Genomic DNA, 144,179 nt, shown 5'->3' with positions numbered 1-144,179 from the left:
TTGGGATATTACCAGTGCTTTTTTTTTTTTTTGTGACGGTATGCCGTACCGACACCTTTATTAAAAGTGATGTGTGACGTTTGGATGCATTACGCTTCAAAATTTTTAATATTCTGGAATTTTTTTTCACATGTTTACCTACTATTCAAATAAGCTTGTATATTTTTATAACTATTTTAACTATTTTGTTATAACTTGTATAACTATTTTAAATGTAATTTCCCCTTGGAAATTACATTTAAAATAGTTTCTGTTGAGTGAAGAAAATTTTCATATAATGAACAGCTTAGGAGAAATTAACTGGGCACACACTGTTTGCACTTCTGGCCTTCAGGCAACTTAGGAAATTAGTGATGCTGCTAAACAAGAATTGAGAGAGCTAAACTGATTACCATTCTACAACTCAGTGGTACCTGGTAAAACCTATCCAACCACCTGTCCCACATATGGAGAAGTCGCACTAGTGAACAGTGAGCAGAACAAGGGCTATTCCTAATGGCTCAGGTCCACCTTCTACTGGAGTGGCGTCCAACCTTTCCCCGTACAGGGACCATATCAAAGTTAATTTCTTTCGGGGGTTGCACTGACTGAGTGATTCGAGAAAAATTAGTGCGTAACATTTTCCATATCTTGTGACATGTAAAAGGTAAAAGTTTCAGTTTTCGTGTTACTCTTTTATTTTAAGGCTATATATACAAAATGCAAATTCCCAACACTTATGTGTAACCTATGTCACTAATTTATTTTTTAATTTTATTAAAATTATAAAAAATGACTTTCTTTTGTTTTTAAAAAAAATACCTTACAATGCTCACTTTAAAGTGAGCATTGTAATTTTGAGCCTTTAAATGCTCACTTTAGAAAATTTACAACCTGAAAGGATCACTGCTTAAGATGAATATAAGATGAATAAATAAAAATAATGATACACCTGAAATTGAAAATATTCAAAAATTTTTATTAAGTACGGTACACGATTACATTTACTAAACAAAACATTTAATTAATGAAAAAAATTTTTTGATAATTAGCAAAATTTAAAATGCTGTTTAATTCACTTTTGGCGTGGGCCTTAGGTTGGATCCCACTGTGAATCAATTGTAAGCACCCTGTTCGAGATTTGCAATAAAATTATTCACATTTTATTGCAAATTTTCCCTATCTCTGTTTGGTCACAGTACCTGAATATCCGAATGACACTGACATTTTGAACAGTTTAAAAAAAAAATTCAAATTTAAGAACTAGTGTCAAGAGGAGGAAAATGAGGACATCGAAGGTATTAAACCTTCTAAACATGAAATGTTGGCATTTGGTGAGAAAGAAGTTAGAAAATTATCAATTAAGCTTCAGTTAAATGAAAGAGATTACAATTCGTGCACTTCGGGAATACCTAATTGATAAGATGGTTTCGGAAGAATTGAAGAGCATTTGATGAATGCTCTGAGTACAATACCAATTTCATCAAGTGAATGTGAACGAGGATTTTCACAAATGAATCTGATTGTCAGCCCAACCAGAACTTCGTAGATGACAAAAACAATTTTTTCACTACTATTTCTTAAAATTGTAGGCCCATTGGTGACACACTTTGACCCAGCAAATATGTCGATTCATGGCTGCTTCGGAAACTTCATTCAGCAACAGACACAAACAGATGAAAAGAAGTCGGCATAGTGTGTTGGATGAGAACTCAATAAAAATTTGGAATATTCTAAAAACTTTATGAAATTATTTTTACTTGTTATTTTTTACACATTTTACTTATTTTTTATATACTTGAATAATAAATTTATGTTTAATAAACTGTGTGTTAATATACTTAATTTGTTGTTCTTATTCCAAAAATATTACTACTAAAGTAACAATATCAGGAAATAATTTTTTTAGAGTACTGTACTTTTCGTGTCCTTTTAATTTTCAATTTTTCCTGATAGCAAAGAATGAGTACTGGCACTTATTTTTTTCACAAAAAAAAAAAGCACTGGATTTTACAAACTATTTAATACTTACAATTCATGCAGACATGGGTGATATTTCTTTCTCAGCACAATTGCTTATTCATTATTTTTTGTTGTTATTTGGTTTTTAGGAGCATTAGCAACTAAGGCCACATTGCTCTAGGGATATGCGGTGGTCATTCCCTGATCTTTCTGTATTTGGTGGTCATGGGCTCGAACCCCGGTCTAATCAAGAAGCGTGTGCTACGCACTACTGCTCCTGCCCACCTGGCTACGGAGGCGTCTGCTTATTTGTAAACTTCATGAGAGTAAACTGCACTTCACAAGCTATATAAGCTTTTGAAGAGCAGTTCACCAATTCACGAAACATTCCTAGAGTGTTTCCATGAATTGATGATTAGTTTGTCATCAATTTAGGCTACCTGACAATGATAGCAGATGTCAAATGTGAGTTTGACAAATGTATCTTTGCAGTTGTGAAAGTTTACCTTTAGGCTGCCATAGCTGAGTGGTCCAGTGAAAAGGTACAGACGTGCATCACTTGAGTTGACTGTGTTTCAAGCCCACATGACTGTTAAATACAGTGATCTTGAATTCTTTCTCTCTATATTGTGAACTCCTCTGACCAGAGACTTGTGGTCAGAGAGGTTCACAGATTTAATTCCCGGTCATGTGGAATTAAATCAGTTTTTTTGTGCATGTAAACAGTCTATATATGCAAGAAATTAACCATGGAAGTTGCATGAAAGGAAAATATTAATAAAAAAAACATTAGAACAGAACTGGACAATTCTAATGCAGCATTAGAACTGTCCAGTTTGGATGTGGATTTATGAAAAATTTTTAATCTGTTGGCTTCACAAAGTAGTATTGAAAATGAGTGAGCTCTTTAAGCTTCTTCCACAATCTTTTCTGTAAATAGTGATTTCATTTATGCATGAAAAACAGATTTAATTTCAGACTTAAAATTTCAATATTGTACCTAAAGCATGAATTGTTGAGGAGGCTTCCATCCTGCAGTGGGTTGATAATGGCTGCACTTTACTTTTTTTTTTACCTAATGTAAATTTTTCAGCTATGACTGCACAATGGGTCTTTTCCATCTGCCTTCACTCACATATATTCTAAAGTAATATCAAACTGGTCACTGGTTCATACAAGCAGCCCGTGACCAGTTAAAAGATATAATCTGGTTTCTTTCTTACTTCCTGTCTTGCAAATTACATTTGTAATTTGCAAGACAGTTCATGCTAAGTTGTGAGTAAAGAACAGAGAAGTGTCAAAAGAAAAAGTGGGAAAAAAAAGAGAGAAAAATGTTGCTTTTTTTTGCACAGGAATTACAAATATTAACCAGCAGATAATTCCAAAAATATGAATATTTTCCTTAGCAGGTATATATAATAAACAACCTAACACTGTATGAACTATTATGGTGGCAAAAACAAAACTCTGATCTTAGATATTAAGTGCAAGAAATTGAGACTGTATATACCTTGTTGTGAATTCCTTAAGAATAGTTTTTTTTTTTTTAACCCACTGCTGTGAAAGTATTTTTTCTCTGAAGCATTCATTATCATTTTCTCTCATGTTGAACACAGTGACTTAAAGATGTACAGTGCCTGTGTTGGGAAATCATGCTTTCTGCAAAGTTAATGACTGGTGTATTTTGGTTTCAGTGGTGTGAAATCAATGGTTACAGTTGCACTTTTAGCAAGAGTTAAAGGTATGTGACTTATCTGTGATTCCACACACATTTAAGAGGTGAGTAGAAATGTAAAATTTAAAGGTAACATATACTATATAATGACACTATACTGTACAGTAGCTAATTTTTATTATAGGAATGTATAACTGTAGTTGGTTTCAGCAGCATTTTTGAATGAGATAAGCTATTCACAAGTAGCAGGGCCCAGTTTATACTCTAAATTTATTTGTAGATGTATTTCAAATTATTCATTCTAAAATTTTTATGTAACTCATATCCATTTTATTATCATTAGTTGAGAAACAATCATGACTTTGAAATACATTGCATTTCAAATAAGTCTTGAATTAATGAGGTATACTGTATATGAAAAGCAGATGGGAAAACCTGTGAGATTGTAGGATGTCTTAAATTTCCAAAACTTTCAACCTCAATAACCCTGGGAGGTAATTTGTTCCAGTGATCACTGGCCAAAAGCATTCTTTCTGAGGTCCAGTATTGGCACCAGCATTTAGTTTGTTTCCTGATTCTTGTCCCTTCTGCCAATAATATATCATTCTCATTCATTTTACTTATCCTCTTTAGAGCTTTATTCACATCCCTTCCTTATATATCTGGTTTCCAGTTTTTACAGACCACATCTTCAGAGTTTTTACTTGTAGGGACAGTCCCTTTACCATTTGTCTTCATATCTTTTCAAGGAGTGCATTATCTCATCCCTTCCTTTCAGATGTAGTCTCTGGACTTGAATTCATCTCACCATAGACTTATTTGACTGTATGATGGAATTATTACTTCTTTCTCCCTATATAAATTATTGACAAGATGCCATATGCCTTCCTGTCTGCATTGCATGGAGAACTTAATGTGTGCTTATATCAACATTTCTAACTACTTCCCTCTAAGCTGTGTGTTGTCCTTAGGTGCAAGCCCTTACATTTGGTAGCAATAAATTGTAATTGCTACATTTGTGTAACAAGTCTGAATAGTTCGAAGCAGCATAGCCTGTCCATTCACAACTCAACACTGTTATATCATATTTGCATAATTTCCCTCAATGCCTTTAGTATCATTTGGGAACATCAAGAACTGAACCCAACTTTGATCTACCCTGAGAAAATAACTATTTATTACTCTGTCTTCAGCCATTCCTTGATTCCTCCAAAGATCTTTCGTGCAATCCAAATGTGTTCTAATTTGCACAATAACTGCTTTTTAAGAACCATATCAAATGCTTAACTGACCTAAGTATATAATATTGAAATTGTTCTTTGTATCCAACTGTTTTATCAGTTAATTAAGCCAGACTTCCCTTTAAAAAATCCATGCTGATCTCTTTATTATACCATGTCTGTTATAGTTGCACTTATCAACCATATATGCCATGATTTGCTTTGCCATTGCTTGTCAAGTGTACTGGACTGGAGAGATGTTGCCTTCCCAGTCAAAGACTGGGAAGGCACCATCTCTCCAGTGATGGAGAGATGGTGCCTGATGAGTTTATAATTATGTTTAATGCATTTATTTACTGGCCCCTCTGGAAGGAATTATTGGGTATGTCTCATCAGCTCCCAGATCCTTCAGCCTGTCAGCTTGGGATGCATAATGGCCTATAGCTGCCGTTGTGCCGTAAAACATACAACAACTGTCAGCTTGGATGCATAAGAAAGATATAATCTGGTTTCTTTCTTACTTCCTGTTCTTCAACTTTGCTCTCTGTTAGCAGATCGGCATTTCTTTGTGAGTGCTCTGTGCTGCTATATTTAAATTTTCACTGCATAACGACCACCATTATACAAATCTTTTGAATTATCATTCAAATCTTTTGAATGATAATTAGAGTATTTGTTGTGTTGATGCATTGATTTAACATATGAAATGCATAAATGCCATGGCCATTTTTTTCTTGTGGCTTCCTGATGAAATCAGGCTCAGTGGTTAGTATTTATTTAATTTTAATTTATTTGGCCTCATGTTATTGGTGATATTGTGGTATGTTTCAGCTCCCTTCTATAGTTAATAGTGATGCAAGGAAGCAAGAAAATAATGCATCAGCAAAAAAAAAAAAAAAAAAACCTCCACAACACTAGATAAAAGTTTGTTCCAGCAATCAATCACCTTCTGGCTGAAATCAAAATTTCACACATCTATTCTACCCACAGCCATTCTTTTTCAGTTTGTTGCTTTGTGTGTATTGTCCGAGCAAGGGACAATACACACAAAGAGATTTGCATTTAATTTACTCAATCCATATAAGGCCTTAAACACTTAGTGCCATTTGGGTCTAGTCCCCTTCAAAATGCTATAGTTTACTGTATCTAACTAAATAATAAATATATACTCCATGAAAAATAGACAATTCTCACTTTCCAAATATAAATTTTGAAAGTGGGAATGGTTATTTTATACTTTTAAGTAGTACTTTTAACTAACTACTATTGCTACCATTAATTTATAGTTTTAATGTTACTATATTTTTTTACTCTTGTTAATTCTATTACTGTTAATTGCTATTTTGTTTCTATTACTTTTAACTAATTGCTTTATTCTATTAATATTAACTTTCAGTTTTTTTTTTTTTTATATTCTGGCAACATGTGGTTGGTAACGAGAGTAGACCCACACCAACACTTGTCTAATTGTCTTTTTTTGTACTGTTATTTTCATTATTATATTATTTCTTCAAGTTTATTTTTCAATTATATATAAAAAATAAATAATAAACAGTTAAGTTTGGAAAGTGAGAATGCATATTTTGTTTCTGTTACCTTTAACTAATATAGCTTTCATAAGCAATTGCACACAGTCGGGACTTACTTTTTTATTATTTTTTTTTTATTTTTTAATCAACCAATACAGTAACTTCTATTCTGATATGTGCATTAAATGCTTTGAACGTCAAAATGTTATCTTTCAAACAAGGCATCAAAACTGTAGTTCCTCTGAAGATTACTATATGATGGTTAGTCTGATTTTTATCTTTTGAATTTCAGCCAAACATACTTGATTGTAAAATATTTCTTACTTGCTACACATTAATGCTAGAATTATTGATTTAATTTACTGATTTGTACATTAAATTCATGAATATAACATTTTTATATTTCAATTCTTTATTTAGTATCTTTTCATTTGTCTTTCCCTTTCTTTTTTTTTTTTTCTGTATGTTTTCCTGTGATTTTTATTTAGCCTCTGTATCATGCTTAACTGGTACAAAAACACATCCAAACATTTTTTACCTTCCAAATTTACTGTTTTATGCTTGAAGAGTAGTAGTGTTATTTCTTTGTACTATTGCCACTACACACTTATATAAATAGATATTTACCCATACACTGTATTCCAGAAAATGGAAAAGGTTGTTTTTAAGGTAATCTAGCTTACTGGTAAAGAATGGAAAATCTTATGTCCTCCAGGTAGTTCTATTTTTACCAATACATAGGTTTTTTTTTTTTTTTTGGGTGTGTGTTTTATTTACTAGGTTGAACTTAAAATTTACCCAGTTGAGTCTTATTGGAGATCTTTATAAGCTTTTGCTGTACTTTGTATAACCTATCAATTACACAGGATATCCCACAAGTTTGAAGCATAGGTTATACTTATATCTATTATAGATATTATATTTAACTTAGATATAAGTTAAATATAATAACTTTGAAAATAATATTGGTGTTTGTTCACTTCATCTTCCCTAAATTACAGCCGATTTTCAAATATTCCACCATTTCCTTCTTAACACTTGTTGATTCTAAGGATATGTGATGCTTGGACCCTCAATGACATATCTTCACTAATTTTTGCACATTAAGATATGATTTTCTGTATCGTTCTGCAATTGTTCTTGAGTAATGGCAATGGACAACAGATTTCAAATGACCCAGGAGGAAGAAATCAAGTGGTGTCACATCCAAGATTGTGTTCACATTTAATTGTCCCCCTTTTTCTAATCCATTTATTAAAAAACTCTTAATCAAGCAACTGTCTGACACAAAGTGCAGCAGTGCACAGTGGAAGGAAATAGCTATGTGTTCATCAGCCCTTATCTAAGTTACGTTGTTGTTCACCATTAAGGATAAAATGAGGCCTCATTAAATGACACTAAATAACATTCCTGAAGAAATTATTCACAGAATTGTCATCACCATGAATCTGTTGTATGAAGCAAATTTTATATAGATGAACTAGTTAGAATGTAGTGGTCAGAATTGTATTCAGTTCCCTTGGTCTACTATTATAGGGATAATCATAGATACACTTTTCTTAAAATATGCATTAATATCATGACAGTTGTGTGCAACTCTGGGCGTAGCCATCAATTTCTTTGCAACAGATCTGTGAGATGCTTGAACCTCTCTAAATATAAAAATTATGGAAAGAAAACCAACACTAGAGGGAATGGGCATTCCCTCTAGTGTTGGTATATTTATTATGTACATTATACATAATACACACCTCCAAAAAAGTCATTTCCAAGCCATGACCACATCCACTGCCATATGGTTTAGTGACATCCTGTTTCTTCAAATGTGCAATACAACTCCACAGTTAAGAGCATTTTACACATTGTAGCATTAACTCTTGCTGTGTAGCTGCTACACTCTCAAAATTTGCAAACCAAAGAACAAAGATTGCTTGCTGCTACCATCTTTGCTTTCCTGTAACTCTCAAACTCAAGTTTGATGGACATGCACATGACAGATGAGCACTACTATTTCTGCTTCATTTTTAGTGTTTTATTTTGGTCCATGTACTCTGTATATCATATATTGAGGTAAACTCCTCTTATTAATTTACTAATATACAAATATAATGTTAATGCACTAACTTGTTACATTAAGTATTAGAATTATTGGTTTAGTGTTAAAGTTGCAAACAGCAAGTCAACAATTAGATGATTAATATGAGTTCACTGCTGTGGTCCCTAGGAGAATGCTACACTCAGACAGGGCAGATTAAAGCTCCTGTGTGTACTGACAAAGAAAGGGCATTAGTAAGAATTAGTCAATTTTACAAATTTGTCATCTATGTGATTTATGCAAATAGTTGTATATACCTAATTCTGTGTTATACAATTCTCTGCTTTTAGTGTTGTTATTTGGTTTTTAGGAGCATTAGCAATTAAGGCCATATTGCTCTGGGGATATGCAGTGGTCATTCCGACCTTTCCGCATCCTCCGTATTTGGTGGTCACGGGCTCAAACCCCTGTCTAATCAAGAAGTGTGTGCTATGCACTGCTGCTCCTGCCCACCTGGCTACGGAGGCACCCTTTTAGTGTTATTATCTGCTGTGTTTAGTTTTCTAAATGATAGTAGTTTTATTTTAACCCATATATTAGTAACTAAATAATGTACTGTTTGCTGCTCTTCAAATGGCAACAGGGTAACTGAATAACTTTGTTCGCTGTTGTTGCCATCAGTTTTTACCTTTTTAGTGTCATTTCGTGATGGACATTTTTGATGCGAAAACATCTTGTGGTACCTACTATATTTTTCAGACCGAAGTAAAACTGATTGGTAACAAAAATGTGAGACGGAAATGATGTCACTTCTTAAATAACCCTAACTCAGTCACTAACGTTGATTCAGTAGAGTAAATATAAAACATATTCAGTTTTATACTTACTCTATTTCTTATTCTTTTCTTTCGTGTGCACAGGGTACATGTTTTCTTTTTGTGTGTGTTTAGCCATTTTGACATACCTATGCCACCAAACACTCCATAGGAAGTATGATCCAGTATGAATTATAGGTATGTCTTTCTTTTCACTGAATTTATTTCATTTTTATATATAAATTATATATCAATTCCTTTTTCTAATAATGGGTACAGTTCAGTGGGGAAAAATCAGTCTTTGCTTAATGTTTTAACTTTTAAAACATAATGATACGCAGCAACTACAATTTATTATTTACATGATTTCTCATGTATTTAATGTATTTTTTCTTTGTGCTGTATGGTAATATTAGTAAAATAATAAGAGGAGTATACCTCAATATAGTGCGTAGAACTCTTCCGTATGATACCCTCCAGAAATTAAAACGGAAAAAACGAAAAAATCGGCAAACTTACCGGTACATTAGAGTAAAAAATAAATAATTAAATAATCAATTTAACACAATACAAATCAATTTAAAACAATTTAATTTAATTGTTTTAAATTGATTTGTATTGTGTTAAATTGATTATTTAATTTATTTTTTACTCTAATGTACCGGTAAGTTTGCCGATTTTTTTCGTTTTTTCCGTTTTAATTTCTGAGGGTATCATACGGAAGGGTTCTACGCACTATATTGAGGTATACTCCTCTTATTATTTTACTAATATTATTATCAACGTAGAACATATTGAGTAGCACAGCTCTGATTCATACTATCTAGCTGTATGGTAATGTTTATAATTTGAAAGTTTTAAATTTGCATTGTAGTAAACAAAGATGGCCATGGCACTGTCCTGCAGCATTACATTAGTATAGGAATCAAGAGTGCCTGATTGACACAGAATATATAGGTTTGGATTAACTGAAGTATTAATGTATAGTTAAGTGCAATAGCATCATTAATACACAGCCATTTCTGAAGAAACAGAATATTTATAAGATGGCATCATTTTAAGTTATCTCATATTGTGAATACCTTCACAACGAGTTGCCACGATGTTGCACTACTTCGAATAAGTAACACTTCACCTAAGGAGAAGACGTTACCTATTCTCAGATAGGTACCACCCACCCAGACAGCACCGTTTCAGGGCTATTTGGCCCTTCTTCGGTGGGTGGGTAGGTACCCAAGTGATGCGGTACCTATCTGAGAATAAGTAACATTAGTCTTCTCCTTAGGTGAAGTGTTACTTATTTGAAGTAGTGCAACATCATGGCAACTCGTTGTGAAGGTATTCACAATATGAGATATAACTTAAAACGATGCCGTCTTATAAATATTCTGTTTATTCAGAAATGGCTGTGTATTAATGATGCTATTGCACTTAACATATACATAGTCTAAATTTGCTCGCAGCTTGAGGCTTTAGCCCTAAATGCATCTTAGTTGAAGTATTAATTTAATCATACAAAACTCAATTTTTAATTCAATCTGCAAGTTATTTGGATAATTACAGTAAACAAATGATTAAATGGTACTACTCATTGCTAATATATTAACTGACATCATAATTACACATTTTAAGATCAAGTTAACTGCAATATACAGTGTTACCAAGAACTGTGTTACTTATTTATAAATTAAAATGAGTGGAGAAGGAAATGTAAAACTATGAAAAGTTTTTTCCATTTTCAAAGCTTTGGGCTTACTGATTAATGAAGTTAATAGGGTAGCATTCAAGAAGCTAATTTTAAAACTTGAGTAATTATTAGATGTAGTTTTAAAGATAATTGAAATTGTCTATGTAAATTGCCATAAATGAAAAAAATTTAAATTTTCACAGCAAGGAGACAGTTCATATTTTTACCTTTCCATGTTACTACCTGACTTTTTTTTTTTTTTTTTTTTTTATGTATGCTTAAATTTGTCACTATATTTTGGTTTGTCTGTGTCAGTTTACAGATACAAGTAAAAATATTTTATCAGTCTTCTGTTATTTGTGTTCAAAGCATTATATACATCTTTATACACTTTGTATACAGTTGAATCTCATTAAAGGTCCCAAAAGTCTCCATTTTTTTTTTTTTTTTTTTTTGGTATATACTATATACTAAGAATAATAATAAATAATATGAAAAATAAATGAAAAAATTAATTTAAATTAATAAATACAAAAGCCTTGTCTAACAATACAGTAATAGGAATAACACATTATTTAAATATTTTATTTGTAAGATAAACTAAGAGAAAAGCAATTAACAGAAATGAAAATATTTTACAGTATATATTTTGATATATACAATATTTTAGTATCACAGTAAAAAGAATTACAATTTTAATATAAAAGGAGACATACAAACCATTAACAAAATAATAAACAGATCTAATTTACAGAAAGAATCCAATGTTGTTTGCACAGTTTTTGTCCTATATGGATTTTTAATAGATTTGATACTAGAGAGCTATTACGTGCTCGATAATTCCTATATTCTATTATATTATGAATCAACAGGGCTTACCTTTATTTTTTGATATAGGAAGCTTCTTTTCCAACTCTCCTTGTCCAACTCGCTAATAATTCATGGGGAAGACGATGTCAATTTTGCAAAACATTGTCATAAAGGTAGATTTTGGAGGTCTAAACGGTCTAATAATTAAGGATCGATTTTTCTTTTTGGTCCTGTGGCTGGAATTTTGAGTTAAATTTAGGGGTCTAATAATTGGGTAAGGGGCGGGGGTGGGGGATAGGGGTTGGGGGTTATTCTCTACATTCCTTAAGTTGGACTAGAACTTTTCGGGGCATCATGTTCACAGGAAGAGAGTTACTCACAATTAATCCGAAACTTTTTTTCTTTCCTTATGTTGTAGTATTTGTTCTTCACGCATGCGTATAAGTGACCAATCGTCGGACAATAGGAATGGCCTACGGATATTGATTGAAGTTTCATGTAGTTTCATCTCTAAGGTTTCTGCAATGAGTAGTTTGTAGTAGTTGTGTTGAATATTTATAATTTTTGTTTCAGTAAAGCCGAATGTATGTTGTTCATTTATTGCGTGGAACGAAAGTTCCGATGCATTTGAACGACCTGCCCGCACCGAAGCTTCGTGTTGTTTTGCTCGAAGCTGTGCCACTCCCATGGTGGATCCTACGTAGACAGCGTCACAATTTTTGCATGGTATACTGTATACGAGGTCATGCTGTGATTGGAATGTGGTGTTTGAAGGCCGATTTCTGAAGAATGTGTATAGTTTGTTCATGGGTTTTGCTATGATTTTCATGTTGGTTCCCTTGCATATTTGGTTAAGTTTATTGTACCAGCGCTCGATATATGGGATGGTGATGAAATATATTTTTTTGGTCTTGTCGGATTTTTTTGCTATGTTTGTTGCGAAGTAGTTATTTATTTTATCACGGGCTATTGTTTTGACTTTGTTTATATAGGTTAGAGGGTAACCCCTATTTGAGAATCTTCTAGTTAGTTCATTTATTTCAGTGGTTAGAGAAATCTGGGTGGAAGAATATTTATAGGCATTTTGAAATTGGTTCAGCATGACCGATTTTTTGTATGGTTGGGGGTGGTAACTGTGGAAGTGTAGAAGCATCCCTTTATTAGTGGGTTTTCTATATATGCTGAAATTTAGTTTTTGGTCTAATCTGTGTATGGTAAAATTAAGGAAATTTATGGAGTGAGATTCTGCTTCAGTTTCTAATTCAAATTTTAGTCTCTGATGGATGTTATTAAAAACCTGTAGAATATTGTTTATGGTCGAATGGTCTGTGATGATTAGGATGTCGTCCAGATATCTTCCGTAATATGTGATCTGTGGTATAAATGGATCAAGATGGATCTTTTCTAATTTGGCTAAGTATAGTTCGGCAATGAGTCCGCTAATGTTTAAGCCCATTGGGAGGCCAAAAATCTGTCTGTATATTTTGTCTTGGAATAGAATGTAATTTGCATTTACTAATAGTTTTGTTAGTTCGAATATTCTGTCTTTGGGGAGTCTGGTGTTATTAATTTTTGTTTTATCATCGTTTAAGTAGGCCCAGACTATGTCCAATGCGTAGGGTACATTTACGTTAGTGTATAGTGAAGTCACATCGAGTGAATATAACTTCATATCCTCCTTGATATGGAGATCTTTGAGGTTCACGAATAAAGCATCGTAGTTTTTTATATTATATGTTAGGAGTTCTCGGAGTGGTTTTAGAATAGGGTAGATGAACATGGCTAGGGAGGCAAAAGCTGAATTCTTATATGACACGATGGGTCGCATTGGGTATCCTGTTTTGTGCAATTTTACTTGGCCGAATAAGGTTGGGATATTGTATGTGCGGGCTTTAATTTGTTTGAGCTGGGCCATAGTGATGTGGTCATCTTTCCTATAGGTGGTGAGCAATTTGTTATATTTGTTAACTAAGCTGTTGAACTCTGATGGTGCTACTTCTTCGTATGTCGTTGTGTCTGAAATGATGGTGTATAATTTATTTATATAGTCTCCTTTATTTAGAATAACTACTGTATCGCCTTTGTCGGCATTTTGAATAATGATATCTCGGTTTTGTCTAAGTGTGTGTAAAGCTTTTGCTTCTTCTCTATGTCGTTTTGATATTGAGGGGATAGCTTGGTTTATGATTCGATTGGTTTGTTGGATTAATACGTTTTTTTTGTGGTAAATCTCTAAGAGCGAACTCAAGATCAATAATCATTTGTTTCTTGGGGGGAATCTCGGCGGTAAATTATAATTTAAACCTTTGTTTAATAGGGCTATTTGCTGAGAAGTTAGCGTAACGGATGATAAGTTCTTTACATTATCTGATGGATTATAGTCGCTATGGGATCCAGTGTTTAAATTGGCCCGGAAGTCATTAATATGTGGTAGATTATTATTGAGGAAGGAGTGGGAATTTTTTTCTGCGTTTTTGGTGTTTCGGTATGCACTCTGATTCTCAAAACGATTGTGTGACGAATGGTGACCTCTGTTGTGTGGAAAACCCCTAAGGGCTTGTAATTTTAGGTTATGTCTGTGCTCTAATGTGGTGGATTGGGCGTCGATTTTTAATTGAATGGTTTGCTTTAGAGTATTCCAGTCCATACTGGTTAGGTGTTTTCTAAAAATATTGCGATGTCGTTGAATCTGTTTAAAATATATCTTTTTTAGATTAAATTGAGATTTTAAAGCTAGTTTTACTATGTTGCTTGACGTGGTATGAACTAATTTTTGCATACCTTGGATTTTCAAACCTAGCCGAAATTTAGCAAATTTCGGTATTAAATTTTCCGAAAGGCATTGTTTTAGAAACTGGATATGATATTTTTGGGCTGCATATTTTAATGTAATTCTAGTATAATCTTGTTTTAACCCTGTTAACCATTCAGCCATAGTGTTGTATATTAATGTATAACTTGAGTGGTCAATTAGGTCAGTATACACGTATGCGTGAAGTATAGTTTTAAATGGTGCAATTAGATTTTGAATTTTGAGCGGAGAGGGATTCGGCTTTACTGAAACAAAAATTATAAATATTCAACACAACTACTACAAACTACTCATTGCAGAAACCTTAGAGATGAAACTACATGAAACTTCAATCAATATCCGTAGGCCATTCCTATTTTCCGACGATTGGTCACTTATACGCATGCGTGAAGAACAAATACTACAACATAAGGAAAGAAAAAAAGCTTCGGATTAATTGTGAGTAACTCTCTTCCTGTGAACATGATGCCCCGAAAAGTTCTAGTCCAACTTAAGGAATGTAGAGAATAACCCCCAACCCCTATCCCCCGCCCCTTACCCAATTATTAGACCCCTAAATTTAACTCAAAATTCCAGCCACAGGACCAAAAAGAAAAATCGATCCTTAATTATTAGCCCGTTTAGACCTCCAAAATCTACCTTTATGACAATGTTTTGCAAAATTGACATCGCCTTCCCCATGAATTATTAGCGAGTTGGACAAGGAGAGTTGGAAAAGAAGCTTCCTATATCAAAAAATAAAGGTAAGCCCTGTTGATTCATAATAAAATGGATTTTTAACTACAGCACAGACAATGAAGTGAAATAGTAGTTTCTTTATCATTGTAAAGTTACTGCAGGTCAGCACATTCTCCATTATGTTCAGTGCATTTTGGGCATCTTTTTTAGGTGGCAGTGTGTGCATGTGCACTGCTTCAATTTTGCCTGTAATAAAAACATCATTTTGCTTGGTGCTCAGCAGCTCTTTTAGTGTTGGTGCTGCTGTTGTTGCTGTGGTAACAACTTCATCATCCACCTTCACAAACTCTTCAACTTCGCCAACAAAATCCATATGCTCCTTCAACTTCCCCCATTACTCAATGTTGCTATCACATTCATCTGCTGGACCATGTTTTTTGACACCTGAAATATTGCTGCTCAAGACAGTATTGAGTATAATAATCTAACTGTTTCACAGAAGTGGCTTTGGAGAGAACAGCATTGAAAAATAGTCCAGAAAATGAACATGACAGTAGTGTAGATTAAAAATATCATTTGCCTCATATTTTTCAAAAATAGACTGTATAGAACACGATAAGTCTGTACCCTTTTCTTTGTCAACTAATCCAAACTCTCCAAAGACATTTTGTGAAACCATTATTCTTGTCTTTAAATCTTTGGAGCCAGCCACTGCTGCATTTAAAGTCTAATTCCATGTTGCTCAGCTAGATAATCTGTCTTTTGTTGCAAATTAGAGACCTGATATTTAGATGCATGCATTTGTTGGTACCACTTGTAAAGTTGTTTCAAGCTCCTTGTTTTGCACCACTAATTTAATTTGTTTCCTGTTTTTTTATTTCTGCTCCAGTGAAAAACCAAAAAACAAAACAGGTTTTTTTTTTTTTTTTTTTGGTTTTTCAGTATTGTAGATGAAGTAGGTAAAGAGATTTGTTCCTTTGCAATGCCATTTTGCTTCATTCCATCCTATTTTCAGTTTAATTTCCAGGATTAATTCTGTCTGTTTACATTTTGGTGGCATAACTTTGTTAATGTGATTTAATATAAACAAACTTCAAATTAATTTAAAGACAAGTTCCAAAAATGATATCAGCTCAGATAAAATGGCATAAAAAAATAGATTATACTATAGCAAAAAGACTCTTTGAACTAACATAACAATTGCAAACTGACCTTAATCCCATTGCGAGCGAGGGAGTATTTTTAAAAAACTTAGAAAATCTGTTTTTATTCTTTCGTTAATTTAACAGCTCATCCTTCACAATGTTTTTCAGAGTACACTTATTGTAGCTACTATAAACTGGTTTTGTTTACACAAAGGTAAATTCTAACAAGGCAGGGTGGCCAGAGGCAATAATAGGGACAACAATTGTATTAAACATACAAAATAACAATATTTATTTCTCACAGGGTGAAAACAACCTTTGTAATACATATTAACTGAATTTTGTAATAAACAAATATATTTACTTAGAAAAGCATTAGTAGAGGCACACGAGGCAAGAAAGCAAGCTTATGCAGCATCACCCAAAAAAAAAATGCCCTCCGTTCGTTCCATATACCTGTCCAGCTCAGCCTTAAATTTATTTAGGCTATCAACTTCTACAACAAAAGATGGAAATCTGTTCCACCAATAAACTACCTGCTGGCTAAAGGCAAACTTCTGAGTTTGTTTTAATGAGATTTTACTGTATATCACACACACACATTAATTAATGGAGCTCATAGGGTAGCATTTAAAAAACTAATTTTAAAACATTAGCAATTATTAGATGTAGTTTTCAAAATATCTGAAATTGCCTATCTATATACACACATGCACTTTTTTTTTTTTTTTCTGTTAAAGACAATATGTGTACATATTCATATCCACAAAGTTACACTGATTTAGACCAGTGAATTTGTGGAGGCTGGAAAAAGAACACATTCTTTATTTGCAGTGAATTGTTTTCATACATAACCAAACATTCATTTATCTATGTCCATTCGTAAAATAATAACATTTAAACCTGTATGGAGTATAATCTCCCTTTAATTTCTTAAAGAGTTCGATTATTCTCAGATGTTTTGTGGTACTTCCTGTAATGTTGTCTTTGATATCACAGCCTCACATACCAGCTTTTTCAGTTCTTGATATACCTGTGCCCCATGCCACTAAAAGAGAATATTTAAGTTGGAATGTGGGGCTGATGGTATCGTAATGACAGCATTACAGGAGTTCACTAAAGAAGTGGTACAGGAAGTACCACAAAACATCTGAGAATAATCTAATTCTGTAAGAAATTTAAGGCAGATTACACACATACATCTCATTATTTCAGCAATGTCCAGTTCTTGACATACCTGTGCACCATGCTGCTAAAAGAATATTTAAGATGCATTCAGGCACTGTAATCTTTGGTGATTGTTTCCGAAATAGCAAAATAGCGCAACTGTGCATGAATTTAATTTCTTTTGAGTTAGGCAAAAGAGTAAATAAACATTCACACTATGTTTTTCAAATATTGTTACTCCCTTCCCCCCAATGAAATGTTTATCAAAGATAACATATGGATTATATAATTCAACAAATGGATATGCAGAAAAATATTTTTAGTGCACAGGTGAGGAATTAAAAGGTAGTGTAAGAAGTCTGAAAATACCATATCTCTCATGCTAGGTGTATGTACATTGTAGATTAAATATGCAAGTCAGAAGCTGCTCACTCTGTTACTTAGAGGAATATTTCAAGGAGTATTTTTCAAAATAACACATGAATCCAACTAAGTTAATTATTATTCTTATGTCCCCCCCCCTCTAAGTTTACCTAAAATCTTTTGTGGTATATTGTCTCTGGTTTCACAATTTTTGAAAAATTAACTCCTGTTAATGTTTTTATGTACATAATTTTTTATTAGTAATGTTTTTTATTTCTTTATTAGCTTTTATCCATCTGAGATTAATACTCATGTTTTCACCCAGCATGTGGTAACAGTGCACCTGAGCTGTGCCTTTCCGAAATAATATTCCTGTGTTAATAATTAATTAAAAATTTGAAAATTTTTAAACATTCCTAAATGTAATCAACTTTTACTGCAATAGTTTCCGAAGTGACTTTATGGTTTCCACATGAGAACCTGTTTCAATTAAAACAGAATCTGAACTGTACAGTAAAAAAAAAATTAAAAAATATCTATTGGATATTTTCTGCCTTGCTTTTGCAGACTTAAAATCCTCTGTTCAAAACTTTAAGTGTTATACACAAGAAACAATTTAATACCCATTGTATTGAATACAGTAATGAAGTTAAAAAGTCTACCATGTTTGTAACTTTTATTTATGACAAAGAACACATATAGCTCTGTATATTCTAACTTATTATAGCAGTCTGGACATGATCCTTGTTAGATATTGGAAATTTTGGAGTTCGGGAGGTCATATCATTGTTATAAAAAAAAAAAAAAAAAAAAAAAACCATAAGAAATATTGCATTTTTACACCACAACATATACAAGCATACTTTTCAGTTTGAACTGTTGAAAAAATACCAATTCCATATCAGTTATTATTAACAAATGTTATTTGTTAATAAACTAGTATTAACAAATAGCATCCATTTTCTGTTTCTTTGACAATTTTTGTTTTAAAAACAATTTCCATTTGCAGTGCGAAGGTTATTTCGCTAATGATGTGTATTTTTCATATAAAAGGGATGGGGAGATGAATTTATTAATAGACTCACTTCTTCTAAATGCATATGCAGACAGCATTTGCAATTGATTGCAGTAGTTTGTTGTTAGATCTAGTATAGAGATTTTAACCTTCTAAATCCACTTATTATAACACCTTGATTTACTAATTGAAGATTGTATTTAATTTACATTCTCATTATTCTGTAAAGGGAGTGTACATTTCTTGTAAATGTAGTTATTTCATCTATGGTTGCTTAACAATTATTTTCCCAGGCCTTTTTGTACTAGAGCATGGGTGAGTTAACTAGGTTTAATGGTATGGTCTACAGTTACTCCTGTAAAAATGTAATATTAGAGTGAGGTTTATTCTTTAAGTCTTTGTGGAATACTTGTACATACCAAATTATATTTTCTATGTAAAAAATTGCTGAATATTCTTTACGAGAGAGAGAGAGAAAAAAAAAAAAGCATATTTTTATATCAGTATTTACTTACAAGGAATGTATTCTGTGTTCTATTGGAAAATGTGCTATCTAAAATTTATGAAATGTGTTAAATGTTTTTATATCATCGAAGAATTTAAATAATGACTGGAGATTATAAATTTTAATGTGCATTGTCAAAAGTAAGGCCTTTTGCTTATGTGTTCATGTTTCAACTATGTAGCTATTTTATTCATACTTGAATGATATAAGGTGATAGTGTAATGTGTAAGAAGAAAAAGTAAAGTTTATGCAGGCAGAGATGAAGTTAATTTGTGACTTTATCGGGTAAATTGCAATTCAGTATTTTGTCAGTAGTCTTGCAAAATGCAATTTCAATTTATTTATATATGTGTGTGTGTTTTGAGAGAGAAGGGGGGGGGGAAGAGAAATGCATACTTTGGAATTTAATTTTTTTAATGTCACATCCAAAAATCATCCTTGACTGAAAAACTGGTTAACTTTAATAGATTAGCAGAAAATGAAGGAAATTCCAAAAGAGTACTCTAAAATTATGTATTCATAATGAAGATTTAAATGGAAAGCATTGAAGAACACTGAGTAAAAACCAGAATGAGTTTGGGCTTGTTTTGTTTATCAGTGGTTGATGTTATTGAAAATATCAGTTTTGTTTTTAATGTCATCTAAAACAACTAATGACATTTTGGAAAGAACCTTGAAACTACTGATGTTTAAATGTTCCCTTGCAAAAAGAACTTTTTTGCAAGGGAAAAAGATGATGCTGGCATTTCTGGGGCCCTCTACAAACAATTTTAGTGCACACAGCAGGTGCAAATACTGTGTACACTCATCAAATATGAATGTAAGTAGACATGAATATCTCCTGTCAACTTTTCTGTAACTCATCACAATTTTACATCATCAGCAATATTTTTTTTTAAAAGGTTAGTGTGCCTTTCTTAAAACTGTAGTAAAAACAAAATATGGACATATTGTCACTATTTCATTGATCATGCATTAAAGAACTTCTGCCACTAACTGAAATTGGATTTTGTTTATATTACTGTACTGATATTAATGAGGAATATAACGAGTATACAGTAATCCCTTCTGAACTAGAGGCAAATGCTATGGCCGAGAGAAAATAAGGGTAAATCAGGTCTGTGCTTAACTCTATTCAACACCTCACTAATTTCCTTATTTCTTTAAAAACTAAAATAGACTGATATAATTAAACTAAACAAATTATTTACTTTTAATGAAATACAAGGTAAAGGGGGAGTGTTTTTTTATGATTTTGATTACACTATGATTCCATAATGTTGACTACATTTGGTTATAGTGAGTCAATTCCTATGGGATGCAACTTGTGTTACATGGGTAGTCTCTACTGTGTGTTATGTCTGTACGAGTGTGCAATGAAACACCCACAGTAATTCATGCAAAAACTCTTGCTTGTTCACTTACTATTCTAGTGTATACTGTACAAGGAAAGGGGGTTGCCAACCCTTTTCCTGCGCCTCTCATCTGGTTTAGCAGTGTCAGACTAATTGAGGTTAAGTAACATAGTTATATCCTTGGTTAATACTAGACTCAAAAAAACAAATATTTAGGATGGATGGTTGCCTCTTTTCCCTCCATTTTTACCAAGTGTTGCACATTTTGAAGCCATAGTTAAGCACAAAATAAATATTAAAATCAACAAACAATGATTACCAAATGTAGTATATGGAGCTTTGACAACACAAAAGTCCAAAGCTTTTCCTGCAGCAGTCAAAAAATAAAATAATAAATAAATATAAACTGTCTAACTCCCTCCTTACAGCAGCTGACCTTTGAAGCTGTCAGTCTCAACTGCCTACAGAGGAAACTTATTCCAGTAATCATCAACTTGCTGAACTAAAGAAAACATACTGCAATCTAGTTCAAACCCCTTCCCCTACAATTTGAATTTATAATAGTCAAAATTTCACCCTCCATTTTACTTCTTTCAGAGCCTTACACATCTCAATTAGTTCTCTTCTAAGGTAGTTTACTGTTATCAGACTGTAAATCCACATTCAAATTCTTTCTTCACAAGGATGCCTTTTGCAGATCTCACCAGATGCCTTTGTCCATCTTCAGCCTCTTTCAAGAAGCTCAGTGTCTTTTTTTTTTTTTTAGATGTCTCTTGAACATTGTATTCTAAGCGCAGTCTTCAAATTGCCTTATACAGTGGGATGATGACCTCCCTATTTCTATAAGCACCAAAAAGTGACACCAATTCCTTCATTAGATTCAGCCTCTGCTACTCCCTAGGGTTTTGTGTGTTTTCTGTAGTCCTTGTCTTGCATACCAGTGAGGACATCCCCCCCACCCCATGAGTCTTCAGTCAGGTCTCTCTCTGAGATACCTGATTTCCAAATCTGTAGTCCACATCTAAAATGCTCTCCATCCACAATGTGGATTAGCATAATTTCTATAAAATTAGAGTAGGTATCTTTAAAATGCATGCCTTGGTCACTGTATTTCATGCTGGTTCTTTTTTGGACATCATAATATGGGTATTGCTGACTGAAGTTGCACTTTTTTACAATATACCTGAACCATATTCCTAGATTTTTATTTTTTTTTATTTGTCACAAATTTTCTGCCAGAAAACAAACATGTTGAAATGCAAATATGCATTCAATTGTGGTCAGTAAAAGGAAAGTCACACGAAATGAACAATTGTTTGAGAGCAACACACTTATTGAACCATGGCTATTTGCATTACATCTGGGATTTTGCTTAAATCAATTAATTAATAAATAAATATATAATTTATTTATTAAATGGAATTTATTGATCACAAATTAAGTGTTCTGACCATTCCTGTTGAAAGTACAAACATTGTGTGCACTCAGGTATTGCTATATTTAATACATATATGTACATGACTTAATTTTGTATATTATAATTGCATTTTTAAAAAATGTCTATAGAAATGGAATGAGTCAGAAAGTAAACTCTTTGTGAAACACTTGCCTGATATGATATCGTTTGGCAGATGAATTCTGGATTTTTAAAAAAATATTTTTTTATTTAAATCCTTGATAGAAAAATAACTGTCAGCACCATCTGAATAGTGTTTCAGACTTTTCTTCAACGTTAGTGTCCAATTAATGCATTTCTCATGCTGCAGTGGGTAAATTACCTATGTCATCAAGAAATGCAATAAACTGTATTTTAAAGTTTTCTTTATTTCTATCTTATTTTTCATTCTGTTCAATTACATATTATTGGCTAATGCAAAATCTTTACATTTCACAACCTGATTGAAGTAAACTATGGTTCACCAGTTGATGACCACGGCACAGTAACATCACTCAACAAATTAAAAGTGATCTTTTTTCACAAATTCTCTTAAAAAAAAATAAATAAATAATAAATGCTCAGTTAAACTAACCTAACCTTTCAACAAATATGATACAAACAAAATGGATGGCACACTAATCTCTTAGTCATTAATGCTACTAATAAAAATAAAAACAGACAATGGGATTATAATATATATATTTTTTTTTCTTTCAAAAATCATATGTACAAAGTCCAGACATTTTTCATTGAATGTTGTAAATGTACTGACACTTATTCATTATACAGACTAAATGTGAGCAGTCACTAATGTCTTTCAGTGCATATCATTAAATTTGGTGGTATTTCAAGAAATATGTGGAGGATGCTGTGTTTGTACCATTCCTACACTGAAACCCAGTATCATTGAGGCAGTTACATCAATTATCACAGACAATGAAAAGCACTTGGCAAAGGGCTAGGAAGAAATTGACAATTGATCACGTGAAACTCATAGTGAGAGCTTGTTAGATCCATGGGAAACTGAGATTCTCTCTCTCCCCCATTTCTGCATATCTCAGTAATAATAAATGCCAATTTTTAATTCTCTGATTTTTTTTTTTTTTTTTGACAGTTTACTTCTTTTTGTATCATTCTACATAAAGTGCCACATGAAAATGATTTCCAATTTCAAGTTGCACAATTTACTTTTTATACTTGATTCAGCCATCTGTGAGCACAAGAGTCTGCAGCCTCATTATAACTACTTGTACCAGTTCCACATTAAAAAAGAGCCACAAAATTTTCTAACAGGTTACGGATTGTCTAATTCTTCGCTTCCTGTAGACCTTATATCAAAATAATTTTATTATACAGCAAAATCTATTGCACGGATAAACTGGTAACATGTTATATTTGAATTAAACGTGTTCAAACATTGAGTTTACTTATCTAAGCATTATGTATATCTCATATCAGGGAGATTGATATGTAATTGGGTCAAGAAAATCCATGAAGCTAACATTGAAAACACAGACCCTGTACTTTCTTGTCCCTATGTTATAATTAGTTTTGTTTCATAGAAAGATATCCTTATCAGTATAGTATATACTCTGGCAAATATAAAGTTAGAACTGTTTGAACATATTTTACTGATATTCTTGTAAATAATAGTTCACTATATAAAACTAATTTCAGTTTCAATATAGGACAGTATTTCTTCTATATATGATATTCTCTATACCATACAACAGTTTAAATTAAAGCTGTACTCAACGTGCGAATGTATCAAGGATGTATAAACTGTTCATTTTTTACAAGATTAAGGGGGAGAGGAAATCACCAAAAGAATATCATGACAACAGCTAATCAAACTACCAGTTACATAAATGATTTTTAATCTGAAAATATTCTTTAGTCCTCAAGACTTTTTTTCTTCACTGAGAAAGGATCACATTCATCTTCCATTAACCGAAAGTAAGAATATTTTTAAATTAATAAAGTACAATATTGTTATGAAAGGCCTAGCATATTTTAATTTCTAAACTGGCAAACACAGTTAAACAGTAATAACTAGCCTCATGAGAAAAAATTGCATATACTACTTTGTGGCAATAACTTCATTTTTATGAATTGACTATCATAATACATTTTAAAAAAAAAAGTGTTAGCTAACATGGTGCAATTTAAGTTGCAAAATAGCAAAAAAATATTTTTTATTCCATTTACTGTTTTATTGTTGATAATTAGAAATTAGTTATGCACGAGAGAAATAAAATGGGAGAAAAATCTTAATCATGATTTTGCTTCTCTCCTAAGCAGCTGACTTAATTATAAGCAAATTTCCACTTATTAAAATAACTCCAACAGCATTCCTAAAAATGGGAAGTACTCCGACAGCTACTTCAGTGGTATTGCCATCTTATCAGAAAGCATATGTATACCTCGCCCCAACACTAACCAAATGGCCGATAAAAGAAGTGACCTTTTCTTCCTCATAGAGATACCATGGAAGCTTTGAAATGTATTTTTAAAAATACAGTCGGACCTCTCTTTAACAACCTTCCATATAGCCAAATTTTTTGATTTCCCCCTGGTCATTACATTTAAAATAGTTTTCCTATAACAAAGAAAATTTCCAGATAAACTGATTTCGAGAGCCCTGGATACAAATTGTTTGCACCTCTGGCCTTTAGGCTATAAAGCTGATGCTGTAGAAAGCACAAATTAAGAGCTAAAACATTTTACAATTTAATGGTGCCCGTAAAACCCTGCAGGAAGAAACTGGCCAACCACAGCCTGGTATAGAAAAAGATGGAAGTTTGGGAGAGGCCTTTGCCCAGCAGTGGGTAAGCAATGGCTAAAAAAAGAAGAGAAATCTATACAAGTTATACACTGCTATGCCAAGAAATCCTGCTGGTCAGCTGTCCACAGCCATTGGCAAAGATTAAGGCATATTCCTGACACGGACATTGGCTCTGGTAAACCTATTTTCTACTGTAAGCATCCTATTAGAGAATTAGGAGAGAGAGTGATTTTCCTTTATCTCGGAAACTCATTTGTTTTGAAGAAATGAGTCATCCACACTTTCACTAAATTTCACCTGTCTCTGTTTACATGGTAGCTACAAGTGGGGCCCTAATTTCAGCTTTGTTTTAACTGCTGTGCAAGTAACCTTACAGTGTTTAAGAGGAAATCCTTGAGTATAGTGTGAAAAAGTGGAAGTGCTTAATAGTGTAGATCGCGGCATTAAAAAAAAAAAAAAAAAAAAAAAACGCTTTAAAATTCGATGTCCCTGCCACTAGCGTATCAACCATTCTGAAAAACCCTATTTCGATTCTCAAACTGTTTGAGAAATGGGACCCAGTCAGAAGCATGCAAAATTATGCCTTTGGGAAGATGTAGATGAAACAGTTTTTAAGTGGATGAAGTTGATTCAAGACCAAAACATGCTGATATCAGAACTATTAAAAGAAAAGGCTATGGAGTATGCATATTTTCTGGGGCACAAAACATTCCAAGCCAGTTCTGGTTGGCTGGACAAATTTAAAGAGCATCATAGCTTACTTGAAAAAGTTATTTCTGATGAAAATGGAGTTGCAATCGAAGAAGACTATACCCATTGGAAAGAAAGTTTTTAAAAAAGTTATGGAGGACTACGAGTCCAAAGACATATTCAACGTTGATGAAACATGTCTATTTTTTAAATGTCTGCCGAACAAGACACTGACAACTTTTAAAGGTGATAAATATTTAGGTGGTAAAAATAGTAAGGAGAGAATTACAATCTTGGTTGCAAATATGTATGGTAATAAAAACTGAAGCTTTTGGTAAGAGGCAAAAGTAAATAACCCCGCTGTTTCAAAGGAATAAAGTCTTGAGTTGGACTACAACAAAAAACTTTGAATGACAAGTGAAATTTTTGAGCAGTGGATTTTAAATTTAGATAGATGACGAAAGAAAACAGAAAAACTGCGTTGACTGTCGACAACTGCCCTGTCCATCTTCACTCAGTAATTTTGAAACTTACAAGTGTGACGCTTGTTTTCTTCCTTCTGAATAATTCGTCTTAACTGCGACTAAGGCATTAACAAGAATTTGAAAATACACTACCAAAGGCGCATACTGAAAAAATTTATACTGACAATAGAAACCAACCAACCTATAGATTTGTGAATATCAGAGTTGGCAAAAGTGTGGAGTCAAGATGTGACGGAAACAACAATTGTTTCAGTCACATCTTGACTCCACATTGTTTTGTGAATTGTTTCGAAAAAGCAGGTTTTGCTAAAATGTTAATTAACAGAGATGAGAGGGATGAACTACTACAAGACATTGAGCAATCTTGGGAAGAGTTCCAAGCGAGGTTTGAGCAGTGGAGAAATTGTTCTTGACAAATTTTTAGGAGTTGATAATGATGTCATAGCAGCTGAATATCTGAGTGACTCCAACATTTTGGAGAGTATTTAAAGAACTAGTGACAATATTGACAATGAGTTGGATGAAAATGGTAATATTAAACCTTCCAAATAATTGCGGGCAGCATTGAAAACTTTGCATCAAGGCCTTCAGTGGGAAGAAAATGTAACAGAAAATATATCTAAGTGTTTAAAGTTCAAACAAATGCAAACATTTTTATGAACGGTGTAGAGTAGAATCCAGTGTACAACAAAAAAAATAATCAAATATTTTATGACATAATTCTTAAGTGTACTGTTTAAGTGTAATTGTGGGCATCATGTTAGAAAATTTATTCATTCCCACTTCTTTCCCACCTTTATATTTCTGAATTTACAATATTTTTCATTGTTGAAAAGGTCATATTTCTGTATAATGAATTTTTTCAAGGGAATGATTGATTTCATTATATAGAGGTTCGAGTGTATATAAGGTAAAGTGAGCTCCAGGAAATAAAATGGTATGGTAATCATCTCATCGAAACAACTCAAACTCTTTGTGGTAACACTTTAAATAAACAGCAGCATATACCTTGTTTTTGGAGTACTGTTTATCTTACGTCGACCCGTGGAATAACCGAATGATGATAGATGATGATGTTTATCCTAAAGTATTTCAATAAATAGTATCTTGTTGACAATGAAAGACTGCTTACATGAGAGAAGTAAAACCATGATAAAATGTTTTTAGTCTTTCTTACAAGCTTAGAATATTAATATTCTGCATAAAATTCATGAGGTCACTTACTTTGGGTTTTTCTTTTTTTTATGTATATATATATATATATATATATGAACCTGGAATTACACTATTATGATAAAATTTATTTCAAAAATTTTTTTTAAAGAACTCATTATGGGATAAGGATTTATTTACATCTCTAAATTACCAGAGAAACTAATATCTAGTATTACAATTTTCAATCAAAACAGGACTCTCTCTGGAATTAATTATTGAAAAATGACTGCACTACAATCCAGTTTTTTTTTCAGATATTCTTAATACTGCTTTGAATGTCAAAACAGTTAAATGTGTTAAGGTGATATTTATTTCATGAAATGTAGTTCCAACTGAAAAATCTTTCATACTTGGACATATAACCAACTCTTTATATTTTTATACTACTGTATTATTAAAAATACAAGAGCTACTAAAATCATTACATAATTTATAAACTGATCTATTTACCATACAACTGAAAATTTTTGTCTGCTGTATACCAGTCCTTGAAACCAAACTAGAATTAACACTTATCTAGCAAGACATTTCATGAAAACAGAACATAAATCTGAGAAAAACAAAGGCATAACAAAACTTTTATTTCAAATCTACTACTTTACCTTCTACTCCTGTTCACTTTTGCTTTTAAAGAAAACAAAATATTTTTGTTTTATTGGTTTGCCTTTATCAATCTCTAGTGAATTTTCTCAAGGGCAATATTAAAATGAACATTTTTTATCCCAACATCATTGTCCTATTGTATGTAAACAATACAACACCACTTAAAAGAGCGGTTCCTCGATATCATCCAATCTCTACACTCTTCGTTATTCTGAGCAGATTTGACTCCTTCCTTATTCCCTAAATGCATGTGTTGCAGGTTTAACAGCATATTTCTAATAATGAAAGAAATTAATTTCACAATTACTGCTACATTTGTTTGAATTTACTAACTTCACATCAATGAATATTCATTACTATATATTAACATGAGACCTTAAACAAGTCTGTAATACTATCTTTTCTCAAATACACTGCCTGTGAATAAGCCACATACCCTATTTTTTTTTATATATATATATATATATATATATAAAGTGGACTCTTGATTTTCTGGGATAGACAGTAAAAATAAAATCCCAGATGATCGATTAGACAGTAAAAAGACAGACAGACATTGTAGGGCAGATATCTTTTAAGGGCACAAAAGGTGACACTGTTGTACACGTTGGCACTAATGACCTTAGGAGTAAGAGATCTGCAGATTTACTTAACAAGTACAGGTCAATGCTGGAAGAAAGTCGTGGGTTAGGGTTAAATTTGAAAGTGTCTGCAATTTTGTCCAGAATCAATAGGAGAGAGTATATGATGACAGCCTTGTCAATCAATTCGGCCCTGAAGAGACTGTGCAAGGCTCATGGGATACAATGTTTTTCAGCATGGTCTGTGCTTGCTAACAGGAGAGATGCTTCTACAGGGATGGGATACACTTAAATAGAAAGGGTGCAAGAATATTTGCTGATGCTATCGAAGCAGTGTTAGATGGGTCGGAAAACTGCTAGCTTTAGGGAATTCACAGACTAAAAGATTAACGGTAGCCGCAGCAGGCAGAGGCAAAAGTGATTCTTGCAATGCTTCTATTGTAAAGAGCAGCAGCTTTGAGAGCAAGTTGCTGGATACTTCAAGAGCTACTGTGAGTCATCATGGAACAAGTAAACACATGGGCTGTGTTAGGGTAACTAAGAGTAAGAATAAGTGCATGTATACTCGCATGTACATTAATGCTAGAAGTATGGTAAATAAAATTGATGAATTTGAAGTGCTGACCAAGGCATTAAAGGCTGATATTGTTGGGATATCAGAGACATGTCACACAGATATAAGCAGTGTAGAGGAATTTGGGGAGTACAATGTGTACAAAAAGGACAGACGGGATAGGAAGGGCTATGCTGTTAGTTAAGAAACAAAATCTAAGGAAGTGCATCTAATTGACGTGGGTGGACAGTGCAATGTTGAGTCTGTTTGCAATCGAACAGGGAAGGAGAAAATGAGAGTAGGAGTATGTTATAGGCCTAATGAATACAATGAACAGTTGTGCAGAGAAATAGAATGGACCAGTAAATCAGAATGTCTTCTAATGGGGAATTTTAACTTTCCAGAGATTGACTGAAACTTGTGGTGTGGTCACTCGCATGCTAGCAATGCTTTTGTGGATTAATCGGAGGATTATTTTCTACAGAAACATGTTCGAGGGGCAACCAGAGGGAGTAATACCCTTGATCTGATTATCAGCAGTGATTATTCATGTATTAAGAATTTGGGGATAAAGGAACCACTAGGTGACAGTGATCGGTGTACTGATGTGGGATTTACTTAAACATGTAACTACCATCAAGGGTAAGGGTTTTTTTTCTTTTCGTAAAGATGACTACAGTGGTCTCAGACAGTTTTTAAATTCTATTTTCTATTGATAGAAAATTGATTTCTATTGATATCAATTTTCTATTTTTAAATTCAATACCATTCTGAAAAATCCTATTTTAATTTTCAAACTGTTTGAAGAAATGACATCCAGTTGGAAGCATGCAAAATTGTGCCTTTGGGAAGATGTAGATGAAGCATTTTTTAAGTGGATGAAGTTGGTAACAACTGATGATGTTACCAACGGTGAATTCTAAATGGGAAGCCTTCAGGGACTTAAACTTGGAGGCTACTAGGCTTTTCATAAGTACTAAGAAATACTGTTCAAGCCTAAATGAATGTCGGATGAATTAATGAGGCTTGTGACAGAAAAGAAAAATGCATGTGATTTATCAGGCGACACAGAAGCCTATGGCAGATATAAGCTAGTCTGTAATCAAGTCACAAAGGAGGTCAGGCAGGCAAAGGGAGATTACAAGAAATTTTTGGCAAAGGACGCAAAGAAAAACAGCAAAGAGTTCTTTACTTATGTAAACTTTAGAAGGAAGGGGATGAATCAGATTGGTCCACTTAACATAGATGGTTCGACTATTGATGATCCTGCTCAAGTAGCTGATAAACAGAATAGGTATTTTGCATCTACATTCACACATGAGTTATTCGAAGAAGGGAATACCAGAAGTTTACCAAACTAACAGGGAGATAAGTGATTTTGTAATAACTGAGAGTAAAGTGGAGGAGAAAATTGTTGAAGTTAAACATAAAGGCAGATGAAATCTATCCAGTTATAATGGAGGAGGAGGCAGAAAGGGAAGTAAGCAAACCCTTAGCCATAATTATGAGAGCATCCTTGGAGTCAGGGGAGGTCTCCATGAACTAGATGGGCAAACATATCCCCAATTCACAAAGGGTGACACAAATAATTATAGACCTGTTAGTTTAACTTCTGTTCAGGGGAAAATAATGGAGTCACTGGTTAAAGATGTAATACAGGATCACCTAGACAAGACAACAGTAATAGTTCAGACAGAGCATGGGTTTGTTAAGGGGAAGTCTTGTCTGACAAATTTAATTGAATACAACGATGTGGTCACAAAGGAACTGGTTGCAAAAAATAATTTTGATATCATATACTTGGATTTCAGCAAAGTTTTTGATACTGTTGCACATGGAAGACTGCTGTACCAATTGGAGTGGTATGGCATTAAGGGTAAGTTAATTCAATGGATAAAGGGGTGGGAGATGGCAGAGAGTGGTAATAAATGGACACTGCTCTATGTGGACTAATGTTTTTAGCAGAGGTTCTGCTTGGTGGCCACGGCCTTAGGAGAAATCTCAAGCTTCGGATTAGATTTGTGAGTAAGTCGTGCACCCAAAATTTGTTTCCATTTTATTTAGGGGGGGGGGGGGACCTGCACAGCATATTCGAGAAAATACCATATTACCTTTCATTACATAAGAGTTCCTGTGGTATATCATTTTGAGACATACCTATTTTGAAAGCCACAAAAAACTTCTGTTAAGTTAAACCAATCCAAATATACTGCTCTGCACAACTCATATTTATCATTAAATACAAATTATCAGGTTTTTTGAATTATTTAATCTATCATTTATTTAAATTCCAGATTAAACCAAGTACTTGAAAACTGGCACGCAATGCCTGTTGATGCTGAAGACATGCAAATGTATCCCCAATTCACAAAGGGGATGGATCAAAGAGTGAAGTGGGTATTACAGACCTGTAAGCTTGACTTCTGTTCCAGAAAAAATAATGGAGTCAATAGTTAAAGTAATAGTACAGAACCATCTGGACAGGAATGCAGTTATGCAGCAGTCACAGCATTGATTTATTAAGGGACAATCTTCTCTGAACAATTGAGTGGATACCATAATGCAGTAATAAAGGAACTAAAAGTAAAAAATAATTTTGACATCATATTCTTAGATTTCAGAAAAGCTTTTGACACTGTTCCATGTGAGATTGCCATACAAACTGCAGTAGTGTGGCATTAGGGGCAAGTTACTACTATGGATAAAGAAATGGGTGAGTGGGGGGAAAACTTAATCAATGAGCACTGTTCTTGGACTAATATTTGTGGAGTACCCTGAGGTTCAGCTCTGGACTAATTGTTGTTTTCTATATTTATTATACCATCAAGGGGTATTTATTACCCCTTGATGGTATCTTCAGCTTGTTGCAGTGATGGGGCTTGCATGCTCTGAGGGCACCTCCATAGCCAGGTGGGCAGGAGCAGCAGTGCGTAGCACATGCTTCTTGATTAGACCGGGGTTCAAGCCCACCAAATACGGAGGATGTGGAAAGGTCAGGGAATGACCACCGCATATCCCCGGAGCAATATGGCCTTAGTTGCTAATGCTCCTAAAAAAACAAATAAACAAACAAGCATGCTCTAACAACCTCGAGAGCCATGCCGGCAGTAGTGTAGCTACTAGTAGGGTCACCCAAGCTGGATGAGTCTTCGTGAGGTAGGAGCCAGACTAAGGGAATACCTCAGAGAAAGAAACTCCAATTCAAACCAGGGTACGTATGACTCTTTAGCCCAGTAAGCCAGCATACGTATGAGAACGTGGTCTCAGCAGCTCCTACAGTACAGGCAATGAGTGGGGATCTATCTGAACAGTCACTGTCCTAACAGCTTAGTGATAGATTATGCCATTACAGCACTGCATTACTATATCTATAGAACAATCACCATGGCAAGAAAAATTGCTGGCGTCCCTTTGATGAGACCGGTGTGTTAACAATTCCCAGGCTCAAAATGGTGAATCTTTTGCAAATTGGAACATAAGAATGCAGTTTGCTGCAGGAAAGCTTAATAATGTGATCTAGGAGATGAAAAGACTTAATATACAGGTGATGAGGCTATGTGAAACTAGATGGCCTAGTTTAGACACATGTGTTTCCAAAGACAGGATCTTGTACTACTCTGGAAATGACAACAACATACACCAGCATGGAGTGGGGATCCTAGTCACCAAGGATGTCTCCAAAAGCATCCTCAACTTTGTGCTATGCTCTGAGTGAATGTTACTCCACTGAAAGGTCCAACCATTAAATGTGAACATAATTCAAATATGTGCTCTGGTGGCTGATAAGGAAGATGTGGAAATTGAATGTTTCTATACAGAGCTGAAAGAAGTAGTCAAACTAACAAAGGAAACAAGATCTAAATATCATTATGGTAGATCTGGTGAAAGTGTAGGAGAATTTGGTCTTGGAGCAAGGAATGAAGGAGTGGATCGGCTGGTACAATTTTCAAAGAGGAGAACTTGATTATTAACACCTCATTTCAACTCCCCAAGAGAAGGATCTGTACATGGAAGTTTCCCCTAGACAGCACACAAAATGTGGTCAGAAACAAAATTGACTATATCATGATTATTCAGAATTTCTGGAGCATTATGAAAAGCACCAAGACATATCCAAGTGCAGATACTGATTCGGGCCACAATCTAGTCATAAGTGAGATCAAGCTAAGATTGAAGGCTACTAGGAAATAGCAACCGATGAAGAAGTTTCATTTAGAGAAGTTAAAAATATCCAGAAACATATCAGTTAATGAAGACATGCCTTAACGAAAGATTGCAACAAATCTATAGGCAGGAGGAGAGGGTAGAGTGGAAGATCTTTGGAACAGTTTTAAACCTGCTCTGACTGAAACAAGCTCAGAAGTTCTAGGTTATGGAAAATGTCTGAAGGACTGGATGACAGATGAAAGTTTGACACTCATGGAGAAGCAAAGAGCATTTAAGAACTACAATGCACTAATATATAAGGAGGTGAATAGACTGATTAAGAACAAAATTAAAGGAGCTAAAGAGAGCTGGATCACAGAAAAACACAGAGAAATGGAAGCTCTGCAAGAAAAACATAATGATTTCAATCTTCACAAAGAGATTTCAGGAATTAATAGAAGGAAACAACCAATTTCAGTCCGAAATGACAAAGATGAGATTATCACGAAAGAATCAGAAAAACTGGACATGGACTAAACACATAAAAGACCTCTTCGCCGACAGTGAACGTGAGTTAGACGACAACAACAATGCAGTGGCAGGACCATCAATCCTAAGATCTGAGGTGGAGAGGGTGATTAAATCAATGAAGAAGGGAAAAGCCAAAGGAGCTGATAAAATCACAGTGGAAATAGTCAAATTGCTCAACTACAAAAACACTGACATTCTTGTTGAATTGTACGGAATTTACGACATGGCAACATCCCTTGGGACTGGCTAACATCAATGTTCATCACTCACTCCAAAAAACTAAACACCAGGGCTTGTGGAGTCTTCAGACTAATCAGCTTGATTAGCCAGATCCTCAATTTTCTTAAAATAATTCAAAATCGGATTTTCAGGAATTGCGAGGAGTCTATGGAGAATGCACAGTTTGGGTTTAGGGAAAGACTGCTAATTTTGTAGGAAAGACTCTACAAAATAGTGTGCCCATGACCTGGGCACACTATTTTGTGCCCAGGTCATGGTGCAGAGAACAACAGATTGATGCTGATCTTTGTTTTTTATTGACTTTGAGAGAAGGCCTTTGATCGAGTCCAACACACCGATCTGATCAAGATCCTTGAGGAGTCTGGACTTGATGAAAAGGACATCCGAATAATCAAACACTACTACAGGAACCAAACGGAGTCTGTTGTGGTTGATGACAGAAAACATCAACAATGAATGTGTACTCTCCTTCCTGTTTAACATTTACTCGGATGTCATTAGCATTAGCAGAGGCATTTGATGCAAAAAAGCAAGCTTATGCAGCATCAGCCAAAAAAAAAAAAAAAAAAAAAAAACCCACTTCCACTTCACCCCTCTGTTCGTTCAAAATACCTGTCCAGCTGAGCCATAAACTTACTTAGGCTATCAACCTCCACTACAAGGGATGGAAGTCTGTTCCACCAACCAACCACCCTCTGGCTAAAGGCAAATTTCCGCACGTCTATCCTACATCTGTCTTTCCTCAATTTGAATTTATGCCCTCTCAGGTGATTATTCTGAGCTAGAGGAAAAATCCCATCAGCATTGAGCATGCTCAAACCATTCAAGGCTTTGTACACCTCTATCAGATCACCTCGCTGGTGCCTAGTCTCCAGACACTGTAATTTGCAAAACTTAAGCCTTTCTTTGTAAGAGCACCCCTTTGTTCCATTCACTAATCTTGTTTCCCTTCTTTGTACTCGTTCCAGCAGCTCTACATCCTTCTTGAAATGTGGCCTCCAGACCTGTATACAGTACTCTAGGTGTGGCCTGACCATTGCCTTATACAAGGGAATAATCACCTCCTTATCCCTGCTGGAAAAATTCCTGTATATCATTGACAATACTCCATGAGCTACTCTTGCAGCCCGTCTGCACTGCTCAGAGAACTTCATATCTGCCTGCACAACCACCCCCAAGTCCCTTTCATTCTCTACCACTGTCAGTGTAGTACCACAGAGTTGATACGTTGCTCTGGGGTTGCTGTTTCCCATGTGTAGTACTTTACATTTGTCAATGTTAAACTTCATTTGCCACCTCTCAGCCCATCTGCTCAACCTTTCCAGATCCTGTTGCAGCAGCATAGTGTCATTGACAACCCTGCCAACCTTTTATCATCTGCAAACTTGGACATTAAGCTTGATATACCATCATCAATATCATTTATAAATACAGAAAACAATAATGGACCCAACACTGAGCCCTGAGGGACTCCACTAATAACATTAGTCCACGATGAGCAGTGTACATTGATTACCACTCTGTCTTCTCCCCCTCAACCACCCCTTTATCCATAGCAGCAATTTGCCTCCAATGTCACACTGCTCCAATTTGTGTAGCAGTCTTCCATGTGCAACAGTATCAAAAGCCTTTCTAAGATCCAAGTATATAATATCAAAGCTATTCCCTGCATCCAGTTCTTTTGTGACTGCATCATAGTATCCAATCAAATTGGTCAGGCAAGACTTCCCCTTAACAAAACCATGCTGTGTCCGAGCTATAACTGAAGTCTTGTCTAAATGATCCTGCAGTGCTTCTTTAACCAGTGCCTCCATTAATTTTCCTGGAACAGAAGTTATGCTCACAGGTCTATAATTACTTGTGTCAGCCTTTGATCCACCTTTGTGAATTGGGGTCACATTTGCACATTTCCAGTCTATGGGTACCTCCCCTGAGTCCAAGGAAGCTCTCATAATTATGGCTAAGGGTTTGCTTACTTCCTTTGCTGCCTCCTTTAATATAACTGGATAGATCCCATCCACCCCAGGTGCCTTTCTTGTGTTTATCTTCAACAGTTTCTCCTCCACTTTACTCCCAGTTATTTCAAGATTCTGTAGCTTACTGCTAGAGTTGAATACACCTCTGGCATTCCCCTCGCTGAATAACTCCTCATGTGTGAATGTCGATGCAAAATATTCATTTAGTTTGTTAGCTACCTGAGCAGGATCATCAACAGTTGACCCATCAATATCAAGTGGACCAATCTGATTCATCCCCTTCCTTCTAGAGTTTACATAAGTAAAGAACTCTTTGCTGTTTTTCTTTGCATCCCTTGCCAAGGATTTCTCGTAATCTGTCTTCGCCTGCCTAACCTCCTTTGTAACTTGGTTGCATATCAACTTGTATCTATCATAGGCTTCTGTGTCATGTGTTAATTTGTAAGTATCCCATGCATTTTTCTTCTCTGCCATATGCCTCATTAGTTCATCTGACATCCATTTTTGCCTAAACCTTGAACAATATTTCTTAGTTGGTATGTAAAGCCTAGTAGCTTCCAAGATAAGTTCTTTGAATGCTTCCCATTTTGAATTTGCTGTTGGTAACATCATCAGTTGGTCCCACTGTATAGAATTTAAATACTGTCTCAGTCCATCGTAGTCGCCTTTATGGAAGCAATAACCCTTCCCTTTACCCCTAATGGTAGTTACCTCTTTGAGTAAATCCCACTTCAGCACACTGATCACTGCCACCTAGTGGTTCATTTATCTGCAGATTCTTAATGCATGAAGAATCACTGCTGATAATCAAATCAAGAGTATTACTCCCTCTAGTTGCCTCCCGAACATGCTGATGTAGAAAACAATCATCCAATAAATCCACAAAAGCCCTGCTAGTGTGTGAGTGACCAGCCCCCAAATTCCAGTCAATATCTGAGAAATTAAAATCTCCCATTATAAGACTCTCTGATTTACTGGCCCACTGTATTTCCCTGTACAGTTTCTTATTATACTCATCAGAGTCATTAGGCCTATAGCACACTCCAACTCTCAATTTTGATCTCCCAATGCTTATGTCACACCAAACTGACTCAACACTGCACTGTCCAGCGATGTTGACTGGCTTCACTTCCTTGGTTTTTATGTGTTTCTTAACTAATAGCATAACCCCTCCCCCCTTCCTATCCTTTCTGTAGACGTTGTACTCCCCAAATTCCAGTTCTGCATCCCTTATATCTGTGTGACACCACGTCTCTGATATCCCAACGATATCTGCTTTTGATGTTTTGAGCAATACCTCAAATTCATCAAATTTATTTACTAAACTTCTAGCATTGGTGTACACGCAAGTATACCTGCACCTGTTTCTATTCTTAGCTACCCTAACACAACCCATGTGTTTACTTGTACCGCAATGGCTCCCAGCAGTCTCTGAAATATCATGCATCTTGTTTTTCAGGCTTCTGCTCATTCTATTAGAAGCAGTGCAAGAATCTCTTTCACCTCTGCCAGTGGCTACTGTCAATCTATTGGTCTTTGTATCCCCCCAAGCTAGCAGTTTTCCGACCCACCTAACACTGCCTCGATAGCATCAGCAAATATTCTTGCACCCTTTCTATTTAAGTGTATCCCATCCCTGTAGAAGCAATCTCTCCTGTTAACAAGTACAGTCCAGGCTGAAAAAAATTCTACCCCTCGAGCCTTGCACAATCTTTCCAGGGCCGAATTGCCCTGGGGGTTGCCCTGGTCATCTTCAAGAGAGCATCAGATGGAAGAAATGAAGGAATATCTGTCAATGGTAGAGTGATTTAACAACCTTCACTATGCAGATGACACTGTACTTTGTACAACTAATATGCAGGACTTACAGATACTCCTCAATCGTGTGAGTGAAGAAAGTGAAAGAATGGGCCTCTGGATTAATATCAACAAGACAGCTAGTGGTCCTTAATGGGGCAATGCCAACATCTCTCCTCGTGTTAAACGGAAGGCTGGTAGAGAGAGTTTACAAAATCAAATATCTAGGCTGTTGAATCAATGACAAAAACGAACCGGATAGGGAAATAAAAGCAAGGATTGAAATGGCCAGGCAGTATTTCTTAAATGAGACAATGGAAACCTGGATCTCCACCTTAGAATCTGGATGAAGAGATGTTAAATTTGGTCAGTTTTGCTATATGGTGCCGAGATATGGACACTGAAAACTAACACCTCGAAAAAACTAGAAGCATTTGAAATGTGGACATACAGAATGCTAAAGCTACCATGGACAGCAAGAGTGACCAATGAGGGTGCCAAGCATTCCATGACCAAGCGATTTCTGTGCGTTCCTCAAAGTCTTATCTCCAAAGAGCCTTCAAGTGATAGATTATATTTTGTTTCAACAACCATTTTCTTTATTTATTAATTAGTGTAGCTCTTTTGCACTACATGAAGTAGGCAAAGGCCCAGAAAGGAAAGTTACCTTTCTGTTTCTAATAGTACTAACTAACTTAGCAGCTTGGTCACCTTGTGGCGGGGCTGGAACCCTGGGTGATAAAACCAACCCCCAGGGCCAAAAGGAGCAAAACATGGACTGTGAAAATTTTCCACCGATTAGTACTGCAAATCAAAATCCATTGGATTTGCATATACTCGATAATGACTCATCCAACCCAATGAGACTGAGGACAGATGCTTCCCAAATGGAAAAGCCAAGTTTTCTCATTCTGCATTTGCTAACTAACCAGTCGTTAGGTAATCTATCACCATTCCTTATTCAAAAATGTCTTAAGAGCATTGCCAGCTCCCCGAAAATGGTATGACGACTGAAATCTGGTGACCTGCTTGTTGAAACCACCAACTCCAAACACTGAGTCTCTACTCAGACTCACCTCATTTAGTGGAGTTCCAGTTAAGGTTAGAAAACAGGCCTTGTGCGTCAGGTTAAGGTGTTCCCACATGCCACACTCAAATTCATCCAAAGGTGCTATTTCTGAATGGAACCTAATGAATGTCTCAGAAGAAGAAATTGTTCAGGAACTGCAGGATCAGAAAGTCACAGGCAAAACGAATTTGACACCATTCTTTGTACACCTTAACCACAGTGGGCTCTGAACAACCGACAAGACCTGCCATTTCCAATATGGAAGCACCTGACACACAAGTTCCCACAATCATGCCATTTTGAGACTGAACATCTTTACTATGTCCCATAACTATTATTTTATCACTTTGACTTGCACAACCAGATGCAAATTACCACTACTCCAGCATGAAAAGTTGTTTGGCTTTTTATGCTGTGTGTTATGTGGCACAGCCAATTACCGATAGGGTGGTCATAATTCAGTGATCACTGAGTCTATATAAAGGCAGTAGTATGACTAGTTAACTGTACATATTTACAAGTCACCTCAATGTAATGCATTCTTGATTCTGAGAGAAAATAAAGTTAACCCATATCTAACACACACCACCTTTTTAGGTGCATCAGTATATAAGCACTTACTGTTTTCACCATATCTATCCATCTGTATGGCACTAGGAATTGAGTAGGCATATGGTTTAATATGCCTACTCAATTTCTAGTTAATGGATTTTTATAAAATTTTATATTTGGCTCTATTTGTTGACATACCAAATTTAATTAAAACCAGACCAACAGAAATCTGGCAATTATTGTTATTTTTTTTATACATATAACATAGGCTATCCATATACCATACGTTGTAGCTGGAGGATGAAACAGAGAGCAAATGCGTGGAGATCAGAAATTAAATGTTTTCAGTTCATGAATAAAAGTAATTTCTTATTGCTTTTTTTTTTTTTTTTTTTTTTTTGTGCAATAGTCCATATATGTCCAACAAGTGGGGTAGGAAGTCATCAAATCATGGACAACACAATCTGTTCATATGGAATTTTATGAATGTTCTAAGTACACTAATATGTTTTAGTTTTTTTTTTTTTAGCTTTTTTTAATTTCAGCTATAGTATAATTAAATGTATAATTGGTCCTTGAGGTTGTCACAGACATTCTCTCAGATATGCCAGGCAAGCTGTACTTGCTACCTGGGAGTCTAAAACGCTGATGGAACTGATATTCAGGTGACATTCAAGTCAAGTGGACCCGATTTTGGCGAAGTCCAGACGGTCTGTGACAGCCAAATCCTCTGCTTGCACCTTCATGATGGTGGGACTGTTAGTAATCCTGGGTATAACCTCCATGCACAAGTACGTGGTGGGTGACCACCATGTGCTTGTGCATAGAGGTTACAAGAGGATGTGAACCAACGTAAGCAGGGGTCGAGGTGTGGTGTCTACACCACATAGAGGAATGCCTCCCCTCTATGTTACCAGGCAGTACTAGGTGGTAGATGACTCTCATGAAACAGTGCAATACCACCACTTTGCTTATTGGAACCCATATTCTAGAGCTAAGTTCTGGTCAACCCTTCCCCATCTAAATTGAGGGGCCCATCAAGCTCTCAGCTGCCCACATCAACGCCAGAGCTTGCACTTGGACATCACACAGAGACAACCCCCAAGGCAGAATGCGCTGGTCCCGAAGGAACTAGTAGTTGTTGGTGACTCTATTGTCAGGGAAACAGGGAACATGCTTTGTAAAAAAGATAGGTGGAACAGGACCAGGGTATGTCTGCCAGGGGCAAAAGTTGATGACATTGTAGAGCAGATATCATCTTTTAAGGGCACAAAAGGTGATATAGTTGTACACGTTGCACTAATGATATTAAGATTAGGAGACCGGCAGAATTACTTAACAAGTACAGGTCACTGTTGAAAAAAAGCTGAGAATTAGGACTGAATTTGAAAGTGTCTGCAATTCTACCCAGACACGATAGGAGGGAGTAGATCATGAAAGCCTTGTTGGTCAATTCGGCCCTGGAAAGATTGTGCAAGGTTCAAGGGGTAGAATTTTTTTCAGCCTGGTCTGTACTTGTTAACAGGAGAGACTGCTTTACAGGGATGGGATACACTTAAATAAAAGGGTGCAACAACATTTGCTGATGCTATCAAGGCAGTGTTAGGTGGGTCAGAAAACTGCTAGCTTGGGGGGGGGGGATACAAGGACTAATAGATTAACAGTAGCCACTGGCAGAGGTGAAAGTGATTCTTGCACTGCTTCTATTGGAATGAGCAGCAGCCTGGAAAACAAGATTCAGGATATTTCAGAGACTGCTGGGAGTCACTGCGGTACAAGTAAACACATGGGTTGTGTTAGGGTAGCTAAGAATAGGAACAGGTGCATGTATACTTACGTGTACACCAATGCTAGGAGTTTGGTAAATGAATTTGAGGTATTGCACAAAGCATCAGAGGCAGATATTGTTGGGATATCAGAGACGTGGTGTCACACAGATATAAGGAATGCAGAACTGGAATTTGGGGAGTACAATGTGTATAGGAAGGGAGGAGCGGTTATGCTATTAGTTAAGAAACACATAAAATCCAAGGAAGTGAAGCCAGTTGACATCGGTGGACAGTGCAGTGTCGAGTCAGTGTGGTGTGACATAAGCATTGGGAGATCAAAATTGAGAGCAGGAGCGTGTTATAGGCCTGATGAGTAAAATAAGGAACTACAGGGAAATACAGTAAATCAGAGTCTTATAATGGGAGATTTTAATTTCCCAGATATTGACTGGAATTTGTGGGTTGTTCACTCACACACTAGCAAGGCTTTTGTGGATTTATGGGATGATTGTTTTCTACATCAGCATGTTCGAGAGGCAATTAGAGGGAGTAATACTCTTGATCTGATTATCAGTAGTGATACTTCATGCATTAAGAATCTGCAGATAACGGAACCACTAGGTGGCAGTGATCACAGTGTGCTGAAGTGGGATTTACTCAAAGAAGTAACTACCATCAGGGGTAAAGGGAAGGGTTTTTGCTTTCGTAAAGGCGACGACGACGGTGTGAGACACTATTTTAATTCTATATGGTGGGATCAACTGAAGATGTTACCAACAGCAAGTTCAAAATGGGAAGCATTCAAAGAACTTATCTTGGAAGCTACTAGGCTTTACAGGCGCCTCCGTAGCCAGGTGGGAAGGAGCAGCAGTGCGTAGCACACACGCTTCTTGATTAGACCGGGGTTCGAGCCCGTCGCCACCAAATACAGAGGATGCGGAAAGGTCAGAGAAACCACCGCATATCCCGGAGCAATATGGCCTTAGTTGCTAATGCTCCTAAATAACAAACAAACTAGGCTTTACATACCAACTAAGAAATATTGTTCAAGGTTTAGGCCTAAATCGATGTCAGATGAACTAATGAGACATATGGCAGAGAAGAAAAATGCATGGGATACATACAAATTAATGGATGAAATGGAAGCCTATGATAGATATAAGCTTACAGATTATATCTTATATCTATCATAGATATATGATAGATATAAGATATAATCTGTAACCAAGTCACAAAGGAGATTAGGCAGATTATGAGAAATTCTTGGCAAAAGATGCATAGAAAAACACAAAAGAGTTCTTTACCTATGTAAACTCTAGAAGGAAAGGGATGAATCAGATTGGTCCATTGGATATTGATGGTTCAACAGTTGAGGATCCTGCTCAGGTGGCTAACAAACTAAATGAGTATTTTGGATCTACATTCACACATGAGTTATTCAGGAAGGGGAATGTCAGAGGTGAAATAAACTCTGGCAGTGAGTAGTTCCTTGATGTTGTCACAGACATTCTCAAATATGCCAGACAAGCTGTACTTGCTACCTGGGAGTCTAAAATGCAGATGGAACTGATATTCGGGTGACACTCAAAGTCAAGTGGACCCAATTTTGGCGAAGTCCGGACAGTCTGTGACAGCCAAATCCTCTGCTTGCACCTTCACGGTAGTGGAACTGTTCATAATCCTGGGTATAACCTCCATGCACAAGTACATGGTGGGTGACCACCCAGGTGTGAACCAACGTAAGCAGGGGTTGAGGTGTGGCGCCCACACCACATGGAGGAACGCCGCCCCTCTATGTTACCAGGCGGTGGTAGGTGGTAGATGGTAGGTGGCAGTAGTAGGTGGTAGATGACCCTCATCAACCGGTGAAATACCACCACTTTGCTTATTGGAGGCTTGAAGTGGTGGAACCCATGTTTAGTCTCTAGAGTTACGTTCCAGTCAACCCTTCCCTATCTCTTCCATCATGCAGTATGATTGATGACTTTTGAGGTTATGATGAACATCGTGGAGAGATCCAATATTCCTTACATTTCGAGGGTACAGCTCTAAAACGGTTCGCAGGCTGGCCGCTAGTTAGTACACCAGACTGAACCTATTGGTAACTCTCTAGGAGGCTTCCGGATCAGCTAGAGTATAATCTTGCTACTTCTACTCTGCCAGATAGTGACTGGAGGGGGAGTTTGAATAGTGTGTATGCGGGGAGCATTGTCGAGGCCACGTTATGTCAAGGATCTGGATATTTTCTTACCACGTGTACGCCATATCCAAAAATTTCATTACTTCATACAGCATGTCCCACCCACTTTTTCTTACTATTAAATACACCACGAATTGTCAAACTAATAGAGCAAGCTTATCTGCGAAAAGATCTAAACCTCCCAAGCACTTCCTAATTCATTTCACAAATATACGTGGTCTCAATTCTAATCTCCTGATGCCCAAATTATTCGCTGTATGATTCTTTTCACCTCAAAGGTGGTACTTGTGCATATGTCCGTTCTGATATTCCCTGTCAGAAACTTGGCAATTTGGAATCTCCTCTCTTTGATCTTCTCTGGCTTAAAATCTCTCTACGTCATTGTGTGAAATTCATCTGTTGTCTCTACCGTTCTCCCAACTCCACTAATCACTTGGAGCTCTTTGACTTCCTCTCTTGCAACTTGACTTTCTCCAGTCCAACTTTCCTAACAGTGAGGTAATTTTCCTTGGTGATTTTAATGTTCACAACTCCAGCTGTCTTCCGTTTTCTAGTCACACCGACCCAGCAGGTTGAGATGCTGAGGCTTTTGCAATTACTAATGACCTAGCACAGATTGTTCATTTACCTACAAGAATACCGGACAATCCTAATCATACAGCCAATACACTTGATCTTTTTCTCACAAACAACCTTTCTAAGTACACGGTCGAAGTGAGAGGTCCATTAGGCACTTCAGATCACAACTTGGTGATTGTCTCTTCTCCAATGAAACCTTTATCTCATTGGTTATTCCCAACCTCATGTTTGGCATTACAAGAATGCAAAATGGGATGACCAGCGAAACGTCTTTTCTTGTTTTTCTTGGTCGGATTACTGTTTCAAAACTTCTGATGTCAATGTTTGCTCAGATTGTGTCAGTGAAATTACTCTTACAGGAATGGAATCCTTTATCCCACACTCCACTTTAAAACCTCGTCCTTTATCTAAACCTTGGTTTTCCAATAAATGTGAGAAGAATGTTGCATATCGTAATTGGCTTGTTTCGAATTCTTCAGTTTCATTTTCTGCCTACACCAAAGCTCGCAACAATTGTAAAGCAGTTATTAATCAGTCCAAACTAGAGTTTGAACAGGCTAAGAGTAGAAAACTTGCTTCTTGCCCTAATGGTAGCCGAGCATTCTGGTCTCTTGCCAAAGCTATTGGCCGCAACTTTTGCCCATCTCTGCTCCCACCTCTGTCCAAACCAGATGGTTCTGTTGTCACTTCAGCCAAGGATAAAGCTGACCTGCTAGCATCCCATTTTTCTTCCAGCTCGTGTATTAATGATCTTAGTAAAACACCTCCCACCATTCCCAACATGCTCCATTCAATGCCCTCTGTGGTCCTCTGTCAAAAGGATGTCAGAAGGATTTTGATAAATCTTGATGCTAAGAAAGCTAAAGGTTCTGATAGTATTTCTCCACTTGTTCTCAAAACCTGTGCTCCTGAACTTATTCCTGTTTTTGCTGCCTTTTCTCACTTTCTTATTCCAAAGGTGTTTTTCCTTCAGCTTGCAAATTTGCTCATATCCAGCCAGTTCCTAAAAAGATTAACAAATCCCTCCCATCCAATTATCATCCCATTGCAATTACTTCTACTCTTTCTAAAGTAATAGGCACCTCCGTAGCCAGGTGGGAAGGAGCAGCAGTGCGTAGCACACGCTTCTTGATTAGACCGGGGTTCGAGCCCGTCACCACCAAATACGGAGGATGCGGAAAGGTCAGGGAATGACGACCGCATATCCTGGAGCAATATGGCCATAGTTGCTAATGCTCCTAAAAACCAAATAACAAACAAACAAACATTCTAAAGTAATGGAGAAATCAATTAACCGCCAACTTTTAAACTACCTAGAAACCTTCCATCTGATCAACGATCGCCAGTATGGATTCCATCAGTGTCGATCCACTGGTGATATTCTGGCTTATGCTACCCGTTTATGGACTACTTCAATGGAAATGTTCGGTGAAACACAAGTAGTTGCTCTTGACATCTCAAAGGCTTTCGATCGTGTTTGGCATAAAGGTCTGCTAAACAAGCTTCCATCTTATGGTTTGCCAACTGCTTTTTGTAATTGGTTATCCAGTTTTCTCTTTGATCACTCACTGAGAGTGATGGTAGATGTGCTCTCTGTCTTCTAACTTCTCCACTAATGCTGGTGTCCCCAAAGGCTCAGTTCTTTTCCCCACTCTTTTCCTCTTGTATATTATTGACCTTCTTCCATTGACTGGAAATCCTATCCATAGTGATAGCACATTGCTTTCCATTTTGAGAAATCTTGCCCTGCTCAATCAGCTTCAACTTCTTGAAAATCTGCTACCAATTCCTTAAATGTCGATTTTCAGGTAATTCTCCAGTGGGGCAAAGACAACTTAGTTGATTTCAACCCTTCTAAAACTCAGTCTTGTCTTATATCTTGAATGGGTTGAGCACCCTGAATTCTGATGGGATCCTTCCACTTGTTCAGATTACGAACCTAAGGGGGCATAAATTCAAATTAAGAAAAGAAATTTGTCTTTAGCCAGTGGGTGGTTAATTGCTGGAACAAACTTCCATCTGTCGTTGTGGAAGTTGATAGGTTAAATAAATTTAAGGAGGAACTGGACAGGTATTTGGAGGAAATGGTGTGATTTTTTTTTTTTTTTTTTTTGCTGATGCTGCATAAGCTCATACACTTGCTTTCTTGCATCACATGGCACTACTACTATCTCGTAAAAAGGATTCTTCTGCTCCTATTCTTATCTTTGGTGGCACTCCGATTTCTAGGCAAAATTATATATCTCTTTTGGGGATTACCCTGACTTCTAATCTCTCTTGGCACAAGCACATTACAAATATTGCTTCCTCTGCATCTAAAAAACTTGGTTTTCTCTTTTGCTCTTGGCGTTACTTTTCTTCCAAACAGCTGCTCACTCTAGGCAAAATTATATATCTCTTTTGGGGATTACCCTGACTTCTAATCTCTCTTGGCACAAGCACATTACAAATATTGCTTCCTCTGCATCTAAAAAACTTGGTTTTCTCTTTTGCTCTTGGCGTTACTTTTCTTCCAAACAGCTGCTCACTCTGTATAAATTGCAAATCTGCCCTACCATAGAATATTGTTCCAACATCTGGGGTGGTGCCCCTAAAACCTCTCTCAGGCTTCTTGATTCCATTCAGAAGAGGGCAGTTAGTTTAATTAATGATTCATCTCTAACAGAGTCTCTCCACTCGCTGTCTCATAGACGTAGTGTTTCTGCTGCATGCCTCTTCTACAGATACTTCCATGGGCACTGTTCTTCTGAATTGGCTTCTATAGTTCCCACTCTCTCTTTCAAAACAGTTCGAACACATGCAGCCAACATCCATTTACTGTCCAACTTTTCATCTTCCTCGTTTATTCATTCAACTGCCATTTTCTGGAACAACCTTCCTTTATACGTATTTTGTGAAAATTACAGTCTACAGAAGTTCAAGTCCAATGTCAACAAATACATTCTTTCATCTTCTCAACCTCCAACCCAAGCACGGTACTAAGCACTATAGGTTCTAATACCTGTCGTGTTTGGGGTTTACAAAAAAAAAAAAAAAAAATCTTATTAAAACATCGGCAAAATTGGTAACAATATTAATTATATCAGCTATAAAACAACTAATGAAAAACTGTTCAATAATAATATAATTTTATTATTAAACATAACAGTGTACCCATAAGATTTTTAAAATACCATATAAACAATGTTTTCTAGCCACAGAAACATTACACCCATATTGCCATGGTCATGCCGTTTTTTAGGATTTAATTTTAACCTATATTAAATTCTATAATCACACTTTTACATATTTTTAATTCCCCCGTTATTAGTGTCTTACCAATTATTAGTATAAAAAATTAGTTTTGCACATTATTAAGCTGGGGAAAAAAATTAAAAAAGGATTTTCATTAATACTAATTTCAAAGTGATAGTACTATTATATTTAAAGTCAAAATTACTACAATTAAATCAGGGGGACTGCCACTATCTATATATTTAATATGGAACCCATTTTCTTTACTCTGTCAGTGTGAACGACGACAGACTTAACTGATTGGGCTGGAAGTGGTCTCAAATTTAAGATATTTCTTCTAGGTGTGCACAAAGTTGTTAAAATTTAAAAATTCTGAACAGATTTATACTACAAACGAGAATAGTTCAACATTCACTTCATAGAGGGAGTCACAGGGAGATTTTAACTGTTAAACAAGCAGTTGTCTAAGTTAATAAGACATTTTTTTCTGATTAACAATTTGCATGTTCACACAATCGTGTCCTTTGTTCTGACAAAAAATTAAAAAAATAATAAAAATCTGCTACCAATTGCAAAATTATCTACTACCACTGTTAAAAGAAAGAACTAATTGTTAGGATTCCATCACAGCTCACTATATGTCCCCATGTTGCGCACGCGAGCTCATACACTCATTGCCATTAGATACATTCAGAACTCATCATTTTATCATTATCAACTTCGAGTTTATTTGTTTTTTGTTTTGAGGTTATTTAAGGTAGGTAGTTTAAGGATTTAGAAGTATGTCACAGTCAAAATGCTTCTCTGACTGGTCGTGTTGAATGACCAGTCAGAGAAGTTAAAGAAAAACTCTGCTACCAATTGTGAAATTTTCACAATGGGTACAACTAACTGTAGCCATTATATACGATAGGCCTAACTGATTTGGTCTCAAATTGAAGATGTCTTCCTAGGTGTGCAGAAACATGGGAAAATATAAAAATTCTGAATAGTAAAAAATCCAAATAATTTTATTTTACAGAATGGGCCAATTTTCTCTACTAAAAAATATAAAGTGTCTGCCTAGCTGCCGCTTTAGATTCTCACATTCAGTCATTAGTTTGGCAGACTCCAATCAGTAAGCATATATATTGACTGTTATGTTTAAATTAAATTACTATCTATTGCAATGGTCCCTTTATGCCACAATCCCTCCCTAATGGAACAAATTAATAAAAAATAAAAATTGTTTAGAGAAAATTATATATCACCACACCAAATAAAACTATTAGTCGTAGTTTTTGTGATCAGTCCTATGTGATACTGCGATAAGACATCTAAGTTTGAGTAGGAGAAGACAGAGTGGTAATCAATGGACATTGCTCTTCGTGGACTAATGTTATTAGTGGAGTCCCCCAGGGTTCAGTGTTGGGTCCATTGTTGTTTTCTGTATTTATTAATGATATATCAGGCTAAATGTCCAAGTTTGCAATACGAAGGTCGGCAGGGTTGTTAGTGACAGTACGCTGCTGCGACAGGATCTAGAAAAGTTGAGCAGATGTGCTGAGAGGTGGCAACTGAAGTTCAACATCGACAAATGTAACGTAATGCATATGGGAGACAGTAACCCGAGTAACGTATCAACTGTGTGGCACTACACTGACAGTGGTAGAGAATAAAAAGGACCTGGGGTAATAGTGCATGCATATGAAGTTTTCTGAGCAGTGCAGATGGTCTGCAAGAGTAGCTCATGGTGTCTTGTCAATGATATACAAGTGTTTTTCTAGCAGGGATAAGGAGGTGATTATCCCCTTGTACAAGGCAATGGTCAGGCCAAATCTTGAGCACAGTATACAGGTCTGGCGGCCTCATTTTAAGAAGGATGTAGAGCTGCTGGAACGAGAAGGGCAACAAGATTAGTGAACGGAACAAAGGGTTGCTCTTACGAAGAAAGGTTTAAGTTTTGAAAATTATAGTGTCTGCAGACTAGGCACCTGCGAGGTGATCTGATTGAGGTGTATAAAGGTTTGAGCATGGGAAGAATCCCATGCTCAAATGCTGATGGGATTCTTCCTCTTGTTCAGAATAATCGCCTGAGTGGGCATAAATTCAAATTGAAGAAAGACAGTTGTAGGATAGATGTGTGAGCCTTTAGCCAGCAGGTGGTTGGTTGCTAGAACAAACTTCCATCTATCATAGAAGTTGATAGCTTAAATAGATTCAAGGCAGAACTAGACAAACATTTGCAGCGAGTGGGTGGGTGAAATGAGAAGTTTTTTTGTTTTTTTTTTCTGATGCTATCTAAGCTTGCTTTTTTGCAAGCTTATATAGCATCAAATTACTAATGCTAAGTTTGAATTGTGGAGCTACTAAAAGAAAACGAAAAGCAAAAGAATTACAGCAATGGGAGAAAACAGTTTGAATCAATTTCTGAATAACCTTCATAGTTAATGACAACAACATGGAGAGTCCTGTATCTACTGCTATTTGGGCTACTTCATCAATTTCACATGAATACAGATATAGAATCTGAAAATTCCAAAAATGATTTACTACAATCTGTTAAACAAGATGAAGGAAGCTGTAGTAATCATTATAGTTCTGATCCAGCTTCGTAGTCAGATTCAATTACTGACAGCTAGCAGACCACTATATTTTTAATCCTCCCTTTCAAAAGAAGGATTTAAAAATCTCAGTGGAGAAAACTGTTTTTATTGTGTCATAAAATAATGAAAGAGTGCATGCTTGGAGAATGGCAAATACATTCTTCTTGAAATGTTTCTACACTTCCAAACAGTGAGGTAACAAATAGTTTGCAAATGTAAAGCTCTTAAGTATGATTTTTCAGATTAGAATGCTTCTGTTAGCCTAAAAAGAACAAATTGGCTATTTGAACTGCTGTTGCTAATAGCCTCTCTATAGGATGCTACAGAGAGGCTGTCAGAATTAAAAGTGATGTTAGGAGCTTTTTATTCAAGTACACTTTAGAGCTATGAAGTTTACTAAGAGGAGGACACAGTATTTGAACAAGTGGTGCACTGTTTTTGTGTATATATGTATATATAGCCATGAACTGCACATAAAAAGGCAAAAAAAAAAAAAGCTTGCACAGAAGTCACTTTATAACATTTTATATTGTGAATAATGCTCACAATGATTTTGAAATGTCTAAGCTTTTCACTTTAACAAATTAAAAGAAATCCTGTAGTAACTTATGGAATTTGTGAAAATAAGTATTCAGAGGCCTCCAAAATAATAATATCAAATGTTTAATTACTAACTTGATAACCTTTGACAGCCTCGTCATAGGATGGTGGGCTTTCTATGGAAGATAGTGGCGGAGCTGTTGGAGAATGAGGGATATTTTGCTGATAGTTATCTTCTCTTCCAGTCATCACATGGACTTCTGTATGCAGAGTTTGCGGGGGTTTGCGATGAAACATCTTCTGCATACACCTATAAATAATACTAACATGTTATTTTAATTACATATTTCAAAAATATTTTAATAATAAATATTTCCTTAACCTATACATTTATTTTTAACCCACATATGCATATAATTATCAAGTGTTAGTCTGCCCAACCTTTTTTTCTATTATTTTCTGAAGTTAGCCAAATTAAAAAAATCAGAAAGCTTATTTTAGCAAGTAAATTTCATGAAAAATTAAATTTCTAATGTTTTGCCCATCCATGTGTCTACCTAACTTTCTTACCACTCTCTTTATAGTTAGACATGGACATATTCTCTTTCACTCAATGGGTGTTTTGTACTCTGATATTTGGAACAAAAAAGGATATTACATTTTTATCTCAAAACTTAGTGCTGCCTCATCTTTCTTCATGCTTCTACAATTGAATGGTATATATATTTAGTAAATTAAAACATCCACATCTCACTGGTAGCACGTATATCCAAAAGTAGTATAAGTCACACAAAATAGACATGAAATGTATGAAGATCAGAAGCATTAAAAACGTAACATTATAATGTAGAGAAATCTGAATGTGTAGATCTTTTGCTTGAAATTTGCATGATCAGTTGGCCTTTGAGGAATGAGACTAAAGAAAGGAGAGTCAGAACTGGAAAAGATGGGGTTTTGTTTTGTGAATGATCTATGATTTTTAGTCATCACTGATTTTATATATCTAAAACAGGAAACCAGTTTATTTACTTTGAATGACTTGTTTTTGATTACCCCTTCAATGCTAGTATGGCATGTGGAAGGTAACACTTTTAAGATTTTTCTAAATTTGGGCATAAAATGAAATACTAAAGTATCTTGCCCTACCAATTCACACACAGTATTTTATATTTGTGTTTTGATTTATTATGAATTATGAGAAATCGAATTTTTCTGTTTGTTGTTTAGCAGATGCTGCATGAGCAATCATGTCATCTGTGAAATGCAACTGAGAGTTGTCTAAATTTTCCTAGTTGGGAAAAATTTCTTTTATATATCAAGATTGATGTTCCTAAAGATATCTGTTTGTTCATATTATCCAGTCCTGTTGCAAAATTAAGAATTGATTGGTAATATCAGCTACCTACTTTTTTTGTGGCATTCTAACATTCAAATGCTCATCATTCAAATTTTGACAGTTCATTAAAATTTTCTTGCCAACGAAATTCAAGGTTAAAATATTCTTTTTATCATGATTATTTTTGTTCTGCATTTTGTAAATAAATATGGTGTTCAATTAACATAAGATAAAAAAAGCACTTGAATATGACAGACAAGGTGTCAGTAGCTCTAGTGTTCAAGAAATAAAATCAAAAGTTGTGGCATCTGTGTTTCAATTTGGAGGATGAATGACCAGGTGAATTTTAATGAATACCATGAAAACATTCTTTTATTATTAATGGTTTCTCTTATTTACTTTTGTTTGAAAGTTTATAAATCTTAATTAACAAAATACTGTTTTACTTCAACAAAAAAAAAAAAAAAAAGCTAAAAATATGTAAGCAGATTTTTTTTTTTTTTTCAGAACCAGTTTGTTCAGATGAGACTTACAAAACATTTGAAGTTGTCCATAACCTGGAAATATTCTTGTTATAGGGATATTTTCATTAAAATGATATTCATACATATGCATACAGAGCATGTTTTAGTTAAAAGGAACTGGGATCTCACTTGTTTTTAGGCTTCGGTAATTTATTTGTTGTCTGGACCTTTTTTTTTATTGTATTTGGGTTAAAATTGAAATAAGTATTAGCACTTAGTTTGTTTCACAAGTTCAAAATGGCATTTATAGACAAAACTGAGAATGGGGGACTCTGTTTCTCACTGAGAAGGAAAAAAAGCAGCTGATTAGGCAAAATTTGAGTTTAGAAATAAAATCTAAATGGGAATAATGCATTTTGTCATATTACTCTGTCCAATTTAACATAAAATTCTAAAAGTTCAGCCTAAATACAACAATAAGAGGGCCCTTGATGCATTTTAATTGAAAAACATTGTATATAACATAATCTGACATTACTTATGCACACATATTTCCTCCCTTTTCCTTTACAACCTGATGTCACTACCATCAAGGGTAAAGGGAAGGTTTTTGCGTTCGTTATTTAGTTTTTAGGAACATTAGCAACTAAGGCAATATTGCTATGGAGATATGCGGTGGTCATTCCCTGACCTTTCCACATCCTCCGTATTTGGTGGGCACGGGCTTGAACCCTGTCTCATCAAGAAGCATGTGCTACACATTGCAGCTCCTGCCCACCTGGAAGGTTTTTGCTTTCATAAAGGTGACATACAGTGGTCTCAGGCAGTTTTTAAATTCTATACAGTAAAACAAATTGATGATGTTACCAACAGCAAATTCTAAATGGGAAGCATTCAAGGAAATTAATCTTGGAAGCTACTAGGCTTTTCATACCAACAAAGAAATACTGTTCAAAGTTTAGGCCTAAATGGATGGCAAAGAAGAAAAATACACGGGATTCATATAAATTATCAGGCAACACAGAAACCTATGTAGGAATATAAGCTAGTCTGCAATCAAATAACAAAGGAGATTAGGCAAGCAAAGGCAGATTACAAGAAAACTTTGGCAAAGAATAACAGCAAAGACTTCTTTGCTTATATATCAGATGAATCAGATTGGTCCACTTGATATCGATGGTTCAACTGTTGATGATCCTGCTCAGATAGCTAACAAACTAAACAAGTATAAGGAACCACCATGTGGCAGTGATCACAGTGTGCTGAAGTGGGATTTACCTGTGATGGTTTTTGCTTTCGTAAAGGCGACTACGATGGTCTGAGACAGTATTTAAATTCTATACAGTGGGACCAACTGATGATGTTACCAACAGCAAATTCAAAATGGAAAGCATTCAAAGAATTTATCTTGGAAGCTACTAGGCTTTACATACCAACTAAGAAATATTGTTCAAGGTTTAGGCCTAAATGGATGTCAGATGAACTAATGAGACATGTGGCAGAGAAGAAAAATGCATGGGATACATATAAATTAATGGGTGACATGGAAGCCTATGATAGATATAAGCTGGTCTGTAACCAAGTCACAAAGGAGATTAGGCAGGCAAAGGCAGATTATAAGAAATCCTTGGCAAAGGATGCAAAGAAAAACGAAAGAGTTCTTTACCTATGTGAACTCTAGAAGGAAAGGGATGAAACAGATTGGTCCACTGGATATTGATGGTTCAAACTGTTTATGATCCTGCTTAGGTGGCTAACAAGCTAAACGAGTATTTTGCATCTATTAGCCAGTTATATTAAAGGAGGCAGCAAAGGAAGTAAGCTAACCCTTAGCTATAATTATGAGAGCTTCTTTGGACTCAGGGGAGGTACCCATAGACTGGAGATGTGCAAATGTTACCCCAATTCACAAAGGAGGATCAAAGGCTGACACAAGTAATTGTAGACATGTGAGTTTAACTTCTGTTCCAGGAAAATTAATGGAGGCACTGGTTAAAGAAGCACTGTAGGATCATCTAGACAAGACTTCAGTTATAGCTCGGACACAGCATGGTTTTGTTAAGAGGAAGTCTTGCCTGACCAATTTGATTGGATACTATGCTGCAGTCACAAAAGAACTGGATGCAGGGAATAACTTTGATATTATATATTTGGATCTTAGAAAGGTTTTGATACTGTTGCACATGGAAGACTGTTGCACAAATTGGAGCAGTGTGGCATTGGAGGCAAATTGCTGCTATGGATAAAAGGATGGTTGAAGGGGAGAAGACAGAGTGGTAATCAATGGACACTGCTCATCATGGACTAATGTTATTAGTGGAGTCTCTCAGGGTTCAGTGTTGGGTCCACTGTTGTTTTCTGTATTTTTAAATGATATTGATGATGGTATATCAAGCTTAATGTCCAAGTTTTCAGACAATACAAAAGTTGGCAGGGTTGTTAAGGACACTACTGACAGTATGCTTCTGCAACAGGATCTGGAAAGGTTGAGCAGATGGGCTGAGAGGTGGCAAATGAAGTTTAACATTGACAAATGTAAAGTACTACATATGAGAAACTAACCCCAGAGCAACGTATTAACTCTGTGGTACTACACTGACAGTGGTAGAGAATGAAAAGGACCTGGGGGTAATTGTGCAGGCAGATATGAAGTTTTCTGCGCAGTGCAGACGGGCTGCAAGAGTAGCTCATGGTGTATTGTCGATGATATATAGGAATTTTTCTAGCAGGGATAAGGAGGTAATTATTCCCTTGTATAAGGGAATGGTCAGGCCACACCTTGAGTACTGTGCACAGGTCTGGAGACCTCATTTCAAGAAGGATGTAGAGCTGCTGGAACGAGTACAGAGAAGGGCAACAAGATTAGTGAACTGAACAAAGGGTTGCTCTTACGAAGAAAGGCTTAAGTTTTGCAAATTACAGGGTCTGGAGACTAGACAACGGCGAGGTGATCTGATAGAGGTGTATAAAGCCTTGAATGGCTTGAGCATGCTCAATGCTAATGGAATTCTTCCTCTTGCTCAGAATAATCACCTGAGAAGACATAAATTCAAATTGAGGAAGGATAGATGTGCAGAAATTTGCCTTTAGCCAGCAGGTGGTTGGTTGGTGGAACAGACTTCCATCCCTTGTTGTGGAAGTTAATAGCCTAATTAAATTTAAGGCTTAGCTGGACAGGTATTTTGAATGAACAGAAGAGTGAAATGGGAGAGTTTTTTTTTTTTTTTTTGGCTGATGCTGCATAAACTTGCTTTCTTGCATCATATGCTTCTACTAAAGCTAATGCTAATTCATCACACATTAGGAATTCTGTAGGGAAGTAGAGGACAGCAGCTTATTAAACTCTAACAGGGAGCTAAATTATTTTGTAATAAGTGAGAGCAATGTGAAGAAGAAATTGTAGAAGTTAAAACATAAGAAAGGTGCCTAGGGTGGATGGGATCTGTCCAGTTATATTAAAGGAGGCAGAAAAGGAAGTAAGAGAGCATCCTTGGACTCAGGAGATGTCCCCACAGACTGCAAATGTATTCCCAATTCATAAAGGGGGGAGGATCAAAGGGTGACATGAGCAATTATAGACCTGTTAGTTTAACTTCTGTTCCGGGGAAAATAATGGAGTCACTGGTTAAAGAAGCATTGCAGGGATCATCTAGACAAGACTGCAGTAATACTTCAGACACAGCATTGGTTTGTTAAGGGGAAGTTTTGTCTGACCAATCTGATTGGATACTATGATGTGGTCACAAAGGAACTTGATGCAAAAAATAATTTTGATATCATATACTTGGATTTTGGGAATGCTTTTGATACTGTTGTACATGGAAGACTACTGTACAAACTATAGCAGTATGGCATTAAGGGCAAGTTACTACAATGAATAAAAGGATAGTTGAGTCATTGTTATTTGGTTTTTTTAGGAGCATTAGCAACTAAGGCCATATTGCTCTGGGGATATGCGGCAGTTATTCCCTGACCTTTCCGCATCCTCCGTATTTGGTGGTCACTGGCTCAAAACCCGGTCTAATCAAGAAGCGTGTGCTATGCACTGCTGCTCCTGCCCACCTGGCTACGGAGGCGCCAGGATAGTTGAGTGGGGTTGCAGATGATACAAAGGTTGGCAGGGTTGTTAATGATAGTAATGACAGTATGATACTGCAACAGGATCTAGAAAAGTTGGGCAGATGGGCTGAGAAGTGGCAACTGAAGTTTCACATTGACAAATGCAAAGTACTGCATATGGGTAGCAGTAACCCCAGAGAAATGTCCCAACTGTGTGGTACTACATTGAAAAAACCTGGGGGTAATTGTGCAGTCAGATATGAAGGTTTCTGAGCAGTGCAGACAAGCTGTCAGAGCAGGTCATGGGGGTCTTGTCAGTGATACACGAATTTTGCTAGTAGGGAAAAGGAGGTGATTATCCCGTTGTATACGACAATAGTTAGGCCGTGCCTTGAGTACTGTGTACAGGTTTGGAGGCCTCATTTCAGGAAGGATGTAGAGTTGCTAGAAGAAGTACAGAAAAGGGCAACAAGATTGGTGAGGAGAGAACAAAGGGTCCTCTTACCAAGAAAGGCTTAAGTTCTGCAAATTTCAGTGTATGAAGATTAGGCACCAGTGAGTTGATCTGATTGAGGTGTATAAGGCCTTGAATGGTTTGAGCAGGCTCAGTGCTGATGGGATTCTTCCTCTTGCTCAGATTACAAACCTTAGGGGACATAAATTCAAACTGAGGAAAGACAGTTGTAGAATAAATGTGTGGAAATTTGCATTTAGCCACTGGGCAGTTGATTGCTGGAACAAACTTCCATCTATTGTTGTGGAAGTTGATAGCTTAAATAAATTCAAGGAAGAACTAGATATAGTTTTGGATAAAAAGGAGAATGAGTGAAATGCGAGGAGTTTTTTTTTTTTTTTTTGGCTGATGCTGTATAAGCTTGCTTTCTTTCATTATATGCACTAATGTGTGATGTTGAATTTTCATGCACTTAAAAATGAAGTGAATAATAGTTTCCTGTTTGTTATATATGTATCTATATATATTGTATTTAATTTTTTTTCCATTTTGAATAGTATTGAAAGTAAGACATGGAAAAAAAAAAAAAACACTTTAATTTTCAAGAAATTACATTACATTTTGATTTTCCATGAAATTTTTCTCTCTAAATAACCACCCTTATATCATGTTGGTTTTTAAAAAGTTAGTTAATTTAGCCTTATTGACTAAATGTACTATACAATTAGGTTTCAGGAACCTTGCTGGAACCATCACCAGACCATACTTGGCTGTATTAAGTGACAAAAAATAAATAAATTTTTATAACAAGAATAGGAGCTGAAGAAGTCTACATCTTTGTTCCCCCAGCCAGGGAGGCATCTCAGCCAAAACGTAGTAGCAAGTTGGGATGCCTGGGGGTGCAATGTAAAGAGAAAGAAATGAATGTATGAATTGAGAGAAACTGAGTGAATGATTGGTTGAATATTGGTTGAATAAAAAGGGAATATTTGAGGGTTATGGGAATGACTGAGAGTGAGAATAACTGCCTGTGTGAAAGAAAACACATTCACTGCATGTTGGAGTACACAATTTGTATAAATTTATATTTCTCATGTTTATCAGTGTTCTCCCCAGGACCTATCAAATGGGTGCACTGCCTGGTGAATTTAACTGACCACCTGGCTAAAATTTAAAACAGAATTTTATAATGTTGCGAAGAATTACACTTCCCCACACGGCTGGCAAAATTTTTTAGGCAGAACACTGTTTCTGTTTACTAACTACAGTCTTATTGACACATAATATCAACATACCCTGCATACCTTCCTAATGAGTGAGATGTGCAGCCCCAGCTGTGCACATCTGAATAAAGATAGTAAGATGAGGTGCCTGGGGATAGTGTTGGAAGAAAGAAACGGAATGTGTGAAATACATGAGAGAAACTGAATAAATGAAAGGATGTCTGTGTGCAAGAATGTAGGCAGAATGGTAGGAATAAATGCTTTTGAATATGAGGGGTGAATACTCTGTGAGTGATAGAAATTGAAGTAAAAGGGAGAGACTGGTGAATGGGAATGACTGATTAAATGTGTAAACGATTCTGGACAGTGTGAAAGGACACACATTTTATACTTTTATGTTTGTCTTTATTTTATATTTACACTAACAAGATTATATGTCATTAATTAGATTAAGTATTTGTCTATATAATTTCAATTTATCTTTACTTTAGTCTTAATATCACACTACACATCCATTGCATACCCTCCTCGTGTGTGAAAGGAAATGGATGCATGGGAAAAAAATTAATTAAAAAAAATATTTTAAATATAAAATGTAAGAAAAAGTTGAATGAATGTAATAAATTGTGTTCCCCCCTACCCCTCACTGGACAGACTGATGGACATGTGGATCATCCATGGGCCCCATGCTGATCCATGCCATAGCTCCTTTTAACCTGCCTAGTGTTTGCTGACACTATACATTAGGGCTTCACCCTTGCTGAGTGTGGGACAGAGCACCCTACAGGTGCTTCCTTTCTTTATGGTCTTTTAATCCTACCACCTGGGGGTGGTGGTTCTTTCCCTTCCCAGGGGGATCACCCCACTGCTAACTTTTAACTCCCACCCCTGGAACAGAATGGGCTCCTCTCCTGGGGGTTCCCTTGTTGTTCCTCCTTTCAAACAGGTGGGCATCTCCCACCCCCCCCTTTTAATCCCTCACACACCAAAATTTTAATCAAACTAAGGCATTTCAAACTGAAACGGTGATATTGAGATGAAATCAAGACCAAAAATAAATTAATATTAGACATATATGTCCCTCTAGAAGTAATTTTTCTAACTCATTTATTACAATTGTAGCATTCTTAAATGCTTAAGCCAGCAGTTCCCAACCGGTGGTTCGCAAAACTGTTCCAGGGGGTTTGTACTAAAAATTATATAATGGTGTCTGCTTAGATTTATATAGGCATATTATTGTAAACTACAAAATATAACTAATAATAATCAAAAGTAAAATCAAATTAAATAAAAAGTAAAGAACTGCCAAAGAAAGAAACCACATCTCCCACAATTCTTTATAATTAGTTTACTATCTTACAGTATATCATGTTAAATAAATGTTTTCCATACTAAATTTTTTGATTCTCAAGGATCAGTGCCTCCATAGCCAGGTGGGAAGGAGCAGCAGTGCGTAGCACACGCTTCTTGATTAGACCGGGGTTCGAGCCCGTCACCACCAAATACGGAGGATGCGGAAAGGTCAGGGAATGACCACCGCATATCCCGGAGCAATATGGCCTTAGTTGCTAATGCTCCTAAAAACCAAACAACAAACGATTCTCAAGGACCATCGTTGTGTACAGGTACTTTTTAGGGTCCAAAATCTAACGAAGGATCCTTATAATGTAATTCGGTTGTCTGTCTGTTCATCCATCTGTCACAGCATTGTATCCCCTGGAACCACTCAGCCTATTGACTTGAAATTTTGCATGGGTTTGTGCATCATGTGGGCCAACATAATGCCATATTGATCATTGTTGACAAAAATTTGTCTGAGAAATGGGGGGGGGGGAATGTGAGAGAGGACAAAAGTGTTGTCGACAACCTATAGCTTCTTATACACCGTTGGAAAGAGCTCAACGAGTAGGTTTAAAATTAAAAATGGTGGTGCCAGACAGGAAAATGAGAGTAATTTTTGTCCCCCCCCCTCCTCCTCCTCTCTATTTCCGTCGCTAATGGAGCTAAAAATTAAATTTTTCCATGATAAACTTGATAGTTTATCAAGGAAAAACTATTCCGCTTGAAATCTATAATTTACTTTTTGTGTTAAAATTAAAAAAAACAATTTTTTATTGAACTTTGATAGTGCACTTCTTTGTACTAAGTAACTCTCCTTTTGGTGACAAAAAGGTTGCTAAATAGTTAATAATTCTATAAAGGTCAATTATAAATTTTGCAACGAGAAGTATTTTTTAACAATTTTCAAAGCTGGAGTTGTCCCATCAAGGATGGCCAGTGTTGATGTGGTGGTGGTGGGGAAGTGCCTGCGTGGAGTCTTGCACGGCCCTCATCTGCCAGTCGCTTCTCCCCTAAGACTTTAATCGCTTCTCCAGGAAGAAGGCGGAGTCGCTTCTCCCACCATTGTCATTCACAACAACTGGAAAGATTCAAATAGACAATGTTTTTGTTAGTTCCTCAGTTTTAGGTCAAGCCGGGGTACTAGAAACTATTTTTTTTTCAGTTACCATAAAGCTCTCTATTTGAGATACTACACTAACGACCATTCGTGACTACGGACCCTTCATTTTGAGTGCCTGGCACGCAGTAGTTGACAGATTTATTTATTTTATTTTAGAACCTATAGTATACCGTGCAAGGGTTGAAGGTGGAAAAGTTGAAAGAAGATACTTGTTGACTTGAACTTCTATTGATTGTAATTTTCAGGAAATACATAAGAAGGATGGTTGTTCCAGAAATTGGAAATTGAACGAATAAATGAGGAAGGAGAAAAGTTTGTTCTGTGAGTTTGAAGCTGGACAGTAAAAGGATGTTAACTGGTTGCGGCATGTGGATTGCTTTGAAAGAAAGAGCGGGAATTGTAGAAGCCAATTTAGATCAGTGCCCGTGGAAGTATCCATAGAAAGGTCTATGAGACAGAGAGTGGAGACACTTCGTTAGAGATTAGACTGTTGCAAGGGTAGCACAGTGGTATCATTACCCCGCCCCACACCTGGTGGAAAAGGCTCGGGTTCGAATCCCATTGATAGCACGAGGAATTTTAACAGGCTTTTTTCACTCCGTGGCTGAGTTAGCCTGTCTCAGACACAATAAATATATAGGTAGATGTAATCATTTACCGGTGACCCTAATATCATAATTTTTTTTTTTTTGTTTGAGATGCGACATTAACCTAATTGCCCTCTTTTTAAATGGAATCTTGAAGCCTGAGAGAGGTTTTGGGAGCACTGCCCTAGATGTGGGAACAATATTCATTGTAAACAGGTTGCAAGGAAGGCCCATGGTGTCTTACTGATGATCTATCGAACTCTTGCAAGTAGAGATAGGGACGTGATAATCCCATTATATAAGGCTTATGTTAGACCACACTTGGAATACTGTGTTCAAGTGTGGAGACCGCACCTGAAGAAGGACATCGAGCTTCTTGAAAGGGTGCAAAGACGGGTAACTCGCCTGGTGAGATCGACAAAAGGGCATCCTTATGAAGAAAGACTTTGAATATGTGGGTTGCAGAGTTTGGAAACTAGACACCTTAGAAGAGATTTGATTGAGGTGTTTAAGGCTCTGAGAGGCATCAGTAAAATGAATGAGGACGAAATTTTCAAGATTATATATGATGCTAGAACTAGGGGACATAAATTCAAGTTACGGGGGGAAATGTTTAGATTGGACTGCAGGAAGTTTTATTTTAGCCAGCGAGTTATAAATTACTGGAATAAGTTGCCTTAATGGGTGGTACAGGCCGACAGTTTGGGGAAATTCAAAGGTCATCTGGATAGTACTTTCGGGTAAGGGAAGCGCATAGGATGATAGGTTTAATTTCCTTTTTTTTTTTTTTTTATTAATTATTATTATTATTTTATTTTTTTGTTTTTATCATTGTTTTGTTCGGATTTTTTTTTTTTTTTTGGCTGGTGCAGCATAAGCCATAGGCTTTCTTGCACCATGCGGCCTTTACTAATACTTTTTTTTTTTTTTTTTTTTGTCCTTTTGTTAAGAACAGTTACTTACAGAGAAACTGTAAACATTGGTTTACTCTAAAGGCAATTCAAAAAATTCCAAAAGGATTTCAAAAATCAAGAAAATCTCAGCTTTCTCAGACCCCTATTCCATAATTTTGTTACAATAGTGGGCACCACTGGCAGTTTTTGTGATGAAAAAAAATTCTTATGATCTAACATATCAAGAAATATTAAAAACTTACCGAATAAGTGATAATATAAAAATTATGGCTAAGACGGCCACAGTAACACTGATTCCAATAACAAGAGCATTAGGAGGATCTGAAAAATAATTGCACATCCATAAATCTTCAAATTATTCAACTTTCATAATCTGATTGTATAGTAATTTTTAAAAAAAGTAACCAAGTTAGATGTTATCTACATTCAGCTGTATTATTATTATTATAATCATCTGTTTATTTCACAAAAGGAAATCACCTTAGGATGGCAAAGTGCCAGGAGGGTGATTTTGTTACTTTTTTGATGACCTTGTTGGATGTTATCTAAATACATGATCATCAATCATAATTTAAGATTTTTGTTTTGACTTAATTAAAGTCAATTAAATAAATTAATATTTATTTAATACAAAATTAAATAAAATTAATTAATTTTAATTAAAGATACACAGTGTTTGCCACTAGATATCAGTATTACAATAGGCAAACACAGCCAAGATAATGCCACTCTACAAACATATAGCACCGTGTAACAACTTTATTGCTTGCATATATATATATATATATATATATACAGGGTGTCTCAAAAATATTGGTACAAACGTTTAGGGGAGGTAGGTAACATCTAAAGGAATGTGAATCGCATAGGAACCCATAACCGGAAACGTCACCGTAAGTCGGTACACGGCACTGTTCATCAGTTCGCGAGAGGAGAGGGAAAATTTCTAGTTTACTCATTCGAGCAGTAGTTGCTGCACGAAGAGCATGCATCGATATACAAACTATGAGCTGGCAGACATGCACCTAGTGTATGGATTAGCAGAGGGCAATGGTTGAGCCACTCAACAAATTTATGGAGAACGCTTCCCAGACAGACATGTACCGGACCACCGTTTGTTTGCACGTGTGCATCAAAATTTGTGCGATTATGGGTCATTTAGAGGTAACAGGAGTAGTGCAGGCAGACCATGTTCGATGCGAACTCCCGCCATGGAAGAAAGTGTGTTGAATGCCATCCAGAATAATCCTACTACCAGTACACGTGCCGTTGCCTCTGCCTTAGGAGTGTCTCGTTGCAGTGTACAGCGTGTCTGGCACGACGATTCCTTACTCCCCTTTCATCTCCAAAGGGTTCAGTTACTGCTCTCCCAAAATCATCCTGCACGTGTGGCTTTTGCGCAGTGGTTTCACCAAGAAAGTGTTCAAGACTTGAATTTTCCAGCCTATGTTTTGTTCACGGATGAGGCTTATTTCACTCGGGAAGGCTTATTCAATCAGCACAATGCTCATGTGTGGGCTCAAGACAACCCACTCGGTGTGCGTCCCCATGCGGCACAATATCGCTTTGCAATAAATGTGTGGGCAGGTATGGTCGGTGACTGCTTAGTCAGCCCATACCTGTTACCATCCCGCATGAACTCCGCTAAATATCAGATCTTTCTTGAACAAGTTCTACCAGGGTTACTTGACGATATTCCAGCAAATGTCAGATGCAACATTTGGATTCAACATGACGGGGCACCTGCCCATTATGGAAGGTGTGATTGTGACCATTTGAACAGGTGTTTTGGGCATCGATGGATTGGCCGTGGTGGACCCGTTGACTGGCCCCCACGCTCACCTGATTTATTGATTTATTGAGCCTTGATTTCTTTCTGTGGGGGGCCCTCAAATCTATCATGTATGAATCGCCTGTGAAGACTGAAATGGATCTCATAATGAGACTCGTCTGTGCTGCTGCTACTGTCAAAGAAACTCCAGGTGTGTTCGACTGTGTAAGCTAATCTGTGCTGCGTCAGGGTTACGCATGCATTGTGTCTCATGGTGGAACCTTCGAGCATCTGTTGTAACATTATGAAATGCATCCATCTCGCACTCCATTGTTAATATTATGTCACATAAATGTTTGCCACTAATTACTGTCTTGTGTCATTTCTGCTTCTTGTGCCTCTGCTACTACTTTCCCGGTTATGGATTCCTATGCGATTCACATTCCTTTAGATGTTACTTGCCACTAATTACTGTCTTGTGTCATTTCTGCTTCTTGTGCCTCTGCTATTACTTTCCCGTGACATTTCCAGTTATGGGTTCCTATGCGATTCACATTCCTTTAGATGTTACCTACCTCCTCTAAACGTTTGTACCAATATTTTTGTTACACCCTGTATATATACACAGTAAACCCTCGATTTAATGGCCCGCAATATAACAGACTGGACAAATAATAATACAGCAATGTACATATTGATTTTGACCATATTATTTTTTTAGGTTATACAAAGCTTCAGTGTTATTATTAATTTTTAATTAATAATAATCACCTACTTTTATTTTTATAATCAAATTCAGGAAATTGTTTTGTATAAATATAGTGCAAACGCATCAGAAATCGTTTTTTATTTTTTCTGAAAATGTGTTCAAATAGCTGTTTTCCCAGATAACATATAAGAGCAGGCAGTGACTTGCGAGCTGAATGGCAAAGTGACTCGGGATATTAAACTGCAGGTCTATCGACTCACTTTGTTTTAGTCTCAGTCTGCCTCAAGCTGTCGTGCAGTCAGGTTGTATACAGAGTGTTTCTGTGATTTCTGAATTGTGACTGTATTTATTAAATAATTTTCCAATCCTTACAATTTAAAATGGCATCAAGTGATAGAGGAGTTAAAAGAAAGGGTATGAACTTAAATGTGGCACAGAAATTAGCTGCACAAATTGGAGCAGTGTGGCATTGGAGGCAAGTTGCTGCTATGGATAAAGGGGTGGTTGAGGGGGAGAAGACAGAGAGTGGTAATCAATGGACACTGCTCATCGTGGACTAATGTTATTAGTGGAGTCCCTCAGGGTTCAGTATTGGGCCTTTATTGTTTTCTGTATTTATAAATGATATTGATGATGGTATATCAGGCTTAATGTCCAAGTTTGCAGACGATACGAAGGTTGGCAGGGTTGTCAAGGACACTACTGACACTATGCTGCTGCAACAGGATTTGGAAAGGTTGAGCAGATGGGCTTCGAGGTGGCAAATGAAGTTTAACATTGACAAATGTAAAGTACTACATATGGGAAACAGCAACCCCAGAGCAGCGTATCAACTCTGTGGTACTACACTGACAGTGGTAGAGAATGAAAGGGACATGGGGGCGGTGGTGCAGGCAGATATGAAGTTCTCTGAGCAGTGCAGACGAGCTGCAAGAGTAGCTCATGGTGTATTGTCAATGATATATAGGAATTTTTCTAGCAGGGATAAGGAGGTGATTATTCCCTTGTATAAGGCAATGGTCAGGCCACACCTAGAGTACTGTATACAGGCCTGGAGGCCTCATTTCAGGAAGGATGTAGAGCTGCTGGAACGAGTACAGAGAAGGGCAACTAGATTGGTGAATGGGACAAAGGGGTTCTCTTACGAAGAAAGGCTTAAGTTTTGCAAATTACAGTGTCTGGAAACTAGGCACCAGCGGGGTGATCTGATAGAGGTGTACAAAGCCTTGAATGGTTTGAGCATGCTCAATGCTGATGGGATTCTTCCTCTAGCTCAGAAAAATCACCTGAGAGGGCATAAATTCAAATTGAGGAAAGACAGATGTAGGATAGATGTGCGGAAATTTGCCTTTAGCCAGCGGGTGGTTGGTGGGTGGAACAGACTTCCATCCCTTGTCGTGGAAGTTGATAGCCTAAATAAGTTTAAGGCTCAGCTGGACAGGTATTTCGAACGAACAGAGGGGTGAAGTGGAAGTGGTTATTTATTTATGTTACTTTTTTTTTTTTTTTTTTTTGGCTGATGCTGCATAAGCTTGCTTTCTTGCATCAAATGCCTCTACTAATGCTAAACTAATTAGAGCTAATTGAGAAATTAAAACAAGGCATCTTAGTAGCATGTGTTTGTGAAATTTACGGCGTAAAAAAACAGTTTCTGATATCCGAAAATCAATGGCCAAATTGCAACATTCTATATATAATTTATTAAAGCTTTTTTTTTTCCATTAAGAACAATAAAAAATGCACCCCCCCCCCACAGGTTACATTCAATTTAACGGACTTTTGGCATTAACAGACACCCCTTCTCCCCTATTAGTCCATTAAATTGAGGTTTTAATTTACATATTTGAGAGCTTGAAGGACAAGGTGGATGCCCTCGAAGGATTAAAAGTGAGGGGCCCATCAAGCTCTCAGCTGCCCACACCAATGCCAGAGCTTGCACTTGGTCATCGCGCAACACAGCGGCAGCCCCCAAGGAAGAATGCGCTGGTCCCAAAGGAACTAGTAGTTGTTGGTGACTCTATTGTCAGGGAAACGGGAAACATGCTTTGTAAAAAGGATAGGTGGAACAGGACCAGGGTATGTCTACCAGGGGCAAAGGTTGATGACGTTGTAGAGCAGATATCATCTTTTAAGGGCACAAAAGGTGATATAGTTGTACACATTGGCACTAATGATATTAAGAGTAGAAGACCGGCGGAATTACTTAACAAGTACAGGTCACTGTTGAAAAAAAGCTGTGAATTAGGGTTGAATTTGAAAGTGTCTGCAATTGTGCCCAGACGCGATAGGAGGGAGTATATGACGAGAGCCCTGTCAATCAATTCGGCCCTGGAAGGATTGTGCAAAGCTCAAGGGGTAGAATTTTTTTCAGCCTGGTCTGTACTTGTTAACAGGAGAGACTACTTCTACAGGGATGGGATACACTTAAGTAGAAAGGGTGCAAGAATGTTTGCTGATGCTATCGAGGCAGTGTTAGGTGGGTCGGAAAACTGCTAGATTGGGGGGATACAAGGACTAATAGATTAACAGTAGCCACTGGCAGAGGTGAAAGTGATTCTTGCACCTGCTTCTATTGAAATGAGCTGCAGCCTGGAAAATAAGATGCAGGATATTTCAGAGACTGCTAGGAATCATTGGGGTACAAATAAACACATAGGTTGTGTTAGGGCAGCTAAGAAAAAGAACAGGTGCATGTATACTTGCATGTACACCAATGCTAGGAGTTTAGTAAATGAATTTGAAGTATTGCTCAAAACATCAAAGGCAGATATTGTGGGGATTTCGGAGACGTGGTGTCACACAGATATAAGGAATGCAGAACTGGAATTTAGGGAGTACAATGTCTACAGAAAGGATAGACAGGGTAGGAAGGGAGGAGGGGGTTATGCTATTAGTTAAGAAATACATAAAATCCAAGGAAATGAATCCAGTCGACATTGCTGGACAGTGCAGTGTTGAGTCAGTTTGGTGTGACATAAGCATTGGGAGATCAAAATTGAGAGTAGGAGTGTGCTATAGGCCTAATGATTCTGATGAGTATAATAAGAAACTGTATGGGGAAATAGAGTGGGCCAGCAAATCAGAGTGTCTTATAATGGGAGATTTTAATTTCCCAGATATTGACTGGAATTTGGGGGCTGGTTACTCACACACTAGCAGGACTTTTGTGGATTTATTGGACGATTGTTTTCTACATCAGCATGTTCGGGAGGCAACTAGAGGGAGTAATACTCTTGATTTGATTATCAGTAGTGATTCTTCATGCATTAAGAATCTGCAAGTAAATGAACCACTAGGTGGCAGTGATAACAGTGTGCTGAAGTGGGATTTACTCAAAGAGGTAACTACCATTAGGGGTAAAGGGAAGGGTTATTGCTTTCGTAAAGGCGACTACGATGGACTGAGACAGTATTTAAATTCTATACAGTGGGACCAACTGATGATGTTACCAACAGCAAATTCAAAATGGGAAGCATTCAAAGAACTTATCTTGGAAGCTACTAGGCTTTACATACCAACTAAGAAATATTGTTCAAGTTTTAGGCCTAAGTGGATGTCAGATGAACTAATGAGACATATAGTAGAGAAGAAAAATGCATGGGATACATACAAATTAACACATGACACAGAAGCCTATGATAGATACAAGCTGATCTGTAACCAAGTTACAAAGGAGGTTAGCCAGGCGAAGGCAGATTACGAGAAATCTTTGGCAAGGGATGCAAAGAAAAACAGCAAAGAGTTCTTTACTTATGTAAACTCTAGCAGGAAGGGGATGAATCAGATTGGTCCACTTGATATCGATGGGTCAACTGTTGATGATCCTGCTCAGGTAGCTAACAAACTAAATGAATATTTTGCATCGACATTCACACATGAGGAGTTATTCAGCGAGGGGAATGCCAGAGGTGTATTCAACTCTGGCAGTAAGCTAGAGAATCTTGTAATAACTGAGAGTAAAGTGGAGGAGAAATTGTTGAAGATAAATACAAGAAAAGCACCTGGGGTGGATGGGATCTGTCCAGTTATATTAAAGGAGGCAGCAAAGGAAGTAAGCAAACCCTTAGCCATAATTATGAGAGCTTCCTTGGACTCAGGGGAAGTACCTATGGACTGGAGATGTGCAATGTGACCCCAATTCACAAAGGAGGATCAAAGGGCGACACAAGTAATTATAGACCTGTTAGTTTAACTTCTGTTCCTGGAAAATTAATAGAGGCACTGGTTAAAGAAGCACTGTAGGATCATCTAGACAAGACTTCAGTTATAGCTCAGACACAGCATGGTTTTGTTAAGGGGAAGTCTTGCCTGACCAATTTGATTGGATACTATGATGCAGTCACAAAAGAACTGGATGCAGGGAATAACTTTGATGTTATATACTTGGATCTTAGGAAGGCTTTTGATACTGTTGCACATGGAAGACTGCTGCACAAATTGGAGCAGTGTGGCATTGGAGGCAAATTGCTGCTATGGATAAGGGAGTGGTTGAGGGGGAATAGACAGAGTGGTAATCAATGGACACTGCTCATCGTGGACTAATGTTATTAGTGGAGTCCCTCAGGGTACAGTATTGGGTCCATTATTGTTTTCTGTATTTATAAATGATATCAATGATGGTATATCAAGCTTAATGTCCAAGTTTGCAGACGATACGAAGGCTGGCAGGGTTGTCAAGGACACTACTGACACTATGCTACTGCAACAGGATCTGGAAAGGTTGAGCAGATGGGCTGAGAGGTGGCAAATGAAGTTTAACATTGACAAATGTAAAGTACTACATATGGGAAACAGCAACCCCAGAGCAACGTATCAACTCTGTGGTACTACACTGACAGTGGTAGAGAATGAAAGGGACCTGGGGGTGGTTGTGCAGGCAGATATGAAGTTTTCTGAGCAATGCAGATGGGCTGCAAGAGTAGCTCATGGTGTATTGTCGATGATATATAGGAATTTTTCTAGCAGGGATAAGGAGGTGATTGTTCCATTGTATAAGGCAATGGTCAGACCACACCTAGAGTACTGTATACAGGTCTGGAGGCCTCATTTCAAGAAGGATGTAGAGATGCTGGAACGAGTACAGAGAAGGGCAACAAGATTAGTGAATGGAACAAAGTGGTGCTCTTATGAAGAAAGGCTTAAGTTTTGCAAATTGCAGTGTCTGGAGACTAGGCACCGGCGAGGTGATCTGATAGAGGTGTATAAAGCCTTGAATGGTTTGAGCATGCTCAATGCTGATGGGATTCTTCCTCTTGCTCAGAATAATCACCTGAGAGGGCATAAATCCAAATTGAGAAAAGACGGATGTAGGACAGACGTGAGGAAATTTGCCTTTAGCCAGCAGGTGGTTGGTTGGTGGAATAGACTTCCATCCCTTGTCGTGGAAGTTGATAGCCTAAATAAGTTTAAGGCTCAGCTGGACAGGTATTTCGAACGAATAGAGGGTTGAAGTGGAAGTGGTTATTTTTTATTTATTTATTTTTTTTTTTGGCTGATGCTGCATAAGCTTGCTTTCTTGCATCAAATGCCTCTACTAATGCTAAAGGCAAACAAACTCCTATTGGAAGTTCAGATTTTACCTGGACTTATTTTTTGTTTTAATCATATTTGATTTATCTATGTTGTAATGATAATGTACATGCAAGTTTATCCAGATTTTATGAAACAGCAAACATATGGTTATCATAACAACCCATATCAGTACAAAATATGTTGCTATCTGCACATATTTCTAGTTCATTTAGTTTCTCCCTGAGTAAGGTATGAGAGAGCAAGCGAGCCTGAAATTCAGCATGGTTTTTATTATTCATATTGAGGGAGGGGGTACAAATACATAATGAATTAAGCACACAAAGCAAGCCCAGAAAACTGCACTTTAATGCTGTAACAATCATGCAAGTTGATAAACTCATACAGTTTAACAGTGGGAAAATAGTGAGGTCAAGTAAAATAACTTCAGTGATGGTAGCATTAACACTGGGATTCAACATGGTTGTACACAATGGGCTTTTTCTGCCACTAGAACAAAGGTTTGGCTTGGGAGTTTAACAGTGCATGGACTACTAAGCCCACATTGTGCCAATTCGGATGACAGAGACTCACATTTCTGGAGAAGAAAACTTGTAGAAGTTTTCACATATCTATATTAAAATTGTTTGGAGACAGAGTCTGGAAAATAGTAGCACAAGTAGATAGTATGGTAGAGGTTAACTACCTGCAAAAAGGAAAAAAAAAATATTCATGTTTTCTTCATAAATTAACAGTTGCTAGGGTGCATATAGTTCCCCTGATTGGCCAAAAGATTTAAAGCATAACTGACACTCATTACTGAAAAAGGGACATTCAGTGAAAAAATGTTTCACCATTAGGATGGTATTGCAATTTAAATGCAGTGGGAGCTCCTCTGCTCATAGTAAGTGAGAATGAAGGATTGGATTTGGGTGAGAGTGATTTTTTTCGCTTTGTAAAGACTGTAGAATACCGAAGGAGTCTAACATATATAAAATACTTTTGATGACGTTTGGTCAGAAATATGGCTGAATAAACTGTACTTACTGCATATAATTCAGCTGTGTATATGCTGCATTCTAGATAAGTCTACTTGATAGCATTATGCCTGGAAAAACTGCTGTTGCTCCTGTTAGTTTCAGATTTTGAGCCAGCAGTGGAGAATAATATAATAAATAAATTTAGAACAGTGGGCTACATGTAGCTGTTGAATACCAGGAGTAGGTACGTCATTTTTCCCTCACTCCAAAAATGAAAGATTGCAAAATAACATGTAAATCAGTGCTTCTCAAAGTGGGCGATATCGCCCCCTGGGGGGCGTTTGAATTATCCATGGGAGCATTAGGCATGACGGGGGCGATAGGCCATCAACTCTGCCAGGTAACGAATCTTTACTACTAGCATACCTACATTTCATAAAAGATGAAAAGTTGAACGAAGAATTATTATTTGCAAGATGTCTAGAAACGTATACCAAAGGCGAGTCTATATTTCAGGTTACTGAAAAGTTTTTTAAAGACAGGAAAATTCCACTTACAAATGCACTTGCTTGTGCAACGGATGGAGCACCATCGATGATTGGCCATTACAAGGGTTTTATGGCTTATTTAAAAATTGCTGTGCGAAATATTATTACTGTTCATTGTGTCATTCACCGTCAGCATTTAGTTGCGAAAAAACTTGGTGATCAACTGAACAATTCTCTACAATCTGTTATTACTGCTATAAACAAAATTAAAGCACATTCTTTGAATGATCATATATTTCGAAAGCTTTTTTTTTTATGTGAACCCCAAACACAAGAGGTATTAGAACCTATAGTACTTAGTACCGTACTTGGGTTGAAGGTTGTGAAGACGAAAGAAGAAATTTGTTGACATTGGACTTGAACTTCTGTAGATTGTAATTTTCAAGAAATACGTATGAAGGAAGGTTGTTCCAGAAAACGGCAGTTGAATGAATAAATGAGGAAGATGAAAAGTTGGTTCTATGTGTTTGAAGTTGGACAGTAAATAGATGTTGGCTGGTGGTGCCATGTGTTTGGACTGTTTTGAAAGAGAGAGCGGGAATTATAGAAGCCAATTCAGAAGAACAGTGCCCGTGGAAGTATCTGTAGAAGAGGCATGCAGCAGAAACAATACGTCTATGAGAAAGCGAGTAGAGAGACTCTGTTAGAGATGAATCATTAATTAACCTAACTGCCCTCTTCTGAATGGAATCAAGAAGCCTGAGAGAGGTTTTGGGGGCACCATCCCAGATGTGGGAACAATATTCCATGGCAGGGCGGATTTGCGATTTATACAGAGTGAGCAGCTGTTTGGAAGAAAAGTAACGCCGAGAGCAAAAGAGAAAACCAAGTTTTTTAGATGCAGAGGAAGCAATATTTGTAATGTGCTTGTGCCAAGAGAGATTAGAAGTCAGGGTAATCCCCAAAAGAGATATATCATTTTGCCTAGAAATTCGAGTGTCACTAAAGATAAGCATAGGAGCAGAAGAATCCTTTTTGCGAGATATAAGACAAGACTGAGTTTTAGAAGGGTTGAAATCAACTAAGTTGTCTTTGCCCCACTGGAGAATTACCTGAAGATTGGCATTTAAGGAATTGGTAGCAGATTTTCGAGAAGTTGAAGCTGATTGAGCAGGACAAGGTTTCTCAAAATGGAAAGTGGAAAGCAATGTGCTATCATCGGCAAAACTATGGATAGGATTTCAAGTCAATGGAAGAAGGTCATTAATAAACAAGAGGAAAAGAGTGGGGGAAACCGGCATTAGTGGAGAAGTTAGAAGACAGAGAGCCATCTACCATCACCCTCAGTGAGGGATCAGAAAGAAAACTGGATAACCAATTACTAAAAACAGTTGGCAAACCATAAGATGGAAGCTTGTTTAGAAGACCTTTATGCCAAACACGAGCGAAAGCCTTTGAGATGTCAAGAGCAACTACTTGTGTTTCACCGAACCTTTCCATTGAATTAGTCCATAAATGGGTAACATAAGCCAGAATATCACCAGTGGATCGACACTAACGGAATCCATACTGGCGATTGTTGATCCTTGAGGTTGTCACAGACATTCTCTCAGATATGCCAGACAAGCTGTACTTGCTACCTGGGAGTCTAAAATGCTAATGGAACTGATATTCGGGTGACACTCAAGTCAAGTGGATCCAATTTCGGCAAAGTCCGGACGGTCTGTGACAGCCAAATCCTCTGCTTGCACCTTCACGATGGTGGGACTCTTAGTAACCCTGGGTATAACCTCCATGCACACGTACATGGTGGGTGACCACCCAGGTGTGAACCAACGTAAGCAGGGGTCGAGGAGTGGCGCCCACGCCACATGGAGGAACACCGCCCCTCTATGTTACCAGGCAGTACTAGGTGGTAGATGACTCTCATCATCCGGTGAAATACCACCACTTTGCTAATTGGAGGCTTAAAGTGGTGGAACCCATGTTTAGTCTCTAGAACTATGTTCCGGTCAACCCTTCCCTATCTCTTCCATCATTCAGTATGATTGATGACTTTTTAGGTTATGATAAACGTCGTGGCGAGATCCAATATTCCTTACATTTCGAGGGTACAGCTCTAAAACGGTGTTTGCAGGCCAGCCATTAGTTAGTACACCGGACCAAACCTATTGGTAACTCTCTAGGAGGCTTCCGGATCAGGTAGTGTACAATCTTGCTACCTCTACTCTGCCAGATAGTGCCTTGAGGGAGTCCAGGTAGTGTGTATGCGAGGAGCATTGTCGAGGCCACGTTACGTCAAGGATCTGGGTATATTCTTACCACGTGTACGCCATATCCAAAAATTTCATTACTTCATACAGCATGTCCCACCCACTTTTTCTTACTATTAAATACACCACGAATTGTCAAACTAATAGAGCAAGCTTATCTGCGAAAAGATCTAAACCTCCCAAGCACTTCCTAATTCATTTCACAAATATACGTGGTCTCAATTCTAATCTCAATGATGTCCATTTCCACTTGCAGTCTGCCAAACCCCATGTACTTTTTCTGACAGAATCTCAGTTATCGGTTGCTACTGCTCATTTCAGATGCCCAAATTATTCGCTGTATGATTCCTTTCGCCTCAAAGGTGGTACTTGTGCATATGTCCGTTCTGATATTCCCTGTCAGAGACTTGGCAATTTGGAATCTCCTCTCTTTGATCTTCTCTGGCTTAAAATCTCTCTACCTCATGGTGTCAAATTTATCTGCTGTCTCTACCGTTCTCCCAACTCCACTAATCACTTGGAGCTCTTTGACTTTCTCCTGTCCAACTTTCCTAACAGTGAGGTAATTTTCCTTGTTGATTTTAATGTTCACAACTCCAGCTGGCTTCCGTTTTCTAGTCACACCGACCCAGCAGGTCGAGATGCTGAGGCTTTTGCAATTACTAATGACCTAGCACAGATTGTTCATTTACCTACAAGAATAATGGGCAGTCCTAATCATACAGCAACTACGCTTGAACTTTTTCTCATAAATAACCCTTCTAAGTACACGGTCGAAGTGAGAGGTCCTTTAGGCACTTCAGATCACAACTTGGTGATTGTCTCTTCTCCAATGGAACCTTTATCTCATGGCTATTCCCAACCTCGTGTTGTTTGGCATTACAAGAATGCAAAATGGGATGACCTGCGAGACTTCTTTTCTTCTTTTCCTTGGTCGGATAACTGTTTCAAAACATCTGATGTCAACGTTTGCTCAGATCGTGTCAGTGAAATTATTCTTGAGGGAATGGAATCCTTTATCCCACACTCCACTTTAAAATCTCGTCCTTTATCTAAACCTTGGTTTTCCAATAAATGTGCTAAGGCTATTCAAGAGAAGAATGTTGCATATCGTAATTGGCTTGTTTCTAATTCTTCAGTTTCATTTTCTGCCTACACCAAAGCTCGCAACAGTTGTAAAGCAGTTATTAATCAGTCCAAACTAGAGTTTGAACAGGCTAAGAGTAGAAAACTTGCTTCTTGCCCTAATGGTAGCCGAGCATTCTGGTCTCTTGCCAAAGGTATTGGCCGCAACCTTTGCCCATCTCTGCTCCCACCTCTGTCCAAACCAGATGGTTTTGTAGTCACTTCAGCCAAGGATAAAACTGACCTGCTAGCATCCCATTTTTCTTCCAGCTTATGTATTAATGATCTTGGTAAAACACCTCCCACCATTCAATGCCTCCTGTGGTCTTCCGTCAAATGGATATCAAAAGGATTTTGATGAATCTTGATGCTAAGAAAGCAGCTCCAGGTCCTGATGGTATTTCTCCACTTGTTCTCAAAACCTGTGCTCCTGAACTTCCTCCTATTCTTTGCCGCCTTTTTTTACTTTCTTATTCCAAAGGTGTTTTTCCTTTTGCTTGGAAATTTGCTCATATCCAATTCCTAAAAAGGCAAATCTCTCCCATCCAATTATCGTCCCATTGCAATTACTTCTACTCTTTCAACCTATTCAAAAATACACTACCAAAGGCGCATACCAAAAAAAATTATACTGCAATTAGCAACCAACCAAAGAAATTTGGTTGGTTGCTAATTGCAGTATAATTTTTTTTGGTATGCGCCTTTGGTAGTGTATTTTTGAATAGGGGCTCATATCTGGTGAGTATGGGCTTGGCATACCCAGGGTCCTAAGCTGGATATCATCATACTTCTCTTTCTTGGTGATTCCCTTCTACTTCTGACACACACACACACACACACACACACACACACACACACACACACACACACACACACTTTCAGGCACTGGGCATGCCACACTGTCATCAGGGGCCATCTTCCCTATTGGCCCCTTTTCTCTCTCTCTCAGGGTAACTAATTTTTTTTGGCTTGTGCAGCATAAGCCTCAGGCTTCCTTGCACCATATGGCTAATAATAATAATAATAATAAAGTAATGGAGAAATCAATTAACCACCAACTCTTAAACTACCTAGAAACCGTCCGTCTGATCAGCGATCACCAGTAATGGATTCTGTCAGTGTTGATCCACTTGTGATATTCTGGCTTATGTTACCCATTTATGGACTAATTCCATGGAAAGGTTCGGTGGCTTCTCTCAAAGGCTTTTGATTGTGTTTGGCATAAAGGTCTTCTAAACAAGATTCCATCCTATGGTTTACCAACTGTTTTTAGTAATTGGTTATCCAGTTTTCTCTCTGATCGCTCACTGAGGGTGATGGTAGATGGCTCTCTGTCGTGTAACTTCTCCACTAATGCCGGTGTCCCCCCAAGGTTCAGTTCTTTCCCCCACTCTTTTCCTCTTGTATATTAATGACCTTCTTCCATTGACTGGAAATCCTATCCATAGTTTTGCCGATGATAGCACATTGCATTCCACTTTCCATTTTGAGAAACCTTGTCCTGCTCAATCAGCTTCAACTTCTCTTAAATCTGCTACCAATTCCTTAAATGCCGATCTTCAGGTAATTCTCCAGTGGGGCAAAGACAACTTAGTTGATTTCAACCCTTCTAAAACTCAGTCTTGTCTTATATCTCGCAAAAAGGATTCTTCTGCTCCTATGCTTATCTTTAATGACACTCCAATTTCTAGGCAAAATGATATATCTCTTTTGGGTATTGCCCTGACTTCTAATCTCTCTTGGCACAAGCACATTACAAATATTGCTTCCTCTGCATCTAAAAAACTTGGTTTTCTCTTTTGCTCTCGGCATTACTTTTCTTCCAAACAGCTGCTCACTCTGTATAAATCGCAAATCCACCCTGCCATGGAATATTGTTCCCACATCTGGCGGTGCTGCCCCCAAAACCTCTCTCAGGCTTCTTGATTCCATTCAGAAGAGGGCAGTTAGGTTATTAATGATTCATCTCTAACAGAGTCTCTCCACTCGCTTTCTCATAGACGTACTGTTTCTGCTGCATCCCTCTTCTACAGATACTTCCATGGGCACTGTTCTTCTGAATTGGCTTCTATAATTCCCGCTCTCTCTTTCAAAACAGTCCGAACACGTGCCGCCGCCGGCCAACATCCATTTACTGTCCAACTTTGAATCCACAGAACCAACTTTTCATCTTCCTCATTTATTCATTCAACTGCCGTTTTCTGGAACAACCTTCCTTCATACGTATTTCCTGAAAATTACAATCTACAAAAGTTCAAGTCCAATGTCAACAAATTTCTTCTTTCTTCTTCTCAACCTTCAACCCAAGCACGGTACTAAGTACTATAGGTTCTAATACCTCTCGTGTTTGGGGTTCACATAAAAAATAAATAAATAAAAAATAATAATAATAATAACACGACTTGCAACATATATTTTAGAATATGTAAAATATTTATTCATTGTTATTATACAGTAGACTCTTGATTTTCCAGGACAGATGGTAAAAAACCAATCCCGGATAATCGATTTCCTGGTTAATCCAAAAGTCCCCAACATATGTAAGAGATATGTTCCAGGATTTCTTACTTCGTCGAGTTTTACGTAATTCGGGAATGACTAATAACATATTGCTACTATATTATTAAATCTGAATTCCGCGCGATACTTGTTAATGTTTGGCCATTTTCATGCATCCTTATTAGTTTAATTTTCTGATCCAAATCAATCGCTTTCCTTTTGTTGGAAGATTTACTAGTAGCGCTGTCACTTATTCTCTTAGTTGGCACCACGATAACGGTCAAAATGAAATTTTCTGAAAAGAACTTCACAGCATTAAGGGGGAAACACACTATCACCTCACGCGAACTCACATTTTACTAAAGCACATTTCTGGAGGTCACTGCCATTAAACAATTTGCACCTTCCGGGTTACTGGGCTTTTCTGTTCGTGCATCTAATTATAAACGGGTAGTAAACTCGATCTTATTGCATTTGCGATAATACTGATAGCTGGAATTGTGTGGGTTTTTACGTTATTATGGTGAAATGTGACCCCTCACTGAAATCTTCTGTCATATAAAAAAAAACCACCATAAATAAATTGTAAGAATCTTCTCTTCTTTCCTATTTTTTTGCTTGTTACTCCGTATCTCACTTGTGCAATTTCTGAAAGCCGTTATCATCGTTATTGATTGCTCATTTTATTTATTTATTAATTATTATTGTTTGTTTTAAATTTTACAATCCTAAAAAAAAAAAAAAAAATTGGGTGAAAAAAAAATTTATGTAAATCTAGTTGCATAAGTTGGGGACTTACTGTATCGAAAAATGTTCAGCAACCTACGTAAAAAATATGCGATAGATAAAAAAACGAAAAAACTTACCACGCACTACTTGCATGTCCAATACGATGCTTCCCTTTATTTTTTGCGATGTCGATTTTAAGTCTAACACGGCTTTCCTATATTTTTTTACAATGTCGATTTTAAATCTAATAGCTTCCATTTATTTTTTACGATGTTGCATATGGTTTGATCACCAACATTATAATGGTTCCTTAGAGATTTAATAGATGCACCATTTTCAAACTTTTGAATAATTTCAAGTTTTTGTTTAACTGAAAACGCAACTCTTTTGTGTTTACCCATCATTTTCGCGATTTCTAAACAAAAAAAAAAAAAAAAAAAAAAAGAATTACTATAAAAAAAAATTCTGACATCCCTGACATAAATAACGAAACAAAATTTGTCCTTTTGCGATGCAACGGAACACAACAATCGACGCAACACACTAAAACAAACTAAACATTTGGTCTCTTTTTTTTTTTTTTTTGAGTGGCAGGTGTGAAGACAACAGTGATTGCAAGATAATAGGTACACTGATCTCCCAATGACGATTTATAATGCCACTTGTCGCTTATTTACGACTTGCAAACTATCTGTTTATACCTATTCTAGGTATTACTTAATTTTTTTGATTTCTGGTTGATTTTTTTTATTTTATTTTTTTAAATTTGGAGTATTGAAGTGTCCCGGTTAATCGAGAGTCTGCTGTATTTTGAATAATAATTTACTGTATTTCAGATATTATAAAGTCAAGATCATCAGCATGCAAATACAGCGCAACTGTGTAATAGCCGAACTACATTTTCTTGCTGATCTTGCCTACTTTTATCATAACATTCATTATAATAAAGGTAGGCATGGACTTTCTATGTATCACTGATTTTGTGAAATAAGCACATAGTAACCTGATTAAGCCATTCATAAGAATTAAGTATTACGTGGGTTATTGCCAAAGTAATTCACACTGCACATGTGCTTCTCACTCAATATACCTGTGCAAATGACATTTACCAAGATAATAACTTAAGTTTAACCTCAACATTAGTGTGTTTGAAACAGCATTCCTCCATTGAATATTTGTGGTGAGGCTTTTAAAAATGGATGGTGATATTGCTTCAGGTCAAATTTCAGTTTCAGATAAAAAATCTTTTATCAAAATTGAAACTTTACATGATTGAATGGTGAAAAATTTGTGAATTGTTGAAGGATGTGTGTGTGGTGAATCAACAGTAGATCACAGCACAATCTCAAATTGGTGTCAAAGGTTTTGTCAAAGTGAAGCCAGTGTTGAAGACAAGCAATGCTCTGGTAGACAGAGCATTTTCAGACAACACATAGATAGTCATTATTACCACTGTTTTGGAGGAAGACAGATGTATCACCTGCAAAGAAATGGCCAATGAATATGGAATAACAGGTTTTAAAAATAAAGGGTCAGCAACAAATGGGTCTCACATTTGTTGTCCGATGAACAAAAAGCAAAGTGTAAAGAAATTGCAACACAGTTACTTGCATGTTATCTACAAGGTGAAAATTTTTAAAACACATTTTTGCCACTGATGAGATATAGACATGTGACTTCGAACCGGAACTGAAATCATAATCAGCTCAGTAGAAAAAGCATCCATCTTCACCACAATCCTCTAAATGTCGAAATGTCACCATCAACAACCAAAGTTGAAACAAATGGCCATCATGGCTTACAATTCTGAGGGTATTATTGCTGTAATGACAGTAACTGTAAACTACTATGCAACATTTCTTCATCAGAAATTACAGTCAAAAATGTCAGAAGTGGCGACAGATGTTGGAAGCTGGGATGTACTGTATTCTACAATAATGCAAGGCCTAGTATCACAGTCTGTACAGCTTGATTTCACCAATTAAAAGTGGAAAGCACTACATCAAGATACAAGTCCTTACAATTATGATCTATTCTCCAAACTCAAGAAACCATTGTGTGGACAAAGATATCTATCTGCCTTTAGAAGATATCTTTGTCCAGCTGAGACCCAATGCATCAGATAGTATAACTTCGGCAGACTGCTTCCCAACATTCAGGTATACATCATACCTGAATGTTGGGAAGCAGTTATGCATAAAGGAGACTATATTGAAGATTTCTAAAGTAAATTATGTTATAAAATAAATTCATTTTAAATTAACTGCTTTTGTGCATCACTTTTTGGATAACCCTCACATTACAGGAGTATAAACCATGTGCTAAGAACCCAAGTAACTATTTTGAGAGCTAACACTGATTCCATTTCCAACAGAAAAACATCCCCCTCCCTTTATAGTATTATCTATAAGCTTGTTCCTTGAATCATTTTGATAATACTATTACCAAATACACCAATCATCCCTGGAATATTACCCTCCCTCAGTCTCAGCAGTTTTTCTGGCAGATGCTTCTCAGATTATCAAACCACTTATTTTACAACAGTAAAATAAGTGGTTTGATAATCTGAGTGACTCATCATCACCACTGCTTCTCCTGATTCAGATGATATTTTGGAATGATCTTGTAAAAATCATTCTATTCCAAAGTATCTTTCAATTAGGTGCCAAATCATTTGGATTGTACAATTCCATTGATTTATTCGTTATTTGTTTTTTTTTTAGGAGCATTAGCAACTAAGGCCATACTGCTCCAGGGATATGTGGTGGTCATTCCCTGACCTTTCCGCATCCTCCGTATTTGGTGGTCATGGGGCTTGAACCTTGGTCTAATCAAGAAGCGTGTGCTACGCACTGCTGCTCCTGCCCACCTGGCTAAATTCCACTGATCTTGTATGGGGGTTATCTAATTTTCATTTTCCTTTTTGTATCTACATATCAGTAGAACTCATTCCCTTTCATAGTCCTCTGCACCAGTAATTAATCATATTCGACTTTTGCTTGCCCTACTCCATTAGTGATTTTATTACATATTCCTCAATTGAATAAATACAATTGTGTTTTAGTAGTGGTAGTAATGGCAAATGATGCAGAAAACAATCTTATATAGCATCAACAAAAAAAAAAAAAAAAAAGCTCACCCATTCATATCCTCCAAGAATTTGTCTAGTTCTCCCTTGAATTTATTCAACCCATCCATGAAAGCCTGTTCCACCAATAACCCACCCATTGGCTGAAGGCAAACTCTGCACATCTATCCTGCAACCATCCTTCCTCAATATGAATTTATGCCTCCTCCTTTGTGTGTAGTCTCAGCAAGTGGAAGAATACCATTAATATTCAGATTACTCAAACCATACAAGGCTTTAAACACCCCAATCAGATCTCCCCATAGATGCCTGGTTGCAACACCCCGCAATTTGCAGAACTGAAACCTTTCTAGGTAAGAGCACCCTTTTCTTCCCTTCACTAATCTGGTTGCCATTCTCTACACCCATTCCAGCAGATGTACATTCTTCCAGAAGTGAGGCCACCAGACCTGTATACAGTACTCAAGATGCAGCATAACCATGGCCTTATACAAAGAAATAATCACTTTATCCCTGCTAGCAAAGTTTCTATATATCATTGACACCATCAGTTGTCCTGGCAACATATCTGCACTGCTCAGAGAATTTCATGTCTGACTTCACAATTACCCCCCAGGTGTTTTTCATTTTCCACTACCTTGAGTGTAGTACCACACAGTTGATAAGTTACTCTGGGGTTACTGCTACCCATGTGCAATACCTTGCATTTGTCAATGTTAAACTTCAACTGCCATTTCTCAGCCCACTGACCCAATTTTTCAGGATCTTGTTGCAGTAGCTCACCCTCATGATTGTTATTAACCACCCTGCTAACCTTTGAATCATCTGGTTAATAAACTTAGATGTTAAGCCTGATATACCTTCATCAATATCATTGATAAATATTGAAAACAACAATGGACCTAACACTGAACCCTGGGGAATTCTACTAATAACATTAGTCAATGAAGAGCAGTGCCCATTGATAACCACTCTGTCTTCTTACACTTAACCATCCCTTTATCCATAGCAGAAACTGGCCATTAATGCCACATTGTTCCAGTTTGTACATCAGTCTTTTATATGCAACAGTATCAAAAGCCTTCCTGAAATCCAAGTATATGTCAAAATTATTTTTTGCATCCAGTTCCTTTGTCACTGTATCATAGTAACCTATCAGATTGGTTAGACAAGACCACCTCTTGACAAATCCATGCTGTCCAAATAGGCCTGATTTAATACTTCCTTAGTTTAACTAGTGATTCCATTATTTTTCCTGGAACAGACATTAAGCTAACAGGTCTGTAATTACTCATGTTGCCTTTTGATCCCTCTTTATGAATTGGGGATATATTCACACTTCCCTGGAGAAGTGTGAATATATCCCCAATTCATAAAGGGGATCAAAAGGGACCTTAAATTCATAAAGGGGAGGGATCAAATGGAACCTTGATTTAGGGAAGGTCCCTATGGACCTCTCCTGAATCCAAGGATGCTCGCATAACTATGGCTAAGGCTTTGCTTACCTTCTTTGCTGCCTCCCTTAATATAATTGGATAGATTCCACCACTCCAGCTGCTTTTTTTTATGATCATCCTCAACAATTTATCCTCCATTTTCCTTTCAGTTATCACAAAGTCATTTGCATCCCCATTTAGAGTTTGATAAACTTTTCCAGGATAAACATCTTAAACATTTCCAAAAATATATTTGTATTTAACTATATACAGTTGTAACTTCAGTTAACAGAACCTAGTAAACATCTTAGTCCATTATAGTCCCCCCCCCTCCACATTCTTAAATTAAAAACCTCACCCTCCCCTTTAATCAACAAAAATTTTTTGACTCTGACCATTCTCTCAACTGTTAGCGACCACGCTATCAGCTAAGAGAAATGGTGATGGTTATAATAAATGTCTAGAAAGACTGTGTAGCTACCATATTTTATAAATTATAAATCAGCAAGTATTACATTTGCTTCAACTCTTGACTATATACTTACAGATACATTTTCCATTCGCTCTTTCTGTATCCTTAATACATTCACAACGAGAAGAAGAAGAAGAGCAATGAGATTTAGGATCCAACAGGGAGCATTGTTCTGACACTGCACAATACTCAAATAAATTTCCTACTTCAAAAAGAAAAAAAATACATATTTAAAAGCTTAAAAGCAAAATTACTCATTATTCCATCAACAAAGAAAATTCATACTCCCAAGCTACATTTTTTTATATATATACAGTAAACCCTTGATTTAACAAACCCTGATATAACAGACCGGACAAATAATACATTAATGTACATATTAATCTCGACCATATTATTTTTTTTAGGTTATACAAAACTTCAGTGTTATTATTAATTAAAAATTAATAATAATTACCAATTTCCATTATTGTTTTGATAATTAACATATCTTTTATTTTTATAATCAAATTCAGGAAACTGTTTTTTATTCTTTCTGAAAACTTGTTCAAATAGCTGTTTTCCCAGATTACAGATAAGAGCAGGCAGTGACTTGCGAGCTGAACGTGACTCGGGACACTAAACTGCAGTGTCTACTGACTCACTTTGTTTCGGTCTCAGTCTGTCTGAAACTATCATGTGGTCAGGTTGTATACAGTGTTTCTGTGATTTATGAATTGTGACTTCATTTATTAAATAATTTTGTAATCCTTACAATTTAAAATGACATCAAGTGATAGAGGAGTTAAAAGAAAGCATGTGAACTTAAATATGGCACAGAAATTAGAGCTAACTGAGAAATTAGAACAAGGCGTCTCGGTAGCACGTTTGCGAAATTTACGGCATAAAAAAAACTTTCTGATATCCATAAATCAAAGGCCAAATTGTAACAATTTTATATTGTATAGTACTGTATATTGTATTAAAGCTTTTTTTTTTTTACATTAAGAACAAAAAAAAAATGACCCCCCCCAGGTTACATTCAATTTAGTGGACTTTTGGCATTAACAGACCCCCCCCCACATTCTCCCCTCTGGTGAGTATGGGCTTGGCACACCCAGGGTCCTGAGCGCTGGATGTCATCATTCTTCTCTTGGTGATATCTCTCTCTCTCTCTCTCTCTCTCTCTCTCTCTCTCTCTCTCTCTCTCTCTCTCAGGGTAACTCTGGAATTTTTTTTTGGCTGGTGCAGCATAAGCCTCAGGCTTCCTTGCACCATATGTCTAATAATAATAATAATAAATCTAGGGTTTACTGTATATATAAATTTGTCAAATTTCCAATATGATAATATTCAGAAATATTTGCAGGGGATGATACTGCCTATATATATATATATATATACACGCACACACACACACACCTTGATAGCAGTACTTGCATAACCTTCTTATAGAAGGTATACGTTACAGTATCATTTCTCGAATTGTGGTACACAAATTTTATAAAAACAGTAAACCCTCGCTATTCACTGGGGTTACGTTCCTGAGAAATGCCGCGAATACTGAGTTATGGCTCCCATAGGAATAAAGGGGTTCCGTTCCAAAGTATGAAATATATAAGAAAAACTAGTCTAAAGTTTTGTCTATGTATGTATTATATGTACCTTCATAATATGACTATGTACATAGACAGCGCATAGTGAAATGCAAGCAAATGGTATCGAAATGAAAATAAGAAACAATTTAATATTAAATGTAATATTTATTATAAATTTCAAACAAATCTTTCAAACCAATGCCTTTGCTAGCTAAAAAACTTATCCCGCCAGTACTATCACCAGTTTCGCTAAAGTGTTGATAAAGGAGTTTTGCCTTTTCACGAATGATGAGTGAACTTAATGGAATTTTATTTTGAGTTCGGTCTTCTATCCACAGATTTAAAGCCTTTTCCATTTTTTCTAATTTAACATCACGAGTTACAGAGCAAATTTTTGAAGCAATTAGTGCGTTTTCACGGACAAAACGGATTTTTTTCTTCCGATTTCTTGATTGATTGTACCGTTGACTCATTGATTTTATGTATTGCCACTGAGGAGACATTTTCACCATTAGAAATTTTATATAATCACTCAATTTTATTCGCTAATGTCATCACCTTCTTTGATCTTTTCACATTACCCTTGTTATTCGTAGCCATATTTTTGTATGGGTTAGAAAGAACTTGTCCACAATAAAGTCACTTTCTTCCATTAACACACTCGTAAAAGTTTGTTTTACACTGCAAAATGGTAGATTTATCACTTTTGTAAGCATATCAATTTATAAATTGATAAATTTATTCAATTTATAAGCATATAAATTAAAAGCAAACGACGAAACCTTCCATGACAAGCGCATAACACATACTGAACAAGGATTAGCGAGAAACATCCACGCTTACGATTTTGTCACCCCTCTCTCCCCACCTACTGAGCGCTGTTTTGACCGGGAAAGATAATTTTAACCACGCCCATGTTTTTTATGGCGGAAAATGCTCACGGCGCTTGAAAATTCACATTTTTTTCAGGTTTCATTTTATATTAAATAAGCGACCACGAATACAGATACTGCAAATAGTGGGGGTTTACTGTATTTAAAAACAGAATTTATAGCAAAAAAAAAAATTAAGCTTGGGGGAGGGGGTATGCAGAAAAGTTTTAATTAAATGGGAAGAGTCCTAAATGGGTTACTAAATTTTGAGAACCACCGCATTACGGTATAGAAAGTGTATACAATGGGTATTCCATATAATAGCAATATCTTGAATACACAACATGGTACTGGTTGTTATTTCGTTTTTTTTTTAGGAGCATTAGCAACTAAGGCCATATTGCTCCAGGGATATACGGTGGTCATTCCCTGACCTTTCCGCATCTTCCATATTTGGTGGTCACGGGCTCGAACCCCTGTCTAATCAAGAAGCATGTGCTACGCACTGCTGCTCCTGCTCACCTGGCTACAGAGGTGCCACACACATGGTACTGGTACCAGTAGTGCAGACATGAAGCTTATTATGGTGCAAACTGTATAGTTCATCCTATGCTTACATAGTATGTAAAGGATTCTCTGATATATATAAAAGTAGAGTATGAGTGAAGAAATGCTGACCATGTCAGATGTAGTAACAATAGAAAACATTAAATAGGTACCTGTGAAATAAAAGTAAATTAAATAAAATAAAATGCTACAAATTGTACTTAGTGCTATGAATCCTATGATTTTAACTTCATTGTCAAGGACCAGCAGCAAAAACCAAAGGAAATACAGCAAAAAGTATGGCCTCTGTTTCTGATACGAAACATACATAGCAAGAAGTAAAAAGTGAGCTGACGTCTGTCGGGTCGGCTTATATATCATAGCCGACCCGACAGAGACCAAAAAGGAAAGGAATAAAAACCAAATCAAATCTAAATAAAAATAAAAGTAAAAAGTCAAAATCAAGGTAAAATAAAAATAATAATAAAATTAAATTAAAATTGCCAGCAACCCTAGAGGAATTTAAACCAATGTAATGTAAATTTAAGGCGAAAGGAAACAGACAAAGTACAACAATTTACTGTGATGCCAACTAGGAGCTGATGAAATGGGTTGAGGGATGTGAACGTCAACCAGGTTGCATCGGTGAACCAAAGAGGTTAGCAAATTAGTTCCCAGTGTATCTATAACAAGTTAAAGTAATTCCGAGTATGGGAGGTATTCAGGCTTGTATATAACATACAAACAATACCCCCTAGCCTCTTTGGTGTCTCACGGCATAGAAAGCTTGTGCCCACTGATCGGCTAACTACAGGGGTATTATACTTTGATGGTTATTTTTATTTTTTTTCTAATATAATAACATTACTGACTTAAACACATGAAGCATACACCCAGACCTGTCCAGGGTCCTACTACTGGTATGGGTTTTGCAATCCAGGACTGCCTGAGCACCACTGTATTTACCTTCTTCCATTTACTTTTTACTGTTCTTTCTTACCACCCCATGTTTTTATTTCTCGTGAGTGATTAGGTTGATCAAAAGCAATATTTGAGATGCTATTTTTCTGCTGCTCCAACAAAGTTTAGAGTTTTTTTATGCTACTTTGTAAGTTTTGTATTTCTCCCCTATTCTGGGTTGTATGCATCATTTGTTTAATTGATAGGATTGCTTGCAATTTTAATTTAATTTAATTATTATTTTTAGCATTAGCATTAATAGAGGCATATGACGCAAGAAAGCAAGCTTATGCAGAATCAGCCAAAAAAAAAAAAAAACTCCCATTTCACCCCTCCGTTCGTTCCAAATACCTGTCCAGCTCAGCCTTAAATTTATTTATGCTATCAACTTCCACAACAAAGGATGGAAGTCTGTTCCACCAACCAACTACCCGCTGGCTAAAGGCAAACTTCCGCACATCTATCCTACATCTGTCTTTCCTCAATTTGAATTTATGCCCTCTCAGGTGATTATTCTGAGCAAGAGGAAGAATCCCATCAGCATTGGGCATGCTCAAACCATTCAAGGCTTTATACACTTCAATCATACCACCTCGCAGGTGCCTAGTCTCCAGCCACTGAAATTTGCAAAACTTAGCCTTTCTTCATAAGAGAAACCCTTCGTTCAATTCACTAATCTTGTTGCCCTTCTCTGTACTCGTTCCAACAGCTCTACATCCTTCTTAAAATGAGGCCTCCAGATCTGTATACAGTACTCAAGGTGTGGCCTGACCATTGCCGTATACACGGGGATAATCACATCCTTATCCCTGCTAGAAAAATTCCTGTATATCATTGACAAGACACCATGAGCTACTCTTGCAGACCGTCTGCACTGCTCAGAAAACTTCATATCTGCATGCACAATTACCCACAGGTCCTTTTCGTTCTCTACCACTGTCAGTGTAGTACCACAGAGTTGATACGTTACTCTGGGGTTACTGCTTCCCATATGTAGTACTTTACATTTGTCAATGTTAAACTTCACTTGCCACCTCTCAGCACATCTGCTCAACTTTTCTAGATCCTGTTGCAGTAGCGTACTGTCATTATACTAATGACATTAAGAGTAGGAGACTGGCGGAATTACTTAACAAGTACAGGTCACTGTTGAAAAAAAGAGGTGAAATAGAGTTGAATTTGAAAGTGTCTGCAATTCTGCCCAGACATGATAGGAGGGAGTATATGATGAGAGCCTTTGTCGATCAATTCAGCCCTGGAAAGTGTGTGCAAGGCTCAAGGGGTAGAATTTTTTTTCAGCTTGGTCTAGGAAGGCACCTTGTGTCTTCCTAGCTACCTGAATTCCACTCCCCATAACTTGTAACTCCAGAATTTCTGTTCTCTAGATGCAAAACCATAATTTATCTGAAGTGTGATATATGAATAAATAAGGGAAAATGCAAGTAATGATCAAAACATCAGGAAAAAATTTTTATTTAATACAGAAAACCAGATACATCACTAAAAATATGGAGGACTCATCTCCAGCAAAAATGCAAGTCATGCTATAAGTCATTTCTACCATATGAGAGAGGCAGTCCTCTCATTTGAGAGGGGAGGATGGTCATGACAGTAACATGGTGTGTCAGCGGGAGCAGAGACGCTTGCCGACGGCAATGAGTCTTAAATGCGAGCCGTCCCCAGAGCACGATTCTATGTTGAATAATATAGGGTACGTAGGCCACCGTAGCCTAGTGGTCAGGCGCGCGGGTGCATAAGTACACGTGCCTTGAGTGGCCGGGGTTCAAGCCCGTGACTACTGAATACGGTGCTGTTTCTTGTATTCTGTCTATCTTGTGAACTCCTCTGACCGTTTGGTCGTCCCGGAGTATAAACAGAAAATTTATTTTATTTTTTTATATTGGGGGATCATACAAGCAAAAAAGTAATTGTTCTTGGTGTAGCGACGTGGTCTATGTAGTGTACGGTAGTAAAACATGCATTTCACTTGACTATGGTTTGAGCCCATGTGACCTTAAATATGGTAATATTCTTGTATCCTTTATCTTGTAAAAACTTTTGACTCCATGTGGCAATACTGAGAAAGTTTTAGTTTTCATAAAATCATGTTTCAGACATGCTCAATCAGAAACAAATAACATGGACTCTAACATCTGTGAAAGTATGTTTACATACTTTCACAGATGCAGAGAAGCTGCTAAACAATATCAAACCTTTCACAGGTGAGTCTTCTGAATGTGTGTGTGTGTGGGGGGGGGGGGTAGCAAGTTTCTTTATGGAATTTTAGTTTTATAAAAATAAATATTTGTAAATAAATGCTTTATAGATAAAAAATTCATTTACAAACGTTTGCTCTTATTTTTCCCACCACTAATGCTTTGATAATCTGCACTGTAAACAAAGCAAGCTATTTCATAAGCCCAAATTCAACAACCAATGCTAACATGTGTGACTTTTTTCCTCTGATTTTCGAAGATATTTTTATACTGCAAGATTAAGACCATTCATATGTAAATAGATATTACTTGATGCAGCCTTAAAAACCTGTGTGTGTATGTGTATTACACACACACACACACATACACACACATACACACACAGTGTTTCAATTAAAAGGTACCATGGGTGAGTCTATTTCACTTAATTTTAGATTGTTCACTGTTCAGACCTTTGGTCATACTTAGTATTCGTATTGGAAAATGATGAAAGGAACTATGCCTATACAGCATTAGATTTAGTGAGAGAGAGAGAAGTGGGGGTAACTTCCCATGTTACCTGTCCATCACCTCTAATAATTTTTCTAGTTTTTCCTTAAATTTATTCAAATTATCTACTTCCACAACACCAGATGGAAGTTTGTTCCAACAGATAGACATCCATCCTAAAATCAGGCTTCCAAACATGTATGCAGTAATTAAGATGTGGCCTAAAATTAAAGCTGAAATTTTTGGATCTCATGTTAAAATCAGAATAAATATTACTGTTTAGATTTTATAATTTCTAAATTTAAATTTTACTTACCAATCCCTTTTTTTTATTCAGTAGGAAGGTTGTTTCCCCCATTTTTAGACTACCCATTAGCTTAGTTTAAAAATGTCATTGGTGTACTTCTGAAACAAATGTGAGCTGATTTGAAGGGGGGGGGAGGGAACAAAAGAACAGCAGTTAGTATTAGCACTAGAAAATGATTCATGAAGCAAGCTTGTACAATTTAGTAGCAGTTAGTATTAGCACTAACAGTTAGTAACTTGTAGCAGTTAGTATTAGCACTAGAAAATGATTCATGAAGCAAGCTTGTACAATTTCAGCAAAAAAAAAAAAAAAAAAAAACCATCCTACCCCACCTCATTTTTCCATCCCCTCTAATAACACCACTCTGCATGGTTTTTGATGTTTGTAAACTAATACCTGTTTTTAACTCAGTTTTGCACACATTTTTATTGTGCTTGTTGCCCTTCTCTGTACTCATTCTAACAACTCTACATCATTCCTAAAATGAGGCCTCCAGACCTGTATACAGTAATCAAGGTGTGGCCTGACCATTGCCTTATACAAAGGGATAATCACCTCCTTGTCTCTCTAGCAAAATTCCTATATATCATTGACAAAACTCCATGACCTGCTCTGGCAGCCTGTCTGCACTGCTCAGAGAACTTCATATCTGACTGCACTATTACCCCCAGATCTTTTTCATTCTCCACCTCCCTGAGTGTAGTACCACACAGTTGGTACATTTCTCTTGGGTTACTGCTACCCGTATGGAGTACTGTGCATTTGTCAATGTTAAACTTCAGTTGCCACTTCTCAGCCAATCTGCCTAACTTTTCTAGATCCTGTTGCAGTAGCATACTGTTTTTACTGTCATTAACAACCCTGCCAACCTCTGTATCATCTGCAAACTTAGACATTAAGCCTGATATACCTTCATCGATATCATTAATAAATATACAAAACAACAATGGACCCAGCACCGAACCCTGGGGGACTCCGCTAATAACATTAGTCCACATAGAGCAGTATCCATTTATTACCACTCTCTGCCATCTCCCACTCAACCATCCCTTTATCCATTGCAGTACCTTGCCCTTAATGCCATACCGCTCCAATTTGTACAGCAGTCTTCCATGTGCAACAGTATCAAAAGCTTTCCTGAAATCCAAGTATATGAAATCAAAATTATTTTTTGCATCCAGTTCCTTTGTGACCACATCATAGTATCCAATCCAATTAGTCAGACAAGACTTCCCCTTAACAAACTCATGCTGTGTCTCAGCTATTACTGCTGTCTTGTCTAGGTGATCCTGTATCACCTCTTTAACCAGTGACTCCATTAGTTTCTGCGGAACAAAAGTTAAACTACCAGGTCTATAATTATTTGTGTCACCCTTTGAACCCCATTTATGAATTTGGGATACATTTGCACATCTCCAGTCCATGGGGACCACTCCTGATTCTAAAGATGCTCTCATGATTATGGCTAAGGTTTTGCTTACTTCCCTTGCTGCCTCGTTCATTATAACTGAAGGATTAGATTCCATCTGCCCCAAGGCCTTTTTTATGTTTAACTTCAACAATATCTACTCCACTTTGCTCTCAGTTATTACAAAATCACATAGCTCCCTGTCAGAGTTTGATAAACTTCTGGCATTCCCCTCTTTGAATAACTCCTCATGTGTGAATGTAGATGCAAAATACTCATTCAGTTTATCAACTACTTGAGCAGGATCATCAATAGTCAAATCATCTATGTTAAGCGGACCAATCTGATTCATCCCCTTCCTTCTAGAGTTTACATAAGTAAAGAACTCTTTGCTGGTTTTCTTTGTGTCCTTTGCCAAAGATTTCTCGTAATCTTCCTTTGCCTGCCTAACCTCACTTTTTGACTTGATTACAGACTAGCTTATATCTGCCGTAGGCTTCTATGTCACCTGATAATTTATATGCATCCCATGCATTTTTTTTCTCTGCCACAGCCTCATTAATTCATCTGACATCCATTTAGGCCTGAACCTTGAACAGTATTTCTTAGCTGGTATGAAAAGCCTAGTAGCTTCCAAGATTAAGTCCCTGAAAGCTTCCCATTTAGAATTCACCACTGGTAACATCATCATTCTATACAGTGATCTCACTGTATAGAATTTAAAAACTGTCTGAGACCACTGCAGTCACCTTTACAAAACCAAAAACCCTTCCCTTTACCCTTGATGGCAGTTACATCTTTAAGTAAATCCCACATCAATACACTAGGTGATCACTGTCACCAAGTGGTTCCTTTATCTGTGAATTCTTAATACGTGAATAATCACTATTGATAATCAGATCAAAGTATTTTTCCTCTGGTTGCCCCTCCAACATGTTTCTGTAGAAAACAATCCTCCAATAAATCCCCAAAAGTCTTACTAGCATGCGAGTGACCCGCCCACGAGTTTGTCAGTATCTGGAAAGTTAAAACCTCCTATTACAAGACATTCTGATTTACTGATCCACTCTAATTCTCTGCACTCATCAGAGTCATTAGGCCTATAACACACTGCTACTCTCATTTTTGCTTTCCCAGTGCTTATGTGGAATGTCAACATGATGGCTAACTACTGCTGTATGCTGAAGAGGGACTGTAAAGCAGAAGGTTCTGCAAGAAAATCAAAGAAACGAGAATTGGATCCATTGTAGATCAGTTTTTAAATGAGAGGCGAGTGTTTAGTGGATGTTTTACCACACTGCCCTTTTTAATAGTGTTTTCAATATGTCTTTAAATATAATTCTGATAAAAGTAGCATTTTGTTATAATCTTAGTGCACAAATTCTGCCAAAAGTAATAAGAATTTGTGAAAAATCAAATTTTCTTCTGATCGAAACAAAATGAAGTCATTTTTGAAATCAGCATTAGAAACTGTTTTAGAAAATATCAGCGACTTATTTTCAAAATGCGGAGTAGTGTAATTTGCCTAATTCTTCAGGCACCTCCGTAGCCAGGTGGGAAGGAGCAGCAATTCGTATCACATGCTTCTTGATTAGACCGGGGTTCGAGCCTGTCACCACCAAATACGGAGGATGTGGAAAGGTCAGGGAATGACCACCGCATATCCCAGGAGCAATATGGCCTTAGTTGCTAATGCTCCTAAAAACCAAATAACAACAACAGCCTAATTCTTCCTTAAAACATATTCAAACTACCTAATTCCACAACATCAAATAGAAGTTTTTTCCAACAGTCTCTCTGGCTGAAAGCAATTTTTACACATCTATCCTACAATCATTCTTTTCAGTTTAAATGTATGTCCCTTTATGTGTGTGTCATCTGAGAAAGAGTAAGGATGCCATTGGCATTTAGCTTACTACTTAATCCATTTAAAATTGCCCATTATCAGACATTCTGATTTAGTAGCCCACTCTAAGGTTGTTGATAACTTTGTTTTATTTATCTATCCCTACTAGAAGTTTAGTAGGAAAAGAAGTCAATTTCTTTGTGGCTTCAAAATATTTTGATGTGCAAGTTAATTTAAAAGATGTCTCGTTTCATAAATGAGATTTAATAAGTATAACTGAAGGACACTTTCTGCCTATGGCTGAAATTGTCCTTCAGTTATACACAACTAAAGAACAAAATATGCAATTTTATACTAAGGTAAGAAAATTAAAAATTAACATCTTAGTCTGTTACATAATTGACTAAATGTGTGTTTACTCTTTCTAGTTAGATTTTTATATAGGTAGCAGCTGCACCAACTTTACTGCAACTTTGAACCATCCGTGCAGAAATTAGTAAAGTGGGAATAATTTTCTGTGTGAGCAATGTAGAGTTGTTGGATGTTGACATTTGTTAGAACATCTTTTTCCTATTGCTGAAAGTAATCATCATAAGGAAGTATGAACGTAATCAATCCATGGGAATCCTGATCTGTAAGGTCTCTGAGGATTTTATGGAAGTGAACATTACAGTTCTGTTAGCTCTCTAATCATATGCTGGTAGGCTGATTTGCTCTAGGTTTGTTTCTGCAATGGGTTGATCATTGTGGATCTTGTAGTAGTGGCCAAATAGGATGGTAGGTTTTTAATTTTAGCTGCATAGTTAAGCAGCAACTTCTTTCTTCTGATATTGAGTGGAGGTTCGTGCAACTCAACATACAGACTTTGGACTGGAGACGTTCTGCACACATCTAGAGCACTCCTAAGCACAGAAGGTTGGATAGGGGTGAGCCATGTCAAGGTACTCTCTCCCTAGCAGAATCATACACAGGTGCTCCATAGTCTATACAAGATCTAATTATGGACCTATATAAGGGGAGCAGGGTATAGCAATCTGCTCCCCACGTTGTACTGGAAATGACCTGGAGTATATTCACTTTCTTTGTGCAAGTATTCCGTAGATGCTTAATGTGCTTTTGAAAGTTTAGCGTGTTGTCAAATATTAGACTGAGAAGATGTTTACTGTTTACTAATGGCAAAAGGTGGTTGGCTAATGTAGTTCAGGATCTTGCACTTGTTACAGAAATGTATGACTGAAGATTTCTGGTGAGATAATCTTTATTCATTCTATGACATCCACCGCTCAACGTTGTTTAGTCATAGTTGCATGTCTCACAATGTAGTTCATGTTCTGGGAGTGACAAGATATGGTAAGATTGGCAGCATAAAGGTATGAATACACAGTTTTTGAAATATTGTGCATAATGTGAAACTGAGAACAGAGCTGTGTGGATGGAAAAAATTATAGAACATATAATTTTTCCATGATCATACCATAATTATCCTTGTTCTTATTACAATTCTTGTTGCCCTCCTTCTTGTATAAAGGTATACAACTTTTATAGTGCTCTGCAGACAGTACAATTGCCGCTAAGAAAAATTCCAGCCATGATGCAATCAGTGTGCCAATATCACTCAGTTGTTCATTAATGTGCTTTCCCTTTTACAGTGCTCATTTATTGGCTGCAATTGAATGGATGCATATTTGTGTTAAGGTACAAAAATTGCAACTTGTTTTGATACAGGTTTGCATTCTGGCAGTGTATGTGGTAAAAGGTTAAAACTATTATTATTTTCTGACTCCTTTATTAGACAGGCTGCTGTAAAATAAAAGAGTAAGATATTATTTAAAATAATAATTTTCTTTAAGGGTATAATTTATTTTACCTGCTTAATAACTAAATCTCAATCTTTTTTCTAAATTTATCTATGCCTTTTTCTTCAATGAAGTTTTCACTCACACATTGTAATAAATTTTTCTGAGCACAGCTGTTCCTGCTTGTGACAGAAAGATAGAATAATTTAACTTGCACATAGGGTTAAGACTTTGCTCAAAATTAGGGTCATCAGTATGCATTGATACAATATATAAATCATAACTACTAGTAAAACTGAACAAAAATAGGCAGGACTTACATTTTCTATAGCAGCCGTTCCTGCCACCTGAGAACAATGAAATGTAATCCTCTTCACAAACACAAATACCTCTACACCATGATCTAGCATTGACAGCTCTACATTGTGCGCTATAAAGGCATGACTCATTCAACTTCCCTGAAAAAGATATAAAATTTTTCAAATTTTTGTTAACAATTTTAATTTTGAATTGAAAGTCAGTTTTTAATCTGATTAATTATAAAACTAACATAATTTATTCCTAAAAAAATATAATTTACCAATCTGACAACTTATATAAATTGTAACATTATAATTCATGAGGAAGTGTGACACAACTCATTAACATAAATTCTTCTGACCATATAATAAATTGGACTAGTCAATGAAGATGGAGAGATAAATTCTGAAACAGATAAATGAGCATAGGGACGAGGGTCTACCCATTTTAAAATGCCTCATAGCTAAAGAATGGATGTTCAGAAAAAAATGCCATAAACACCTATTTCCATATTTTTGGGAAAAAAATAAATAAAATACCTTTCTCATCTTAAAGTGCTTTTATTCCATTATTTTACTATACTAAAATCATGGAAAAATAGTAAATTACTTGTATGGTAAAATAATATATTTGAACTGATATGAATTTTTCAATGGAACTTGAAGCACTAATAGAAACAGGAAATTTATAAGATGATTAGATATAACCTGTTTCCAGAAACATCTGTTTTCTGAGTGAATCAATATATTTATTAACATGGTGGTGGTCGTGCCCCTGACTGTAGCAAAAACAGTTGCATGACACCTGACAGGTGTCCAACTTTATCTGTGGAAAAAGTTTATATGCTCTTTATTTTACTAATGGATTTCAATGCTTATTAAATTAATTTTTAATGAAAAATTTCAAAATTTAAAAATGTTTTTTTTTTTAATGCTATTTTCAACAAAACCAAAACTTTTATTAATTTACTGAATATGTAAAAAATTACAATCATAAAGTATAGACATGAAATTGTAATCATGTCTTTAAATGAGATGAGTGATATACAATGAGAAATAAACTATTCTAACACTTTATACACCACAATAAATAATTTTAATAAATTAGTATCACATTACAACCCTTTACCAGGTTCTTGCTCACATGCATACTAAGTAAGAATGAGGATTAAAAATTTGCCTTTCTCTAGATACTGGATTTGAGAGGCATCTCAAATCTAGTATCTAGTGTTCTCACAGTCTACTGTTCTGTGGTAACCCCATCCATTAATTCCTATTTAATTTTATTGTTAAAGAGCCCATTTCATAATTCCCCTATGTTTCTCCCCTTAATTCTGCTTTAAACAGAAACAAAGACCCCTGATGAGGAGGCCTTTAAAAATTCTTCTTTCGACTAGAGGAATTTCTAAATGCCTCTTCAATTGTGGCTGTATTTAGCCTTTATATAAGGCAGAGGCACCTGAGTTTCCCTTAATGAGTTATGGGTTTTTCAGCCCACACAACCCGTGAACACATAATACACAACTGCACAATATGGTCTAAGTCACTAATGCACCTAAAACCCAACAACAGCGGAAATCCAATTTTTTTTTTTTTTTTTGGCAACTTCATCCCTAGTGAACTGCAAAAAATGAGTCTAATAAGTGTCCAGATAATTTTTTTCTTATTACACACTTATTGGAATGTATTCCTTTGTGTATTTTTCCAGAAAACATGTCAAATTGTGGGATTAATGTTGTTACTAAACATTAATTCCAACAAATGTGCACAAAAAAAAAAGCCCCTTAAAAATCACAATTCTCTAAACAGCAGCCAGTGGCCTACGAGAATCACATAGATTTTATGATCATAAGAATTCCAGGTTGTGATACTTTCTTACAGCATTTTTTTTTTAAATCTCATCTTCAAATTCATTGACTTAAAAAAAAAAAAAAAAAAAACTCAGTCAGTATTTTTTACTTCTACTTTACAGGATATAATTATTTAAATGAAACAGTCATTAATTCCATTTTCAGCATAGGTGACTCACCAACAATTACTCCTTCCTGTGCTACTGAACCATTACTGCATAGTTCCAATAACCTGTTGGCACTCTTATAACAATACACATACAAAAGCTTTTAATTAAAATACTGTACAACAACTGCTCCTGATTTTGGCATGCATGTGATATTAACATATATGTCACAACAGTGGTGAGAGGGGAACTTGTGAGAGGGCAACAATATTAATATAATACCATGTTTCTAATTTTATGGCAAGTGTACCAACACTTGCCATAAAATTAACTGGTTTTATATTAATTTGGTTTCTAAATTTATGGAGGAAACAAAAAAAAAATTAATAACAAGATTATTTTTAATAGTTCCTTTCATTTGCATTATATTAATGCTAACTTTTAATCAAAAAGAGCAAAATAATCTCATTTAAAATATTTTTTGCCTTATTAGTTATGATAAGAATAAGGGTCACCTTAATATAATTAAACTCCACATACCAAAAAAAAAAAAAAAAAAAAAAAATTTGAAACCAAAGTTAATAAAAAGAAGTCAGGAAAGAAAACTAATCAGTTAGAAAAGATTTTCTTATTTTCTTAGTGATAAGACTTTGTACATTTCAGAACGAATTAGGGATTGTTAGTGTTCCATAACAACTACAAATGAAGGGTGAAAAATGAAAGAGATCTAGGGATAATTGTACAGTACGACATGAAGTTTTCTGAGCAGTGCAGAGAGGCTGCTAGGAAAGTTTATGGAGTTTTGTTAGTGTAAGTATAGCAAAGGGAAAAGAATTCGAAGTTCTCTTTAAATACACTGTCCAAACTCAATACTATGAATTCTTAAATAATAATACAACTTAAAACTTTATGATCTACATCACAAACATTACTATAACCAGAGACAGCATTAGGCATATGCAACCAGTACATGTTTATTCATATCTTTTAGTTGTGTATGTGTATCATATAATTCCCATTACAGGCAAGAACTGCATGATAATTAAAAATTTTTATCCAAATTGCAAAAAGATAAAAAAAAAGTGAAGTTACATTAAATAAAATCATTGAATACAATCCAATCTTCTTTCAGGAGGCCTCAAACCATCTTGTTAAGTGTTCATGCAAATTCAAATAATTTTAAAGCCATCCCACTACCTTGGATGAAAATTTATTCCAATGATCTACAATATGCTGCTCAAGGTAAAGTACATAAGTGAGTGTGTGATTTGAGTTTTTTGGCACAATGGGCAACTGAGGCACTGGTGCACCAATAACTATATGAGATCAAGCCTTTTAATACTAACAAAGATTTCATATTTGTGCTCTCTGGTTATTGTCTCTCAGCCCATGATCATTTACTGGTTATCAAATGAACTAATGAGAGTCGTGAACTAGTGAGAAAGTGAGAATGTGTGACAGAGAAGAAAAATGCATGGGATGCATATAAATTATCAGGCAACACAGAAGCATGATGTGGCAGATATAAGCTAGTCTGTAATCAAGTCACAAAGGAGGTTAGGCAGCCGAAGGCAGCTAAGAAAAACAGCAAGGAATTTGTTTACTTATATAAACTCTAAAAGGAAGGGGATGAATCTGACTGGTCCACTTGATATCGATGGTTCGATTGTTGATGATCCTGCTCAGATAGCAAACAAACTGAATAAGTATTTTTCATCTAAATTCACACATGAGCAGTTATTAAGGTTTCAAAATGCCAGAAGGTTATCAAATTGTAGCAGGGTGCTTAATGATTTTGTAATAACTGAGAGCAAATTGGAGGAAAAATTGTTGAAGTTAAACATAAGAAAGGCATCTGGGGTGGATGGTATCTATCCAGTTATATTAAAGGAGGCAGCAAAGGAAGTAAGCATGCCCTTAGCCATAATTATGAGAGCATCCTTGGACTCAGGGGAGGTCCCCACGGACTGGAGATGTGCAAATGTATCCCCAATTCACAAAGGGGGATCGAAGGGTGACACGAGTAATTACAGACCAATTAGTTTAACTTCTGTTCCAGGTAAACTAATGGAGTCACTGGTTAAAGATGCATTGCAGGATCATCTAGACAAGACTGCAGCAATAATTCAGACACAGCATGGGTTTGTTAAGGGAAAGTCTTGTCTGACAAATTTGATTGGTATTTATGATGTGGTTACAAAGGAACTGGATGCAAAAAATAATTTTGATATCATATTCTTGGATTTCAAGAAAGCTTTTGACACTGTTGCGCATGGAAGACTACTAGTAAAATAATAAGAGGAGTTTACCTCAATATAGTACGTAGAACACTTCCGTATGATACCCTCCAGAAATTGTTTGTTGTTTGGTTTTTAGGAGCATTAGCAACTAAGGTCATATTGCTCCGGGAATATGCGGTGGTCATTCCCTGACCTTTCCGCATCCTCTGTATTTGGTGGTGACGGCCTCGAACGCCGGTCTAATCAAGAAGCGTGTGCTACGCACTGCTGCTTCTTCCCACCTGGCTATGGAGGCGCCCCCTCCAGAAATTAAAACGGAAAAAACATCGACCACTTACCGGTACATTAGAGTAAATTATAAATAATTAAATAATCAATTTAACACAATTCACATCAATTTAAAACAATTAAAAATCAAATTAACGCAATTAAAAGAATCTAACGAAAATATTCAAAACGATTTTCCTTCCTGAAGCTGACAACGCTTTTCGACTGAATGTCGTGATCACAGGAATGAAAATTACCAAATCGGGTTAAACCTGAAACTTAAATAGTGATTATTTGTCTTCGCGCATGCACGTAAAGGTCCACGCATCAGAGATCAAATATGGCCGCTGAACATTAACAGAATTCTCGTGTAATTTAATTTCAACGGTTTCTGCAATTAATAGTCGCGTATAATTACGTTGAACGTCACGTATTTTGGCCTCGTTAAATAAAAAAGTATGTTTTTCGTTAATGGCATAAAAAGCTAATTCTGACGCTGCTGAACGAGAAGCATGAACTGAGGCTTCATGTTGATTTACACGAATATTAAGAGAAAATCGCGTCGAACCTTGGTAAGACGAGTCGCAATCACCGCAAGAAATGTTGTATACCAGATCATTAATTTGTGTTGCGAACGCGGAAAGAACCGAGCGACTGTTCAGTATAGTGTGTAACTTCCGTATTGGCCTAGCTACAATTTTAAATTCGGTATCTTTAAAGAATCTGTTAAGCTGTTTGTGCCACTGTTCAACATATGGGACAGAAATAAAGTATTTTTTGATATTACTATTGTTGATTGGTGTAGTATTTTGTATCCTATCCTTAGCCTGTACCCTAATTTGGTTTATTGTGGTAATGGAATAACCCCTGTTTAAGAATCTGCTAGTTAATATTTGTATTTCTGAGTCCAAAGCAGAATCCGTCGTTGAATATTTATAGGCATTTAGAAATTGATTAAAGATAATCGATCTTTTGTAGGTGAACGGGTGATAGCTATTATAATGTAGAAGCATACCGGTGTTTGTAGGTTTTCGATAGATGCTAAATTGTATTTTATTCGAGTCCCGGGTAAGCGTGAAATTTAGAAAGTTTAATGACTTTGTATCCGTATCCTCCCTTTCCAATGTAAATTTGAGTCTAGAATGAATATTATTAAACGAATGTAAAATGTCTTGGATAGTACTACTATCAGTAATAACTAGAACATCGTCTAAATACCTCCCATAGTACGTGATACGGGGTCGAAAAGGTGTCAAATGTATCTGCTCAATCGTTGAGAGATAGATCTCTGACATTAAGCCACTCAGGCTCAAACCCATTGGTAATCCAAAAATTTGTTTGTACACCTTGTCTCGAAAGGTGATGTAGTTAGCCTCAACTAACAGTTTAATTAAGTGAAAAATTTCCTTAATTGGTAGCTTCGTATAATTAATCGGTGTCGAGTTTTTATTTAACATATCCCAAATAATATCTAATGTGTATTCAACGTTTACATTCGTATATAATGAGGTAACATCTAGTGAGAATAAATTGTCATTGTTGCCAAGTCTACAGTCTTTAAGATTATTAAATAATGAATCGTAGTTCTTAATCCCAAATTGTATTACCTGTCTAAAGGGTTTTATAATGTTATATACGTGTGTGGCTAAGGATGAAAATGCTGAGTTCCTGTAGGAAACAATAGGTCGAATAGGAAATCCAGTCTTGTGTAATTTTACCTGACCGAAAAGTGCAGGAATATTGTATGTTCTGGACTTCAATTCCTTTAACTGAACCATAGTAATGTAGTTGTTTTTTCGATACGTGGTTAATGTTTTATTGTATTGATTAACCAGATTGGTAAACAGTGCCGGGTCTAATTCACGATAAGTGGAGGTATCTGACACAACTGAATCTAACTTATTAAAATAATCATGTTTATCTAGTATTACCACTGTACAGTCGGTCCTCGTATAACACGTGTTTACATTACACGAATTCGATCATACACGATTTATAAATAGGGGAACGATATCTTATATAACACGAACCGAATTCGCTTATGCACGATTCGCCTTTGTGTTTACAAGAAATGGCAGTCGAACGCGGAATCACCCCAACCGAACGCAACACTATAGGAATGAAGAAGATTCTGAAAATGTATTTATGTGTTTTATATCAGTGAAGTGGAAACACATTTCACCATAATAACGTAAAAACCCACACAATTCCAGCTATCGGTATAATCGCAAATGCAATTAGATCGAGTTTACTACCAGTTTATAACAGATTCCACTAGCAGAAACGAAACTGGAAATTGTTTTTATTGTTTTATGGTAGTAACCCCTAGAAATGTGCTTTAGTAAAATGTGAGGTGTTAATAGTGTATCTCGGCCTTTACGGTGTTGTTTATTCAGTTGCTATACGCGAGCAGCTTTGTTTATGCGTATTAAGCGTGCCTCCTCGTTTTGTAATTGTGCTTTATTCCCTAAAAATTAGTAAAATACTTAAAAGGTGTGAAAAGGAAGAGTCCTGGTGAAGACACTGCAGATTCAGAGAGAGAGAAAAAAAAAAAAGCAATATCGATAAACAGAGGCGGACTGGGTCAAAAATTCTTACCCGGGAAAATTTATAGTGACCTCATACTAGCGTTTATGGCCAAAATCACACTGGCCTCCGGCCCACCGGGATTTCCCGGGTAAGGCTTATGGCCAGTCCGCCTCTGTCGATAGAGAAAAAAATATGAAATTGTGAAACGCTTTGAGCGAAATGAAAGACCATGTGATATTGCATGTGCTACAGACCTAAATGAGGCAATGCCGGGAATTACAAAGAATGCAGAGAAAATAAAAACAACTTTCATAGCAGGAACAACTCAAAGTGTAATCTTAATCCATTAGATTAAGACACAAAGAATTGGAAGAGATGGAACGGCTGTCATCTGTTTGGATAGAAAATCAAACAAAAAACAAGTTTGCTTACGATAGAAGCAAAAGCAGTAGCAATATTTTATTACGTAATAGTCGTAATAAAATACCTAAGTATTTTATTACGTTTATTTATTGTGTTTCGTAATGTTTTGGTTACAAATGTGTGTTTGGTCTTGGGTGGCCAGCACCTAACCCCACTTTTCCCATAGGGCCTGTTGTTTATATTGCACGATTTTGCATTGCACGAGGGTTTCTAGGAACACAACTATCGTGCTATACGAGGACAGACTGTATCTCCTTTATCTGCCCTCTGCATAATAATGTCCTTATTTCCCCGAAGTTCTCGTAAAGCTGAACTGTCATGTGTATTCAATTTAGGAAGTCGCGTTTCTTTTATGTTATTCACTACTTGGTTAACTTGTTGAATAAATACATCTTTTTGTGGAACATTACGAAGTCCAAATTCAATATCAATTACGCATTGTTTTTTAGGCAGTTTTCGAGATGGTAAATTATAATTTAGTCCTTTGGATAAAAGTGAAATCTGGTCCTGCGATAGTGTACACGAGGAAAGATTTGTAACCTGTTGATATGTCGGTTTGTTGGATACTGGGTGAGGGGGTGTTCGTGAACTAGCTGACATATTCTGTGGTAGTACGTTGTGTGTCTATGGAGGGGATGTCACCCAACTCATATGAACTTGGTCGCAAGCCCGCGACAATGTGTTAGAATTCGCATGAATGTGTCTTGAACTATCCGATAATGTTTGCAACTTATTAACGTGTCTGTTTTTTATTTCTGAGGACTGTGCTTCCCGTCGCAAATCTATAGAGGTCTTCAATACAGACCAATTGTTCGGATGTAGATTGTTCAATCGCTCGGTTCTTTCCGCGTTCGCAACACAAATTAATGATCTGGACAACATTTCTTGCGGTGATTGCGACTCGTCTTACCAAGGTTCGACGCGGTTTTCTCTTAATATTCGTGTAAATCAACACGAAGCCTCAGTTCGTGCTTCTCGTTCAGCAGCGTCAGAATTAGCCTTTCATGCCATTAACGAAAAACACACTTTTTTATTTAACGAGGCCAAAATACTTAACGTTCAACGTAATTGTACGTGACTATTAATTGCAGAAACCGTTGAAATTAAATTACACGAGAATTCTGTTAAATGTTCGGCGGCCATATTTGATCTCTGATGCGTGGACCTTTACGCGCATGTGCGAAGACAAATAATCACTATTTAAGTTTCAGGTTTAACCTGATTTGGTAATTTTCATTCCTGTGATCACGACATTCAGTCGAAAAGTGTTGTCAGCTTCAGGAAGGAAAATCGTTTTGAATATTTTCGTTAGATTGTTTTAATTGCGTTAATTTGATTTTTAATTGTTTTAAATTGATTTGAATTGTGTTAAATTGATTATTTAATTATTTATAATTTACTCTAATGTACTGGTAAGTGGTCAATTTTTTCGTTTTTTCCGTTTTAATTTCTGGAGGGTATCATATGGAAGTGTTCTACGTACTATATTGAGGTAAACTCCTCTTATTATTTTACTAATATTATTATCAACGTAGAACATATTGAGTATTACAGCTCTGATTCATACTATGGAAGACTACTGTACAAATTGGAGCAGAATGGTATTAAGGGTAAATTGCTACAATGAATAAAAGGATGGTTGAGTGGGAGAAGACAAAGGGTGGTAATCAGTGGGTGCTGCTCTTCGTGGACTAATGTTATTAGTGGAGTCCCACGGGGTTCGGTGTTGGGTCCACTGTTGTTTTGTTTGTATATTTATCAATGATACTGATGAAGATATATCAGGCTTGGTGTCGAAGTTTGCAGAGGATACAAAGGTTGGCAGGGTTGTTAATGATAGTAATGGCAGTGTGTTACTGCAACACGATCTAGAAAATTTGGACAGATGGGCTGAGAAGTGGCAACTGAATTTAACCTTGACAAAAGCAAAGTACTGCATATGGGTAGTTTTTTTTTTTTTTTTGGTTTGGTAGTTGTTGGCGCATCGGCTTCTGTGCCCATAGTGCACCTCCCAAGGTTTTTGCAGTACTTTGATCCAAGCCCGAGGCGGGAATCGAACCCGCGACCTTTGGGTTGCCAGGCAGGCACTTTACCCACCTGGCTAGCCCGGTCGGCATATATGGGTAGAAGTAACCCCAGAGAAACGTACCAACTGTGTGGTACTACACTTAAGGTGGTAGAAAATGAATAAGACCTGGGAGTAATTGTGCAGGCAGAGGCAGGTCATGGGGTTTTGTCAATGATATATAGGAATTTTGCTAGCAGGGAAAAGGAGGTGATTGTGCCTCTGTATAAGGCAATGGTCAGGCCATGCCTTGAGTACTGCGTACAGATCTGGAGGCCATATTTTAGGAAGGATGTAGATTTGTTTGAGCGTGTACAGAGAAGGGCAACAAGATTGGTGAGGGGAATGAAGGGGTTGAAGGGGTCTTCTTACCAAGAGAGGCTTAAGTTCTGCAAATTGCAATGGCTGGAGACTAGGCACCTGCGTGGTGATCTGATTGAGGTGTATAAGGCCTTGAACGGGTTGAGCACGCTGAATTTTGATGGGATTCTTCCACTTGTTCAGATTACGAACCTAAGGGGGCAAAAATTCAATTAAGGAAAGCCAGATGTAGAATAGATGTGTGGAAATTTGCCTTTAGCCAGCGGGTGGTTAATTGCTGGAACAAACTTCCATTTGTCATTGTGGAAGTTGATAGGTTAAATAAATTTAAGGAGGAACTGGACAAACATTTAGAGGGAATGGTGTGTGATTTTTTTTTTTTTTGGCTGATGCTGCATAAGCTTATACACTGCTTTCTTGAATCACATACCACTACTAATCCCATCGATGTCTTAGGCTTGACAATGTAAACTATCTAAACAGTTCTTATAGGGACAATGAAGAATGTTCCTCAACAATACTGTCACCCTTTCTGAACCCCCATCAGAAGTTCTGTATCTTTTTTTTTAGGTGTCTCCAGACCTGAATGTAATATTTTAAATATGTTCTCACCATAACCCTTTTATAAAAGAATAATGACATCCTTCTTCCTGCTTGCAAAAGTCTGATAAATCATTGATAGGCTACCATATATCTTCCTCACTACCTTTTTATACCACATGGTCAACTTCATTTCTCATTGTATTGCAAGCCCTACAAACTTTTCATCCTGAGCCACCTTTAACCTCTCCTCCTTCCCTAGTCTACAAGTTACTCCTGGGTTTGTTCCCGAGGTGCAAGACATTTAGTACCATTAATGCTACTAAATTACATTTAGTAGCATTAAATTGTAGATACCAATTTTCAGATCATTCTTAAGGCACCAGTACTAGATCCTCCAAATGGACTATGCTGGTCCACTCTGAAGAATGCCCATAATAATGAATCATTCTGGTGTTACATAAGCACCAGGAGATAGGGGAGATAAAAATAAGATATAAAAAATAAAAATAACTCAAACAAGGAGGTGAGCTACTTAAAAAGAAATTCTTGCCATTTTTAACATTAGATTAGTAGGACATGGTAAGTAACTGGCAGCCACTGAACTATAATTAATGTCAGTATTCCATGATAATTATTAATTGGAAAAGAACAGATAGCAGCAGTATTGCTTCTACCTCAATATATTTGTACCAATACAAAAAAATTCATTAAATCATGTTAGCAACCTATGATTTCTCAACACCAGAGGGCAATAACTACAGTTAAACTTTGTTTCATTAAAATAAAGAAAAATTACCTTTAAAAAATAAGAATTATTACAAAAAAAATCTGCAGTTCTTGAAATTGTTTCAGTAATCAAACATAAACAGAACAGTTTTTTGGTTGTTTTTTTTTTTTTTTTGGCAATCAATGTGCAATTGCTGCTATTGCAAATGACTGTTCAATGGCTCAGTGAGTAAACTACTTTTGGAAAGAATATCTCAAAAAAAATTTTTCAGATCAAAAGCTCTAAGGGATATTGGAAGCATCCATCATAGGTGTTATCCAAGATGGAGATAGGAGAAGCAGAGTTTTTTGTAAGAAATAACATAAGATTGAAAGTTAGAAACAACAAAGTTAAGATTTGATTTTCATGGAACAAATAGACTAGACTATGTCAAAATTCAACCCACTGGGATCTCAAGTGGGACATGAACATCAGCTCCATCAGTGTTTTAGACTCGAAATAGCAGCTGTAACTGTCATCATTTAAAGAATGTCTATGACAAATCTCTGGAACTGAAGGTAGTTGATAACAAAAAAAGACCTAAGGATAATTGTACAGTCAGACATGAAGTTCTCTGAGCAGTGCAGACAGGCTGTTAGAACAGTTCATATGGTTCTGTCAATGATATTGCTGTTGGTATGTGTTTATTAGCACAAGGGCTACTAAGACCAAGATGTGCCTATGCTGCAGGAGAGTTCATTTTGAAGATTATGTTAATCTATAATTTACTATATACCCTGGGTTGCCAGGTAACCTAGACAGAAAAACTGGACAGTTGTCAGTTGCATCCACAGCTTCCAGTTTCATTTATCCCCAACTTCTAATTTCATGCATCCACGTCAATTCAAAGTAGTTATAGTAGGGCTGCATGGTTTCCATAAAAATAATTCCTTTTGCCAAATTCTCCCATGAGGAAAATTTGGCAAAAAGGAAAAAAAGTTCATTGTAAGGGGGTAGATTATAATCACTGGTTGGCAAAGAATGGCAGGCACTTCTAACATTTCTTATAACATGCTGTGACCTTATGCAATTATATAATCTTACAAATGTAACCAGGGATATATATAATTATATTTTAGTCTCTTTAAAACATCCTGTAATATCCTCAATAGTGTACAAGAGGCCTCAGTGCCGGACCAAGGTATTTCGTGCCCAGGGCAGAAAGATTTTTCAGCACCTTTTTACTAAATATATATATATTTCTTGCCTCATTGTTCTTCTGTTTTTGATGCCCCTTAAAGAATGCCACCGGGGCAAGAGCCCTACTAGCCCATAACTTAATCCGGCACTGAGTGGCCTTCTGCAACCTGGATACAGGCAACAGCAGCTTGAGAGAAACTGATGCCACATGGACTGGTATCCTCTTGTTTTTCTTTGTCATAGGCCAGCAGTGTCATGAGCCAGCAGAGGTCCTGCCCTTCCCAGAAAGAATAATCTCACCAGGACTGCATTTCCCATCCACTACTCCCCACTGCCAAACAATGTTTCCAGAGGTAGGAGGGAGATATCTTGCAAATGTCTTATTACAGATATGGTCCATTACTTCAAATGTTTATCAATTTGTTTTTCATATACAGCCCAGCTAAAACAGAGACATAGAAACAGACCACAGCACAGATTACATACCCACTAATATTGGCATACTACTGCCTCTGCATAAAAATGCTCAGCTATTTCAGCACACTGCTTTCGTGTCAGTGGCATTATGGCAAATTTCTTGTATTTTATTTTTCTTACATAAAAGCCTGAGCAAAAAAGGAGGTGAAGTGTGTGGCTCCCAAATTTGCACCTGTTAAATTAATTTAAAATAGTTTAAAAATATAAAGTTTAGGAGCCCCCCATCCACTTTCAAAAACCAACCATTCATCTGGGCCTTGAGCTACCACTGATATTTCCATACATGACTGCCAAAAATAGAAACTAAATTTATGTAAATCTGTTCTTGAAAATACAAAGGGTGAGCCAACTATAAAGACAGATTGTCTAAATTTAAATTAAATATAACCATGGGTGTAAATTTTGGAAATGAATAGAATTCATAGTGACTGAAACAGCCAAGCTAGTGTGATACAGTGCTACTCAGCTTATGGAAAAGGTGTACATTTACAACTATACAACATGCCCACAAGTGTAAGACTAGGAAAATTATTACCATGAAGAAAGAAAAACTGGAGGATGATACCCAAACCAGGACAAGGACAAGCTCAGTTCTAATAGAAGAAAATGTTGTCTTGGCAGATATCATCGTTGATCAGTGTATAATAAAGATGTAGTCAGGGAGATGGATATGAGTTTGCCTATACCACCATCCATGATAGACTAGAGTACAGGAGAGTCTGTGTGAAGTGTATTCCCAAGTGTCTCAACAATAACTAGGAACATTTGTGAATGGGAGTATGTCTGTTGCACCTGCTGCAATAAGACAGAAATGGTTTTTTAGATTACATAATGGCTGTGAATGTGACATAGGGCAGGCATACTGAACCAGAGGCACAACACGCACTGAAAATATCAATCATTACCCATAGCCATAGAAATTCGAGACTTTCAAAAAGGTTTGAAATGCTGTTCTTTGACTCAGAGGAATAAAAGCTATATGATAACAAAGCTGATCTGCAATATGAAAGACAAGAAACCCAGATTTCACTGACACTGTCACTTTGTTACCCAACAATAGACAATTGCACATAGCTCCATATGCTATGGTAATCTCCCAAAAAACTGTACCAGAAAATGATTGAAGAGCCTACATATGAGTAGTGCATAAATAATCTACTATACATATCAGATAAGAGCCTAAACTATAATGGAGATTTTTTGAAAAATAACCAATTACTGGTAAAAAAAAAAGAAATAATTTTCATTTGACTCACCCTTGTATATTCCTCCAAAATTTAAGTTCTCTACAACAAGTAACCATAGAGAGATTCCTTCATGAATTTAGGAAGAAATTTTATAGTCATCCCGTTGAAAGGAGGGCAGTACACATACCTTAGAAGTCCTGAAGTCTTAAGGTGATGGTAGGCTATTAAAAACTAGAAGATATAAATTGTAGAAAGCAAGGAGGATAAAGAAGAGAGAAGACAGAAGCATTAGATGAAAAATCTCATACCAGTTCTTCACAAAATATCCTGCAAACAAAAATATACACTCTTGATGCCAGCATTAACTAATAGACTACATAAGTTTACAAAAAAAAAAAAAAAAAAGTAATAATGATGTAACAAAGTATAAACAAACCATAATAAAAGTATTGCATGTTTTTAACGATGCACATCAAATAAAATTATAGCCTTGGATGAGCTGCAGGACGAAGTAAAAAAAGTTGCGATGGGTTTAACAGAACTAAAATAACAGATAACCAAAATGGTTGACATGATAGTGACCAAGATTTCCCAATTTTGCAGAATTGTTTTAAAAACAAGTGTTGAGGATTCTTTTCTTGTTTTTCACTAAAAATGTTAATTATTATTTTATTAAATTAATATGACAATGTTATCACAATAAATAGTGACATGCACATACTTTACATCTAATGCTATTGTTAAAAAGCATACACTTGCTTGTTCATGCGCTATTTATTAACACTGTGTTACATTGTTGTCCCTAAACTAATTGAAGTAAGCAAAAGCATTTTTTTATAGTTTTGCAGTATTCCTATAAATTACATTCTAGCTCACTTTGTAAAATAATAAGAGGAGTTTAGCTCAATATAGTACATAGAACACTTCCGTTGATATTAATATTTTACAAATTTAATATCAACGTAGAACGTATTGAGCATTACAGCTCTGATTCATACTATCTAATTATAGCCCACTTTATTTGCATGTTCTGGAGCTTAAAATTATTTTTTATTTTAAACTCTTGGAGCTTAAAAAAATAATTTTTTTTTAACTAATAAATTTTACTATTTTCTATTATTAAAAGAAGTGAAAACTAAATAATTTTTTCACAACTTCATTAAATAATAATAATTGCTTAAATGATAATATATAAAAGTAATCATTTTCACTATTTATACCTGGTAGCTGCTGTTATCTTTCAGCATTGGCCTACCCAGTTAGTGGCTGGCAGAAATCCTAAAGAGGACCTAAAAATAGTTTGGACCTCCTTATAAAGGCACTAAAAGTACTTCGTAGCTTATCCTCCACAATGCTACACGTGCTGTATGAGACAATGTCCATTGCAGTGCAATGTGGCTGTGGCTACAAGGAGGAAAAAGAAGCAAATAGTCTCCCATATTCCAAAAGTTAATGGATGAAGGCTGCTACACCCAAGACTTGGTCTTTAATGTTGATGAAACGGGGCTGTACTGGAAGAAGATGCCTGGTAGGACATATATAGCATGTGAAGAGAGGTCTGCCCCTGGTTATAAGGCTGGAAAAGATCAGCTTACATTACTTCTGAGTGATAATGCATCAGGCACTTTTAAGTTAAAAGCCAATGTTGGTGTACCATTCAGAGAATCGACGTGTTATGAAAGGCATTATGAAGACCTGACTTCCTGTTTTCTGGCACTCAAATAAGAAGGCATGGGTGACCCAGACCCTTTTTAGTGAATGATACACTTCATACTTTTATCCAGAGGTGGCCCAATTTTATGCAGTAAACAACTTGCCCAAAAGTGTTGTTTTAGTCCTCAACAATGCTCCAGGACATCCAACCAACTGTGAAAGTATCCCTAACAACATTCTGAATGTGAAAGTCATTTATTTGCCATCCAACACCACCTCACTGTTGCAGCCAATGGATTAGGGCATTATTGCGACCTTCAAGGCGTACTATTTACGTACAACCTTCAAAAGGAATTGTCGAGGCAGTACAGGCATCTAACTCAGTGACTGTGAGGGACTACTGGAGGTCCTACAGCGTACTCAAGGCCATAAGTAACATTGCTGCAGCCTTAAAAGAAGTGTCGCAATCATGCATGAATGACATTTGGAGGAAATTGTGTCCTGATGCAGTGTCTTACGTTCTTGAGTTTGAACCAGTTTCAGCAGTGGCTGAGGATGTTGGCTTGACAAAGACACCTCAATCAGCTTTGGCACAAATACAAACAGGCTGTGAAACTATGTGATAATGTCCCAGACTGGGAATGCAGCTCTTCCATCCAAAGAGCTGTTACTACCATGTTATGTTAAAAGAGAGAAAGACTCAACAGACATCATTGCTGCAGTTCTTTTCTGAGGCCAAAGAACCTGCAGAACCAGTCAACCCTCCATCAAGCCCATCCCATTAAAGCTGCCTCATTACGTCACTGTCAAAGAACATTAATGGGGGGGACAGACAGTGGCATTATTACATACTCCAAAGATGGCTCTACTGGAACAAAGTAAGTTAAATTTTTATTTTATTACTTATATTTTATCTATAAATATTATGTATATCTTATAATTATAAAATAACCACAAATATTTAATATAAAAAACACATATTATCTTACGTTATATTATCCTATATGAACTTGTTCAATTTTAGCAGTGAAAGAATCTATCTCATTTAAATACATTATAATTCTTCCTTGATACATTATAATATTATAATAAGTTATAATTCTTCAGCTAATGACCCTGAGGAGGTGGAACATAACCCTGGCATAAATCAGGGCCTACCTGTATTGCTAATGCAAAGCTAATTCAGTGTATATAAACATAAGTTTGAATGCCTGTCATTATTATTATGATTTAAAGGTTCCTTTTTTTTTTTTTTCGAAGTAGATTATTATTATTATTATTATTAGAAATGATGATGATTATAATTTCATGTAACACGATATTATACAATTATTATTTGAAAATGATAAAAAATTGAAAATTTTTAAAAAATGCATACACATTAAGACAGTAAAGATTTCTCTAGAAATTAAGTTACAAATATTAATTTTAAAAAGGACCCCATCCCCCCTTCTTTATCCCTGCTTATGATGTGAACATAGACAATGAAGCCCTACTCACATTGTAAGTCTCTCTAATTTTTGTAATACAGTATACTTATTTCCTCCTATATTTTAATGAAATTTGAAATACATCTTTGATGGATCTTCTAAGATTGATAAATTAAACAAACAGTAGTAAATCATTATTTATATATTTAGTAAATTAATAACAACAGTGAATTTATTGAACTCTTCAAATGGCAGTGACTGCTTTCTAAAGAGTATATGCACAGTATTTAAAACAATTTTTTGTGCATGTGCAACACTCCCTGTTCATTCCAATTAACATACTAATTAAAGGAAACTACTAGTACTATAGCTAGTAGTTTCCTTCAATTATATATGGACAAGCAGAACTGCCAAGTGTTGTCCAAGGATAGTTAAGTCATATTGATTCTTATGGAGCCTAAATGCACACAAGAATAGATTAAAAAAAAGAAGGAAATAAATTAATTAAAAGTAATTTTAAGGCCTTTAATGGATTTAGTAAGCTCAATATTGAGGGCATTCTTCCTCTTGCTGAGAGGAGGGGGCATAAATTCAAATTGAGGAAGGATGAGGACAGGATAAATATGTGGAAGTTTTCCTTTCAGCCAGAAGATGGTTGGTTGTTGGAACAAATTTCCATCTGTTGTTGTTGTTGTGGAAGTGGGTTAAAAAAAAAAAAAAAAGGTAAACTACAGCCATTATCAATCCACTGCAGAAACAGAATGGAAGCCTCCTCAAAGACTCATGTTGAGGGAAATGGACCATAATCTGCCATGCTAGTCCAGTGTGGTTTGGCAGATCGATTGTATTTAGCAGTCAGATGCTTGAACCCCCGGTCTACTTAAAGAGTGTGTGCTACTGCACTCCCGTTCCTGACCACTTGGCTACGGATGAAGTGGGTAGTTTGAAAAAATTCAAGGAAAAACTAGACAAATCCTTGAAGGAATGGGCAAGCGAATTGCATAGGCTTTTTCTTTTTGACTAATGATCTGTAAGCTTGCTTTCTTGCATCATTTTCCACTACTAATACTCTGCCTTAGCTTACCTAATCTCCTGATTGCAGGCTGATTTGTACTTACTGCAGGATTCCATGTCCCCCCACTAATCTGTAATCATCCCAAGAATTTTTCTTCTCTGCCACTAGTCTCTTCAGTTCATCTGACATCCATTTATGTGTAAACCTTATAAAGTATCTCTTTGTTGGAATAAAAATTTTAGTAGCCTCTATGATTACTTCCTTGAATGCTTCCATTTGGAATTCGTAGTTGTAACATCATCAGTTTGGTCCAACTGAAAGTAATTTAAAAACTGCAAGACCACTGTAGTCATGGTTATTAAAGCAAAATCCCTACCTTTTACCCTTAACAGTAGTTATATATTTAAGTAAATTCCACATCAATATATTATGACTGCTGCCACCAACATATTTTCTTTATCTAGATATTGTCACTGCATAAAGGATAACTGCTGATAATCAGATCAAGAATATTGCTTTCTCTCTAACATGCTGCTGTAGAAAACAGTCATCCAAATAAATCCAGAAAATTTCTGATACTGTGTGAATGGCCAACCCACAGTTTCCAGTCAATATATGGAAAGTTAAAATAGTAATAGTAATCGTGGCATGTGATGCAAGAAAGCGAGCATATGAGCTAGCATTAGCATTAGTAGAGGCATATGATGCAAGAAAGCAAGCTTATGCAGCATCAGCCAAAAAAAAAAAAAAAAAACCCTTCCACTTCACCCCTCCGTTTGTTCGAAATACCTGTCCAGCTGAGCCTTAAATTTATTTAGGCTATCAACTTCCACAACAAGGGATGGAAGTCTGTTCCACTAACCAACTACCCACTGGCTAAAGGCAAATTTCCGGACATCTATCCTACATCTGTCTTTCCTCAATTTGAATTTATGCCCTCTCGGGTGATTATTCTGAGCAAGAGGCAGTATCCCATCAGCATTGAGCATGCTCAAACCATTCAAGGCTTTGTACACATCTATCAGATCACCTCGCCGGTGCCTAGTCTCCAGACACTGTAATTTGCAAAACTTAAGCCTTTCTTCGTAAGAGCAACCCTTCATTCCGTTCACTAACCTTGTTGCCCTTCTCTGTACTCGTTCCAGCAGCTCTACATCCTTCTTGAAATGAGGCCTCCAGACCTGTATACAGTACTCAAGGTGCGGCCTGACCATTGCCTTATACAAGGGAATAATCACCTCCCTATCCCTGCTAGAAAAATTCCTGTATATCATTGATAAGACACCATGAGCTACTCTTGCAGCCCGTCTGCACTGCTCAGAGAACTTCATATCTGCCTGCACAATTACCCCCAGGTCCTTTTCATTCTCTACCACTGTCAGTGTAGTACCACAGAGTTGATACGTTGCTCTGGGGTTGCTGTTTCCCATATGTAGTACTTTACATTTGTCAATGTTAAACTTCATTTGCCACCTCTCAGCCCATCTGCTCAACCTTTCCAGATCCTGTTGCAGCAGCATAGCGTCAGTAGCATCCTTAACAACCCTGCCAACCTTTCTATTGTCTGCAAACATGGACATTAAGCTTGATATACCATCATCAATATTATTTATAAATACAGAAAACAACAATGGACCCAACACTGAACACTGAGGGACTCCACTAATAACATTAGTCCACGATGAGCAGTGTCCATTAATTACCACTCTCTGTCTTCTGCCACTCAACCATCCCTTTATCCATAGCAACAATTTGCCACCAATGCCACACTGCTCCAATTTGTGCAGCAGTCTTCCATGTGCAACAGTATCAAAAGCCTTTCTAAGATCCAAATATATAATATCAAAGTTATTCCCTGCATCCAATTCTTTTGTGACTACATCATAGTATCCAATCAAATTGGTCAGGCAAGACCTTCCCTTAACAAATCCATGCTGTGTCTGAGCTATAACTGAATTTTTGTCAAGATGATCCTGCAGTGCTTCTTTAACCAGTGCTTCCATTAATTTTCCTGGAATAGAAGTTAAACTCACAGGTCTATAATTACTTGTGTCAGCTTTTGATCCTCCTTTGGGAATTGGGGTTACATTTGCACATCTCCAGTCTGTGGGTACCTCCCCAGAGTCCAAGGAAGCTCTCATAATTATGGCTAACGGATTGCTTACTTCCTTTGCTGCCTCCTCTAATATAACTGGATAGATCCCATCCACTCCGGGTGCCTTTTTTATGTTTATTCTCAACAATTTCTCCTCCACTTTCCTCTCAGTTATTACAGAATCATCTAGCTCACTGCCAGAGTTTACTTCACCTCTGGCATTCCCCTTCCTGATAACTCCTCATGTGTGAATGTGGATGCAAAATACTCGTTTAGTTTGTTAGCCACCTGAGCAGGATCCTCAACTGTTGAACCACCAATATCCAGTGGACCAATCTGATTCATCCCTTTCCTTCTAGAGTTTGCATAGGTAAAGAACTCTTTGCTGTTTTTCTTTGCATCCTTTGCCAAGGATTTCTCATAATCTGCCTTTGCCTGCCTAATCTCCTTTGTGACTTGGTTACAGACCAGCTTATATCTATCATAGGCTTCCATGTCAGTCATTAATTTATATGTATCCCATGCATTTTTCTTCTCTGCCATATGTCTCATTAGTTCATCTGACATCCATTTAGGCCTGAACCTTGAACAATATTTCTTAGTTGGTATATAAAGCCTAGTAGCTTCCAAGATAATTTCTTTGAATGCTTCCCATTTTGAGTTTGCTGTTGGTAACATCATCAGTTGGTCCCACTGTATAGAATTTAAATAGTGTCTCAGACCATCGTAGTCGCCTTTACGAAAGCAATAACCCTTCCCTTTACCTCTGATGGTAGTTACCTCCTTGAGTAAATCCCACTTCAGCACACTGTGATCACTGCCACCTAGTGGTTCCTGTATCTGCAGATTCTTAATGCATGAAGAATCACTACTGATAATCAAATCAAGAGTATTGCTCCCTCTAGTTGCCTCCTGAACATGCTGATTTAGAAAACAATCATCCAATAAATCCACAAAAGCCTTGCTAGTGTGTGAGTGACCAACCCACAAATTCCAGTCAATATCTGGGAAATTAAAATCCCCCATTATAAGACTCTCTGATTTACTGGCCCACTCTATTTCCCTGTACAGTTTCTTATTATACTCATCAGAGTCATTAGACCTATAGCACACTCTTACTCTCAATTTTGATCTCCCAATGCTTATGTCACACCAAACTGACTCGACACTGCACTGTCCAGCGATGTCGACTGGCTTCACTTCCTTGGATTTTATGTGTTTCTTAACTAATAGCATAATTGCTCCTCCCTTCCTATCCTTTCTGTAGAGTTTGTACTCCCCAAATTCCAGTTCTGCATTACTTATATCTGTATGACACCACGTCTCTGATATCCCAACAATATCCGCCTTTGATGCTTTGAGCAATACCTCAAATTCATCAAATTTATTTACCAAACTCCTAGCATTGGTGTACACACAAGTATACACGCACCTGTTCTTTTTCTTAGCTACTCTAACACAAACCATTTGTTTACTTGTTCCGCGATGACTCCCAGCAGTCTCTGAAATAACCTGCATCTTGTTTTCCAGGCTGCTGCTCATTCCAATAGAAGCAGTGCAAGAATCACTTTCACCTCTGCCAGTGGCTACTGTTAATCTATTAGTCCTTGTATCCCCCCAATCTAGCAGTTTTCCGACCCACCTATCACTGCCTCGATAGCATCAGCAAACATTCTTGCACTCTTTCTATTTAAGTGTATCCCATCCCTGTAGAAGCAGTCTCTCCTGTTAACAAGAACAGACCAGGCTGAAAAAAATTCTACCCCTTGAGCCTTGCACAATCTTTCCAGGGCCGAATTGATCGACAGGGCTCTCAACATATACTCCCTTCTATCGCGTCTGGGCTTATGTAGTATCAGCCAAAAGAAAAAAAAATTTCACAACAACCATTCCCTCTAAATGTTTGTCCAGTTCCTCCTTAAATTTATTTAACCTATCAACTTCCACAACAACAGATGGAAGTTTGTTCCAGCAATTAACCACCCGCTGGCTAAAGGCAAATTTCTGCACATCTATTCCACATCTATCTTTCCTCAATTTGAATTTATGTCCCCTTAGGTTCGTAATCTAAACAAGTGGAAGAATTCCATCAGAATTCAGCATGCTCAACCCATTCAAGGCCTTATGCACCTCAATCAGATCACCTTGCAGGTGCCTAGTCTCCAGCCGCTGCAATTTGCAGAACTTAAGCCTCTCTTGGTAAGAGGATCCCTTCATTCCCCTCACCAATCTTGTTGCCTTTCTCTGTACATGCTCAAACAAATCTACATCCTTCCTAAAATGAGGCCTCCAGACCTGCACGCAGTACTCAAGGCGTGGCCTGGCCATTGCCTTATGCAGAGGGACAATCACCATTTCCCTGCTAGCAAAATTCCTGTATATCATTGAAAAAACTCCATGACCTGCTCTGGCAGCCTCTCTGCATTTCTCAGAAAACTTCATATCTGACTGCACAATTACTCCCACATCTTTTTCATTTTCTAACTACCTTAAGTGTAGTACCACACAGTTGTTATGTTCCTCTGTGGTTACTTCTACCCATATGCAGTATTTTGCATTTGTCAAGGTTGTCAATGTTAAACTTCAGTTGCCACTTCTCAGCCCATCTTCCCAAATTTTCTAGATCCTGTTGCAGTAGCACACTGCCATTACTGTCATTAACAACCCTGCCAACCTTTCTATCATCTGCAAACTTCGACACTAAGCCTGATATACCTTCATCAATATCATTGATAAATACAGAAAACAACAGTGGACCCAACACCAAACCCCGTGGGACTCCACTAAAAACATTAGTCCATGAACAGAAGCGGCCGTTGATTACCACCCTCTGTCTTCTCCCACTCAACCATCCTTTTATCCAGTGTAGCAACTTACCCTTAATACCATTCTGCTCCAATTTGTACAGTAGTCTTCCATGCGCAACAGTGTCAAAAGCTTTCCAAAAATCCAATTATATGATATCAAAATTATTTTTTTGCATCCAGTTCATTTGTAACCACATCATAATATCCAATCTAATTTGTCAGATAAGACTTTCCCTTAACAAACCCATGAACCCATGCTGTGTCTGAAATATTTCTGCAGTCTTGTCTAGATGATCCTGCAATGCATCTTTAACCAGTGACTCCATTATTTTACCTGGAACAGAAGTTAAACTAACTGGTCTGTAATTACTCGTGTCACCCTTCGATCGCCCTTTGTGAATTGGGGATTTTGCACATCTCCAGTCCGTGGGGACCTCCCCTGAGTCCAAGGATGCTCTCATAATTATGGCTAAGGGTATGCTTACTTCCTTTGCCGCCTCCTTTAATATAACTGGATAGATCCCATCCACTCCAGGTGCCTTTCTTATGTTTGACTTCAACAATTTCTCCACTTTGCTCTCAGTTATTACAAAATCATTAAGTACCCTGCTACAATATGATAACCTTCTGGCATTTTCAAACCTTAATAACTCCTCATGCATGAATTTAGATGCAAAATACTCAATCAGTTTGTTTGCTATCTGAGCAGGATCATCAACAGTTGAACCATCAATATCAAATCCCCCATTATAAGACATTCTGATTTACTGGCCCACTCAATTTATCTGTTTAGTTGTTAAATAAACTGAGCACACTGATTCTGCTTATTGTAGATTTATGCAAAGCCATTAGAGACTCAGGGAGGACATAAGAAGATTTAACACAAGAAAAGTAGAACAAGCATTAAGGGAAAACAAAGGACTTAAATCACCAGCCATGAGCAGTAATACAGAAAGACAAATGATACTGAATCTGAAAAACAGTGATGGTGTACTTATAAATAGCAGAGAAGGCATAATTCAAATAGCAGAAGACTACTATAAAGTATTATATAAGGAGCAAGGGAATGATGCCAGCAGTGGAAAAAATGGATCACAAATTAGCAATACCTACGACATACTCGATATCCTTCCTGATGAGGTAGGATATCGAGTATTGAAGAAAATGAAGAATCAAAAAGCCCCAGGTGAAGATGAAGTTACTGTAGAGTTGTTAAAATTAGGAGGTAAAGACATGGCACAGAAACTGACAAGACTCTTCACAAAACACATTAGGAAAGATGTGATGCCTATGGAAAGGGACCGTGCCGAGCCATTTTAGTACCTGAGGCAAGAATAAAAAAATTGTGCCCTACTTTTAATCATGGCAACATTGGCAATTATTTAATCTTTCTTTTGGCACCCTTTCAGCTTTTAATCTGAGGCAAGAGCCTTGTTTGCCTCGCCCTTGGCACGGTTCTGCTAAGGAGTAGAATAATGCAATCATAAATTTTGCTGCATAAAGAAAGGCAATAAATCAGAAATTGTAAATTACAGACCAATTAGCTTGTTGTCCCACATCTACAGGTTATTTACAAGGAAAGAATACTTGATGAGAATCAACTGAAAGAGCAAACTGGCTTTAGGACAGGATTCTCAACTATGGGTCTCCTTCACATAATATCGGCGCCTCCATAGCCAGGTGGGAAGGAGCAGCAGTGCTTAGCACACGCTTCTTGATTAGACCGGGGTTCGAGCCCGTCACCACCAAATACGGAGGATGCGGAAAGGTCAGGGAATGACCACCGCATATCCCGGAGCAATATGGCCTTAGTTGCTAATGCTCCTAAAAACCAAATAACAAACAAACAACAACAATCACATACTATCACATCTAATAGAGAAAGCAAACAAACATAAAACACCATTATGCCTAGCATTGGTGGATTATGAAAAGGAATTTGACTCCATACACCATAAGGCAATGTTTCATGCACTGGAAAGACAAGGCATAGACATCCCATACATTATGATTTTGAAGAAAATATATGCAAATGCTATCTCCTTTATTAGACTAGACAAAGACAGTAGCAAATTTAAAATTGAGAAAGGAGTTCTACAAGGAGATACAATATCTCCAAAGTTGTTTACTGCTGCCCCTGAAGAAGCTTTCAGAAGATTGGACTGGTCGCAGAAAGGAGTCAATGTGAATGGAGAGTACCTAAACTATTTACGATTTGCAGATGACATTGTGATCATAACGATGGTCCCAAAGAATTGAATTAGAGATAAATATTAATCAGTTATGCAGAGTTAGTAAGGATTTCGGACTAAAGATGAATATGGTTAAAACAAAAGTAATGATGAACAAGTATGCCACACAAAGGGATTTTAATCATTTAAGGTGCAGAAACTGAAAAGGTGGATTCATATACTTATCTTGGACAAGTAATTAGCTGTAATAATGATAAATGTCTAGAAGTCAAGAGAAGAATAAATCTTGGATGGATAGCACTCAGAAAATATAGTCACATACTGAGGGGAAATATCCCAATTTGTCTCGAAATGTAAAATAATGAACCAATGTATACTCCCCACCATGACTTATGGGAGTGAAACTTGGCTGCCACCAAAAGAATGGAAGAGAAGCTCAAAACTATACAGTAAAGAATGGAACAAATTATATTAGGAATCAGAGTGTTGGATAAGTTGGATAGTGCTTTTAAATATTTGATTTATTTAGATATTGTTGGATTATTTTGTTATAGGTTTTCCTGTAACTGTTTGATTTTAATAATATTATAGATATAATTTTTTAAAGTTACTTTCATTGATATTTATTTAATTTTATAATGGTAGTTACGAGATCTGCCTTAAACACGTCACAGGGTATCGTGACTCACACGGAAATAGCAGATGGCGATTTACGGGTGATCATGATTTAATCCGTTGTGGAACTTGTGGAATGTTTTCCAAGGTCGAATGGTGACTAATCCTACCTCACCTGGGGATTCTTTTCTTTGTGATTGATATAAGGAGTGCACCGATCTTAAATTACAATTTGGTGCACTGATGGAACAATTTGAGTCCCTGAAAAAACGAGTGCTTGCCCTCGAAAATAATGCATCTGGGAGCTCGTCAGGGACTCAAAACTCCAGCAATCTACCAAGTGATGCACACCCAATTCGAGCCTCAAAACAGAAAAACCAAGTGCAAACTACTCTGGTTAAAAAGGACATTATTTTATTAGGAGACTCCATTGTCAGGGAAATGGGGAATATTTTTTGTAATAAAGATAGGCGGAGCAGAACCAGGGTATGTCTGCCGGGAGCAACTATTGATGATGTCACCAACAGATTGTCAGATTTTAAAGGGGGTAAAGAAAATATTATTATTCATGTGGGGACAAATGATATTAAACGTACACGATCTGACGATTTGTTGGAAAAATACAGGACCATGCTGAGGAAATGTCGCGAGCTAGGCCATAATGTCTACGTGTCTGCAATTCTGCCCAGACACGATAGGAGGGATTATATGTTAAGAGCCTTGTGGATTAACTCAAGACTTGAAGGAATCTGCAAGGCTTTAGGGGGTAAATTTCTATCAGCATGGCCCACACTTGTAGGTAGAAGGAATTTGTTTTGTAGAGACGGGATACACTTAAACAAAGGTGGTGCAAAAGTTTTTGCCAGTATTATTGAGGATACCTTAAAGGTTCAGGGGAAACTGCTAGTTAGGGGGGATGTGGGTAATACTGACGCGCGTTATTCTGATAATATTGGTCAATGTAACTCTTGCACATACCTTAAGAGTTCTTATCTGTTACCCGAACTGGACGTATTATCTAGATGTTCTGGGGGCAAAGACGTTTCACGTGAGCAAGTAGCTAATATCAGGGAAGAGAGCCTAAAAAACTTCAAGGGTTGTGTTAGGGTTGTTAAATATACAAGAACAGTAAATCTTAATTGTTTATACAGTAACGTTAGAAGTGTCGTCAATAAAATGAGCGAATTCGAACTGCTGGTTAAAACAAGTAACGCGGACATAATAGGGCTTACAGAGACGTGGTGCCACCTGGAAATTGGGGATGATGAGTTTCAGTACGGCTTGTGTAATGTATTTAGGAAGGATAGATTAGATAGAAGGGGTGGTGGGGTAATGCTTCTTATCAGAAGCAGCCTGAGTGTGACGATAGCTTTCCCAGATTCAGACATTTCACATGCTAGTATAGAGTCTGTATGGTGTGAGATAGTTGGAAACAAAGGTATAATGCGAGTTGGAGTAATCTACAGACCAGGTGATTGTGAAGATTATGACAAAAGCCTCTACATGCAAATGGAATGGGCAAGTAAGCGTCAATGCCTTATTATGGGTGATTTCAATTTGCCTCTAATTGATTGGAGTAAATGGGAAGGAAACTCGACATGGGGAACAAAATTTTTAAATCAACTAGATGACTGTTATTTGTATCAACATGTCAGGGAAAGTACTAGAGAAAAGAATATCCTAGACCTCATCATCACACATGAATCAGATGACATAACAGGGCTGACAGTAGAGGAACCAGTAGCAGGAAGTGATCACGGAATTCTACGGTGGATGATGACGAGAGAGGTAGCAGAAGTAAAAGGCAAAGGAATGGGTTTTAATTTCAGAAAAGGAAATTACGATGCCTTAAGGTACTACATGGCCTCTTAACTGGGTCGATATCGCAAAGAGAATGAATACAATTGAACTGTGGTACACTTTTAAAACATTAATCACAGATGCCTTGAATGCGTATATACCATTAAAAAAATACTGCACAAGAAGGGTTCCAAGTTGGATGAATACTGAAGTTGCCGCATTACTTGAGCAGAAAAAGGTGGCATATAAAGGTTACAGAGCAATAAAAAGTACTGAAGCCTATAACAGCTACAAGGTGATGTGTAATAGAGCCACAGAAAAGGTTCGACAGGCAAAGGCAGTTTAAGAGAAATCACTAGCAAACAGAGCAAAGAGGGGGGGATAAAGAATTCTTCACATATATAAATGCCAAGAAGAGCAGGACAAACCATATCAGACCTTTACGTAAGGGAAAGGGGATAGTAATAAATACACCAGCTGCCGTTGCAGATGAACTCAACAGTTATTTTGCATCGATATTTACAAATGAAAAACGTTTTGTGGCAATGGGAAATTGTGGGAGCGAAGTTAAAAAATATGTAATTAATGATATTGAAATTTCGCAAGATTATTTAATGAAAAAACTTTTGAGCCTACAGACCAATAAGGCTCCTGGAGTTGATGGAATATACCCTATAATCTTAAGAGAGGTGGCAAGCAAGTGCATTGAACCATTGAGGCTAATTATGCGAGCATCACTAGACTCTGGGGAGATTCCCTTGGATTGGAAAAGTGCAAATGTATCTCCCATACATAAGGGTGGCTCTAAAAGTGAAGTTGGAAATTATCGACCTGTCAGTCTGACTTCAGTAGTAGGGAAAATCATGGAAGCAATGATCAAGGGTGGAATTCAGGATCATTTGGATCGAATTGAAATTCTCAAGGATACTCAGCATGGTTTTGTAAAGGGAAAATCATGTTTAAAAAATCTGGTTCGCTATTTCGAAAGGGTCACTCACGAGCTGGATTTAGGGAATAATTTCGACATTGTTTATTTAGATTTCAGCAAAGCTTTTGACTCAGTCCCACATGAGCGGTTGCTTTATAAGCTGGAACAGGTTGGAATCACTGGGAAAATCCTTAGATGGATAGAAAGATGGCTTCAGGGCAGGAGGCAGAGGGTTGTGATAAATGGCTATTCCTCAGATTGGGTTGATGTAAGAAGTGGGGTTCCCCAAGGATCAGTATTAGGACCACTGTTGTTTTTAATTTTCATAAACGACATTGATGAAGGGATAGAGGGCGTGATGTCTAAATTTGTGGATGATGTTAAAATTGGTAAAGTAGTTAATGATCATTGTCAAGCTGAGCTTCTTCACAGAGACCTAGTTAGACTTCATGAATGGTCAGAAAAATGGCAGCTGTGCTTTAATCCAAACAAGTGTAAGGTATTACACCTGGGAAACAGTAATCCCAAAAAAACTTATTCACTTGGTGGAGTTCAACTAAACCCAGTACTGGAGGAAAGGGACTTGGGTGTTACGATACGGTCAGACATGAAATTCTCTGAGCATTGTAAACAGATTGCAAGGAAGGCCCATGGTGTCCTATCGATGATCTATCAAACTTTTGCAAGTAGAGATAGGGACGTGATAATCCCATTATATAAGGCTTATGTTAGACCACACTTGGAATACTGTGTTCAAGTATGGAGACCGCACCTAAAGAAAGACATCGAGCTTCTTGAAAGGGTGCAAAGAAGGGTAACTCGCCTGGTGAGATCGGCAAAAGGGCGTCCTTATGAAGAAAGACTTCGAATATGTGGGTTGCAGAGTTTGGAAACTAGACACCTTAGAGGAGATTTGACTGAGGTGTTTAAGGCTCTGAGAGGCATCAGTAAAATGAATGAGGACAAAATTTTCAAGATTATAAATGATGCTAGAACTAGGGGACATAAATTCAAGTTACGGGGGGAAATGTTTAGATTGGACTGCAGGAAGTTTTATTTTAGCCAGCGAGTTATAAATTACTGGAATAAGTTGCCTTCGTGGGTGGTAGATGCCGACAGTTTGGGGAAATTCAAAGGTCATCTGGATAGTACTTTCGGGTAAGGGAAGCGCATAGGATGATAGGTTTAATTTCCTTTTTATTTATTTTTTATATCATTGTTTTATTCGGATTTTTTTTTTTGGCTGGTGCAGCATAAGCCATAGGCTTTCTTGCACCGTGCGGCCGTTACTAATACTAATACTAAATAAGAAGAGAAACACATGGATTAGGCAGAAAATTCAAGTAAAGGACATTCGTATCGAAACTAAAGAACTGAAATGGACTTAAGCAGGACACAACTCGAAGATATGATGACAGATGGACTAAGAAAATAACAGAATGGTACCCAAGACGAGCTAAAAGAAAACCTGGAAGACAACAATGGAAATGGACAGATGAAATTCAAGAGTTCGTGGGCAGTAAATAGATGGCCATTGTACAAAACAGAAGGAACTGGAAAGTTGATGGAGAGGCCCTCATCCTGCAGTGGATTGAAAATGGCTGATGATGATGACACTGATTTTAGTTTTGCAAGTGCTTACGGCACACCAAACTGATTCATCATTGTGCCATCCACCTACATTATCTGGGTGCTGTCTAGATTTTGTGTGTTTCTTAACCAAGGGCATTACTCTCCCCCAACCCTATTAATCTATTAGGCTTTGTATAAACTGATTGACCTAACAAAACTGTGAATATTTTAATTGATTTCTTTAATTAAAATAAAAGCAGAAAAATGTTTGAAAAATATTTGCAGACAACTGAAATTCTATTGTGTGTGTGTGTGTGTGTGTGTGTGTGTGTGTGTGTGTGTGTGTGTGTGTGTGTGTGTGTGTGTGTGTGTGGATAACGAGATGTGTATGTAAAAAAAAGTTAAATACCTACTTGTCCAACTTTAATAAAATTTTGAATTTTTCTTAATGAAATTTATATTACAGAAAAACATGCTGAAGCTAATAGAACTTTTACAAATTTTTTCAAGTGCACCAAAAATATTCTTGTAATAATGGATGGACATCTTAATATAATGATACTCAATAATATTATAAGAACAGTTTTGTTAATTTTTACAATAATATAATGATTCATATATGTAATGGAATAATACTGCTACTATTTGACTACACTGTTATCATTAAAGGCCTATTCTAGACAGATGCATTTCTATTTGAATGCTTTAGGATATTCCAGAATTCTGTTAGGGCAACTTAAAACTGGATGTATTCAGAGTTGACCAACATGACAAATAAGCTCCAACACCTGATTCAATTGGATTCCCTTCACTCAATGCTCAGATCATCTGATACTTTCTATTTCAAAGTAGAAACACAAATCGAACAGTTCTCTGTTGCATTTTTATGGTTTTTTTTATGGTTGCCAAACTAGCCTAAAATCTGTTATGGGATCATAAAAAGGCTTGTTAATGTATTATATGCTAATGTATGAACTTTTACCAAGGCAGTATGATACATAAAAAGCATAATTTCTGAAAACTGACATACTGAGACTTGTTGTCTGAACTTAAGTATGCATGGTAAAACTTTCCATCTCACTGTCTTCATTTGCCTCTAAGTGTTCCTTAGCTAGTTTGATGTACACTTTACTTTAAAATTATGTATTAATATTTTTGACTATTTATTATCGTTTTGTTGCTAGTCCTTTGTACTCCTAAATCAAATGACCCTAATAATTAGACTTTCTACTAATTAGACTTTCTACTAATTACCACTAATTTCTACTAATTAGACTTTCTACTAATTGTGTGTGTGTGTGTGTGTGTGTGTGTGTGTGTGTGTGTGTGTGTGTGTGTGTGTGTGTGTGTGTGTGTGTGTGTGTGTGTGAGCTTTACATTTTCTATAAGTTTTTATCCCTCATCTTCCCTCTTGTGGCTATACCACAAAAAAGTCATAAGCACCAACAGGTGGAAATTGTCTGCCTTTAAAATGCCCAGAATAACATGACTTTCGATAAATAATTTTCCTGAAATTTTGTTACTATATCAAATTTATATCCAAGTAAAATTGAAAAACAATAGGTTTCTCAAAAAAACAATTATTATAAGTAGTGTGTTAAATACTTTACAACAAAATGTTTATAATGTTATGTAACACATTAACAACTCAATACTATCATTATTATCACATCAAATAACAAAGAAATTTTTGTAACATAACAATGCTTTGAAATGTTATCCCATTTCTGGTTGAAATTTAAACATTAAAAAATATATACTTGTTATAATTTGTATAATACCATACAGTTAAAATACCAAATTTTTTACTTTACATAAGAACAAAAACTGGTTCTGCTTTTATATTTACTGTTAAATAAAAAAGTGAGGTTTAACTTACTTGGTTCTAATATAACTGGTTTGGAAGTGCTATAATCATATGCTTCAGTGCTTGATTTGGTATTATTTGGTATTAATTCCAACTTAAACAAAAGTACTGCTTTTGGGGTAGATGAACCTCTGCTATTTACAGAACAACTTGCTAAAAGGCACAACATGTTTGTAGTTGTAATGACATTCTTGTTCAAACCCATGTCCAATGTGCAAAAATAGCTTACAAATATCCCACAAAAATTCTTTCCTTCTTGGGTTTTTAAAATTCTTTCTGCCTAAATTATGTAAATAAATAAGAAATATATATCACCATTAACACATAGTCAGGTGCTAAATTAATGAATTTTATATTTAATTTTATGTGAAACACAGAATGAATATTCCCCCCATTTTTACTATGGGTTCTTGATATGAAAGTAAATACTACACTCTGTTTAGTATATTAAGTGCATTCCCATCATCCAAGGAATCACTGGTTCCACCATGGCATTGCAGACCCACATGAGAGTTGAAAGGGTTAAAGCCCTGCCCTCCCCAAGAACATCTGGTTTCATTTTATATACAGTACTATACCATCAGGTGATAAACCTTGTAAAAGCTTATCAGTGTAGATCCAATAAGATTTTCATATAGTATTCATTATATGCAATACCCTCAGTTTTCACAAAAATAAAAGTTTACTATTGCTTGCATTTAAGCCATTTATTTTTATTATTATTTTTTTCCTTTTTTTTTTTTTTTCTGGATACAAGCCCACACCCCCCAAAAAATATTCTGGGTGTGCCACTGATAACAGGGAAATAAATACTGCACTCTTTTTTTACAATAAAAATGAAAATTTTTATGAGAAATGTGCTATTTTTTCGTATCTATAAAGTTGATAGTATGAACCAGGGCTGTAATCCCCAATACGCTCTACGTCGATATCAATATTTTTAAAATAATAAGAGAAGTTTATCTCAATATAATACGTAGAACACTTCCGTATGATACTCTCCAGCAATTAAAATGAAAAAATTGCAAATCTTACACTACAGTAAAAAATAATTAAAACTCAATTGAACACAATTAAAAGATTAAAAAACAATTGAACATTTATTTTTTACTGTAATGTAAGATTTGCAATTTTTTTGTTTTGTTTTAATTGCTGGAAAGTATCATATGGAAGTGTTCTACATATTATATTGAGGTAAACTTCTTTTATTAGTTTACAAATATCTATAAAGTAAAAATAAATTAATGAATTAAATGAAGGTGATATGGATTACACTCTAAAATTTTAATTAATACTTTACAAGTCTGCTTCCTTGCATCATTTTTCCAATATTAATGTGCTTGCTTCCCTAGAATATGTTAATTAATTTGTTGTTAATTATTTTAGTGGCAGATGCTGGTGACTTCAACTGGTAGTGCCAAAATAAAGAAAGGAAGGAAATTTTTTTTTTCGTTTAAAACAATGCTTTTCCACAAGGAGCCAATATAGCCATCCTTTGGCCAGTAGGAGAATTCAAAAGGGGTCACTATATGCATGCATATGCTATATGACAGTCAGTTTTAGAGTGACATGTCACTTCATTGATGACTTGGCTAAATGATACTTGATCAGGGGCTCACATCTGGTGAGTATGGGCTTGGCACACCCAGGGTCCTGAGCTGGATATCATCATTCTTCTCTTTCTTGGCGATTCCTTTCTAATTCTTTCTCTCTCTCTCTCTCTCTCTCTCAGGGTAATTCGGGAATTTTTTTTGGCTGATGCAGCATAAGCCTCAGGCTTCCTTGCACCATATGGCTAATAATAATAATAGCCAGCTACAGCTGCTTTATTTAATGGTTGGATAATTTTATTTAAAAAAGTTTGGCATTTTATATTTTTTCGATATAAAATTTTTGCCTACAGTCCAGATATACTGCGTTAGATGATATTGTCTCATACCTCTATTCATAACCTTTCTTTACCAAAGTGCATTTACTAACTTATCATAAACATTAGCTTTTCTAGGTACATATACGTTTTTTTTTTTTTACTCCTGACAGCAAATTATTATACCACCACAGCTAAGTGGTTAAATACAAAATACATTAGCACATGCATTTCAGTTTACTGTGGTTCTAACCCATATGACTGCTAAGTACAATGCTGCTTTTGTATTCTCTCTATCCTTCTGTTTAAATCCTCTGATCCTATGTGGCTTTGATCATCCCAGAGTATAAACAGAAAATTTACCTCTTTATTATTTTATATGTGTAAATATTCATTCATATGTTTGTCAGGTGCTCTGGCCAAGAACAGACAGGTCCAGGTGGCTGGGTGAATATTACTGCCATGGCCAATGTGTGTACATGTGTTATTGTAAAGGGTGGCTCATAGAATGTCAGTTCAACTCTGCCTCCTGTCTTTGTGAATAACAGTACCACTGTAAAAGGGGCCAGATATGTAATTATTGTGGGTTTGTGTGGAGTGTATATGTTGTGTTGTTCTGGCCACCTGGCTACTCAGAAGTATCAGTCACTTGGAGAGATGATTCCGGGTATTTGTCCACACCACGGGAAGGTGGGCCAGTCCCAGTACAGCACATCTGTCATTGCCAAAAGGTGAGACAGGTTCTTCTGTGGGCCCACTCCAGAGGAGAAAGGGGGAAACATGGCATTGGTAAAAAAAAAAAAAGAGCCTGGGAGCTTATGCAAGAAAGGGAGGGGTAACAAAAACCTAAGAACCTCTTCTCCAGAAAGAAAGAAAAAAAAAAAAAGAGAGAAAAAATCATTAGTACACTGCTGTCATAAAACCAATTATAGTTAGTCATTTGCTGTAAATCACTCCAACAAATAGACAAATCACGAAAAATTAGTTCTCAAAAAAGAACCATTTAGCTCCTAAACTTTTTTAACTAAAATTATAAGATTCTTCATCCACATTATGCTAAAATTTCATAGTTTTTAGCTCCTTACTACCATGTTCTTTATTTAACTAGCCCACAGAGGCTATTGTAATCTGAAGCTGTATTAAAGAAGTCTTTTATTTATAACCTGTGACTAATTTACAAGTTGTTCCATATTATGCCTAGACGACACAGAACTCACTGTTTTCCATATCACCAATTTCAACACTGTTGAAATAGTATTAGTATTAGTAATGGCCGCATGGTGCAAGAAAGCCTATGGCTTATGCTGCACCAGCCAAAAAAAAAAAATCCGAACAAAACAATGATCAAAACAAAAAAAAAATATATAACTAAATAATAATAATTAATAAATAAAAAAAATAAAATAAAAAGGAAATTAAACCTATCATCCTATGCGCTTCCCTTACCCGAAAGTACTATCCAGATGACCTTTGAATTTCCCCAAACTGTCGGCCTCTACCACCCATGAAGGCAACTTATTCCAGTAATTTATAACTCGCTGGCTAAAATAAAATTTCCTGCAGTCCAATCTAAACATTTCCCCCAGTAACTTGAATTTATGTCCCCTAGTTCTAGCATCATTTATAATCTTGAAAATTTTGTCCTCATTCATTTTACTGATGCCTCTCAGAGCCTTAAACACCTCAATCAAATCTCCTCTAAGGTGTCTAGTTTCCAAACTCTGCAACCCACATATTCGAAGTCTTTCTTCATAAGGACGCCCTTTTGCGATCTCACCAGGCGAGTTACCCTTCTTTGCACCCTTTCAAGAAGCTCGATGTCTTTCTTTAGGTGCGGTCTCCATACTTGAACACAGTATTCCAAGTGTGGTCTAACATAAGCCTTATATAATGGGATTATCACGTCCCTATCTCTACTTGCAAAAGTTCGATAGATCATCGATAGGACACCATGGGCCTTCCTTGCAACCTGTTTACAATGCTCAGAGAATTTCATGTCTGACCGTATTGTAACACCCAAGTCCCTTTCCTCCAGTACTGGGTTTAGTTGAACTCCACCAAGTGAATAAGTTTTTTTGGGATTACTGTTACCCAGGTGTAATACCTTACACTTTGTTGGATTAAAGCACAGCTGCCATTTTTCTGACCATTCCTGAAGTCTATCTAGGTCTCTCTGAAGAAGCTCAGCTTGACAGTGATCATTAACTACTCTACCAATTTTAACATCATCCGCAAATTTAGACATCACGCCCTCTATCCCTTCATCAATGTCGTTTATGAAAATTAAAAACAACAGTGGTCCTAATACTGATCCTTGGGGAACCCCACTTCTTACATCAACCCAATCTGAGGAATAGCCATTTATCACAACCCTCTGCCTCCTGCCCTGAAGCCATCCTTCTATCCATCTAAGGATTTTCCCAGTGATTCCAACCTGTTACAACTTATAAAGCAACCGCTCATGTGGGACTGAGTCAAAAGCTTTGCTGAAATCTAAATAAACAATGTCGAAATTATTCCCTAAATCCAGCTCGTGAGTGACCCTTTCGAAATAGAGAACCAGATTTGTTAAACATGATTTTCCCTTTACAAAACCATGCTGAGTATCCTTGAGAATTTCAATTCGATCCAAATGATCCTGAATTCCACCCTTGATCATTGCCTCCATGATTTTCCCTACTACTGAAGTCAGACTGACAGGTCGATAATTTCCAACTTCACTTTTAGAGCCACCCTTATGTATGGGAGATACATTTGCACTTTTCCAATCCAAGGGAATCTCCCCAGAGTCTAGTGATGCTCGCATAATTAGCCTCAATGGTTCAATGCACTCCCTTGCCGCCTCTCTTAAGATTATAGGGTATATTCCATCAACTCCAGGAGCCTTACTGGTCTGTAGGCTCGAAAGTTTTTTCATTAAATAATCTTGCGAAATTGGTGATATGGAAATAATTCATCTGAAGTATTTTCCTACAAAGGACTAGTCCTATCTGTTGTTGTAGCCATAATTAAAAGCTTCCATTTATTAAAGACTTCATTTATTTGTGTAGATGTGGAGAGCATTTAAATATTTAGTTTTCTATCAACACAGGTTCTTTACCAGGAGAAGTTATTCAATTGAGTTTCAAGTTCAGACCTTATCTCTTCATGATAATCACATTCATACAAAGCATGACTCCAGCTCTCAACTTCCCCACAAAAACAAATAGGTGTATGATGTAGTCCAAATTTGGGCAGTTTGTCATTTGGTGAACCAGGGCCAGTAATGATATAAGACATGTTCATACTCACAGAGAACCACAATTTATACCTTCTATCCATCATGAAAGAGACCTCTGAAATGAATCTTAGTTACTAAACCAACTGTTGATGTGTCCCATCTTGTTTGCCATATATTGACAAGCTTGTTCCAACATCTACTCCTCTCTATTTTAACATCCAGATGTACATCTATTGCAATGCCCATATATTCTGTAAGAATTTGCTTTCGTATTCGATGGCATAAGCTTCAAAAAACCAGGAAGAGATCAAGAGGTATGGTTCCAGCAATCACTTGAAGACCAACTATGAATACAGGTGCAGCAAACCCATAAAAACCGCCAAAAGAACTGTTCCCTGAATTGACAAAAGTTTGGCTCGAAATCTAATAATCACTGCCCAATGGAACCATGCCCCAGCAGCATAGGTAATCATAGGAAGGAAAACAGCTTGACAGTAAATCTGGAGGGTTTTTCTTGAGAGACCTCACTCAGCTCTTGAGATCCTAAAGATAACTGCGGTGAATTTCTTAACTTTTCTAGACAAATAGGAGAGATGAGAATAGAAGTTAAGTTTATAATCAACTGTAACTCTGAGATATTTTGCTTCTGTTACTAGTGGAAGTTGTCCATTTATTTTAACCTGGGGTGGTCTGTTGAAATCCAATTTAGTTTTAAATATTAGCATTAGCAGAGGCATATGATGCAGGAAAGCAAGCTTATATAGTATCGGCCAAAAAATAAAAAAAAACATCCTGTTTCACTTATCCATTCACTCCAAAAGTTTGTCTAGTTCAGCCTTGAATTTATTTAAGCTGTCAACTTCCACAATGGCAGATGGAAGTTTGTTCCGGCAATCAACCACCTGCTGGCTAAAGCCAAATTTCCATACATCTATTCTACAGCTGCTTTCCTGAATTTATACCCCCTCAGGTGCAGAATCTGAATCATTTTAGTTTTGGCAGTAGGACTTATGGTTGGTTTATTTTGAATGGTTCATCTATACAAAATTTGCAACTGTCTCCAAAGCACACCTTTTTGTTTGTTTGTTATTTGGTTTTTAGGAGCATTAGCAACTAAGGGCATATTGCTCCGGGGATATGCGGTGGTCATTCCCTGACCTTTCCGCATCCTCCGTATTTGGTGAGCATGGGCTCGAACCCCGGTCTAATCAAGAAGCGTGTGCTACGCATGGCTGCTCCTGCCCACCTGGCTACAGAGGTGCCACACCTTGAACTGCCTCCAACTAGCATAGCAAGACTGTCTATGTATGCAATGATTTTTGTTTTTGTAACTGAATGAGCCAGCCAGTCTTGAAAACACTGTTCCACATAAATGAATCCAGGATTCAGCCCTGGAGTCAAAGTAACATTCCATGCAACCCGGAAAAACTTGGATTTAACAATTATCTGGCACTGAGAAAAATAACTTCTAAGTTATATAGTTGTTTAGGGTAGTTAGGGTAGCAGACATTAATCTCTTAAGAGAGCTTTGCCACCAGAGGGAGTCAAATGCTCCCTCCAAGTCAACAAAAATAGCTAGCAAATATTTATCAGGGAGTGAAGAACAAAATCCTCCAATGCATCTTCCCAAGATCTTCCTGATCTTCCATATTGAGGTGACAGTAACAGTAGCATAGCCAGGATTTTTTGTCAGCAGTTAACTTCACAAAAAATGTGGCAAAACCTCTACCCTAATGCTAAAAAGCACCACAATATACCTGCTGACTCTACCCTGGCTATACTACTGGATAGTAAATTAGCTTCTTGCAAAAGAGAGGTGATTCTAAAAGCCATAAGACATTCCAGGATTTTCCCCATATTTGCCAGCAAAGCAATCGGCCGATAATATTTAGCTTCATGTGGTTACAGAATCACTTTCAAAAGTGCTACTTTCCATATGGGTGAAAAGTAGCATTTCCAATCCATATGGAATGTTTATTCCATATGGATGGGAATTTTCATTCAATTAGACGTTTATTAAAGAGTCTAAGCAAAATATCTGGTCTCATTTTAAAAAAACCTTAAGATAAAAATATTCACTAACAGATCCATACCAGGACACTTGGTAATGTTTATTTTATTAATAATTGAAGTAAGCTCATCCATAATAAATAAATCAGAGTCTGTTATTTGCAAAATTATTATTATGCTTCCCAAATATAGGAATGGATATCTGTGTCCAAATCAACAATGTTCAAAGCTTGTCTAGTATTAAGTTCAATGTTTCAACCATATCCATGCTTTTCTTTGACCCTGTTCTGACTGTCTCATAAATTTCTGGTGTGTTTATCAGATCAGATCAGGTGCCAGGGCCAACATCAAATTTGATTTATTGAATAATAGTCATGATGTTAAGTGATTATGACTGTTCCAAAACCACTGGGGGCACCTGTGGCCAAGACCTGCCAGTCTAACCCTGAATCTTATGTTTCATTAATAAATATTTAATTTCAGTTCTAGTGTGAATGCAGAACAATCAATTTGAGGTATGGGAACAAGAATTTTTCCAATTAGAAAAGAATTCGGAATCATGAAAAAATTTAAAATGAAAGTTTTAGTAAAATCCATAGTTACAGTAAAATATAAGGTAGGGAATTATGCAAAAATCCTGGTTCTTTAAAAAAAAAAAAAAAAAAACATCAGGAAATACAAATTTCGTTCATATGACATGCAATACGTGTTAATTTTTTTTTTTTTTTTTTAAATCATCCTTTTCACTTTATGGAACAACATTTATCCAAGATCTTAAAAACTACGTAAGTATTCGACATCCCTCTAAATACTACTAAATAAAAATTACAAATGGTGTTCAAAATTTGAACAGAAAACAAATGGTACTGTTATACTACTGTTATATGTGATATATTGTTTTCACATATATGCTCATATCGATAAATATTAACAACTGGAATACTAGTTTTATTCTATTATATTGTATAAAACACAAAAGACTGAATATCTTTTTGTCAAATTTTATCCACCATATGCTAATAACATTATATATCAATTCTTGTTGTATGAAATTTGACAGAAATTGCTGTTGGTTTTCTGATGAATAATCGTAATTGGGCTGTGTTCATAATTAATTATTTATGTATACGATCGGGTTAGAAACTTTATTACATCCAGTTGTTTAAATGAAAAAAGAAATATAAAATTAAAGAGCTTTTCAAACTTTTTTTTTTTTTTCACTGCGAAATCCTTTTGCAACTCTAAATCTTCGGCAGAACTCGAATAGCTTTAACGATAAATTAAAAACTGATACATATGAATAAAATAATTAAATAAAAATCAGTGATAAAAAACCAACAGCACATTCGCAGAACCTCCAGATCCTTTTGCATTATTACCCCAGGGTTTTACGGAACAAACTTTGTAAACCACTGCTGTAATCATTTTTGGATCTTGGATCTGTTTTAGAATGTTATCACTATCTCGAAACCTCTAGCCCAGACTTTCTTCTACGTTATCTATTCCCTTCATTAAAAAAAAAAAAAAAAAAAAATCGCAATATACATAATCAATATACATAAATTGATTAAAAATATCACGGAATAATCTTCGGAGTCCACGTAACTGAGTCTGAATACCTTTATCCTAAAATTTCTTACGATGTGGCTAGTTATAGGCAGATTTTTAATTAAATTACGAAGTGTCCAATTTAGGACAACGAAAATTTTGTTATACGTTTGCACTAACCATCCTTTACATCTTGCTCTCTACGAAAGATCATTTAGCAATAAAAAAAAAAAAATCTATAAATTATCATGCAACTAACAATCAAACTAATTTATAAAATTAAAATGTCCTGCAACTTTTAATTAATTAAACGATTACCTTTGATAAGTTTTTATGGACAACGTTACACCAAAAACTACCCAAATTTCAAAAGAAACTTCTGGACATAAATGACTTCTCTGTAAAATACAGTGAATGCTACTCTTCGGCGCATAATTCACATTTAATAGCATTTATTATTTACGAAGAATTTACTTTAGGTAATTGTTTTACATCACATGGTGAAAGCGTAAAGATGACGCTTATTTTTTATTTTATTTCTGTTTTTTTGACGAAAACGCAAAACATCCTGCACCGTGTCCTCCAGCGATATCTGCGAAACTTGAACGTAAATATCGAAGCACATCTCTTAGGTTATTGGACAAATCTGGTATTATATATAATATTTGGGGATGTTATATACATTATATGCTTTTTTTATTATTTATTTCATTGCCGCAAAGTTTATTTTTTAATCCATTTGAATTAAGGAGTCAGTGCGGTCTTACTTATGACGTTGAGAAACGCCCTATGACACATGTTGCTGTAAAGCGTCCCATATCCTGATTTTCACCAAGGTGTGACGCAATAGCTACGCAATCACAAATACCAAGTAACCGCATGTTTTTTTTTTTTTTTTATGGAAACCCCAAACACGAAAGGTATCAAAACCTATAGTACTTAGTACCGTGCATGGGTTGAAAGTAAGGTATGGGGGGGGATGCCGGAAACTTTGCTCTAGAGACTAAACATGGGTTTCACCACTTTAAGCCTCCAATAAGCAAAGTGGTGGAATTGCACCGGTCGATGAGAGTCATGTATATGATGAAAGCTATATAATATAGCTTTCATTAAATATAATTGCATTACTGTATATACAATTTTATTGTATATAATGAAAGCATGTATATAATGTAGCTAATAAGCTGTTTTAAAACATCTGTTTTTTTGGATACGTGCATTAGCAGCACTTGTATCGGAACTTGTCAGCAAAAATTGCGCAACTTGTATAAATGTATGAGATATGGACCTGCATATCAAAATACAAATAAATTAAAATTATTTTTTTATTAGTCGTTGGCGCATCGGCTTCTGTGGCCATAATGCACCTCCCAAAGTTTTGCATTTACTCTGATCCAAGCCCGAGGCGGGATTCGACCTCTACCCACTTTACCCACCCGGCCAATTAAATTTATAACGGCAAGGCTATTTCAACGAAATTAAGGACACAAAATGTACGTGATACATTAGGACAATAGAGAGCATCCAAATAGGGTTGAATTTGGGTCTCTCTCTCGATACTTTTATTTCGGATAAAAAAAAATAGCTGTATATATATTGTCTATGACCCCAGGGGCTCACATCTAGTGAGTATGGACTTGGCACACCCAGGGTCCTGAGCTGGATATCATCATTCTTCTCTTTCTGGGTGATTCCCTTCTACTTCCGTTTCTCTCTCTCTCTCAGGGTAACTTGGAAATTTTTTTTTTTAGCTGGTACATCGTAAACCTCAGGCTTCCTTGCACTACATGGCTAATAATAATAATAATAATATTGTTATCTGTGGCGAAACTGTCATACCATCATGTCCGTCAAAGCAAGGGGAGTGACGCGAAGAGTCAAGTAGAAGGGGACAGATGATTGATGTGGTTTTTAAAGAGTACAAGGAATCGTCTGAGAATCTCGATGGGAAGAGTGCAGAATTTGTAATTTCGCCACTTGAAGTGTGAAAAAATAATAATTTTACAATTAGCAACTTTGTATTATGAACAGAAAGCTTCATTAAAGAGTTTAGAATCAGTAATAGAATTAATTCGATGATAAAAGTCTTGTAGCATCTGAGTCAGAGAATTTTTCTGTTTATACTCAGGGACGACCACACGGTCAGAGGAGTTCACAAGATACAGAGAATACGAGAAACAGCAACGTATTTAGCAGTCACGAACTTAAGTCCCTGTCACTCATGCACTGTTATGTTGTTGTTATTTTGGTTTTCAGGAGCATTAGCAACTAAGGCCATATTTCTCCGGGGATATGCGGTGGTTATTCCCTGACCTTTCCGCATCCTCAGTATTTGGTGGTTGCGGGTTCGAACCCCGATCTAATCAAGAAGCGTGTGCTACGTACTAATGCTCCTGCCCACCTGGCTACGAAGGCGTCCTCATGCACTGACCACTCGGTAATCATGGACCCTTTTGGCTGAAATCCATGTAAGCAGAGGTATGCATTTTATTGAATTAAGCAGTAAGCTTTTTAACAAAAACAACAAAATACTTTTGCAGTGGAATTTAATGACACACAGGTGAGTGATAATTTACTGTTTAAAAATTTATTGTTTGTAATAACTATGACGAAAGTTGATTTAAGTCTGGGAGAAAGAGGGTTATACATCATTGAATAACTACAGATTGAAGATAATAAATAAAATGTTTATTAATGCAGTTATAGTATTCTTCCAAAAAAAAAAAAAAAAAAAACCAGGAATCCCGTCAGGGGCACATTCAAGGTCTTTCGTCAGACAAGAAAATATCCGTCTCAAATCATCCTCTACAACATTATATGGAAGTCGGGCTTCTTTTCTATTTCTACATATATATATTTTTTTAAAATGTGTACATGCTAGTGAAGACGTGACACTAAAAATTATAATAATAAAATAACAATAGCTAATTACAAACCTTTACTTCGTTTCTTTTTAATTAATTTTTAATGTATACTTTTTATTAGTTGTGATTATGTAAATTTCGGTGTCAATAATTATAATTTATTACTTTTGTTATTAATTATCATTATATGAATAAAAGTACAACAAAATATATCATATTTTTGAGAGAGCGCCAAATTGCGATGGCACTCGGGCGAAAAATTCCCTAGAAACGTCCCTGGCGGGAGGTATGGTGATTACCCAGCCGAAGTACACTCACAGACACGACCAGGTCTCCAGGATAATACATCAGAAGCTAGCGCAAAAGCACCAGTTGATCAAAGAAAGTGTACCATATTACAAGTACGATACCTAAGCCGTACTCGAGACCTCTACTAGCAAATTATACTGGGACCATGCCATAATAACGGACAATATTATCCTGTACCAGCAGACCAGATATAACCCTCATCGACAAGAAGTAACACCAGCAACCTCCAGAAAGCCAATGAGGAAAAGATCAGGAAGTAAAGATCTAAAACAGCAAGTGAAAGAAATATGATATATGAAACAATTAATAACCGTTCTGATCACCATGTAACGACTGGTGTGATACCAAAGGGCCTCCCTAAGAATCTAGCAGTAATAGGTCTCTCGGTAAAAACTTACGAGGAACACCAGAAAACCTGTAGGATATACAGTGAAACTTCTCCTAACGGACACCTCCCGTTAACGGACATCTCTCTACAACGGACATTTTCAAATTCCCCAACTCACCTCTATTGGTTTTAACGTGTTTGCAGCTTCTGTCTAACGGACATTCTCTGTAACGGACGCGGACAGGCAATCTGCACTGTCTCGTTTAGATTAGCACTTAATTTGATCTCCCCATAACGGACAGCGGGAGATCTCACGGCCCTTTTTCTAGGAACGTTTCTTCCACGTATTGCCTCAATCGTGTGTTTATTTTCTATTTCCGATTTTCTGAATTTTATCAAGGTTTACGTCGCGGTTCTAAACTCTTTTTCAGGAATTTTAAGGCACGTGTAAAACTTCTGATGAATTCGGTGTGTGCAGGGGTGGGGGAATATGGTCGGCCTTTCGTCTTTTCAGTTTTGTTCGGTGTCGTGTGAAGTGTACAATGTCTTCTCGTAAACATTTAACTTTAAAAGATAAAGTCGAACTCATTAATGCGTATGATCGGCAAAAAAACAGTGTTCGCAATCTCGCTGCAAAATTCAAAATCGAGAAGACGCAGGTAAGCGACATCCTAAAGAAAAAGAATGAACTGCTCAAACAATTTTGGCAACACGGAAATGATCAGGTTCAAAAATCATTCCCGAAAACTGTTGGACTTCAAATTGACAATGCTACGTACGTGTGGTTTTGTCGCGCACGTGCTAAAAAAAATTCCCATTAATGGGCCTATTTATTAGGGAAAAGGCTTTGGAGGTTGCGAAATCTATGGGAGTAAATGAGTTCAAAGCTTCTGTGGGATGGCTAGACAAGTTCAAAACTCGGCATAAAATTTCTTGGAAAACCGTAAGTGGTGAAGGTGGATCTGTTGATACTGTGGTTGTAACAGAGTGGACCGTCAAATTGAAAGATTTATGTCGTGATTTTGAAGCTAAGGATATTTACAACTGTGACGAAACAGGGTTGTTTTTTAAAAGCTCTTCCTGAAAACACAATGAGTCTAAAAAACGAAAAATGCCAGGGCGGAAAAATTTCTAAGGAACGCTTGACTGTACTATTGTGTACAAATATGCTGGGAGACTTTGAACAACCTCTTGTTATAGGAAACCCACAAAATCCTCGTTGTTTCAAGGGCATAAAGTTGAATCTTTTGGATGTTGACTGGAAGTCTAATAAAAAAGCGTGGATGACACGAGATATCATGAGCGAATGGATAAGTCACTTTAACCAAAACATGATTCGTCAAAACAGAAAAATTATTCTTTTCATGGATAATGCTGCATCTCACCCGCACATTGAATTGTCCAACATTCAAATCATTTTTCTGCCACCAAACACATCTACAGAGTGTCAGCCCTTGGATCAAGGGATAATAAAAAAATTTAAACTTCACTACAGAAAACGTGTTTTAAGACATCTCATTGCAAACATGAATGATGTAACATGTGCGAGTGACCTTGCAAAGAAAATCAGCATCCTAGATGCGATTCAGTGGATTTCCTCTTCAGTAAACGCAATTAGAAAACAAACTGTCGTGAACTGTTTTGTAAAGTCTGGCTTCTCAAACGCAAAAATTGAAGTTGTGAACAGCAATGTGGAGCACCAAGAAGAACAAGAACTTCAACATCTATTGATAATGTACGATACTTCACTACAAAGTGACCCTGGCTACAAAGGTATAGACTCGAACCTCACTACAGAAGATGGTGCTATAGATATCAACGACATTATCATCGATATTTTTCAAGAAGTTCCTCATGAGGATGAAGAAATGGAAGGAGGTCATTCTGTCGAAGAACATATTAACGACGAACCACCGATGAAAATAGAAGAAGCGCTCATACAAATCAATCGTTTAAAAATGTTTTTCACCGCTGAAGAAGATACTGAAAGACTTTCGATGGTTTCTTCACTCCAAACAAATGTTGAAAACAAAATTATCAGCCGGAAGAAGGTGCAGAAGAAAATAAGTGATTACTGTATGTATTTTTCTTAAGATAAAGTCATAATATGCATAGCACAATTGTACGTATATTATTTACAAAAATATTGTTCAAAATCTGTATATATTTAATTTAATTTTACATTAAACTAGAAGAGGAAGCGGTAAAGAAGAAATTTATGGAAAATGTCATCAATAGGTTTGCAAGTGATAGACGGAGAATTTGATTCTCATACGATACGTGATTATTGAAATTATTATATATATATATATATATATATTAAATATATATATTCTATTTGCTCGCTATATATATATATATATATATATATATATATATATATATAGAATACACGTATTCTATTTGCTCGCTATATATATATATATATATATATATATATATATATATATATATATATATATATATATATATATATATATATATATTTGATAATAGAGAGCTATTAAGTGCTCGATAAATATATATATATACTGTATATTAATTCTTGTTTCCTTTATATTGTAAATTTAACATTATGTATGTGTTTTTGTATTTGATGCAATACTGTTTTTTTTTTTTTTTTTTTTTGTCTTCTATAATCTACTTGTGAAAAAAAAAAAAAAAAACCCAAAAAAATTAAATAAAAATTTATTGATGTAATTATTTGTCTCCAAGCTTTGCCCCTCCCCTGGAAAATTTTCTATGGACGCCCATGCTAGTAAGTATTATTAGTGTTTGGAGGAGTTTACTTATTATTATTAGCCATATGGTGCAAGAAAGCCTGAGGCTTATGCTGCACCAAGCAAAAAAAAAAAAAAAAAAAATTCGAGAGAGAGTCAGAAGTAGAAGGGAAGTAGAAGCAAGAAAGAGAAGAATGATGGCATCCAGCTGAGGACCCTGAGTTTGCCCAGCCCATAATTACCAGAAGTGAGCCCCTGCATGGGCAATGCACACGCATCATTTCTACTACCATTTTAAGACCAAAGAGAGTTCTTTGACGAGGGCCGCGTTAACGCTACCACCAAACCGACAATGGCAGGAAGGGGGGGCCTCATTTTCAGTGTAAATATTTTCTAAAGTAGTGACAAAAATTTCTAATAAAAATAAACCAAGAAAACGTGTAATACAAAAGCATTCTTAAACTTAACTTGTTAAGTGTTTAAATTTTATTCTTATACCTTTCTATTGTACAATAAAGTTTCTATTAAAATTGTTATTACTTTATTTTTCAAGGCAAAAAACAAAACATTTTTGACCTCTTAGTTTAAATTTTTATCAAGGACTTATTATTCACAATATAAATATAAAAACCTATGTTGTATTTATATGAATGTGTGTAATATACATATACTGTATATTAAAGGGCCTCAAATTTAAATATGGCCGGGGGTCTATTTCATCCGTAATCTGGACCTGTCGTTGACCAAGAGTAATAACAATAATAATAGCAACCGGAGACAACAAGCCACCCCATGCAATTGGTACCAGTACCCATCATGGGGCGGAATTTTAAATGATGATAATAAATAAAATAAATGCAATACACTCTTGCTAGTTTCAAACAAAACTGGTAATTCCAATTTAGTTTGCATTTCCGGGCTCGATGTAGCTATTTTCAATAGCTATATTGAGCCTGGAATAAATAGGGACATAGCAAGCTAGTCTAGAGCGATTATAAGAGAGAGAGAGAGACAAAAAAAAAAAAAAAAAAATGCTTCTTTCATTACCCAAACGCCATGTTTGAATTCCTCTAAATATCTAAAAGCATTATGTCTTAATGCCGTAAGATGGCACCACTGTTACCCAAATAAGATACAGCCGGAGCCTTTCTGGATTTAAATAAAAATATTAATAATAATTTTTTTTTTCCAGCATTGTAAATAAATTATTTTAATACGAAAGCAATTTCTTTATATTTAAAGATTTACTGAGCTACTCACAGACAATACAGAAAATGATATAAATACCAAGGCACTAACGTAGCTACCCTTTTTCGGCCCCGGAGGCAAAGAACATGTTCGAGCCCGTACTTAATTAATGAAAATTGCAAAAAACAGGAGATAGCCAAAGACGGGCCTCTAAAGGGCCCGGGCGCATTTGCCTTGCCTGCCTACATGGTAGCTACGCCATTGTACCAAGGGAATAGAGTCTAATGATTCAGAATGAATCTAATGAATCACCAGATGTGAGGCCCTGCATGGGCAATGCACACGCATCATTTCTACTACCATTTTAAGCCCAAAGAGGGTTCCTTGACCAGGGCCGCGTTAATGCTACCACCAAACCGACAATGGCAGGGGGCCTCACGCGAAGAGGAGCCTCATTTTCAGTGTAAATATTTTCTAAAGTAGTGATAAAAATTTCTAATAATAATAAACCAAGAAAGACTGTATCAACAATTACGGGTAGTTCTTTGAATTTTTGATTGATATCGTTTGTAAAAGTTATATTATACAGGGTGTCTCAAAAATATTGGTACAAATATTGTACCAATATTGGTACAAACGTTTAGGGGAGGCAGGTAACATCTAAAGGAATGTGAATCGCATAGGAACCCATAACCGGAAACGTCACCGAAAGTCGGTACACGGCGCTGTTCATCACTTCGCCGCGATTGGGAAAATTTCTGGTTTACTCATTCAAGCAGTAGTCGCCGCATAAAGATCATGCATCGATATACGAACTGTGAGCTGGCAGACATGCACCTAGTGTATGGATTAGCAGAGGGCCCACACGGTGTGCGCCCCCATCCGGCACAACATCCCTTCGCAATAAATGTGTGGGCAGGTTTGGTCGGTGACTGCTTAGTCGGCCCATACCTGTTACCATCCCGCATGAACTCCGCTAAATATAGGATATTTCTTGAACAAGTTCTACCAGGGTTACTTGACG

At 36.5% G+C, this 144,179-nt stretch overlaps 1 protein-coding gene across 1 annotated transcript; it reads right to left on the bottom strand.

Moving 5' to 3' along the window:
* Positions 1–28,054: 28,054 nt before the first annotated feature.
* LOC150086796 (uncharacterized) lies at positions 28,055–136,173 on the bottom strand. Its single transcript, XM_090371582.1, has 7 exons — positions 136,065–136,173; positions 127,114–127,381; positions 95,234–95,371; positions 82,970–83,101; positions 62,061–62,139; positions 50,456–50,630; positions 28,055–28,243 (listed from the first exon to the last, which is right to left on the bottom strand). Exons 2-7 carry the CDS (start codon positions 127,304–127,306, stop codon positions 28,202–28,204), a joined length of 759 nt encoding a protein of 252 aa, XP_090227708.1. The 5' UTR covers positions 127,307–127,381; positions 136,065–136,173; the 3' UTR covers positions 28,055–28,201.
* Between the last annotated feature and the right edge of the window lie 8,006 nt (positions 136,174–144,179).

The sequence above is a fragment of the Mastigoproctus giganteus genome, chromosome 4, assembly GCF_048544385.1.
Source record: "Mastigoproctus giganteus isolate SK-2022 chromosome 4, ASM4854438v1, whole genome shotgun sequence".
NCBI classification, from domain to species: domain Eukaryota; kingdom Metazoa; phylum Arthropoda; class Arachnida; order Uropygi; family Thelyphonidae; genus Mastigoproctus; species Mastigoproctus giganteus.
This window is presented reverse-complemented; position numbering and strand designations above follow the sequence as displayed.

What these genes read in the sequence shown, in the direction of transcription:
- LOC150086796 (XM_090371582.1), bottom strand. Translation starts at nt 127,306, where the DNA reads ATGGGTTTGAACAAGAATGTCATTACAACTACAAACATGTTGTGCCTT. An exon ending in ACCAGTTATATTAGAACCAA is followed by an intron (nt 95,372 to 127,113) that starts GTAAGTTAAACC and finishes TATCTTTTTCAG; the next exon opens with GGAAGTTGAATGAGTCATGC. An exon ending in GAACGGCTGCTATAGAAAAT is followed by an intron (nt 83,102 to 95,233) that starts GTAAGTCCTGCC and finishes TTCTTTTTGAAG; the next exon opens with TAGGAAATTTATTTGAGTAT.